A 144179-nucleotide genomic window follows, 5' to 3' on the forward strand; every position below is an offset into this window, starting at 1 on the left:
GCAGCTTCAGACTAAGAGGTAAGGTGGCATGCACCCATGACTGAACCCAAAGCACGACCAAGCAATGAAGAGCTGTGTAGGAGACAGAACACACAACCTCAGCGTTTCCCCAGGAACCAAGAAATCGCCCCGCTAACACCCACTGCAGGGTGCCTAAGTTTTTCTTACAGCTGTAGTTTGCTGCTCCCTTAATGGAAGGTCCTTTTCCCTTTCCTCACCTTGACCACGTTCCTCAAGTGTCTCTTCCACTTGATGGAGAATAATTACAATCCTGGAAAGGTAGGATCAGAGCTCCATGACTCTACAGATATAAGTGTGTAAATTTGCACACCCAGGGGTAGGGTGATGAGGGAAACCGGCCCCTCCACGATCAAAATAACTTGATAACACCTATCCTGTAGCCTAAATGTTGACAACACAATTACCAAAAATATTTCTGATATTTTACTTTCTCAGGGTCATCTTTGTTCTTCCGCAAATGCCTCTACATGTTGCTGTCCAGTTCTCCCAGCACCATTTGTAAAAAAAAAAAAAAAAAAAAAAAAAAAAGTCTTTTTTTCATTGGATACTCTTTCCTGTTTTGTCAAAGATTAGTTGGCCATACATTTGTGGGTCCAATTCTGGGTCCTCTATTCTATTCCATCGGTCTATGTGTCTGTTTTTGTGCCAACACCATACTGTCTTGATGATTACAGCTTTGTAGTAGAGGCTAAATTCTGGGATTGTGATGCCTCATACTTTGGTTTTCTTCTTCAGTATTACTTTGGCCATTCAGGGTCTTTTGTGGTTCCATACAAATTTTAGGATTATTTGCTTGAGAAACTTAACAGAAGACCATGGGGGAAGAGAAGGTGAAAAAAATTAGTTAAAAACAGAGAGGGAGGGAGGCAAACCATAAGAGACTCTTAAATACAGAGAACAAACTGAGGGTTGATGGGGGGCTGGGGAGAGGGGAAAGTGGGTGATGGGCACTGAGGAGGGCACCTGTTGGGACGAGCCCTGGGTGTTGTATGGAACCAAATTTGACTATAAATTATATGAAAACAACCCCCACCATGGCCCCCTTTCTCTTAAAATGTATACCTGAGTCTTTTTACAGATATAGATCTCACCTTGCTTATCACCCTGGATTTCAAAATGTAGGCTTGACTCTGGTTTCAAAATATGTCCTAGAGTTTTTTTAATATGTTTGTTAACCTGTGATTACAGAGACCTGAGTAACTTCCCTTGTGAGCTGCAGAACAATTTCCAGAAAGGAGGTGAGGAAGGCATCGTAGGTTGTATTTGAAACAGAACCCTTGCAACACCAAGGTGCTGAGAATCGAGTTGAAATTGTGACCTGGCTCCCAACTGTAGATGCCCCCTCGCTTATTCCTACATGCAGATTTTTTTTTTCTTAGAGAAAGGCAAAAGCCATATATATACTTTTAAATTCACTAGTAGCAGGACTTTTGCTAGCATAGAGCTTTAAAAGACCTTCAAAGCTTACTTAACGTGCTCACAAATCCAAAGCACAAAGGTGTGAATAAAAGTGATGTGAAGAGGGGCGCCTGGGTGGCTCAGTCGGTTAAGCGGCCGACTTCGGCCCAGGTCATGATCTCGTGGTCCGTGAGTTCGAGCCCCGCGTCGGGCTCTGTGCTGACAGCTCAGAGCCTGGAGCCTGTTTCAGATTCTGTGTCTCCCTCTCTCTGGCCCTCCCCCATTCATGCTTTGTCTCTCTCTGTCTCAAAAATAAATAAACGCTAAAAAAAAAATTAAAAAAAAAAGTGGTGTGGAGAGCCATTCCCTTTGGGAAGTTACATTCACATTACAGGTTGGTAAAAGTCGATGTCAGACGGGCTCAAAAGGTTTTTCAATAGCAAGAGTGAGGGCAACAGGCAAAATCACTTAATAAGTCCGGTTGTTTATGACATCATTAGTCATTCATTCATTCGACATTGACAGGTTGCCTTCCGTGGGCCAGACCCCAGACCCAGCACCATAGCTGGTAAGGTGAAACACGGAATAACTTTTGAAAGTTCTAAATGACAAGTAAAATAATGGAAAGATGTATGAAACATGACTAGCGCCAGGGGCGTCTGGGTGGCTCAGTCAGCTGAACGTCTGACTTCGGCTCAGGTGGTGATCCCCCCGTTCTTGAGTTTGAGCTTGAGCCCCCCATTGGGTTCTCTGCTATTAGCACAGAGCCTGCCTGTCTCGGATCCTCTGTCCACCCCCCCGCCCCACTCTCTGCCCCTCCCTCACTTGCACGTGCGTGCGTTCTGCTCTGTCTCAAAAATAAACAAACTTTTTTTTTTAAGAGTAGCACAGAGAAAAGATTGCTTAATTCCACTCGGGAGAAATTACTCAGAGAAGACCTTTGGCTACTTCAACTGATTTAAAGAATGAGAAATTTTTTCCCCTGGATTTTAGAGGGAGGGAAAGAAGAGATTCTCGACAGAGACAGGTGCATGCTTCAGTGCATGACACAAGGTTCAGCGTGGCACATTTATGAAATTTCCACTATCCCTGGAACAAAGTGGGCAAAGGAGAGAGTAGCAATAGATCAGGCTGAAGTTTTAGTTAATATCCAACCTTAAGTCAAAGGTACTTTCGAAGCAACGGAAGCTGTGGAAGGTTTTCAAGTAGGCATGCTCCGGTCAGATTTTCGTTCAGAAACTTCAGTCTGGTGACATTCTGGGGTGCCGGGTTAGAAGGGGAAAGAAACAGTGAGACAATCAGTGTCAAAGAGGTTGAGGCCTAAGCTAAGGCTGGGGAAGGAAGAATATGCATTCAGTAAATATTTGGGAGGGAGGATTGACAGGCTTTGCAACAATCGAGGACTAATGCAGTTTGCCAAGCAGAAAGTCAGGGTAACCTGCCAGTGTTTCAGATAGTGGCTCGCACCCACCATGATAGGCAAGGCTGGTGTTTCTCGCACAGTTGTAGGGAAGAACGAGTTTTTCCTTTTTTATTTCCAGCGTGTGAAACACAATTTGGGATTCCGCCCACTGCACGGGACAGTATGTTGCTTGTACCATATGCAACTCACCACGTGATTTTGTGAGTACTCAAATGGGTTATACTCTGTTCAGTGCAATGAATCCACTCATCACCCACTTAAATATAATGGTGTCAGGGGCTCCTGGGTGGCTCAGTCGGTTAAGTGGCCGACTTCAGCTCAGGTCATGATCTCGCGGTCCGTGAGCTCGAGCCCCGCGTTGGGCTCTGTGCTGACCGCTCAGAGCCTGGAGCCTGTTTCAGATTCTGTGTCTCCCTCTCTCTGACCCTCCCCTGTTCATGCTCTGTCTCTCTCTGTCTCAAAAAAATAAATAAACGTTAAAAAAATTAAAAAATAAATAGATATAATGGTGTCAGATTGCTATAAGAGCTGGTATTAACAAGCAAATTCCCTCTCAAATTTTTGTACGTCTTTTCTTGTTCACCAATGATTACAGGGTTCAACAATCAGCTCGTTCGTGGACTACACTTGAAGCAGCTACATTATGATCAAGATAAATTTTAAACAGTCCCCAAATGTCAGTGGCTTAACACAATAGATGTGTGTTCCCCACTCACTGCCCACTTGACTGTCTGAGGTGGGTTCTCCCGTTTGGTGCACGGTTGTCCTCTACCTGGTGACTCAGGGACCCAGGTTCCTTCCATATTTGGGTCCACCATCCTCTAGGGCATGTTCTTGGACTAGATCCATCTGGGAAAAGGGAAAGAAGTTGGAAGGCAAACATGCACTTCTCAAAAACTGTGGCTGGAATGGCACCTATCACTTCCGCCCACACCCCAAGGGTGAGCACTCAGTCACACGGGGCCCCGCCCAGCAGCAAGGGAGGCTGGGAAATGTAGTCCAGCAGTACACCCAGGAAGAGGAGGAAGTGGACTTGGGAGGAACAGCCCAAAGACTCTGCCGCGTGGCTACTCCGGATGACACTCTGATGAATGCTAACAAACCACTCAATTCCTTCCACAGAATGTGTTTGGCCGCGATTACAGTGAGACCGAAGAGACGTAGCTCAGAGTAGCTCAAGGTTTCCCCACCGTTCTGCGCTTTAACAAATTTCACAGCTTTGTTCAGATTGTGGGCACTTCTAATATAAGTAAAAGCTCATCTATGACTTGTGCACAAGGCTTAAGTACATGCTTAATTAAATACACAGGAGGTACCACATGCATCTGCATGGAAACTCAGAGGTATAATCTACGGGCTCTCACCGTGCGGGGCTAGATGCTCTTTATGTGAGCTCCTAGATGTACTATCTTTATATCACTACGCATGGCTTTTATTTCACGGCTTTATTTGGCCATCTTACAAATCAAAAGCCTATCTCGAGCATGGATCACGTTGATTGCTCCTTCAGGACATATCAGGGGCTTCACGAGAGGAACAAGGCCATTTCACTACAGCAAATCAGAGCCTCCCAAATTGTTCAAGGTGGTTTTAGACTTATTTGTCCTACACGCAGTCACTGACTAGATAGCCTCCTGGCTCATCGGTTTTATTGGTTTTAGTTTTTACAGCTAAATCCTTCATGTTTCACAACAAACTTAATGTATCATTTAAAATGTCACCAAAATAAGGAAATGTAGAAATGTCACCGCTGCTGTCTGTCTTCTCCTTACTCCTTTTCTTAATTCCACAATTAGTTTCGTGTATTACCTTTCCATTTTCTCTGTAGTTCCCTAAAAAATGGAGTGAAGGCCAATCTTAAATTTTATTTTATTTAAATCCAAGCTAGTTAACATAGAGTGTAATAATGGTTTCAGGAGTAGAATTTAGTGATTCGTCACTTACCTGTGACACCCAGTGCTCGTCCCGACAAGCGCCCTCCTTAATGCCCATCCCCCATCTAGCCCATCCCCCACCCACCTCCCTTCCAGCGACCCTCAGTTTGTTCTCTGTATTTAAGAGCCTCTTGTCATTCGCCTCCCTCTGTGTTTTTATCTTATTTTTACTTCCCTTCCCCTATGTTCATCTGTTGTGTTTCTCAAATTCCACATATGAGTAAAATCATGTGGTACTGGTCTTTGTCTGACTGACTTATTTCGCTCAGCACGATACCCTCCAGTTCCATCCACATGATTGCAAATGGCAAGATTGCGTTCTCTTTGGTCACAGACTGCTGCCCTCCGAAACTACCTCCTTGTGCCTCTCAGTGACAAGCCATCGAATATTCTGGTATGATCGCTCAGAAGAGGGCAGAGCTCGTTGGAGGAGCAGAGCCAGAGTCCGCTTCCCCCTTCCCCATGCGTGAGCTCTGTGACGTGGTCGAATCACCGAATCTGAGCCCGGATTCCTCTTCTGTCAGGTGCGGGACGCCTCACAGGGCTGTTGACTTAAATAACCCTTCACAGGGAGCCAGGCATGTGGCGAGCACTCAATGGGAGGTGGCCCTGCCACTGTGGTGGCGACTCATGCCCACGCACTCGAGAGCCCAAGCCCCGCTCTGCTCTCTTTAAGCAGCAGAGGGGCCCTGTAGCTCCCTTTCCTCCAGCTGCTGCTCTGAGGAAGTGATGGGAGAAAGCTGAAGCGGTTATCCTCTCGCCGTGTGGTGGGGTGTATCCGTTTCCTGTGGCGCCTGTCACAACACCACAAACCGGGTGGCTAAAAATAACAGACGGTTTTGGAAGCTAGAAGTCTGAAATCAAGGTGTCTGACAGGGTTGGTTTCCACCAAAGGCTCTGGAGAGACTCTGTTTCATGCTTCTCGCCTACTTTCTGGCGGTTGCTGGGGTCCTCAGCTGTCCTTGGTTTGTAGGCCCATCACTCCACTCTCGGTCTCCATCTTTAGAAGGCGTTCTCTTCTGTGTGTGTGTGTGTGTGTGTGTGTGTGTGTGTGTGTCTGTCTGTCCGTGTTCTCTTCTTTTAAACACACCAGTCACTGGAACCGAACCCTCCCCAGTCGAGGACGAACTCAACCCAGTTACATTTGCAAGAACCCTTTTCCCAAGTGAGGTCACATTCACAGGTTCTGGGGACGAGGACTTCAGTGCATCTTCCTGTATCTACTAGTCTATCTACCACCCAAACCGTAACATGGACGGGCAAAGAAACAGTTATTGTTTCGGTTCAGTGTCTGATGTCCTTTGGTGGAATGTCCTCTACCCTTTGCCTTGGCAAAGGCATAGTGGAGAAGAGAGAGCACGTCCCATAGAAGAGTTGAGCTCAGTTCATGTATCCTAGGAACCACTCAGACCAGTTCCTCTGAAATCAGAGCAGCGCTTGGCAGGATCTTGGGTAAGAGTTTATTTCCCTGTTAGTTTTTTTCCTCAACAAGTTCTGAAGGAGAGGACCCAGTGCTGTCCACCAGCCATCTCTATATCTTCTTCCCTTGGTTCTGTCTTGACTCACAGCATGAAAATAAAAGAGCATATGGAAATCCCTGCTGCCCTGTGGGGTAGGAAGTTGTCCCCGTGAAAGATGCTGTCTTCTTCCAATGCTGCCCCGTTCCAGTAGGGAGAAGGTCAAGGGGTTCACCCCATGGTGTCTTTATTAAAGCCTAATCAAGTATCTGAATTAACACTCTAGCTTTAGGTCAAAATGGGTAAGACTTCCTGGTTATGCTCGTCAACACCCAAAGGTTGATGTCCATTGCCACACCTCAATTATTTGATTTTCCTCTTCTCCGTAAAACTCTTCTATGTTCAGGGGTGCCTGCGTGGCTCAGTTGGTTAAGTGTCGGACTTCAGCTCACTCCATGAGTTCGAGCCCCACATCAGGCTCTGTGCTGGCAGCTCGGAGCCTAGACCCAGCTTCGGAGTCTGTGTCTCTTGCTCTCTGCCCCTCCCCCGTGCTCACTGTCTGTCGCTCTCTCTCTCAAAAATAAATAAAAGTATTAAAAACATTTTAAAAAAATCTCTTCTTTGCCCATCATGAGAAATAACATGTGGAAAGAAAGACACCCAGGGCATTAAAAATATCAAAATATTTGCACGCATAATTTTCAGTCTTTCTGATTATTTAAAATAAAAAGAATCACTTTGAGATTCTGAAATCAGAAGTCTGAATTGTGAGCACACGTCAAGATTTGGGGATGGAGACCAGGTGCCTGTAGCAGCTGTACCCATTTTATCCAGATCAGCAACAACCCAAAAGCCTGTGGTAGTAACCCTCGCTGGCAAGTCGTCTTAAAATCTATGAAAATAAAGGGACTCGCCTCTCCAAATTCACTTTAGGCACTAGTATAATCGCTGTGAAAATGATCTTATCTTACAGATAATCAAAGGAAAGGGAGCCCCAGTGTCTGTGTCACTGGCTTAAATATAACTGTTCAGCCTTTCTTTGTAAATGGCAGGAGAAGGATAAAAGGCGAACAGCACGGGTTTCTTTGGACGGAGTAATGCACTTGTATTTCCCATTCGTATCTCACTGGGTACTTTCAAATTGCTTAGGACCTTTCAGAAGGGCCATATTCACATCAAAACACTTTGACCAAATGAAGGTGTAATCAATACCAACCTTTCAGCCCACTTGGGCAACAATATCTGATCTCAAGTACAAGTGTGAAGTCATCCTACCAAAGATTAAAGCCGATAGACGGTAGAGTTGTAGGTCAATCTCGCTTCAAAGCTGAGACTGAAAGTCCAACGAAAGACCAAGAGGTGTGTGAAGTCTAGTAGGGTAAAGGTCTCACCACTGCTATCGAATGAAAGAAGAAAGTCAGAGCCAAAGCTTTGGCGGACATATGTCAACCATGACAGTAAGAGGTAAGAGATAAATTTTGATGTTGCTCTACTTAGTCCCTTCCTGCTGCTACAAGAAAAATACCGTAGATGAAGAGTCTTACAAAGAACAGACACATATTTCTTACAATTCTAAAGGCTGGGAAGTCCACGGTCAAGGTGCTGGCAGAATCAGTGTCTGGTGAGGACTCACATCCCAGGTCAGATGCCTGTTTTCATTGCAATTTCACATAGTGGAAGGGACGGAAGCCTCTGGGATCTTTTAAAAGAGCCTTAATACCATTCATGAGGGCTCCGCCTTCAAGACCTAAATACCTCTCAGAGGCTCCGCTTCCTAATACCATTTTGTTGGGGCTTAAGATTTCAAAACATGAATTTTGGAGGAGACGCAAACATTCAGTCTATAACATGTCCCGAATCTATTCCAAGAAATTCTTAACTTCGTTTTCCCTAACGCTCAGAGATCTTTCAGATGGCATCAGCATGATTAACACACAAACATTAGACCAAGCAAGAAAATGTTGTGTCCGTTGAAAATATAACGTTTTAGCTTTTCTTAGATCCTTCGAAAGATTGTTAATGTGTTTATGCTCACATGAAATGTCCAAAGGAAGACAATTACTTATACAGGAAGCCAACCTATTATTGGTACTTTTTTCGTATGATAAAACTTACCAAAAAACATGACTTACCAAAAACTTACCAAAAAACCATGACTCTTGTAAGAACAAATAATAAAACATCTGAAAGCACAGAATACCTCCCCTTTTAAAAACATCGTTCTCGGGGCGCCTGGGTGGCTCAGTCGGTTAAGCGTCCGACTTCAGCCAGGTCACGATCTCGCGGTCCGTGAGTTCGAGCCCCGCGTCGGGCTCTGGGCTGATGGCTCAGAGCCTGGAGCCTGTTTCCGATTCTGTGTCTCCCTCTCTCTCTGCCCCTCCCCCGTTCATGTTCTGTCTCTCTCTGTCCCAAAAATAAATAAACATTGAAAAAAAATTGTTCTAAATTAGGAGACTAGAATTGTCTTAAAACTGAATTGTTTTCTGTTGAATCACTATATTGTACACCTGAAACTAATATTACACTGTATGTTAACTAACTGGAATTTAGATAAAAACTTTCTTAAAAAGAAAAAAAACAGCATTGTTTTCTCTTTAAAACATTTTTTTTCTAATGTTTATTTATTTTTGAGAGAGAGACAGAGTGCAAGCAGGAGAGGGGCAGAGAGAGAGGGACACAGAATCCAAAGCAGGCTCCAGGTTCTGAGCTGTCAGCACAGAGCCCGACATGGGGCTCGAACTCACAGACCACGAGATCACGACCTGAGCCAAATTCGAATGCTTAACCGACGGAGCCACCCAGGCATCCTGTGTTTTCTCTTTTAATCTAATATATTGCTGACATTTATGGCTAAGGGAGAACTGACTAAAATTTACCATGTAGAGAAAGAATAAAGATTGTAAATAAGCATTTTATTAAGTATTTAAAGCCTAGGCATTGACAAGCCTCTCTCTCTCTCTCTCTCTATATATATATATATACACACACATATATATAGTTTTTATATTATATATATAGTTTATATACATTATAGTTTATATATATGTATATATATGTATATGTATATACATATATATGTGTATATATGTGTATGTGTATATACATATATATGTGTATATATGTGTATGTGTATATACATATATATGTGTATATGTGTGTATGTGTATATGCATATATATGTGTATATATGTATATATGCGTATATATATGTATGTATATATATGCATGCATACACACACACACACACACACACACACACACACACATATATATTATAGTCAGGTAGATGGTAGCTAATGAGGGGAACCATTCCAAGGTGAGTTTTAGATGATATCTTAATTCATCATTGCCTTCAGGCTAACATGTGATATATGGAGATGAATTATTTATTTCTATTTATTCACCATGAGAATGTTTTCCATTATAGTGCTTTAAAGGGTGGGAGAATATTTTTCTTTGGCAGGCATAAAAAGCCAAACATTATCAGTCACAACTTGTTGTGGTACAAGCATACAGATCACAGAAACATACTGTGCGGTCATTTCTATTCTTATTTTCTGTATAGTAAATGGAAAAGAACAGACTAAATGGTCACCTCGCTGGCCTCCTCCCCAACAGATGTTCTGGCAGATGTCTGAGGAAGCACATGGTAAGTCTGTTACCTGGGCATCTTTCTGACGTTCGGTGTTTCTGATGCTCTGATGTTCAGTGTTCGCTATTGGTCCTGGGTCTCTGGAGCATGGGACAAGGGGTCTGATCACACTGTGACCTGATTTCAATCAGTGCACGTTGGGGTGTCCCAGCTGGAGGTTTTGTGAATTGTCATCCCAGCTTGCAAATGACAGTCTTTTCCAATGAGGACTGAGTTTTATTGCTGGCAAATTCGAAGCAGTGACTGATACAATCACAGCTGGCAAGAAGTTTCTCTTTTATTCAGGCCACTGTTTATTTTAGCATTTGGGAATGTTAATTTCCTGAAGTAGACTGGGAATCGTTGGTTATGGGTGCAGCAACAATGATAGTGAGAATTTTGTTGAGCCCTTCGGGTTCTGGTAAGGAAACCCAATAAGAGAACGATCTTCTTGTGTCCTGCAAGGTGATTGGGTCTCACTCTGCCTGAAGAAGTAAAATTCTGCATGCTAATTTCTGTCTTAATTGCTGCCCCTAGATGAACATCAAGTTAATGAAGTATTGTATTATGACAATCATGTGTTGCAAATGTACTAACCTGATCCGACAGGGGAAGGAGGAGGGTAGGAGTGATCCTTACGTGAATTCAGGGGTTTATTTATAAACCACATAGACTGTGCCTGTGTCACTAAAGACTAACAGCCTCATTCCAAGGTAGAGTTAAGAGTAGGTTTACTTACCGCTAAGCTGCTAAGGTTGTACTCAGAGAGTAGGCTTGCTCTAGGAGAGACACCAAGCAGGCCGAGGGTGGGAGGGGGGGCCATCCTGAAGGCCAGCAGGCACATCTCAGCACCCCTGCAACAGGTCTCGGCAGGTGCCTCACAGCGGCTCAGACTGGGTGACAGCTTTATCACCTCAGTCTGTCCTGGAGAGAGAGGGCCACTAATTCTCCCTATTTGCGAAGTCATTTGTCACTGAGAATCCCCAGGCATAAGCAATCCACCAGTCCTTTATGAATATATTGCTATACGCTAAACACACTCTTCAGGTTTTAATATAGCATTTTCAACTAAATTTAAACTGTTGCCCTAGATTCAAGCTGCCCCGGCAGGCTGTAGGCTGTATACGTTAGGCTTCCCAGCTTCAGCTAAATCAGGATAGTCTCCCCACCAAAGGAAAGAAGTCTGTCACAAAGTGGTATTTGTTTGAGAAAAATGCAGGCCCCCCACGGCCAACTCTCGGGACTCTTCCGCCAAGACACAGAGTTAACATCAAAGTTTTTAGAGTCGCAACGGACTTTTCGAGAGTGCAGTAAAACCTTGGATCGTGCGTAACTTGTTCTGTGATTGTTCTGCAAGACGAGCAAATATTTCTAATGAATTTTAACTTGATAAACGAGCGATGTCTTGCAACACCAGTCATACCTGATGCCGAACGTCACATGATCACAACTGAGCCAATGGTTCTTGAAATTTGCTTTGATATACGAGTGCTTTGGATCACAAGCATGTTTCTGGAATGAATTATGCTCGCAAACTGGGGTCTTACTATACCAGTTCCCGTGGCAAGACCAATGAAGGCACACCTGCCCCAGCTGTTTCCGCTGAGTACAACCTAATAGTGGCATCATGTAGGAAAGCCTGACCACTTCAGCTCAAGAGGCATTAAAATCACTTTCGGATGAAAGCCGTGTTAATTCAGAAACTCCCATACAATTGCATATGTGGTAGGTGATTAAGGCCTGAATTCTTCTGAGGAGATGGAAGGAAGCAGTCGGATACGCCGGAGACAATTCTAGACTTGGGAGCCATGGTTCTTCGGGTGGTCCCAAACTCATGGATCTTAGCCAAGTGCATCTCAATTCGTAGGCCTGGCTTCCCGGTCTCAACAATGAGAAATTACGTCTGGGCCCCTTAAGATGAGACTCTGCTCTAAAACTCTAGGAATACCTAATTATACTGTAGCCTGGAAAAAATGTATGGCATTTCATTTTCAAGTCTTACATCTAGAAATAGACTCTCCAAGTTCCTGTTGCTTGTTGAGTCAATTTTCGCATAGAGGAACTTCCACAGTAATATTGTAGAGGGACAGTCCCTCGGGGCAGAAATGCGGAACTCTACATTTTTGCGTGTTTGCACTGTGTTTTTCATAAGACTGTTTCTTCTTCCTTTTACTTTTGAACATTAAAATATTGTTAAGGTACCTGGCTCGGGTGAGTGTCCAACTCTTGATTTCAGCTCAGATCATGATCCTTGGTTCGTGGGATCAAACTCCATGTCAGACTCTGCACTGACTATGGAGCCTGCTTAATATTTTCTCTCTCTCTCTTTCTCTCTCTCTCAAACAAAATAAAAATAACAAATAACAAAATAAAACATTGTTAACAGCTATGTCGGCCAGCTGACAACAATGGTGACCCAGGGTAGGGTTTGACTGCGTGAGAAAGACAACCCTTCTGGAATGTTTCTCCCTCCTGTCGTAAATTTTGGATTTTACAACAAGGTTAGTGGTAAGTAGACATTTTTAACCAATCACAGGAGGTTAATACACACACACATATGGATGCATGAACATGTGCGTATGCGCATATGTATGTGTATGTATAAAAGCCACTCTAATTTTCATCAGAAGTTAGAGCAAATTGGGCACCTGGGTAGCTCAGTCAGTTAAGCATCTGACTTCAGCTCAGGTCATGATCTCACAGTTCTTGGGTTCAAGCCCCACATCGAGCTCTGTGCCGACAGCTCAGAGCCTGGAGCCTGCTTCCGATTCTGTGTCTCCCTCTCTCTGCCCCTCCCCTGCTCGTGCTATGTCTCTCTCTGTCTGTCAAAAATGAATAAACGTTAAAAATATTTTTTTACAAGAAGTTAGAGCAAATTACCACGCCCCACTTAAATAAAGCTCTAAGCAATGTGTCAGGCAAAGCATATCATATTTATATAACAGAAGCGTCAACGAGCAAAGGTCTAAAACCACAAGATACCGTATGCAATCAAGACATTAAACCCTCTTCTTAAATCTCCACCCGTTTCGTTTCAGACCCCAGTAAACCAGCCTTGCTTTTACCGGTCTTACAAGCTGTGAAAAGATTTGGCCTGGGGCGCCTGGGTGGCGCAGTTGGTTAAGCGTCCGACTTCGGCCAGGTCACGATCTCGCGGTCCGTGAGTTCGAGCCCCTGAGTTCGAGCCCCGCGTCGGGCTCTGGGCTGATGGCTCAGAGCCTGGAGCCTGTTTCCGATTCTGTGTCTCCCTCTCTCTCTGCCCCTCGCCCATTCATGCTCTGTCTCTCTCTGTCCCAAAAATAAATAAACGTTGAAAAAAAAAATTTTTTAAAAAGAAAAGATTTGGCCTGAGTTTCCTAGGAGATTTTGTCCTGAGAAGGTTCCCCACGGTCTCCGTATCATTAGGAAAGTCTCACATTTAAGAAGGCTGCTGTAAAGCAAGCGTAGATTTGGAGAAGCAGGGACTCTCTTCCCCCAACCCTACACAACTCCAGACTTTTTTGGGGGGGGGGAGGGAGGTGTGCACACACACATGTGTGTGTTTCCCCCTCTTTTTTTTAGCTTAAGCCAACAAAAGCAGTACATGCCAACTATTTAGTTACAATCCCAACGTACCCAGATAAGATTCAATAAAAATATCGTAACCTGTCCTCTCACAGTAGCTATAATACCAGCCTCGAAGTTATACTCAGCGCCTGCCGGAAGTCACAATTATTCCTAATCTGAGTGGAATTCTACTCCCATGCCTATAAAATGGAACCATTTTTCACATCGATAGTAGTGTTGTGCATGCAGCATGCCAATATTCATGTCATTCTTTGAATGCGCTAGATACTTTGTGGAGCGTTCAGTACTGGAACACCAAAACCCAAAATAAATGAATAAATGAATGAATTATGGCAACGGCTGTCACAGGCACCCTCTCATACACATTAGCTTCATCCACACTTGGCTTCTTTGCATTCCCTTCAGAAGCCGACCCTGCAATGTGTAGATTCCAAACACTATGCGAGCCTCTATCCATATTTTCTTTCCGTGCCAAGCTACGTGAAAAATGGGCAGACCGTGGGGGGTGCCTGGGTGGCTCAGTCAGTTGAGCATCCGACTCTTGATTTCAGCTCAGGTCATGATCCCAGGGTCGTGGGATTGAGCCCCGCCTTGGGCTCCACGCTGAGTGTGGAACAAGCTTGATATTCTTTCTTCATCCCTTTGCCCCTCTCCCCCACTTACATGCTCTCTCTCTCTCTAAAAAAAAAAAAAAAAAAAAATTGTAGACTGTGTTAATGTGTATAAATAAGGTCAAAATTTATATAGCAGGAATCCAACGTGCAGACAAAGAAACATTTTCTTTAATTGATCTTATCTTGCTCGTGAGCTCCAACGTGCATCATTTCTGTCAATTAAAAAGTGACTTTTTTTTTTTAACATACTGTGCAGAAGAGGTTTACTGTAGCAGGCCTGAGGCTGCTATCTTTAGAAAGGCCTGCTTGCAAGGTGGGTCTTTGGCTGACATCTGGGAATTTGGATTTGAAAAGGGTTTCCCACCATTCCCGGCTCTAGTAAGAACGACTCTGTGCCCATATTTCTTATGCGAACAATATGGTTTATGCTGAACACCTGCTTTTCTTTGGGGAGACTGAAATTTTGGTACCTGCCAGGCAGAGGGTGCCCAGGGGACCAAAGCACAATAAAAAGCCTGGGCACTGTGTCTGTAGTGAAATTTCCTGGGAGACAACATTACACGTGTACTGTGACATCTCACTGCTGGAGGGATTAAGCACAGCCTGTGCGTCTACACCGGGAGAAGATCCCGCGAAGCTTGTGTCTGGCTTCCCCCGACTTTGTCCCACGTCCCAGGAATCCCTTCACTGCTGTGGTCGGTCTCAGCGGTGAGTACTCACTGTCTGCTGAGCTCTGCCAGTTGTCCTAGTGAATCACCAAACCCGGGAGCGGTCTTGGGAACCCCCAACACACACGTGATCACTGAGTGTGTCCCGTGTGCCAAGCACTTTTTCTAGCAGCAGAGGATATACAGGCAAGCAAAACTGCCCCCATGGAGTTTCCACTCTCTTTGGAGGGTCTGTTATTTTATACAAATAAACAAGCAACGTAGACGGTGTGTTGATTGTAGGAAGTTCAGGAAAGGAGTATGGGATGTCAACTTTGGGGCCTGCCGCTTTGAAGAGGGAATCAGAGAAGGCTTTCAGAGAAGAGCTGAAGGAGATAAGGAAGTGAGTCATGGGAAAATCTAATGCCAGAACTCTCTAGGCAGAAGGCATAGCTGGTGCAAAGGTCCTGAGGTGCATGACTGTCCAGTTCAGGAACAGCAAGGAGACCAGCACGGCTACAGGGCTGTGAACCCTAGCAAGAGTGGTAGGAGGTGGGTCAGGGAGCACTGGGGACTGCCAGCACTCTGGCTTTTTTTCTCAGGGAGACAGAGAGCCATTAAAGGGTTAGGAGCAGGAGAGTGACTCTAAAAGATTTGCTTTTCAAAGCACGATTGTGGCTATTTATGGAGGGTACAGTGGGGGGCAGCAAACGCAGCAGGAAAGATGGTTAGAAAGCCAGCTACAGCCCAGGACTTACAGATGGATTAGATGCGGGTGTGACAAAAAGAGTCGGTGATGACTCCAGGGCTCCCCCCAAGCACTCGATGACGTTGCCAGTCACTGGGCTGGGGAAACTGAGGAAGGAGCGGGAACGGTCGGGGAGCGGGAACACGAGAGGATCGGGAATTTTGCTCCTGGATGCGTTAAGTCTGAGATGCCTAACAGTCTAGTGGAGATGGACAATCATTATGTCCACTTTGTAGATGAGGAAACTGAGGCACGGAGAGGTTAAGTGACTTCCTCAGGGTCCCACTCGCCGTCAGCAAAACTAAAATTACTCGCCCTTGGTGACAGCACAAACACATGTTAATCATAAATATATCAACGTCATTTAAGGAACAGCGATATAACGTGACAAATACAGTCTCATCAAAACAAATACTGCTGTCGTTGACACGCTGTGGTTTATCAGTATACGGTTGGCGGCTGAGTGGTCTCCTAAAGCCCGATTTTCCCCAGAGAGTTGTCTGTTGGGAACAGAAATCCTGGGACTGTGCACTGCCATTTGACATGCCCTAAAGCCTCGGCTCCAGGAATGATAAGCCAATAATACAATCAGGAGAATGAATGGAGGGGAGAAAAGACAAAAGACACTTACTTAAATTTTTTAATGTTTTATTTTATATCTGAGAGAGAGAGAGAGAGACAGGACAGGACAAGCAGGGGAAGGGCAGAGAGACGGAGACAGAATCTGAAGCAGGCTCCAGGCGGTCAGCACAGAGCCCGTTTCGGGCAGTGACACCATGACCTGACACTTAACCGACTGAGCCGCCCAGGCACCCCAAAAGATGCGTATTTAAAAACCGCAGAAGGCTTCCCCATTAGGAGAGGACATAGGCAGTGCTGTTTCTGTTTGCAAAATGTTGGAGACATCCCGCAGGCCCAGATAGGAAGGTGATAAAATTAACTTTGGTATATCTGTGCAAAAGAGAATTATGTTGTGCAAAAAAGAATGGAGAAGACCTTTATGGGTTGACAAAGAGGGATACGCAGAATATGTTTTTTGGCAAAAGCAGCAAAGTGTAAGACAATGTCCTACAGCACGTTACTTTTTATGTAGGAAACAAGGAAAATAAAAATAAATGTAAGAACTTGTTTGATGTGCAAAAATAACACGGGAAAGATATACGGGGAAAATGAATCATATTAGGGAAAGCCCTAGAAAAAAGGAAAACACAAAGGAACATACGTGCATTTCAAATGAATAGCAAACCACCCTGAGGGGGGTGGGAGGAGGGAGGAGGAGTGACAACCCTACGAACTTTTGAACACAGTGTTTCAATTATACACGCTCCATCTAAAGACAGAAGGAGCTCTAAACAAATTTTGGGCTCTAGGGGCGCCTGGATGGCTCAGTCGGTTAAGTGCTGGACTCTTGGTTTGGGCTCAGGTCAGGATCTCACGGTTGGTGAATTCAAGTCCTGCATGAGGCTCTGCCCTGACAGCGTGGAGCCTACTTGGGATTCTTTCTCTCCCCCTCTCTCTCTGCCTGCCCCCTGCTTGTTCCCTCTCACTCTCTCCCAAAAGAAATAAATACACTTAAAAAAATGTTTTTGAACTCGGGTTAGTAGGTTTGCTTTTGCAGTGGAATTGCGACTGAGCAGAAGGGAAGAACCAGACATGGTCGCTCCGCCCTTTTGCAGAGAAAAAGATACGTTGCAAAGCGCCAAGCCAGAAGAGGAGAGACAGTTTCTCAAAGCCACCTCCCCTAAGGGTTGGGGCTGGGTGTATTTAAGCATAAGGGTCATGATGTCATTGGGTACGTAGGTAGAATGGAATATGCTGATTGGATATGGAGGAAAGGGCGGAGCCTCCTTTCTGAGCATGTGCATTCAAGAATCATGGCTCTTCACGGGATACAGGTTGGTCAAATGGCAATGGAAGCGTGACCAGGGCAGTGGAGCTCAGGACGTGTTGTCACTGAGGTTACTTTCCTTCACTCCTGGTCCTTTCTGCTCAACTTCAAGAATTCTTCCCCCTTTGCTCCAGTCACAGCTAGTCCTGTTGCTGATGCGTCAACTATGCAAAAAAAAAAAAAAAAAAAAAAAAAAAAGCCTCGTGAATCAATCAGGTTAACCAGAGTTTCCTTGGGGGGCAGAACAGTCAAGCATTTGTTAACTTAAGCAGCCAGTTTCATAGTGGCTCGGCCATACTTCCAGTGAATTCTAGGATTGAGCCTAGATTGACAGTGGGTGCCGGGCTTCCCATTATCAGAAATGGGAGTTACAAATAAAGAGGGGAAATTACAGACTGAGACTTGTGGTGCTGGATTGAAATTGGAGGTATCACTATGAATTTTAAGATAGGTAAGTAGATGGATGGATGGATGAATGGATGGATGGCAGATCGATAGAGATAAGCACGTATGTGGATTTGGCATGAACACTCCATGCTCCCCAGACTCCTCTCAGGACTGTGGGATTTATTGCCAAAAATGCAAGGGAATGCTGTTGACTAACAGCTCTCAGCTGTCAGCCCTCTTCAGAATTGCCTGGCTTCATGACCTCTTCTCTTGGCAGCCTGTGTCCAGTGAATGATGGATGGAAGGATATAAAGGCTGAACCTCTCACCCCCGCCCAGAACAACTCTGAAGGACTACCCAGCATCAGCGCTCCCCTGGGGTCAGCTGAGGCCTTGTAGATACCACATCGGAGCCCGTTTCTCCCTTTGCACAATCCTGCTTCCCTTGCAATACAGAGGATTTCCTCCCTAGAGTGCTCCCTGTTAAACTTTCTGTTCACTAATGTCTGTCTCAGGGTTTTTTCTTTTATTTTTTTTTTTGATGTTTATTTATTTTTGAGAGAGAGAGAGAGAGAGAGAGAGAGAGAGAGCAGGGGAGGGACAGAGAGAGGGAGACACAGAATCCAAAGCAGGCTCCAGGCTCCGAGCTGTCAGCACTGAGCCTGACGCAGGGCTCGAACTCATGAACCGCAAGTTCATGACCTGAGCTGAAGTCAGACGCTTAATCTACTGAGCCACCTAGGCGCCCGTCTGAGGGTTTGATTCTCAGGGAACTCGACCTGCAACACATACACACACACACACACACACACACACACACACATCCTAGCTCTGTCTGCTGAAATGGCTAAGAAGAAAAGACACCCAGTAACAGTGAGCACACCTCGTGACCATATATTTTTAGCTGTTATTCTCCACTAAAACGAATAAGGACTCCTTGAAGAAATGGCCAATTCCAGGGTTGGAAAAGAAAATAAAAGATGAGCCTGAAATATCTTGCATCAGACAGAAGTGTTTGTTCAAAGAAGGATAAGACCACATCAAAAGGACACATGAAACAGCTTGAGGGATTGCCACTGGCCAATTCTGGCATAATTTTAATGTTGAAATAAATAATATTAATAACAAATCGTGAACCGCTGAATGAGGTAGGAATCTGCAAGTCTCCACTGTTATAAGTAAGTAAATGAATGAATGAATGAATGAGAAGGAAAATCTCTTCACTGTAGTAGAATACCAACAAATAAATGTAGAAGAAATTATGGACGTAGAAAAATCATTTGACAAACAGCAAAGCAATGAGTGGTTAATTCAAGCAATCTACATAATTTCGCAATATCCTCCCATAAGATACTTACTGATTACAAAGGGGAAATAGTAGCTTTATAGAGGGAAACTGGGTAGACGCCACCTTAACAAAGTGACCAATATTAACATCACCCATAATGGAACAGGTTGACATCCTGCCCTCCGAATGAATGCATCGAGAACGTGACATCATTTTAGTGGTATCCTAAAAAATGCACAACCTGGGGCGCCTGGGTGGCGCAGTCGGTTAAGCGTCCGACTTCAGCCAGGTCACGATCTCGCGCTCCGTGAGTTCGAGCCCCGCGTCGGGCTCTGGGCTGATGGCTCAGAGCCTGGAGCCTGTTTCCGGTTCTGTGTCTCCCTCTCTCTCTGCCCCTCCCCCGTTCATGCTCTGTCTCTCTCTGTCCCAAAAATAAATAAACGTTGAAAAAAAAAATAAAAAAAAATGCACAACCTCAATCTAATCTGAGGAAACATTAGACATGCCCAATTGAGAGACATTCTGCAAAATAACCGGCCTGTACTTGTCAACAATATCAAGGTCATAGAATGTACAGAGTGGGGATCTACTCCAGATTAAAGAAAAGCTGAAGCTATTTGCCAGTATATGATCCCAGATTGCACCCTGGACCAGATTCTTTTCTTCTATTTTATCTTATTTTTGCTCTAAAGGACATTATGGGGATAATTGGCAAGGTTTTAATAAAGTGTGCTGATTAGGTAATATTTATTAATTTCAGTTCCTGATTTTAATGAGTTATGCTGTGGTTATTTAAGACAATGCCCTTGTTCTTGGGAAATATATACTGAATGAAGTGTTGAAGGATAAGGGGACACGCCTGCAATCTATTCTCAAATAGTATAAAAAAATATCACATGCACACACACACACACACACACACACACACACACAGACTAATGAAGCAAATACAGTAAAATGCTGACAACTGGGTAATTTGGCTGAAGGGCAAATGGAACAGTTTCTGTATAAGGAGCTCTTTGTATTGTTTTTGCAGCTTCCTGCATTTCTGAAATTATTTCAAGCTAAAAAAATTAAAACTTGGGGGAAACTTTTGAATATCCTACTTGATAGCCTACAAAATTGAGGAGATTGGCCATTGGGGAAAATGAAGTGCTTAAGACAAAATGTTTAAAAGTTTGAGGATGTATTACTCATTAAGATAACAAATCTGAATGAGCTGAATCAGAAAATTAAATGAGTATGCTGGACCAAATTTTCAGTATTTCACTCTATACAAAGGTGCCATTTCAGGGGTGTTTGGTTGGCTCCGTTGGTTAGGTGTCTGATTCTTGGTTTTGACTCAGGTCGTGATCTCACGGTTCATGGGTTCAAGCCCCGTGTCAGGCTCTGTGCTGACAGCGCAGAGCCTGCTTGGGATTCTCTCTCTCCCTCTCTCTCTCTCTCTGCCCCTCTCCTGCTCATACTTTCTCTCTTTCTCAAAATAAATAAATAAACATGAAAAGAACAAGCAAAAAACCCAACCAAGGTGCCATTTCAGATTGCATGCCATATAGCCTATGGTGTGATGCCAAAAACATTTTAAAATATTGTCTTTGGAAAAGCAGAGGATAATTATACATATCCACTAAATTATTGCAACTGAAGTGACTTGCTATAGTCTGGGGATTCTTAATATATTTCTTCAACATTATTGTGAAGGTGATTTGACATTTTTATTTGTATGAAGTTTTTTACTTTAATATGGAAAAGGAAACGCAGAAATAATCTTAATACACATTCTCATGCAGTCTCTGCACAGACATTTTAAGATAAGTAATACATTTAATAATTCATTTAAAGGAGAGAAGGAAATATCACTGAAATAAGGGCGCAGCGTTATCTGAATGTTTTATGCAATTATTGTAATTAATATTTAATTCTTTGTATGTGTGAAGTTCATGCTGGCAAATATGTAACTTTGCTATCTCTGGAGTCTGTGTTGATAGTCTTATTTTTTTTTTCCATTAAAAATAATTACATTAACTTGGTATACATGATCATAGTCAAGGGATTAAGGTTATCAGTAAGCCACATTGGTATCTTGTATCTCCTGATATGATACAATGAGATTGGCACTTCACCTCTGTACATCAGACAAACTCCCACTGAGGGGCATTTGACAAAATACCCAACCAGCACCCTTCAAAACTGTCAAGGTCATGAAAAATGAAGAGAGTCAGAAAAACTCTCACAGATCAGGGGAGACTAAGGGTACATGACAACTAAATGCAATGTGGCATTGTAAAGGCATTCGTGGCAGAGAAAAAGAACATTAGTGGGAAAACTGGTGAAAAAAAAATGTCTACAGTTTCATGAATAGAAATGTACCAATGTCAGTTTCTTAGTTGTGACAAACATACCATGCTAACATTCGGGGGAATGGGTAAAGGGTATATGGAAACCCTCTGTACTATCTTTGCAAATTATTCTAAAATAACAAGTTTATTTTAAAATGATTCCATTAATAGGAATCTATTCATGAGGTTGCTAGAATATAACTTGCTTTGCAAATTGAACATTTAATAACTCAAAAATAATTTAATGTACCCCTACTATTTGTCGAATAGTTCTGAAAGGACTAATTTAGCCTGCTGAATGCATTACAAAACAATGAGAACTCAGATTACATTAGCCCAGATGACATCCCATTCTCTACATTCTAGACCAGAGGAGAAAAATTTTTGTAAGCTTTGGTTAGAGGTGGAGGAAACCAGATAATGAAACTACAGATGTAAAATAACAATCAGTAATGATTCTATTCACTAAGAGTTTTGAAGAATATCAACTATTCAGAGTCGGATTGGTATCCAGAAAATAACCTCTGATTGAGGGGGAAAAGGCCAGGCTATTAGATTCTTTTTCACAAAGAGAGGGGAAAGCTGTTCTTTTTTTTAACCACACGTAAAGGTCACAAAGATAAGATGCTTTGCTTCCTCACATCTGTATAACTTTAAAATGCGCATCAGCTCACCCTTTAGAAAACCTGTATAATGTACAATTTAAGTCACAATCAGGACTGAAAAAGGAATGATGGGCTTTTACTGATAGGAAAAGATAAAATAGGAGGCGAAAATTCTGGGAATGGAATAATTTTAAAGAATTATGTAATTATAGAACCCTGCGTTTACCCTTAAGGTCCGTAGTGCTAGCTCAAAGAAACCATTTAGCCTACGTCCATCTTGCTATAGGTCCTTTTTTGTTTGTTAAAGTTAAAAGTCTAGCTGAGTCCCCAAATAATGAGACTGCCATCATAACGGTTTAGTGATTTCTTTTAAGTAATTATATAGTAGAAATAGCCTTGATATAGAACTACAGTCCATGTTTGATCATCTAGATTTATCTAGATTGAGTTATAGTTTCTACATACGGCCTGAAAGTGCTTTTCTGCTGTTTAGCTAACATGCCACCTACTTGGATTACATTAGTAGCCGTGACTTTGCTGAATGAACTGGGGTCCCCATGGAGGATACCTTTGACAGACCCCCTTTCCAAGAGCCCAAGGCAGAAGTTCTTTAGGACAGATGCATCACATTCAATAAAATGACAAATCAAATCCAATAAGAACAAATGTAGCCCAGGTTTAATGTTGTCTCACATGGTAATAGAAAATGAAACGAAAATACGACAACACCACAGCCCCAAACCTCTGGGACGCAGCAAAGGCGGTCATAAGAGGAAAGTATATAGCAACCCAGGCCTTCCTAAAGAAGGAAGAAAGGTCTCAGATACACAACCTAACCTTACACCTTAAAGAGCTGGAAAAAGAACAGCAAATAAAACCCCAAACCAGCAGAAGACAGGAAATAATAAAGATTACAGCAGAAATCAATGCTACTGAAAAAAAAAACAAAAACAAAACAAAACAAAACAAAATGGTAGAACAGATCAATGACACCAGGAGCTGGTTCTTTGAAAGAATTAACAAAATTGATCAACCCCTAGTCAGTTTGATCAAAAAGAAAAAGGAAAGGACCCAAATAAATAAAATCAAGAATGAAAGAGGAGAGATCACCACCAACACTGCAGAAACACAAACAACAATGAGGGAATATTATGAGCAATTATATGTCAATAAATTGGGCAATCTGGAAGAAATGGATAAATTCCTAGAAACATATAAACTACAAAAGATGAAGCAGGAAGAAAGCTGGATGGCTCTCCAAGGGAATTCTACCAAACAGATGAGGAAGAGTTAACACTCATTCTTTTGAAGCTGTTTCAAAAAATAGAAATGCAAGGAAAATGGGCTAAACGGGCAAGGGGCATTAAGGAGGACACTTGCTGGGATGCGCACTGGGCGTGATACGCAGGGGATGAATTACTGGATTGTACTCCTGAAAGCATTATTGCACCATACATTAACTAACTTGGATATAAATTTAAAAATAAGTAAATATATAAATAATTTTTAAAAACGAAAGGAAAAGGTAAATGTGAAACCAGCAGAGTTCAAGGGAAGGGAACACAGAGTGAGATCGGAAGATTATGGTCTAACCATAGCCCGCTAGGAAGACGGGCCTGAAGATCCCCGACGTCTAGAAAGATCTGCTGTGCTCTGGAGTAGCTCCTTTCTTGAAAAGAAACCATTGCTGTGTGCTCACCCCACTCTGCGAGCAGGCCAGAAGTTGGCTGTAATGAAATGTAGGAAGACTTGGGACCTTGGCCTTGGTTAGGGAAGAAATTAGCGCTCCACTGGTGACGTCTACCAAACATTTAGGGAAGAATTAACACCAATTCTACCAAGGGGAGGGGACAATACTCATCTCATTCTATGAGGCCAGTGTCATCCTGATACCAAAACCAGACAAAGATATTAACAAGAAAAGACAACTGTAAACCAATCTTCCTGATGAGCATAGACGCAAAAATCTTTTACATGACATTATAACATCAAATCCAGCAATATGGCAAAGAGAATTAGGTCTGTTTGTAATTCCTTTAAAATTAAAAAAAAAAAGATGGTAATTTATTTCCAACATCAAAACAAGTCTTATTTATGCCTCGTACAATGGTATGTAATTCATTCTTCTGAAAGGAAATATTGTCACTTTTCCTTTGTGCCGGATGGTGGAGCTTCCTTTAAAGGCCACCGATGCCTCTATGGTGGTCACTCAGAGACTTGGCAGAAAGAACCTGGCATCCTTTATGACGCTTAAAGAGGATATGCACATGGCATATGATATCATCCAGAGAATATTTTATAATTTTATATCATTTTATCACATTCCGTTATGTACTTTAATCCTCTGAACTTTTAGTGGGTGCCCGGGTGGCTCAGTCGGTGAAGCATCCAACTCTGGTTCTCGGCTCAGGTCATGATCTCATGGTTCGTGAGTTTGAGCCCTGCGTCCGGCCCCTCGCTGACAGCATGGAGCCTGCTTGGGACTCTCTCTCCCTCTCTCCCTGACCCTTCCCTGCTTGCGCTCTTACTCTCTCTCTCTCTCAAAATAAATAAATACACTTAAAAATAAAAGAAACAGAATCTTAAGTATATCTTCTGCTGTACCTTAAGGAAAACATGTCTGCTTTATATTCCAATAGCGCTTTCATGTAACTTATCTCATTTAAATCTTATAACAACCCAGTATCAACAGAGGACAGGTATGACTCCATTTACAGCTCTGAAAACTGAGCCTCAGGTTGTGACATTGGTACCTCTTGCAGGGTCAGCACTAAAATCCACATGAGTGCATCTTCCTCACCCATCAAGCTGAAAGTTAGCAATCTACGCTGACCATGTTTCCATTTTACCTGTTTGGGTGTTGCATAAAAGACTCTAAGTGGGAACTTACCGCAGAATGATCTTCCAGTCAAGGAACAGGAACTATAGCAGGCTAGATTACAAATGACCTACTGCTTATCTTAGCTCATAAGTCCTTAGAGAAAGCATCATTTTATTTCTCTCCGAAGAAATGGGAGGCATTGCCATATTAAGATATACACTTGGTGTATGTGTATATATAAAGACACATCCTTCAACGTGAAAATCTCTTTGGCCTGATCGAGCTTGGTCCTGCCTTTTTACCTGAAACTACACGTGGGTGTTATAGGAATAACCCCCAAATGTCCTGCTTTAATATCTGTCCTGGGGCACTGAGATGATATTATTATAATTAACAGGGTTCAAAGGATTTTCAGGTAATTAGAATGTATGGTGCTTAAAAAAAAAAAAAAAGAAACCTGAGTTTAGTAGAGTTTAAAGACTGTAAGAACTCCCTAGTACTTTTTCAGTAACCTACTTGTCCAAGTATAAATACCTGTTAGGCATTATTTGGGGAAATAACCTGAATACTTAATTAGTACCTTTAGTTGACAGATCAGGTAGAATAATATTAATATTTATCCTTTGAAGTGCAAGTCATGGAGTTTGAGTCTATGCATAGTGGAGGCCCACATCCAAGTTTTATTTCTTTGGTTCGTTTAAAATACCTCATTAAGAGGCACCTGGGTGGCTCAAGTCGGCTGGGCGTCCAGCTTCGGCTCAGGTCATGGTCTGGCCGTTTGTGAGTTCCAGCCCCGCATCGGGCTCTGTGCTGACAGCTCAGAGCCTGGAGCCTGCTTCGGATTCTGTGTCTCCCTCTCTCGGCCCCTCCCCTGCTCACACTCTGTCTCTCTCTTTCTCTGTGTGTGTGTCTCTCTCAAAGATAAATAAACATTAAAAAGAAAAAAAATTTTAAAAACCTCATTAATTATTTAAGTAATGCTATGGAAGTATAACACTCCACCATCTTTAAGTATTATTTCTAGATAACAGAAGCAATGGCCACTCATTTAAATCAAGTTCTAAAATAAAGACTATTAGGTAGCTCTTTTCTATTATAATTTCTTCTTATAAATTCCTGCCAGTCAAGACAATCACAGCCCACGTTTGGGTGTATTTCCTCCCGGGTTATGTTCCTGCGTGGATTTGGTGTGTGTTTTACATTCTACTGATATTATTGGTTCTTGACCTTGGATGTACAGTGAAGAAAGGAGGGAGAAAGGAGCATCCTAAAGAAAGAGTCCTAAAGAGAAAGGTCATCCTAAAAGGCTCTGTCGGCTCCATTGGCAACTCGGAGCCCGTCCTGTCTGGGCATCCTGTCTGTTCTCTTCTTTTTTTTTTTTTTTTAATTTTTTTTTCAACGTTTTTATTTATTTTTTTTTTGGGACAGAGAGAGACAGAGCATGAACGGGGGAGGGGCAGAGAGAGAGGGAGACACAGAATCGGAAACAGGCTCCAGGCTCTGAGCCATCAGCCCAGAGCCCGACGCGGGGCTCGAACTCAGGGGCTCGAACTCACGGACCGCGAGATCGTGACCTGGCTGAAGTCGGACGCTTAACCGACTGCACCACCCAGGCGCCCCGTGTCTGTTCTCTTCTTACGTTACTCTGGTTGACTATGGAGGTTGCTGAGCCCTCCACCCCGTACTGTTGACTCTCGAGAGGCTTGCAGGAGAATCTTCATCTTTGTGCAACATAGAAGCAAAGGCTGAGAGCGCCTGAGAGTCAGCCCAGGCTGAGGTTTTCAAAACCACCTACACAGGACTTGCCTACTCTGGGCCAGTGATGCTGACAAACTTTTCCTGCTTCTGAGGCAGACGTGACACTTCCTTTTCCATGACCACAATGAGGGGAAGGAGAGCTGAAGACAGGAACACAAGCAGATTGCCGAGGGGCAGCAAAGCATTGCTATCAACTGGCCACCGTCTCGTGAGCAGGGAAGGTGGAAAAGTTCCTGAGACCACAGGATCTGTATAGTCCCAGTGATGAGAGAAGCAACGGTGAGCAATGAAGTCTTTTCCTGGTTTGATTTCTTTTTTTTTTCTTTAATTTTTTTTAATGCTTATTTATTTTTGAGAGAGACAGAATGTGAGCAGGGGAGGGGCAGAGAGAGAGAGAGAGAGGGAGACACAGAATCTGAAGCAGGCTCCAGGCTCTGAGCTGTCAGCACAGAGCCCAATGCAAGGGCTGGAACTCACAAACCTTGAGATCTGACTTGAGCGGAAGTCGGATGCTTAACCCACTGAGCCACCCAGGCGCTCCTGGTTGGATTTCGTTTAATCACAGTACCCAGTGAGGGCTTGTGTAGCTCTGAAAATGCTGCGTCTTGAAGGTTAGGCCAGTGAGGAATGGCCAACCCCAACAACGTTGACTTTCAACCCGTCTGATTGGAATTTGATCACAGCCATCAAATTGTCACTGCAATTAAAGGCACAAATCTTAACCTCTTTCCTTAGGGCCTCCAAGTAAGAGTCCAAGCCTGAAAGCCTCTTACATGACAAGTGATTTAGAAAACATCAAAAGCATGTAAAACACCATGGGCTTTTATAAAATGTTTACCCTTCTTTTGAATGCATGTTATATGGTGTTACATACGTTACATGGTGTTATATGGTTACATGCTGGGTTTTGTTGTTTGTTTGTTGTTTGGAATTTTTTTTTTTTTGCTTTTACCTAAAAAATGATTATTCTTAAATTGAGGGATATTCTACAAGATCTGTACTCTTCACAATGCCCATGAGACACTGACAAACTGTTCCAGGTCAAAGGAAGGTAAGGAGACTTGATATCTGAACCCAATGCATTATCCGGAGTTTTTCTTTTGCCAGAAAAGACAGTAATGGAACAATTGCTGAAATATGAATAAGGTCTGGGTGTTAAACCATAGATATGCACCCATGTGAACTTCCTGGTTAGGATAATCACATGTGATTCTGTAAGATAATATCCTTATTTGGGGATATAGATAAAAATTTTTCAGTAATAAAACCTAATTTTTAAAACCTTAAAAAATGTGTTAAAGGGTCTTGTTAACATTACCTATGAATAGTTTTAATTATTGATAATATATGTTTTGCTATCCATGACATACACCAAAATCCTAATGGCAAAACAATTTTACATTTTTAATATGTAACAATCTAACTCGTCTGACTCTATGAATGTCTCCAATCTGCTCAGTGATCCGGTAGCAGGAATTATATCCCAAGAGAACTGATTTACACATCAGGACACCAAATGGACGCTAAAGACACACAACATAGGTGAGAATTTAAAGGGATATCATTTTCCCGCTGTACATCTGAATATCACTTTTTCTCTTCTGAGTATTTTTGCCTATATTATTTCATTTTATACCTTGCATTCATGTTCTATCTTAGGTTTGCAGTTTTTCCAGTAAGTGTTTTTACAGCTGGATGAAATTTAAAAAATAAAATAAAATATATAGATATAGATATATGAAGCTGCTTAAAAATAACTACCGATGAGATTATACACACACACACACTCACACACACATATGTATATTTAAAGTTGGTTAAAAATAACTACAATCTGAGAAAGACCTCTGACTGATGGGGGCTGGCAAAGGGAGAGGAGAATTGTATGATTCTCAAAGCACCCAGAAGTACTCCTGATTCTTCATCTATCACAATCCTCAGATCTGACACCTGCCTTGGGCAATCTGTCTGTGATAAATCAAAATGTCTTTTAGCCACAACAAGAACAGTGATATCAACCCAAGTGGAATCTTGTTTTTATGAGTACTATTTGCCCTAATCTATTACAATGAAGCTAATTAGAGTTTTGTATTACAAGTCTTTCCATCTAAATTATACCCTGAGATAAAGAGATTTGGTGTTTAAACATTTTCTTCCTTGTATTTACCATTGGTGGCCAGATTCTGAGAAAAAGATGGGAAAAAAAAGGCTTTTTCAGGTTGATAGAAAAGAAAAAAAGTAACAATGGATTTTAATTTTCAGTATATGGAAGGGAAAATGGTTCAAATGTAAGGATTTCGACCCGAGATAATCTGACAATTATTTGTATGTTTAAGTCTCCTGGACTTTATTTTTAAAATCTGAGGGAAATGCGTGCAGTGATTTTTAACAATGGATGTAATTCAGATTCCGATGTCACTTGTCTGGTTGACTCCCTCCTTACCCCCAAGTTCATCTCCTCTCCCCCTGCTGTGGCCACACCCCCTTCAAAGGCTTTTGTGCTGACACTTCCTTTTCCAGGAAGGCTTTCCCCACAGATATTCATCCATCTGACCATCCCTGGGATTCTTTTTTTTTTTTTTTCAAGTAATCTCTACAACCCAAAGTGGGGCTCAAACTCACAACCCCCAGATCAAGAGATGAACCCACTATACTGACTAAGCCAGCCGGGCACCCCTTGCATTCTTCAAGTTTTGCTTCTTTAACTTTCTCCATGAGCCTTTCACGGCCAATCTATCCAAAATTGCAAACCATACCCCATCCTTCACCTTCCTGCTTCCTGTCTCCCTTCCCTGCTTCACTTTTTTATTCAGCATTTACAGTTTACTTGCTTATCCTGTTTATGGCCTGTTTCCTGGAATGTAAGTTTCACGAGGCAGCTTTGTTCTTTGCTCTATCACCAATGCCTGGCATATCATTCATTTGTTGAATACATGAGTGAATGTTGAAGACCAAATGAAGATTTGTAGCAATGAGTAGTAATAATAATAATAATAATAACAATAAGCAAATTTATGAACCTGGCACTGCCCAAGCTATCAGTTATAGGTATCTTGTTGGCTGGTTTGCTTATCTTTACCCTTTTACTGCTCTTAGTGTGGACAAATACAATTCACAGTAGTGAATTCCAGAGCATACTTGCCCCTCGACACTTGCACATCCTGTAAACATGTGCTAGAAAGAATTGTACTTTAGCTAACAAGTTACTACACTGCTCAGTGAAAATCTGAACCAAACCTCCATTGATGGCTCTTCATAGCTGGTTCCCCAAGTCAACATTAATAGACATATATTTGAGTTTACTCATTATATGCAAATAGATTAAGATGGGAAATGCATGTGGGGATATACAGAGTTGCTGTATTTCTGAATGCTATGGATTTTAATCCACACTATTTATAGTGTCCCCCAAATTTCACATGTTGAAGCCCTACACCTCAATGTGACAGTATTTGGAGGTGAGGCCTTTGGAGGTGATTAGATTTACATGAGGTCAGATGGGTGCGACCCTCATCATGGGATTAGTGTCTTTATGAGAAGACACATCAGAAAGCTTGCTTCTCTCTCTCTCTCACTCTCTCTCTCTCTCTCTCTCTACCATGTGGATACAGGAAGAGAGCAAACCAGAAACTGACCATGCTGTCACCTTGACCTTGGACCTCCCAGCCTCCAGAACTGTGAGAGGATGCATTTCTGTCACTTAAACCACCCAGTCTACAGTGTGCTGTTATGGCCTGAGGGGACTAAGACATTGACCAAAATTACAAACAACACCGTGCAAGATGAGAAATAAGGAGTAAACATCCCACGTAGCGAGGGCAGCTGGAATTTTCACCTTGGTCTAGAATTATTCCCTTATAATTACTATTATTGCCACCACACTGGCCCTGTGGGCGTTCTATTTACTTTAGAACTCAGACCCAAGTGAAGTCCTGAGGCCATTCTCACCATAATCTGCATAAAGCTAGCACAGGGCTGGGCTGGATGTTTGGGCAAGTTTTACAAATGAGCAAGAGATAACCAAGCATGACTACGCAAAAACTAGGTAGGTCAGTTCAAGGCCTGGTTTGCTCTCTGGGCCTCACGGTACCCATTAGGCATAGCTCTTGGTGACACCAAGCATCAGACCAACCACTGAGGAGCACACGCGTGGATGCCTCTTCTCCCAGAAGCCTGGAAGCAAGGAAGGGCAGGATCTCCAGCTTGTGCCGGTCTGGGCAATGCTTACAACTCCCACCTAATCACTGCTGGGTTTCTGAGCTCCTGTACTGAAATGTCTGTTGTGGAGGGAAACGTAGGGTGAGGGACTGAAGTCCAGATCCCTTGTGGGAGAAACAGGACTTCTTCCCCTCACCCTGGCCTGCCATGGCTTCCCGTTCCCAGGAATTCTGAACAGAGAAGAGAGGAGAAGGCAATGCTGGAGCGTGCTTGTTACTTATAGCCACTGAGGGGCCGCCAGGGAGGAATTAGACCTGTTTTCAAGTCATTTTCAAAGAATCACCATCTCTGAGGACACCGCAAGAACAAAATATTGAATAACTGAAAAGGGGGGGGGAGATTTGCATATCAAGCGATATAAACAATGCAAATGTCCTGGGAGGAGCTGGTGGAATTGAGGTTTCCTAAGAAGTTGCCTCTTTCCAAAGCACTCATCGTTTTCATTACCTTGCTTTCAATGTTGTTGGTTCCTCCGACAGATGTAGCTGATTTTCCTGTTCTTCTGGAGTTCCTATAGCATTTCTAAAAGTTGTCACTTTTTCTCTGGAAAGTTGGTGCTCTCTAAACGTGCCACCGAATCTTGGGAACGGCCACCCCCACCAAGTTCTGTGTCACATCCACGTACACAATGCATCATGGTGACCCCTCTGTCTTTTACAGCAAGGCATGCCCAGATGGTACGAGGGACAGAGGAGAGGTGTCATTACGGATCAGCTGGTTAGAACGCCACCAGTTGGGATAGCTTTGCGAGTTTGAGCCTTGGGCTGATTGGGTCTGTTCTGTTTCCTGGCTCCCAACTGTGTCCCCAGTATCCACCCAGTTTCATTCAAGGTCAGAATGATGGCGAACCCTCCTGTTGTGGGAGAACCAGCGCCTGCGTGTCACCGGACTTGAGAGGCAACCGTAAAAGCACACTTCTAACCATTGACCGTCCCCATAAATAAGAGTTAGGTATTAAAATATGAAACAAAACATTTTTGTGGTTACCCAAATTGTACCGGGTTGGAAACGATTTCCCAGCTCTGAGCATCTCTCAGCTTAAATGATCCATGCCACAGAAGTAAGCATGGTCACAAAACGTGACATTTCAGGGCACACCAGCAGTGAGAAGGAAAACACATAGAAGAAGGAGGAGTATTTCGGGGGGGGGGGGAAGACAGCTGAGACACGTTAATAGTTGGAATTTTTTCCACGAAGTTTTTTCTTTCTGTTTATGATTGTCGTGACATTCGTAATATTAGCTTTAGATGGGGAACTTCCCATCCCACGCACCCCTTGCTCTCTTGATATACCTCCAGGAGTTCATGGGCAGTATTTGATGACATCATAATCAAGATTTACAGCACATTGCATGCAGAGAATGAAGGTAAAACATCAAGGGGTGGGGGGCGCCTGGGTGGCTCAGTCGGTTAAGCGTCCGACTTCGGCTCAGGTCACGGTCTCGCGGTCCGTGAGTTCGAGCCCCGCGTCGGGCTCTGGGCTGATGGCTCAGAGCCTGGAGCCTGCTTCCGATTCTGTGTCTCCCTCTCTCTCTGCCCCTCCCCCGTTCATGCTCTGTCTCTCTCTGTCTCAAAAATAAATAAAAACATTAAAAAAAATTAAAAAAAAAAAATCAAGGGGTGCCTGGGTGGCTCAGTCGGTTGAGCGTCAGACTCCAGCTCAGGTCATGATCTCACAGCTCGTGAGTTCGAGCCCCGAGTAGGGCTCTGTGCTCACAGCTCAGAGCCTGGAGCCTGCTTCGGATTCTGTGTCTCCCTCTCTCTCTGCCCCTTTCCTTCTCATACTCTCTCTCTCTCTCTCTCTCTCTCTCTTTCCTTCAAAAATAAACATTAAAAAAAAGAAAGAAAGTGAAACATCAGCACTAACCGGAAATGCCTGACAAAGTTATAGGCGCCTCATTTCTTTTCTCCCTTCTATTCTTCTGTCTTTTCCAAGTAGTCTTCCATGAACATGAACCATTCTCACAACTAAAATAAAATCATGTCAACTGCACGGTAACGAAGACGGAACCATTATATACGTTCCAGATTTTGTAATACAGGGCGTTGCCTCTTCTGTCTCCGGTTTTTCCTCTACTCAGACAGTTTTGGAAACGAGACGCTCCGCTTTGATGGTAGGCCAGGATCAAATTAAACCACTCCTGATTTTACAAGCCTAATATTTCAAATGGGAGAGACTTCAGCTCACTCAACACATTCTAACCCCCTTGTGCTTGACGAAGCATTGCTTATGAGAATCATCAGCTTGAATAATGTGCGAGAGCAGAAAGACAGCTTTTTAGGAAGCCACTAATTGTTCTTCCCTCGACGCTCCCGCAGACGAAGGTGGAAAGGTAAAGAGAAGGACCTTTCCTCTGACCCAGCGGAGGGTGTCTGCAGCTGCATGGGCAGTGTTGGGGTAGAAATAAGCACAGGTATCCAGTGGGCCAGATCAGACCTCGCGCCCAACCAGAAGAAAAATTTTGCAGCCAGTCAACCATCACATCACATCCTTCAAATATTATCTAGTGTTCAGTCTTGAGCCCTAGTGTAGGAGACAGAAAAACTGTAGTGCTTGGGTGTGTTCCAACAGCCAGGGTTCCACTGCCTTAGCCAACTCTACCACTGAGTTACAGTTTCTATTTCAAAATTCTAGGGGTGCCTGGGTGGCTCAGTCCGTTAAGCGTCCAACTTCGGCTCAGGTCATGATCTCGCAGTTCATGAGTTCAAGCCCCGCATCGGGCTCTGTGCTGACAGCTCGGAACCTGGAACCTGTTTCAGATTCTGTGTCTCCCTCTCTATCTGTCCCTCCTCTCTGTCTCAAAAATAAATAAACATTAAAAAAAATCAAAATTCTACCTTTGTGCAGATGATCCTTTTACTTTCCTGGTTAATTTTAATCCTTTAAAAGGTGATAGCCAATTGCTAGCAAAAGAAAGCAGACACGGATAAGAGGTAGCACCTCTCTGGGTAATTCAGATCGGCTTCAGTCACTGCATCACCCAATGCAGTTACCACCCCCAGGCCGAGGTATTCAGCGTCTCTTATTTTGCAGTTAGACCCAGCTGGGGCTTGAAACTGGCTCCAGACGTTTAGTAGCATTACCAGATGGTGGGATCCTCTTAGGAAGTAATTCTGTAGGCTTTCTATTCCCTAACCAGGTCTTTGAACATAATGTGCGTTCCCACCCAGTCACCAGCAAACTCCAGCCTTCTTGTTCCCTAACTAACCAGTCTGTCCCTATCTCTACTCTAGGAAGAAATTAGGAAAGAAAGAGAGGGACCAGAGACAGAGAAAAGAGAAGGGGGGAGGGAGAGAGGAAAAGAGAGAGGGGAAATTATGGTCTCATATTTTCTGCGTATACTAGTAGACTACATTATTTTTCTTCTCAGTTGTCAGGATTTCTTCCACCTCCTCAAGTACATTTTCATGTTTTTAGCTTTGTTTAGTTCTAAGAAATATTTCTCTTCCTCAGTCTTATCTGGTGATTCTTTTATTATTATTGAAATATAATTAGCATACAGTGTTATATTTGTTTCAAGAGTACAATATAGTGATTCAACAATTCTATACATTACGCAGTGCTCGTCACGACAAAAGTGCCCTTAATCCCCTTTATCTATTTCACCCATGCCCCCACCCACCTTCCTGATGATTCTTAATTTCAAAAACAATTGGAGTCTTTATCAACCATCCATTGCAGGACATAAGCTGGGTTTGGATTAGATATATCCTTGCCAAAACCAAAAATATAAGTTATTTTTAAACTAGTTTCTCAACAAAACAAGTATTTGGCTTCGGTTTTGCTTACTTGGGTTTTGTTTGTTGTAGTTGTTTTTATTTTTTAATTTTTGTTTTTTAAATTTTTTGTTGTTTTGTATCTTTGTTTTCGACCAATATTTCTCCCTTTCTATTCATTTCCGCACCTTGTCCGCATTGATTTTGTGAGCTTCCAAAATCTGTGCACTCGATTGCCTTTTGCTTAAGTGAGCCAACTTTTGGTTAGCTGGCTTTGGGTGAGCCAGCTAATTGCCTATAAATAAAACTATTACCCAATACACCTGGATCCCATCTTGGTCCTCACTCTTCTTCCTGTCCTAAAGTTGGTAGTGATTAAGCATAGATGGGATAACAATGATCCAAATATGGTCTCTCTTATAAATTTCCCAGTCAGTAAACTGGAATTAAGGAAATGAGGAACAGGAGTTGACACAAGAGGAGGCTATTTCAACAGCACAGTGTAGCGAAGTGTATTCGTAAGACACAAAGAAAGCGGCGTCAGTGCACCTGTCTGCCTGCGCACTGGTAGGGGTACTGGGGGTAACCTTTGACTCCTTACAGGTTTACCCATAGTTGGTGTTAGTGAAAGACTGTGATAGGATCCTTCCCTGGAGCCTTCTGCTATGATGCCCTTCCTATTTCTTTAGCAATTAAGGCCACTGGGACAGAGATCATTGAGACTCAGGAAAAGAGGTAAGGACAGAAGCCACTGGCAGGCAATAACAGCTGACATTATAGATCTCCCTGCAAATACAGGGTCATTCAAATGCCCTCCTGGACATGTCTCTTGCAGTTCTTCATAGCAATGCTGGGCAGGGGAGGGCAGAGCAGATATTGGGGTTTCTACTTTACTGTTGAAAACACTGAACTTCAGAGAGATGAAGTAGGTTTTTCAAGGGTGCAGGGCCGAAACCCCATCTTTTCATTTCTCCTATAAAGAAACCAAAGAGGTAGGCTAACTAATGTACTGGCAAAGAGGAACGAGTGAAGAGCTGTAGGCCTTAAATTGTTAATAGCTACTACTGAGGTTATACCACCTGTTCGGTTCTGAGATAAGTCCCTAACCTTCAAGATGGGGATAACATCTGGTTGCCTGAGAAAAGGGACTGGCAGCACAGCAAGTGATCAATTAACGTTTAATGAATGAATAACACATGAGACACGATGCGCTACCCCGAGAGAGGGCCTTAGAGCCCTGTAAGGTGTTTTGATTGAGCACAACCAGTAAATAGAAGCCTCCAGGGAGGATTTATACAGAAGCACTAGATCAAGTTCCCTGGCTCATTGGTCCACTGCAAAAACTTTCATGCTCAGGTTTTGTTTTTCCACGGACGAGGTCTAAAATGAGGAGCAGCCATTCCGCCTTCCAACAACCCACCGTGGCAAACCCCAGGGGAAGACGGTTTGCTTTTGGCGTTGGGGTTGCTCGCTTTCCTTTTTATGCTCACCTCCCGAAACGCGTTCCGCGGTCGACCCAAGGCTTCTGAAAAACAGCGGCAGCTCGGAGGCGGCGCATCGCCATACATTCCAGCCCGAAAGAGAGGCGCCCCCGCCTCCGCGCGCCGGGCGGCCGCCCGCTCCGAGCAGCGTCGCCCAGCGGGCAGAGGCGGCGGGTACGTCCCTTCCCGTCCCGGGGCCGCCCTCCTCCCGCAAGCCCTCGGCGTCCGCAAGCTGCCACCTCCCCGGGCGGCCCGGGGAAACTCGGCCGGCGCTGGCAGGTCGGGCCGCGGCCGGGCGGACGCCGCTATTGGCCGGCGGGGCGGCGGAGGAGGGGCGGGGCCGCCGTGATTGGCGGGAGCCCCAGCCGGAGGGGGCGGGGCCACTATATCAGAGGAGTCCCTGTAGCGCCGCAGGCAGTCGGGCTGCTGGAGTGCGGCGCCGCCGCGGAGACCCGGGCAGCCGGCGGGCGGGCGGGCTGGCGAGGGGGTGGCGGGGAGGGCGCGGGGGGCGCGGAGCACGGGTCTGCGGCGCTGCAGCCTCCCGAGGGCCAGCCTCGCCGAGCCCGGGGCTGGGTCTGAGCGGTGGCGAGGCGGCAGCCCCGCGCACACCAAAGAGGAGGCGGCTGTGGCGGCAGCGGCGGCCCCAGCCATGCTGTGCTATGTGACGAGGCCGGACGCGGTGCTGATGGAGGTGGAGGTGGAGGCGAAAGCCAACGGCGAGGACTGCCTCAACCAGGTGACGACGAGGGGCCAGGCGGGGGCCCCGGCCGGTCCCCCGAGGCGGAGGGGCCTCGCGGCGGCGCCGGGCTCCGGGGCTCGCCGCCTGCCAGGGGGCGGGCGGCGCTGCGGCGGCGGCCGGGCGGGGGGGCGGCTTGGGGGGGGGGGAGCGCGCCCCAGGCGCCCGGCCCGCTCCCCGTTCCTCCCCGTGGCCGTGGGGCACGCGGTCCCCGCACGCTGGGAGCGCGTGGTTGGGGGGGGGAAGCTCCCACCCTGCCCCCCACCCCACTCCCAGTCCCGCACTTTCCCGGAAGAAGGCGGTCCAGCCCACCTGCCGCAGGTGTGTGCATGATGCCGCCTTTCGGGTCCCCCGCGGGGCCTGGCAGCGCCGCCCGAGTCCCGAGATGAGGTGGCTGCTGGCCGGCGCTGGTCCCTGGGGTTGCTTGGCAGACAAGCCCGGCCCTTGTCTCTTGCTGCTTCTGAAATGGACCGTTCACCTGCACCTGCCGGTTTGCGGGGCTCGAGAGGACCTTGGGTTTTTGGTCATCCCCCCCTCCGTTGTCTTTAAAGCTCGTGTTTCCTAAGGAGTAAAGAAGAATGGTTCCAAACAGTGCATATGGGTATGACAGACAGCAAATTTGATCTCCAGTGGGACGCCATGCCCTGAAAACCCCCCAGACCTGAGATGTTTGGAAAACCTCTTTTAACAAGCTTCGCTGACACTTGTGGCGTGTTTCCTCGGCGTGTTTGTTTTTTTGGAGTCCAGATGGTTAAAATTGTCCAGATAATCTGCCAGATCAGCTGTGCAGATTGTGCTGGTGGAGGGAATTCCCGTGATGGGAATAAGAGGGAAAATACCCCGTAGATTCCTTTCCTCAGCCTTTCTGGAAGGCTGGTTTTAAGGACTCCTTTTTCTCTACTGCAATCGACCATCTCCTCGGTGTTAACGGAAGCACAAGCCTCACTATTGGTGTAGGAACACGGGAAGCTTAGAACTTTGTTGTTACAGCTTTAAGGCAGGAATTGTAACACCTTCCTTGAACTTTGCAAAAAGTAGGCAGGGATCTTAGACCCAGATGGAGTCCTTGAGTTTTGCTTTGACTACATGGACTGTTTGCTCATCCATGCTGCATTCATTTTTGTTTTAGGTGTGCAGGCGGTTGGGAATTATAGAAGTTGATTATTTTGGACTGCAGTTTACGGGTAGCAAAGGTGAAAGTTTATGGCTAAATCTGAGAAATCGGATCTCCCAGCAGATGGATGGGCTAGCCCCTTACCGCCTCAAACTGAGAGTCAAGTTCTTCGTGGAACCTCATCTCATCTTACAGGAGCAGACTAGGTAAAGTGATGCTGAACTAAACCAATGTCAACCAGACCTTTGATTCCGTTGAGAAAGGGCCGTTGCACCTCCCCAGAGATGTTCACAGGCAAATTTGTTTGCTGCAGAGTGAGTTGGTTCATAACTGAGAAGTTTTGCACGGCACAGCCCTTTTGTCGAGGTGAACAGGGAGCCGCCTAGTTGGCCTGGGGTATATTTTCTAGCTCTTCCTGTGGTTTTTCTTGTCTTTATAAACAACGAGGGAGCAGGGTTGAAGTCTTACTAACACTCAGGATCAGTGCCACGGCACAGGAGGGAAAAAAATTAGAAACCCAACTGACTTCCTGATAGCAGCATCTAATGCCCGATAGTAACCTCTGTCTCGGCAGTGTTAATACAGGTCATTGTAGACTGTTCTAACAGAAAGCAGGAAACAGTTCCTCTTGGGTTACTTAAACTTAGTCAACTTCAGCCTAGTGTCAGATTACAATATGCAGCAAAGAGCTCTGTCCCACTTAATGCAGATTTCTTTTTTTAACTTTTTACATTTCTTGAAAACTTAGTAAGAAAACTTTGTAAGGTGTAGCCAATCTCCAGCCCACAAACATGTTTACACGTGATTGTTTAGACTGTTAAATTTATCTTCTAGAAAACCACCAGTAGTGGTAGGCAACTAGGGCATGCGGTTTCCTTTTTCCAACAGAAATGTTTTCTCTCCTGGACTGACTGTAATACTTTTCAAGGATGAGTCAAATTAGGAAAGTAGTGTTCAGTATTTATTGCTGAAATGCAAGAGACCTAAATCTTAGAGTGGCATGTAAACAAACAAACAAACAATGACGAAAAAGAAAAAAAATGACTTTTAAACACAACAAACTCTGGGTCTAAATTCTAGTATTTTTCATAATCCTTTGGTTTGGAAAGTTGCCCTTACACATGAGAAATGTGAGTGTGACAATCTTGAGCAATGTTAAGTGAGCAAAACCCTTTAAAAGTTGTGGTTTGTTTGTTTACTTAAGAACTGATAGAAACATCTTTTGAGATACTATTTGAATTGGAAATCTCTCCTTGTTGCTGCACTTTCAAAGGTGAAGGAGATGTTCAATTTTTTTTTGTTTTCTGAGACAAGCTAGTATATTGAATTCTCAGTGCTCCTGAAAATGTCTTGAAAAATATTCACATGATTGCATGTTTAAGGATGTCTTAGCTGTGTATATTAATCAGAATAAGTTGGTTTTGGGGGGGGGTTGTTTGGTTTTGGGTATTTGTCTAACTTAAAGCTGATTTGTGAAAGTTTCCACTGTGCCCTTCAGTGTGATAAATTGGAATAGAGTAAAAGGATACAGAAACACACGTATATATTATAACATATTGGAGTTTTCATTGTGTGGTTCTGTCATGATTTCGCAATAATTTCTGGGCCTCCAGAGGCAAATCCATTTTGATGATACAAATTTATTTTTTAAACCTGCAGAGGCTTAGAGGACCAAATACATCATTTAAACAAAGGCTGCGGTCATAATAGTATGATACATTTATATTATGAATGGTTACAGACTTTAAAATTTGCCACTAGATGGTCTTTACCTGTGCTTTTTTTGCAAGTCAGTTAATAACCATTATCAAGTCCATTTTATTTATGCAAGATATTCTGTGAATTAGAGTTGAAATAAAATTTCCTGTTACATTGACTCAATTGACTTTAACTCCTGAGACTCATGCCTCATAGCACTCTGAGAAGGCACATACCTAGTTAGCCCAGGTAATTTTAATTGATCTTAGTTCCTTTTGAAATCTTATTGAAAAATCAGTGTGATCTAAGCATTTGACTTACTTTTAAAATATTGGCGAATATTACTTGTTTTCAGGAGGTTTGCCCAAAATGCAGAATTTGAAGAAAATGCCTCCTCAAGTTTATACAGCATTCTGCTTTTAATAGCTAAAGCGATTTGTAATTAGCATTTGTGCCTTTTCATTAGGATGAGAAGTTGTCCTGGGTCCAAAAAAGTCACAATTAGCGTTGTTTTTATGTACATGATACGACAGAGCACAATTACTTATTTTCCCTAGCGTCATGTTAGCCAGATAAAGCTGGCTGGTAAACTTTTTGATGTTTAGCAGTTCATTATAAAATATTTATGTAAAATGCCGTGAAAATAAAATAAGTCTGCGTGTGTTGTCCATAAGCCCAGCTTTGCCAGTTCGGTTATGAGTGGTGATTTTGTACCATCTCAAAGTCATGAGGGTACGTTTGGTATACTGAAAAGTGTCTGGACAGTTTATTAAATGGGGCTGAAATATCCTGGCCAAATTGGCCTCTGTGGAGAATTAAAGCAATGTACTCACAGTAGAGCTGGTCTAAGTGGGGGCAGTGAATCTGTTAGTTTGCAAGAGACTAGGGGGGCTGCTGGGCAATAGGCTGGAGGGCCTGTTTGTAACTGGAGACTGGGGGGGAGGGCGGCGGTGGAGGGGGGAGCCGAGGTGGGGGGCGGCAGAGGCCCTGCATTCTCAGTGCAGCCCGGCCCCCAACTACCAGGGTATACAGACTTCCAAGACCGAGTCCCCCCCCCCCCGCCCCCACCCCACTTCATTTCTCTTAAAAGGCCAAGAAGAGCTGGTCTCTAAAATCCCCTCTAGCAGTATTTTTTTTTCTTTGCTTCTGCTTCCCCTCTATTTTCCTTCATGTTTCCCTAAGTATATTTTTCCGAAAACAAAAAACAAAAAAACACCCAACTGTATCACATGTCTGCTTAGATTGATACAGTTAATCTGGGCTCTGATTTGGCCTAATTTTAGATTCTTTACCCAGATTATTACGTTTGCCTTTGAATGAGGGTCTGGAAAGTCACCAGAGAGTCTTGTCCAGACTCAGCTGGCACATTTGAGAGACAGAGACAAGCAGGTATATCCAGCAGATGTTTGCCGTGCTGTGCATTGAAACTAAAAGTGAAACGAATGTATTCTGGAAGTAGATCTGAAATAATAATGATCTTTGAAATTCTTGCCTTTCAAAGGCTCTCAGTTAGTCACAGCAATTCAGACCAGATTTTGTCAACATTTTCACAGCCAGAGGTTAGAGAATTATATGCTTCGTCTTCAGAGATGGTGATCATACCATCCACGGCCAATAAAATCTGTTTCTCCGGAACTTTGCCGCATTTTAGCAGAGTTCTGTGGTCTTTGCACTCGGGCTTCGTTAAGACTCAACGACACCCGAATTCTTTCCCAGAAATCAGCCTCAATACAAGGGTTCCATGAGTCCTGAACTAACTGTTCAGGGAGATGCTGTAATGCTGAGTGTTGAGTCTCATCAAGATTTCAGTGATGCGAGCGAGGGGTGTTGAGTTTGACTTGTCCCTTGTTAAATCCTGCCGTCTCCCAGGCTCCACTCATTCATCACTCCTTTGAAAAGCATCCGCTGGGCCCTGCTCAGGAGACTGAAGTGTCCCAAGGCATCACGTAGCTTTCCTTTAGAGCATCTAATGAGCGTATAATACTACTGTTTACCTATGTGACAATTTGTTTATTGTCAGCTACTCTAATAATTTAAATTCATGAAGCAGGGGACTGATCAACATCGTATCTCCAGAGTCTAGCAAGTGCCTGGTGCATAAACATTTGGTGAAACAATGAATTAAGAAATTAGAGATAAATAGAGGTGGAGTTAACGGACAGGGATAATATGAGTTTTCTTAGTGAACTGATGTTCGCCAGTTTGCTTCTATGAACTGAAAAGTTTAAGACTATCTGAGAGACGTCTCACCATTAAAAAATGTATCGTAGGGATTATTCTCTGTTAAGGATTTGCTCAGTGCTTGGCATTCTTTTGCTTCCTTCCTTCGGCCTCTCCACTTCACCCCAAGCCATTTGTTTCTTGTGGCTGTTAGTTCTCATCTAAAATAAACTACCACTTGCCTGGACCTTCTGTGAAGTTCAGATAGTTTTCAAGCTAGAGGCTCTCTTAAATCTAATTTTCAACCAATTTATAGGTTCTAAGTACTTCCTAAACCCAATTTTTCCCTTTCTCGCAACAAAAATCACTTAGATGTCAAGATCTAGAGAAGATAGCACCGTTGAAATCCACAGAGCAAATGCCACATGCAACCATGGGCAGATTTGAGGTGGTAATCTTGAATGTGTTCCGACCGAATCATACGGATCTCAGCCAGGGCCTGCAATGATGTTCGAGATCTTTCAACACGTTGTCACTGTTGGTAAAGGTTGCTTAACATAATTTACCTTTTAGGATTCACGATGGGTAGGATGTCACAACAATATTTATCTGCTATAAAGGTGTCACTGTGTTTTACATATCAACTCTGTGCCTAAGAGTAGAATGGCACATTCCCTTTGGGTTTTTTTTTTGTTTTTTTTTAATGACCAAACTCAAAATAGGCCCCAGGAAAGTAAGACAAACTTGTATATTGTTTCCAGAAAGAATTGATTAGATTTCTGAATTCTAATTTATCTATTAACTCTTTCTTTTTGCTCAGAGTGTAGGCTGTTTGCATTATTGTCTGTTTATGTTAGCCACAGATCTCCCATCTGGGCACATTCAGTATCTTCATCAATGTCTCGTAGTTGTATATTTGTATGAAGGATCCAAAGAACATTATTGATTTTTCATGCAACCCAAGTGAACTTTTAATTTTAAATATGTAGTTTTAAATAAAACTTGACTCTTTAGACAGCACATAGGGTCAGACTCCAGGGGCACCAGGCACACTTATTCTCTGAGTCCTGCCCCCACTGTAGCCTGCCTCCAGACCTCTCCTCAATCTAGAATGGCACTCACCACAATCTAGACCCTTGGGAGAGATTGTAGCTAACACTTTTAAACTACACGATTGCTGGATTGTTGCTTGCCTGGGTCAGGTATCTGTTGTGAGCGAGTAATCCTGTTTTTTCCAAGTGCTTCTGGTGTGGGTTGTCATCGCTTTTGATGTTGGGGATTTCCCTTACCCCCCCACTCCTGTATCTTTTAAATGCTTTGGAACCTTAGGAAGAGCGAATTTATCCATGGTTCCCATTTTGCATTTGGGGCTTTGAGAAGGATTCCCTTAAGCTGAATAGAGACTTGACTTGGTCATTACTTGGCCATGACTCTTTCTCAGTTGCAAGCCTTCCATGGAGTGGAGGAGATCTGATAGTTCATTTGAGGTGTAAGAAGCTATTCATTTGAATTCTTTTTTTTTTTTTATTTTTTTATTTTTTTTTTATTTTTTTTTTTTTTGGGACAGAGAGACAGAGCATGAACGGGGGAGGGGCAGAGAGAGAGGGAGACACAGAATCGGAAACAGGCTCCAGGCTCCGAGCCATCAGCCCAGAGCCTGACGCGGGGCTCGAACTCACGGACCGCGAGATCGTGACCTGGCTGAAGTCGGACGCTTAACCGACTGCGCCACCCAGGCGCCCCAATTCATTTGAATTCTTAACCTGACCCTGAGGATTTTCACTAGAGTTATTTCCTCAACCTCTTATGAAAATTTCCAAACATGCAGGTAAGTTGAAGATTTTCGCAGTGAACACCAATACCCCCATCTAGATTCTACTGTTAACCACTTAATCAGTTTAATATACTTGCTTTATCACACGTTTATTTCTGATGCTTTTCAAAATAAGTTGTGGATACATACACTTCCCCCTAAATACTTCAGTATGCATATCATTAAGTAGAGCTCCATATTTGTCTACAGTTCTTTTTTTTTTCTTTTGATAAAATATTTACATATGATGAAATGCACGAATCCTAATTATACCGTTTGCTGAGTTTTAACAAACAGATGTGTCTGTTTAAACAAAATCCTTATTAAGATGTAGAATATTACCGGCACTCCAGAAAGTTCCCTCAGGCCCATCTGCAGTCAGTCCTCGCCCCCCGCCTTCCCTCCCGCCCCTCCACAAACAGGGTTTGTTTTTCCAGCATAGATCTACTTCACACACATGGAATCACGCAGTGTCTGGCTTCTTTTGTTCATTATGTATTTTTTAGAGATTCATCATACTGATGTATATCGATGGCTTGTTCATTGCTAGATAGTATTTCACCCTACGAATATACTACTGTTTGTTGACCCGTCCTTCTATTGATGAACACCTGTTTTCCAGCTATTGTGAGTAAAGCTGCTGTGAACATTGCAAGTACAATCTTTTGTAGACCTGTATCTTCATGTCTCTTGAGTAAATCTAAGAATGGGAAAGCTGGATCGCAGAGGAGGTGGTTGTTTAGTTTTGTTTTTAACTTTTTTTTAATGTTTATTTTTGAGAGAGAGAGTGAGTGCAAGAGTGTGAGTGAGGGAGGAGCAGAGAGAGAGGGAGACACAGAATCCAAAGCAGACTCCAGTCTCTGAGCTGTCAGCACAGAGTCCGACGCAGGGCTCAAACCCATGAACCATGAGATCATGACCTGAGCTGAAGTCGGACGCTTAACCGACTGAGCCACCCAGGCAGGTGCCCTGGATTTGTCTCTCTTGATCAATAACGTCAAACACTTTTGTCATGTGCTTATTGACCTTTCCTACATCTTCTTTTGTGAAGTATCTATTCAGGTCATTTACCCATTTTTATCGAGTTGTTACCTTTGTTTTTGAGCCATACCTATTCTTTATATATACCAGTTCTTTGTCAGAGATACGTCTTGTAAATGTATTTTCTCCTGGGGCTTGCCTGTTTTCTTAATGCCTTTTGATGAGTAGAAATGTTTGATGTTGGTCAAGTCTAATGTATCAGTTTTTCTCCCTTATGATTCTTGCTGTGTCCTGAGAAACCTTGGCCTACCTTCCTCCCCCCAAGTCATGGAGCTATTCTCCAATGTGTCCTTCTAAAAGTGTTATGGTTTTAACTTTTACGTTTAGGCCTACAGGCCATCAGGAACTGCTTTTTGTTTCGGTGGAATTTAAGATACAAAACAAAAACATGTATAGTAATTTTTTCTTATTTGATAGTTTTTTTTAGGTTTTTATCCAGTAATCTCTACACCCAGTGTAGGGCTCGGATTCATGATCCCAAGATCAAGAGTCACATGCTCTACCAACTGAGCCAGCCAGGTGTCCCCTTTTTCTATTCGATAGTTTTTAAATGTGATTTGGCAGTTAGTTTGGTTTAAAACAAACTGATGTGGTTAAATGGCTCATTGGACTGAGGCAGACACACTCTGGGATGATCTCAGAGGGGGTCTAACTGGGTGGGGAACACACCAGCCACCACCAACGGATGGGATGGCCAGGTTCAGTGAGTCAGGTCTCGGGAAGAAATGCTGTTCATAGATTCTTAGCCATTTGAAAGATGTTTTAGGTTAGTTACTTAAATGCGGAGTCTAATAGTGAATGTGGATATAGTTGATTTACATTTGTGTCACAAGAAAGTTCTTCAAAATGATGTCACTGGGAAGATACTGAGGGCAGTGATTGGGCATAACTGCCTATGGTGGACAGGTCAGTGACTCCCGTTGGTTTGCAGAAGGTTCTGCTTTGATTATCAGATGATTTCTTTATGAGACAAATCAGTGTTCAGGGGACACTTCTCTGCTTACAGTCGTTAAAACATAAATGACCTAACTGTATGCCTTAAAACTATGGAAAGGAATTAATTTTTACAGTAGAGGAAATTTGAGGTACTCTGAAACAAATGTATTAAGGATATGTGACTTTTTTTTTTTTTAATGAGACTGGGGCGTTTCCGTCATACTGTTTGTTTTCAAATCTTCCATAAGGCTACAACACGTGGGAGTTCATCTCTACCCATGATGCAAAGTTAGTCAGAATGTTTCACTTTGGGCCTCCAACCAATCCACTCGTCGACCGGATCCACGTTCTTAGTTACTGAGTAAAACCTTGAACAACCAGGCAGCCGGAAGGATAGAAAATGCAGTTTGAGCCTATGTCTGCAGGACATATTCACAGACATTTACTTAAGACAAAGAAGTTTTTTTTTTTCCCAAAGGCTTTCTGTTTGTGATTCTAGCATGTAGCCTCAAGTGAATTAGATAGGTCTACCGCTTTTGATCTTTAGATAAAAAAAAACTAAAAAAAAATTCACTGCAGGCAAGACCTCTTTGTCCACATCTGCTTGTTTTGATATTATCAGTAACCTTTCACCCACTTTACAAAAAAAAAAAAAAGGGATGGGGAAGAATCCATGAACCAGACAGTTACAGAGCAGATGGTTCAAGAGAAAATGATTGGGGAAAAAAATACTTGTTTCAAAATCACCCCAGGGGCCCCTGGGTGGCTCAGTCGGTTAAGCGTCCGACGTCAGCTCAGGTCATGATCTTACAGTTCATGAGATTTAGCCCCGCGTCGGGCTCTGTGCTGATGGCTCAGAGCCTGGATCCTGCTTCGGATTCTGTGTCTCCCTCTCTCTCTCTGCCCCCTGCCCCATGGTGTCTCTGTCTCTCAAAAATAAATAAACATTTAAAAAAAAAATCACCCCACTAACTGTTGAGCCATCCCTGGATTCCTTATCGGAACGTCTCCAAGCTCTGTCATCTTCCCTGTTAGAAAGAGCATGTTAAATAGAGTCTGCTGATGGCTCACCACAGCTGGTGACCTTTGCTGTCACTGCTCCATGGTGCCGTTCTCCTAGAGAACATAAAAATTTGTCACCCAAAAACCAGTTTGTGTCTGGAGTTAACTGTGATAGGGATATGCACCTTCACACGAAAAAGCTGTAAGTTCCATCTAAAAAAGGATCTATCAGATATGTTCATACTGTAACCCCAGGGTAGGGCTTGGCACGGAGGCAATGAATGACAAATATTTGTTGACTCAAAACGAAAAGGTTGTTTTACAGCCATGAAATTGGCAAAATGCAGGAAGAACCGTATAGGAGACTTGACGTAAATAGTAAAGGGGAGGATTCTTCCACTCACAGGGTATCGATTGCATTTCGGCCTAGAATGTGGAGTACGTACAAAAGGCCGGTTGTTCTCCTCCGTTTAAAAAATTCTGACCCACAGGCCTAGAAAAGATTGGCGTTCGGTCTCACCCTGCTGACCACCTGTTAATACTCTGTTACTGCTTTTTTTGCCGGATTTCGGCAGCTGCCTCTCCAGAAGCGGGTGTGGACAGTTTGGAAAGAGAAATCGGATAGACTTAGCAAGTCTTCTGTTGCAGGCTACACACAACTCTTTCATAAAGCAGAAGACTAGTCTCTAGGTTGATCGTGGGGCAATACGTGAAAAGACCTTTCCACACGAGCAGAGATCAGATTTAGAAGACTTGTTTTTTGGATTCCCCCTTAAAATCCTACAGCACACCATTTCTTCTTTAGGCACGTATTCAGATTTGTGTCTCCTACAAACACAGCCCCAGCGAAGAGAGACAGATCCGTTCACCAAGATGAAGTTTACCAAATGGTCATCTAAAAAAGGCTTTCGAAGGCCAAAGCCGCATCGTGACGCCGACATCCCGTGGGGAATGCCCGCCCTCCGCTGCTCAGATAGCTGTTTCAGAACGAGTTATTTTCGTGCTTATTTCTTTGCCCCAGTAGGGACCCCCTCCTCAGTTTAGCAGCGTGTCAGAAATACTTTAAAGACTAACAGATGTTTGGGTTAATAAAAACCATGCTTCTCTCCTTTCAGTGCTGTTATGCATTCTTACCGTGATTTCTTCATCGGGGCTCTCGATAAAGACAACCCTGCAGTATTTGGCGGAGTGTGATCATTTTAAATATTTCTTTATCATTCTAGAACACACAAAACATTGAATTCAAACATCTCTTCAAGGAAGATTAACGGCTCTTGCCTGCCTGACATTGTGAGACTGTCCGTAGAGCCCCTCCTTGTGTGTCTCAGCCCCTCTTCCCTTGGCGTTTCTTTCACTGCTCATGTTGTTCCCTCCACCGGGGACGTCAGACGTAAGACGAGAGTATAAATAAAAGCATAAAAGCAGTGTTAAGGATACCCAGCTCAAGCGGGAAGCTGGGCTTACGAGCCCTATTCAGAGCAGTGTTAGAGCTTTACTGCTGGTCGTAATTCAGTTGTTAGTGGAAGGAATATTGTGGCATTTAAGCAAGTTTGAGAGGCTATAACAAGTCATCAAAGGAAGGTTATACCTGTACGTTTGCCAGAGACCAATTTTATAATCTAGACTGGCCTGTTGCACTTTGGATGCTCTGTTGAGAATCTTGGCGGAGCCGGATTGGCAGGCACCCTACGTGGAGTTTCCTAGGAGTTTCTAAGTCTGACGTACCTCACAGTGAACGGAGCGTAGTATCATATGCGACGGGGGCAGGCACACAAGGACTGCAACTTAGGTAGGGAAAGAAACTGACCACAGGCAATGTGCAGTTTTACGTCCATTCGTAGAGCTCTGTGGTGCCAGGGACATTTAAGACATCCACTTATGTGCAGCTAACTGTGGTAGAAAATCAGAATATGTCAAATACTGTAAGAGAGGAATAAACAGCTTGCAGGTGATATGGACAAAAAGGTATCTAAATGAGGGGACAAAAAGAATACCGCGCAGGACACAGGGAACAGCCAAGACGAGAGTCGTGGAGACGTGAGTGTGCTTGGTCTTTCCAGGAAGAGGAATTGTCCCTTTCCCAGGGCACAGTGGCTGGAGGGAATGGTGGATTGTGTGGCTGGACATCGGGGGCCACACCCACAGAAGCTTGGGTACACGCCAACAGCACGCTTCCTCGGCAAACAGTCGGGATCCCTCGAAGGATTTTTTATTTATTTATTTTAATGTTTATTTTTGAGAGAGACGGCATGAGCAGGGGAGGGGCAGAGAGAGGGGGAGACACAGAATCCGAAGCAGATTTCAGGCTCTGAGCTGTCGGCACAGAGCCCGACGCGGGGCTGGAACTCACGAACCGTGAGATCATGACCTGAGCTGAAGTGGGGCGCTTAACCCAGGCACCCCTCCCTTGAAGGATTTTGAGCGGAGACATGGCAAGCTTATCCCAGAAGAAAGTAGCTTGGAAGATAGATTAGCAGAGTCAAGAGAGATCAGCTTTGGGGAGATTGTAAATTCTCTGACAGTTGAGAGCCACAAGTAGGACATCTGAGGTAAAAATGGGAAGAGTGTAACTGGATTTAAGGAGTTTTCAGAGACAGAAAGTAGATGGGAATAAAATGAAGAATCAAAAGTGGGTCTTGGGGTAAAATAATAAACGAGTCTCTGGTTTTCACTGGGAGAAAAGTGGGTTTGGGAAGGAAGACAGTGAGTTTGGTTTTGAACAGTGAAATTAGGATACTGAACATCCAAGTGGAGACGTCTGTAAGCAGTTGGACATCTGAATATGATGCTTACAGTGGTTGGGGCAAACACTAGAGATTTGGGGGTCATTTGAATAAAGGTGAGGATCTAAGATACCAAGTCCATGTCAAGATCAAGTTTATGTGAACAGAATTTCTTTTAAAAAAAATGAAATGCGGAAACCTCTGTGAGATTATTTTGTATGTGCTAAATTGAATATTCCTGAGCTTGTCTCAGATTTGTCTGAGTTACGCTTTTTATTCCGGAGAAACGAAAGTCCTTAGATTTATTTTGCCTTCATACTAAAAACAAAAAAAAAGTTTTTTAGTGGTGAGCGTTTTCAGGGTGGCTTTTTAAGTGACTGTGTGTTCCTTACCGAAAAGGGATTGTGAGATTGCACATCAAGCTAGTCCCCCGGTTGAGCTTGACATCAGGCTAGTCCCCAGGGTAACCTCATTGTCACATTGCTTTGCAGGCATATCTTTTTCTTGCATATCAAGGAGACCCTCCTGGCCGGCCACCTCCAGTGTTCCCCGGAGCAGGCAGTGGAACTCAGCGCCCTCCTGGCCCAAACCAAGTTCGGAGACTATAATCAGAACACTGCCAAGTACAGCTACGAGGAGCTCTGTGCAAAGGAACTCTCCAGTGCCACCTTGAACAGGTGAGGCTGCTGTGGAGGTGACTGTTTACATTCATAGATCTAGTGAATTTATACATATTTCCCAAAGAATATGAATCTATGGTATATATACAGATATTTGGTAAGGTTAAGACTAGGCCGTTACCCAGTTTAGCCAAGTTGTTTTCTAAAGAGTCTCAGCCTTCCTTCTGAGAGATTTACAGGCACAAAACAATCCACCTAAATCTATGCCCTTATATAAAATGCTATGGAACGGGAATTTTTTAAATCTCTGAACTCTTAAGAATGCAAATCTCTGGGTGGTTCAGTCGGTTAAGTGGCCAACTTCTGCTCAGGTCATGATCTCCCGGTTCGTGGGTTCGAGCCCCAAGTTGGGCTTTGTGCTGACAGCTCAGAGCCTGGAGCCTGCTTCCCATTCTGTGTCTCCCTCTCTCTCTGCCCCTCCCCCGCTCCTGCTCTGTCTCTCTCCCAAAAATAAACATTAACAAAAAATCTAAAAATGCAGGTCTCTTCAAAAGTCTGTCATGTCTATTAGTATTTTCTTCATCCCAGCAAAGACTAAACAGAGACCAAAATAGGTGTTATCTTAGTTATCTGTTCTTGGGGGACAAGTTACCCCAAAACTTAGTGGCTTAATAACTATATATCACACTTCTGTGGGTCAGGAATCTAGCCATGGCTTGACTGGGTTCTCTGGATCAAGACCTTTCACGAGGCTGCAGGCAGACTGTTGGTAGAGTTCAGTGTCATCTGAAGGCTCAGCCGAGGGAGGGGTCCCCTTCCACGTTGATTCTTGTGGCGTGTTGGCAGGGCCTTATTCCCTCACCTCATGGGCCTCTCGAAGGGGCTGTTTCATAACGAGGTGGCTGGCTCCCCCCAGGACCAACAGTCCAAGTCAGAGCAAGAGAGAACACCCAAGACAGAGGTCAATGTCTTTTTAGAACTTATCTCAGAAGTGACATCTCACCACTTTTGCCATATTCTGTTCATTAGAAGCAAGTTATGAATCCAGCCAGTGATCAACACAACAGGCACTCAGCACTCAGGTGAAGGGATTCGCACAAGAGTGTGAATACCAGGAGGTGGGGATCTTCAGGGACTATGTTAGAGGCTGTCTGCCGCAGTAGACAGAATAAATCCTGCCGATGATCTAATCAAGCCCTTAGAATGCTATATATATATTTTTAATGTTTGTTTATTTATGAGGAGGGTGGGGAGAATGAGTGGGGGAGGGACAGAGAGAAAGAAGGAGACACAGAATTAGAAGCGGGTTCCAGGCTCTGAGCCATCAGCACAGAGCCCAGTGCAGGGCTTGAACTTACAAACCACGAGATCATGACCTGAACCAAAGCTGGCCACTTAACTGACCCGACTGTGCCCCCCAGACACCCCTATAATGCTATATTATAATGAAACTTACAAAGTAGACCCTTGCATGAGAAGTACCTACATACAAAACGTCTCATGTATATTTTTAGAGATTTTCCATAATTCTTCCAATTCACCTCTCTCCGGCCTCTCCTCTTGCTTTTTTACTAAAATGTCTAATAGCTGAGATCTGGAGCAGTGTCTTAGAAGTATATTATTACAAATTTGCTAAACAAATGAAATGTCATTGCTATATCACTTTAAGTGTTACACATAAATGGCAGTGTCTGTATGATTCACTAGGGAAGATGATACAGATTTCCTCTCTAAGGACCACATGCGTTAATCTGCCCACGCCTCTCTGCCCTTTTGGCATCCTGCAGCATTGTGGCAAAGCATAAGGAGCTGGAGGGGACCAGCCAGGCTTCTGCCGAATACCAGGTGTTACAAATCGTGTCCACGATGGAAAACTATGGCATAGAGTGGCATTCCGTGAGGGACAGTGAAGGGCAGAAACTCCTCATCGGGGTTGGACCTGAAGGAATCTCCATTTGCAAAGACGACTTTTGCCCAATTAATAGGTAACGTACCTACGTCTTCCATTTTGTTTCAGCCCCGAATGTGCATATATCCCTTTGTAGCTCTGATTATTAAAATAGATAAAACTGGAAAGGGATTTGCTAGACAGTTAGCTATCCTTTGGGGATGAAATGTTTCATTTTGGGTATGTATATTAATTTGAGTCAGGCCTCGATAACCATTGAATTACTCTTTAAACTACAAACTCAAGTGTATTGATGTGGCAGTTAATATTTTTTAAGTACGTTCACTGCTGTAAAACTCTCGTTTCCACCTACACACGTGCGCACACACGCGCATCACTCCCAACACTTCTCTCCACAACTGGTTTCCAGCGCGCCTCTATGACTGGGGAGCCAAGTGCTTACTAGGAGTCGTAGAGCGATCTGATTCTCCTGCGGGGTCCTGAGCACAGGAGAGTCCTACGAAAGGGCACACACCCTGACGGGCCTCTCCTTCCGGGCTTGCTCACCTTCTCGTCCCGTGTTTCAGGATTGCTTACCCGGTGGTCCAGATGGCCACCCAGTCGGGGAAGAACGTGTACTTGACCGTCACCAAGGAGTCCGGAAACAGCGTCGTGCTCTTGTTCAAGATGATCAGCACCAGGGCCGCCAGCGGGCTCTACCGAGCGATAACGGAGACGCACGCTTTCTACAGGCACGTAGCGCTCCGTCCCCACTGCCCGAGCGTCTGTCAGCAGCTCTAAGTTTTCAGGTGCCACCAAGGGGCCTACAGTTGCTGGTATCGCCGTGTCCACGAATCTTGTTCAGAATTCAAGAAATCCACCGCTCTCGAACATTTTGTTCGTTCTATTCTGCGTGGCGGTGGGGGCCTTCTCAACGTGGTACTGCTTTTACCACAGAACGTGCGTGGGAGTGAGCTGCACAGACCCCTTCCCCCCCGCTTCTCTTGCCTTCTTTCCTCACGGCAGCTCCTCTCCCGGGAGCTCTGAGTGGTTGGACCCGTCCCACGACGGCTTTAACGCATCCCCACAGGATGACCTAACCGTCCTTGTGGGGGAGCCGCTATCCCGATTCCTCACTCCGTAGTACAAGGATTTTTTTTTTTTTTTTTTTTTTTTTTTTTTTACTGACAGTAGCAATACCCTCGTTTCAGAAGGTGCTTTAAGGTAGACTTGTGATTTGACCCAAATATTTGAGAAATTGAAGCTAAGAAATTTAATTGCCATCTTAACCTTTTTTTATGTTAAGGTAGACCCACAAATCTTGGAGCAGAATGGAAAATTTGTAGAAATTTTTAACATAAAAGCCAGGACTTGAAAGAAGAAAATGTCCTTTTTTCCTCACCACAAGCTGTTTTTGACGACTGCTTGTGTCCCCGGAGGTGAGGGTGCGCGCTCACTGTTTCTGCGTTTATCACTCCTTCGTCAAGGTCCTTTGGGGACACTGGAGAAACCCGGAGGTAGAATCATGAAAATGTTTAGCACAGATACCACTGGAAGAATTTACTTGCAGGCATGCACACAAGAATATAAATGTCTGCTGCCACAGAATATTCTCATTCACGGCAGCATCTGAAGGTCTGAGTCACAGAAGTGCCCGGGCTTGTAGGTATTGACGTGCCGCGTCTCCCTGCAGGTGCGACACGGTGACCAGCGCCGTCATGATGCAGTACAGCCGAGACCTGAAGGGCCACTTGGCGTCTCTGTTTCTGAATGAGAATATCAACCTCGGCAAGAAGTACGTCTTCGATATCAAAAGAACGTCTAAGGAGGTGTATGACCACGCCAGGAGAGCCCTGTACAACGCCGGCGTCGTGGACCTCGTTTCGAGAAGCGACCCCAGCCCTCCGAACTCCCCGCTCAAGTCCTCGGACAGCGGCCTGAACTGCACCAGCTGTGAGGGCCTCAGCTGCCAGCAGACCAGGGCGCTCCAGGAGAAGCTGCGGAAGCTGAAGGAGGCCATGCTGTGCATGGTGTGCTGCGAGGAGGAGATCAACTCCGCCTTCTGCCCCTGCGGCCACACTGTGTGCTGTGAGGGCTGCGCCGCCCAGCTGCAGGTGAGGGGTGCTCGGCGGCCCTCCCCTGGCGGGCGGGCTCTCTCCCCGCTGTGACCCGGGTTCCTGAGCGCCTGCTGTGTGCCAGGTGCAAGCCGGAGGGCCCCGCCACGCCCGGCTAGGGTCCCCGCGTTCGGGGACCCCAGAGGTTGCTCTAAGGGGACATTTTGGATCGCCATAGTATTTGCCACAGTGTAACTGCCGTAAACCGTAGGCTTTTTTCAGGTTCTGGGAACGAGGCTCAGGTTCACAGGGCAGCGCGTCTTAGTCAGTGGGGTGACCGGGGGCTAGAACCCAGGCCTCCTGACCACTGGTTCAGGACTTGCAGCTTCCATTTGTGTCTCTTCCCGCTTCCCAACGCTTCGGATGGTTTTTGTTTTGTTTCGTTTTTTAAGTTTGTTTATTCTCATTTTTTTAATTAAAAAAAATTTTTTTAAGTTCATTTATTTATTTTGAGAGAGGGAGAGTTGAGGGGCGGAGAGAGGGAGAGAGAGAATCCCAAGCGGGCTCTGTGCTGTCAGCACAGGGCCCAACACAGGGCTCCAACCCACAAACTGTGAGATCGTGACCTGAGCCGAAATCCAGAGTCAGAAGCTTAACCGACTGGGCCACCCAGCCTCCTCAGGAGGATGGTCTTTATTATTTACTGAAAATACTTGAAAAAGAATACTTAAGAGGTTTTAGTTACAGCTACCTTGTAGTTATCCATGGGTGGATTGTTTGCTCTGTGATTATCTGTGATTAATTTTCTTTGATGGCTCCATATGCCTCTAGGGGGCATCTTGGATTGGCCTTTAGTAAGTCAAACTAATTTTAATATCAGTACAAAAAATAAAAGTCATGTATGTTTTCCTTTCTTGCACCTTACATTTCCTCTTACAATAATTTTTTCTGTTCGTTTTCATTTCTAAGAACTGTTTGCTTAATGTCAGTGTGGTTTTATTTAAAAGAAGCCCTCAATACATTTAAAAATTTTTAAATAGTAGGAGGGGAGGCGCCTGGGTGGCTCAGTCAGTTAAGCGTCTGACTTCATCTCAGGTCACGATCTCACAGTTCACGGGTTCAAGCCCCGCATCAGGCTCTGTGCTGACAGCTCGGAGCCCGGAGCCTGCTTCGGATGCTGTGTCTCCCTCTCTCTCTGCCCCTCCCCGACTCATGCTCTGTCTCCCTCTCAAAAATAAATAAAACATTTTTAAAAATAAATTTTAAAAAGCCCTAAATATCCAGTGCTTCAAAAGCTGCTAATTTCAGAACTATTTTTAGGGTCCTATAATGAGCCATCAGGATGCCTTTGTCTTTCTGAAGAGTAGATCGTTCTACTACAAGGAGTTATTTCTCCAGAAGCGGTCACAGATTTGCCTTTTTCCACCTACTTGGTCTGATCCCCATGCCTAAGGCTCCCCTGTGGCGGCGGCGGCGGGGGGGGGGGGGGGGTGGGAGGGGGGTAGGGGGGAAAGGTGGGGGAGGGACAGTGCTTGCTGAGAAGCCAGCCGGGGATGTGGCGCTATGACCTGTGACTTGGAGCAGAGCCATGTTCACTGGCCACATGGCATTAACCCAGTGACGCTGGTCGGAGTCAGCCAGCCGCCCCGACTCCGGAAGGGTCTCAGATTTCCTGCCTCACTGCCAGAAGGGGTTACAATCGGCCCCTGGAGGGACCACAGCCTTCTTGCACGGCAGTAGTTCTTCAGCAGCCACTCGTTGTGCCTGGTTTAGCGCGTGACTGCAAACCTAACTAATTGCCTGCACTTCATACTTTTCCCCAATATTCTGAGCCCCTTGTGAGGTATAGAATTTCAAGCCCGTTAGAAAACAAAGATCTCTACCAGTGGAGAGCTAGAAATAATTGTGACCACCACTTCCTAGCAAACGGAACAGAGTAGGCGCCACACGTGAAACTGAAGACCCATCCTTGAAGGTGTCCTAACAAATACTGTTGGCTTCTCTTTTCCAGTCCTGTCCGGTCTGCAGGTCGCGGGTGGAACATGTGCAACACGTCTACCTACCGACCCACACCAGTCTCCTCAACCTCACCGTGATCTGACGTGTCGTGCACTTAACTGGACAAGCCACGTTTCCGTGAACTGCACTATTACTTAAACTAAAAAACGATCGTGGAGAAAATAAGTACTCTGACACCCATCTGCCATGCAGTGTTTAAGAAAGCAAAAAAAAAAAAAAGGAAGACTCAAAAGAATATTCCTCCCCATCAAAACAAACCATGCGTAGAATCCGCACCTGCAGTGGTGGGGACCAGGAAGGGTTCTGGGACACAGACATGTTCCTTGGGCTCATTCTTCTTATGATCAAGTAAAGGAATAAGTCAAATCTTTGATGTCAGTTAAGTGGCAGCATAGCCAAAAAGTTGGGTACCCTTTAGGAAAGGATCTTGTTAAGTCTCCTTAATGTATCCCAAGGTAAGTTTCCTACTTGCAACAAATTTTGTAAGAATTCGTTTTAAGAATTTACTTGGTTCTTTTTGTACGGTCATGGAGCTCTGAACATTTTAATAGGAAATTTTTCTTAAGGAAACCGTCATTTTAATGTCATTTCTGTTTTTATAACTTGGCCGAGAATGATTGGAAGGCAAAGAGGTGCAAAGATCAATTCTGCGACTTGTAAAAGGTTGATCACCAGGTTGCCCGATGTAAACCGGTCTGGCTGGCGGAAAACCGGTCACTCAGTGTGCACGGCTTCCTCTTCCCTCCCCGTCTCCTCACCCCCACGTCTTGCGATTTATAAGACGCTACCGGTCTGGTAAGAAGATTTCTGTGGAGCAGTCCTCACTCCTTGGGCTCTTGAGTTGGTGGAGTAGATTATTTAAGTTGAAGAGGGAACCCGCGTTCCTCGGAAAGCCAAGTGTTGCTCGTGGAGATGAAGCTTCCCGGTATACAAACCGGGGGGTTCTCCACTTCTCCCCAAAACTCCAGCTTCATCCGGTGGGGTCGCTTTTGCTTGAGCCATCGAGCCTTTACAGCCTTATCATAGGTATCTTAGAGATTGTATGCTTTTTGTTTCTGTTTTTTTTTTTTTTTGTAAGTGCTTACGTATTAACGTTCAGTTGTCCCCTCCCTACGTCTCAGAGGGGTTTGGAGCTTCTTTGTTTCTTTGTTCTTAATCAAGTTATCCACTCCCACTTGGGCATTTTGGACGCTGGTCAGCTTGTGGGTTTTCTAGGACGTCGGGACACCTAGATGACCTTATTGGGTGCAATACTAGCTAAGTTAAAGCTAGGAACCTACACTGTCACTTTACTGAGATTTCCGAGTATACTTTTCATATTGCCTTAATGTAGCAGTAATGTGTTTATGCATTTGTTTCTTTGCACAGACATTTTGTCAAATATTAAAACTCTACTTTTTTATGGCACATATTAGCATATAAGCCTTTATTCCAAGAGGTATTTATTTTTTCACTTGTAAAAAAAAAATAATGTTTCCACATAAAGAACTCTGTTATATCCTCAAGGACTTCTGTCTTTTGTATTCAGGATAATAAAGACTTTAAAGCAAACATGGCTGTTGGAGTCATCACAGTTTTTGTCGTTGAAGCCAGTTGTCTTCACTAAAAAAAAAAAAAGCATTGGTGACATCACGCTTGGTATCTATTGTGGTCATATATGGAAAACTTGAAAACGTTGGGGGTATTGGCTCTAATCGAGAACATTCATGCACTTATTCACTCCTCTGCTTTCTGGTCTAGGATTGAAATGTAGGTGAAAACGGAGTAATCTATGTAAGCAGATGCAAAGTAAAAATTGGGGATGGGACCAGAAGGTGTTGGAGGAGAGGAATGGCAGAAGTGGAAGGTAACAATTTAATTTTTTAATGTTTATTTTTGAGAGAGAGCTCGAGTGGGGGAGGGGCAGAGAGCGAGGGAGACACAGAATCCGAAGCAGGCTCCAGGCTCCGAGCTGTCAGCACAGAGCCCGAGGCGGGGCTCAAACCCAAGAACTGTGAGATCATGACCTGAGCCAAAGTCGGACGATTAACCAACTGAGCCACCCAGGCGCCCCTGGAAGGTAACGATTTAGACCCAGATGATGCAGCTAGTTAGTTGCCTGGACAGATGAGTACCTGTCGGGGTCTGAACAGTAACGGTCTCAGGGGACAGACTCTGGGAATATACTTTGTGGGATGCCTCGCTGCTGCTGCTGGGATCTGCTGTAAGCATGCCCGGGTGTGCTCATTTGTGCTGCTGGGTGTCGTCTAGAACGCGGCACGTTATATCTGTAACTGGTAATTAGCTGTAGCAGTTGAAGGATGTGATTTCAACTGCAACAGAAGTTCAGTCCGGCACAAGTACGATCATTTCCAGAAAATAACCTTTTAAAAGTTGAGAGATGGGCATTTATTTTCTACGATTCCTGTACCTGATTCAGTCTTCTGTCGATTTCTAACAATCCTTCGTTCATTGAGTACGTAAGTTATTCTTGCATGCTGGAAATTTAACGAGGATCAAGACGTGATCCATCTGTCACTGCTTCACATAGAGAGGTTAAATACTCAAAATCATAAGACTATGAGGAGGAGCTGCGGCAGGGTCAAGGAGCTGGATAGCTAGAAGGGGGCATAAAACGTGGCAGTCAATAGGAGGTCCAGGGTTCTGGGAAAGAGTGGGTCTATTTTGAGAAGTGAGGAGATACTACAAGTTCCCAGACCATAGTGAGCCGTGGACACGTGTGAGACAAGCATGTGGACCTTATAGGTGGAGGCCAACGCACGTTGGGTGGCATGTGAAATAACAGGATGGTGCTGGAGGAGGAGGCTGGGTCAGAGAAGCGTTGTGGTCTTGTATTTTCAGTGGGAGGGCATGGGTAGGCATAGAGGAGACGGCCATGGAGAGGCTGAGTTAAACAATATGGCAGAAGGGCGTCGCTGTGGTTCAGTTGGTTGAGCGTCCACCTCTTGATTTCGGCTCAGATCACAATCTCACAGTTGTGGGATCGAGTCTCACGTTGGGCTCTGCACTGAGCGTGAAGCCTGCTTAAGATTCTCTCTCTCTCTCAAATAAAAATGAAACGGCAGAGAGGAATAAATGGAGAGACTGAAGCCTCAAGAGGCTGTTCTGTCAAAAGACACAAGTTACAAAGGTTACAAGTCCACCCAGTGCTGTCAGTGAGGAGCCCAAGGCAGGTCCTGAACCCACGAACCACGAGATCATGACCTGAGCTGAAACCAAGAGTCAATCACTTAACCGCCTGAGCCACCCAGGCACCTCAGGCCAAAGCTTTAGTACAGTTCTCCCAAGCAGTGGAAGAAAGCCTCGATGGAGTTTGAGTATAATCACCATCTAAGACAAAAGGCAGCCGTTTTTGTCTTTCTCCTTGCTTATCACGAGTGCCTTCTCGCAGAACTTCTAAAACACCACAGATGACTTTTATTCATGTTTGCAGAGTCTCTTTGAAATGGGTTTGTTTAAAAACTGCAAGATATTAAAGAGTTAGCCCTATGCCTTTTAAAACCGAAACTGCATCAGGAGCACCCAAAGGACACACATTTAACACACCTGCTCGTGGCTTAAAGAAAAAATTCATTCCAAGCAAACGCTGAACACCCGCTGTTCATAAAGCTTGCGCGAACGCTGAGGAGGAGAAAAACCTTGAAGGCGTGAGGACGCTATCAGGGAGCGATTCTTCTAGTTGAGAAGAAAATTCCTACACGTGTTTATGAAACAGATGAATGGTTCTAAGACCAAAAATAATAATCCGTAGGCATATGTGTGTATAGACCTCTATTACACGTATATTACATATATATGTATTCTTAACCATTTTTCCTCCCTGATCCTGTTCCTGAATACTTAGATCGTTGTAGGCTGGGTGAGTTGGGGAAGGCTTTTTGAAGTAGGTAAGTTGTTCTTTGTGTTGAAGTGAGTACAGAATTTAAGTTGGCGGGAAGGAAAATAAAGCTCAAGAATGGGGAAGAGCCCATGGGCGAGAAGCACAGGGTACAAGGAACAGAGAGGGAGAAGTGGAGCCAGTTCATAAAGAGCCTTGACTTGCTGGATTAAAGGTTTTAAGTTTGATTTGGTAAGTGTGTAAAAGCTGTAGTGAGGTCTTTCTTCCTCTGTTGATTCGCCCAGCTTTTTATTCATTAACTTGGACATTGATTTATCAGCTCGGCAAATATTTATTAAGCACCTAGGATAGATCAAGCTCTCTCTTACAGGCCTGGAGCGGTGGTTCTCAACCAGGGGCCCTTTTCTCTCCCCCCAGGAGGCCACGGGCAATGTCTGGAGATGGTTTTAATTGTCACACTGGAGATGGGGTGCTACTTGCATTTAGGGAGTGGGGGTCAGGGATGATTCCCACAACAAGGAATTTTCCAGCCCCGGATGTCAATGGTGCTGCTGTTGAGAAACCCTGGGCTAGAAGGTACAAATGTCAGAGAGAAAGTCCTTGCCCTCTAGGGTTACCAGGGGGAGGGGACACCGTAAGCTAATAATTCCAGCACACTAAGGTCCACAGTGAAAAGAGTACTGGGTTATTTTGAAAGGGCAGGACACTATGCCATCAATTCTGTTTGGGGTTGGAAAGATTTCTGGAAGAAAGTCACATTGGAGATGAACCTTCAAAGATGAGTACAAGGTTGGTTTCCCGGACGGGAAAGGTGGGTGGGAGGAGGTTGTTCAAAAAGGTGGCCTGTTTGGGACCTAGCGGGTGGCTGGGTGTAATTGGAGTTCCAGGTCTGTGGTGGGATGGATTGAGGCCCAATGGTGAGAGATGACGTTAGGTTGGGGCATAACACATCCAGGAGGGTGCTATGGGCCCCGCCCATCCCTACCCCAGCCCTACTTGATAAGAAGGTCAATGTCCACAAAGGTCACACAAAGGAACCTAAAAGTAGCTGGGTTCTGAGATTCTGTTCACACCACTCTCGTCTGCAGATTTTATTTCCGCATCTGGGCTCTGGTAAGTGTGCGTCCTCTGAGCTTTGAGTAAAGGTAATAGCAAAATAGAGCTCTCGCTAATAATTTGCCCTAGAGATGGAAGCTGTCAGATAATCATTCAGAATTTAAAACCTCATTTCAATATTCCTTCAGATGAAGAAAATGGTAAGATAAAAATATAGCAGGGCTTATTAGCACCGCCTTACCCATTTTCCCCCTAAATGGTTAGAACATGCTGCCTTTCCCTGCTCTTTACCTCAGCGTTTCCGTTATTAAAGCTGTCTATTTCTCAGTTCTAAATCCTAGGAGGATTTTCCCCCATGAATTTAACATGACTGACGAAGCCTGCTCCAGGGTAAAACTTTACTGCAAATTATCTAACTCAGACGAGGCCTCGTAATAAAGAGACCGAAAAGGAATCACGGCCCTTTTGTGGCTTCAAATGTGGAGTTACCTTTCTCCTTCACCCCCAATTTCATGATTATGCATAATGGAAGTAGGCCGGCTTTGTAAAAAGATTACGCGCAACAAATGTCCTTTGTGTTCAAAACCAGGGCTCCGCTGCTGCATATGGCCAGGAGAGCGTGCGAGTGAGCGGTACGGGGTGGAGGAGAGCGACAAGGCTACCATTTGTAAGCTTCTTCAAGGGCCGTCCCTACACGTGTGGAACGATGCTCACGCGCGCTGGGCGGGTACGGCCCTTAGAGTCAAGGCAGCACCTTCCGGAATGGTACTCAGGTTATCTATTCGAGTCCAACTCCCTAACGTGTCTGACCATGGCCTTCCTGGGTTTTAGGTGTTCTATAAGCTCTACCAAAGCAAGTGTAACCTCCACAAATGAACCAGTTACACTGGAAAAGGAAACTGGAGGCACTGGAAACCTCAGTGCCTCCTCTTTCCCCTCTTTGTAGGAGAACGTGTAAGGTGTACGTACGTAAGGTATAAAATGTAGTATCTAGTCTGGGGGAGCCATGACCTCCCCTCACCTGGGTTTGGTTCCAGACCACCTCACAATAAATGGAATATCACAATCAAGTGAGTCAGATGAATGTTTTGGTTTCCCATATAGAAGTTCTATTAACACCCTACTGTGGTCTATTAAGTGTACAGTAGCACATGTCTAAAAAAAAAACAACGTACCTACCTTCATTTTAAAACACCACCGGGGGGGGGGGGGCGCCTGGGTGGCTCAGGTTCCAACTCTTGATCTCAGCGTTCCCACACTCGAGCCCGGAGTTGGGCTCTGCGCAGGCAGCATGGAGCCTGCTTGGAATTCTCTCTCTCCCTCTCTCTGCCTGCCCCTTCCCCACTTGCTCTCATGCTCTCTCAAAATATATAAACACTAAAAAAAAATTACCACTAAAATTTGCTAGCTATTATCTGAGCTTTTGGCGAGATGCAGTCTTTTTGCTGGTGGTGGGTCTGGACTTCACATTGATGGCTGCTGACAGATGGGGTGGCTGTGGCCATTTCTTAATATAGCTGTGAAGTTTGCCATGTCGATTCTTTTTTTCAGTAGTGATTTCTCTGTAGCATGCGATGCTATTTGATAGCATTCGACCCACAAGTAGAACTTCGTTCAGAATTGGACTCCATCCCTGCTTTCAAACCCTGACGCCACTTTCTCAACTACGTTTATATAATATTCTAAACCTTTTGTTGCCATTTCAACCGTCTTCACAGCATCGTCACCAGGAGTCGCTCCCTCTCCAGAAGCCACTTTCTTTGCTCGTCCCTAACACTTCCTCATCTGTTCGAGTTTTATTATGAGAGTGCAGCCATTCAAACATAAGAATGATGAGAAGTTGGAAATATTGTGAGACTTGCCGGAGACAAAGTGAGCAAATGCTGTGGGCAAGTGATGTCGATGGACTGGTTGCCACAAACGTTCCATTTGTAAAAAAACGTGATACCTGTGATGTGCAATAAAGCAAAGCAAAAAAAACCAAAAAACCAAAACAAAACGAGGTATGCCTGTAACTGATTCTGGAAAGCCTTTCCTGTCTCCATATCACCGTGATGTTTGAAAGCTCTTTTCCTTTGGAGAAGAAGCCAAGCCTCCCGACAGCTTTCTAATATTTACAGACAGAACTTGAGAATCTTCGGTAGTGTCCCGCTCAGCACGCACAAGGGGAATAAAGGCCCAACGCTAGATGCTAGGCAGTTCCCCTACCCTTCCAGGAATAGGCCTTTTCCATCCCCACCCCATACCTGTGAAGCAGGTGCTCTTTGGGACCTTCTTTATACATAAGGACCAGAAAGATGAAGCGACTTCTCAAGGCCACGGAGCTAGGAAAAGGGAGAACCAGGAGTGTAATTGTGAGGCTGTGATTTATCATAAATACATATACGGTCTTCGTCCTGTTTCTGCCACAGGGCTCCTAAAGCCCTTGGAATTTCCTGAGAGATGAGACTGACCAGGGTGTCTTTTGTCATGTTAATGGCGACCTTTGGAAAGCACCTAAGAATGGGGGGCTGGTTGCCAGGTGACCCAAGCTTGTGATTCCTACACCCTGAACTCCGGGGGGTGGGAGGGGGTGGAAAAAGAGTAGGACCAGAGGGTGAATCAATCACCAATAGCCAATGAGTTAATCAATGATGCCTATTATAATGAAGTCTCTATAGAATCCCAGAAGGACAGGGTTCACAGAGCTGCTGGGCTGGTGAAAACAGGCAGACGTGGGGAGCATGGTGTGCTTGGGAGGGCTTGGAGGCTCTGCGTCCTTCCCCACACCTTGCCCTAAGCATCTGAGTTCTATCCTTTTATAATAAACCACTAATCTAGTAAGTAGAATGCTCCTCTGAGTTCTGTGAGCTGCTGCAGCAAATTAAACCTGAAGAAGGAGTTACAGGAACCACTGGTTTACAACCAGTCAGGCAGAAGCACAGTCACAGCCTGGACTCGCAATTGGCATCCCTAATTGGAGGGGGTCGTTGGAACCGCCAGTTTGTAGCTGGCCATCAGAAGCGCAGGGAACAGCCTGGGCTTATGACTGGCGTCTGAAGGGGTGGGTGAGGGTCGTCTTGCAGGACTGAACCCTCAACCTGTGGGATCTGAGGTTGTCCCCAGGTGGTTAAGTGTCAGAATTGACTCGAATTCCTGGTGTTTTGTGGGAAGCACCCTCCCGCTCAACACCCACGTTGGAATTGGTGCCGGAACCAATTTACAAATGCAGGCCACTGGACGGCTTAAGCCCCACCCAATGCTGTTTCAAAATGACACATGGCCTCGGATGGTTTCACACGGAACATCTGAAGGCACAGAATGGCCATAAACTGTTCAGCTTGTTTCGGTTGGCTTTGTTTTTTTTTAAGGGGTGTAACTAACAGCCCCCGTTTTCTCCACCCCCGTGAGCTGGAAGGTCTAGTTCTTGAGTGTGATCTTCCTCATTTCTGTCTGGTTCTCACACTTTCCCTTTGAAGCAGCCCAGTGCCGCCCAGGGAAGCAATTTCACAGCCATATTTTTTAGCAACTCCCGTGTTTTTGTAGGGGGAAGAAAATCCTTCGACAGCGAGAAGGCGTACAGGTAGAGCCAAATGGGATTAGGATTCTGGGATTTCCAGCCCTGTGTTTTTGAAAGCGTCCTGAAAACAACTGAAGGATTTAAGCCTTGGCAAGCCTTTGCACTTTCAAAGTATCAATGCTAATACCCATTTCTTTGCCAGCCCTCTTCAACTGGCTTCAAATTTCCACCACTAATCCCTGGGGAGAGAACCAGAGCATGGGCTGGTAGGGCCTTTGAGTCAGAGGGGGGAACCTACGTGCCTCACAAGCTCTTTCTGCAACCACAGTGAGCCTCACCCCGCCAAGGGTACCCCCTGTTCCAGTCCCACACCCCCTGGGAAAAAGGCCAAATTATTAGAGCCAACTCCACAAAACATTCCTGAGAAATGGATACTTCACTCAAGACTTGAAGGAAAGTTGGGGAAAGAGTACATCATACTTACAGCGTGGCCGAAATGTCTAAAATTGCCCGCGGAGGCATATCTGTTCTTCCTTTCCAGACATTATAAACACCCACAAAGAGAGGAGAAAAGACAATGAGCCTCAATAAATACAGGGAAGGAAAGGGGCGCCTGGGTAGCTCAGTCAGTTAAGCGTCCGACTCTTGGTTTCGGCTCAGGTCATGATCTCAGGGTTTGTGAGTTCAAGTCCCACGTGGGTCTCTGCACTGACAGTGCAGAGTCTGCTTGGGATTTCTCTCTCTCTCTCTCTGCCCCTCCCCAGCTTGCTCTCTCTCTCTCTCTCTCTCTCTCAAAAAACAAGCATATTTTTTTTCATAAGGAAAGGAAAATGGGGAAGAAGAGAAAGCACAAGGAGATAGAAGACATCTTTCTTTAAATTCAGATGAACCAAATACCTTTGTTGGCTGAGTTAGCAAAAGGGGAGTAAACGGGGGGATAATAATTAAATGATTTTGTGAAATGGAAGTATTTGCTTCTGCTCTTCTCTGTGGCGCTCTCTGTTATAAATCATGATGGCAAATTGCAACGTCAGGGGAGTGAAGATGGTAGGATTCATTCCTTTCTGTAGTTCTCTGACCATCTGTAGGCAATTTGTCCAGAGAAGACACAAGCCGCACCTCTCAACGCGAGCGTCCACTGAGGCTTGGTGCAAGAAATCCCTACGAGTTGCCAGTAGATCTCAAGCTTTGCAGCTCCCAGGTTGCTCAGGCACAGTGTCAAAGAAGAAGCTGTGAATCTGCCTGTCCTGGCTCCGGTTTACTGCCCTTGCACTTGAATATCCGTGGCTGGGGAATGAAAGATCACGTTTGCATATAAATGTCCACTTTTATCCTGAATCGTCTGAGTAATAAGACCGTGCCGCCTGTTGTTTAAGGGAAACCAAAGACTCTTCCTGTCTCGATGCCACTAGGGGTCAGCCACCAGGGCCAGCACCCCTCCAGCTGTGTCCCTGTACCCTGAGGAGACATCCCTCTGGCACACCATCATCTGTAAACACGTCTGCTGAGGGCACTGCCTGCATAAAACACTTAGTACACCCCCCCACCGCCCCCACTGCATGCAGAGCTCAACCCATAGCCCTTTGCTATCAAAACCGCCCATCGCTTGGCCTCTCTATACCTTTCCAGACTGTTCCTGTTCTACCTGTTATCCCAGCCCACTGTTGAGACTGGAGCAAGCCGTTCAGTGCCCCTGAATGTGCTTACACCCCCTCTTTCCTCACTCCTGGACCTCTAATGTCTCCTAATGCCCAAGGAACTTCATGTCCCCACAGTGTGGCCGGTCCGTTCACCTGGCCTCACTTCTCTCCAGGGCCAGATTAATGCTCACCACTTGTTTTCCACGAATCTCTCCTCCTCTGTTAAAAAGAATTTCTTCTCGGGGCGCCTGGGTGGCTCAATCAGTTAAGTGTCCGACTCTTGATTTCAGCTCAGGTCATGATCCCAGGGCCGTGAGATTGAGCCCTGTGTCAGACTCTACACCGGGCATGGAGCCTGCCTAAGGTTCTCTCTCCCTCTCGGGGCACCTGGGTGGCTCAGTCGGTTGAGGGGCCGACTCGGTTTTGGCTCTCATGATCTCACGGTTTGTGAGTTTGAGTCCTGTGTTCGGTCGGCTCTGTGCTGACAGCCTAGAGCCTGCTTGGGACTCTCTCTCTCCCCCTCTCTCTGTCCTTCTTCCACTCACGCTCTCTCTCTCAAAATAAGTAAACTTAAAAATAATTCTCTGTCCCTCTCTCTCTGCCCTTCCCCTGCTCATACTTGCACTCCCACTCTCTCTCTCTCTCTCTCTCTCTCTCTCTCTCAAAAAAAAAAAAAAAAAATTCTTCTTCCATAGTAAACCCAGAGCACTTTGGACCAACAAACAGCACCAGAAAGGTTTCGTCCTTTAATACACATGCCTAGATCACAAGAGCTGCTCTGTTGTGCCCTTATGTAGCACACCACACATTTGCTTATTTACTTCTTTATCGTCTGTCTCCCCCACCAGAAAGTACAGACATTTTGTCTCATCTCTTTACTGCTGTATCTCCAATGCCTAGGACAGTGCCTGGCAGATAGTAAGTGTTCCATCGGCATTCGGTGACTGAACGCGTGAATGACTCACGGGAGCCCTGCGGTCCCAGTCTGTCCTCATCTCTCCGTTGCCCGGGAGGGGCCGGCACAGGGCTTTGCCCACGCTTCTTGGATCCCACCGGATTGAAGAGCCAGCCGCCTGCACCTGGCCGTGAACATCTCCTCGGCTTGCAAGAGGGGACGTGGGTTTAACCGCAAGTACAAAGCTGGGGTGCAGCGAGGCGGGCAGGTGCAATGGAGGGCGAGGCTTCCGCCGGAAAACTTGGGGTTCATGGGGAGCCCTAACCGCCAGCTCTCACCGGGAAGGGGAAGCCAGTCACGCGAAGAACCCCCTCACGTAGGAGAACCAAGGAAGAAGGTGCTGGGCAACATTTTCCTTCCTCGTTCACTTCGATCAGCTCTCTCAGAGACGGTGGCAAGGCGGCCAGACCCAGCACCCGTGTGCTGTCGGGCCAGTGGCTGTGCTCCCACACCCACGAAACCCAGAAAGAAAGAGAAACCTGGTCTCCGGCCACGAGGCTCCTCTCCGGCATGGGCCACCACGTCGCCTCTCCGAGGATCTTCAGGATTATCGCTTAGGAACGCTCAGCGTCGCAGGCCTGACTCCTGGCCAACGCTCCCAATTTGGAAGGCTGATCCTCCTGATGGAGCAAAAGTACAGCCATTCCCCCACCTCGGAGCGAGGGCCACAGAAGAGCCAAGCAATTTCACCTCCACCGCTGCCTGGCTGCTTGTGTCCAATTCAGCCACTTGATCCGGAGAAGACAGACCTTTCCCCCTACACACTTGCAACTTTCAGGGTGGTTACATCATCGTCTCCTGCCACACCTCAGGTAGCGTGGGGGGCCCCCTCCTTTCCTCCTGAGGAATCCAGCAAAAATATATTCAAATAGAGAGCATGTTTATAAGAATCACCAACATCACTTCCAACAGAATTGTCCTATTTAAACGTATATATTTATTATCTATTTATATATGTCAACTCCCTTCTAGTTACAGGGCTATTTAAATTATCCCCAAGGTGCTCTTCTTCCCCTCCTCCTTTCTCTTTTTCTCTTTTTTCTTCTTCTCCCTCTTCCTCTTCCCCCCTCCACATGCCCTCTCCCTCCCCGCCCCCATCCTCCTCCTCCTCCTCCTCCTCGTCTGCAGTTATTCTGCAAAGATTAAATGAGATAACACTCGTACGGCACTTAGCACAGCACCTAGAATATAATATTCTGTCCATGCGCAGTGAATAAATTCATAAACTGACATCTATCCTCCAAACCATTGGTCTAGACCTGCTGCATTTCTGAGGCAGTGGGTCTTCTTCTTCTTCTTCTTCTTCTTCTTCTTCTTCTTTTAATGTTTATTTATTTATTTTGAGAGACAGAGGGAGGGGCAGAGAGAGAGAGGGAGAGAGAACCCCAAGCCTGACCCGGGACTCGAACTCCAGAACCGTGAGATCACCACCTGAGCCGAAATCGAGAGTCGGGTGCTTAACCGACTGAGCCACCCAGGCGCCCCGTCATGCTTCAAGTACTTGTACATTGACTGTTACGATTTTCCTGCACATTCCTGTGATTCTCCAATCGACGTAAGTAAAGCATCATGAGGCAGGAGAGATGTTTGCTACTTTTCCCGAAGGCACCCTACGGGCAAGCACCGGTCCCCGGCGGCAAAGACAAGCGCTTGGAGCCCAGCTCCCTGGGAGAAAGCGATCCGGGATAGATGACAGTGGCTGTAGCCAGAGCTGGGCTCATTCCTGGGACTCTAAACACTGTGAGTATTGTTGCACAAGGCTGAAAAGCTGCTCTCGCCAGGCAGTCTTGGTGTGTCAATTTTAGCTACTGTGTTTGCTATCGTACTGTAATCAGGTGATCTTACAATTGTATTTACTGTGTTCGAACTCATCACAGAGGCCCCGCCTGTCTCCTAAAACGGTTGGTCACGATCATCCGCCTGCCGTGATAAAGATCAAAAAGCAAACCCCAGCTAGCCCCGTGCCATCCTGAGGCCAGCTCGTCCTCTCTGGAACACCGCCCCCCTGCAGACTCCGCTTTCCTCTTTGGACTGGAGCAGGTCCTGAATCTGCAGAGGTGACTCAGACGACCCCAGCTGGCTAGCGGAGGGGTGACAAGAAGGAGGGATAAAACAAACCCAGGGTTGTGAGTCCTGGGGAGCAAAGTGAGCCATCAGCTCAACCCCGGGGCAGCAATCAGAAATGGCTCTTTGGGTGACATACACAGTCACAAGGACGAGATCAGCTATGGGTCCAGAGCGGGGGTCCCTCCCCGGTGCAAGCCCCCCAAACCCGCTGTGAACCTCCCTCTGCACATTGCCTGGTTGCCCTCCTGGAAGGAGGTTCAGAGAAGGGGAAGGCTGTGAGAACCATGAGTCTCTCCCACTTGTTTATACCACAAGAGTAAGTCCATGCTGGCGGATCATAAACCTACCTCCTGCTTTCTAGGTCTTGATGGTAGAGGTGGTGGTTACACATCTCTCTACACCCGCCAAAACCCACAGAACCGCACGCCCTGGAGAGTGACTGCTGTCATGTGTGAGATAAGAGAGAGGGAGCATGGCGCGCACCAGTGTTGCCTAGACAACGCCTTTCTCCCACACCCACCTGGCTTCGTTACTAACAAAATCCCGATTTTATTCAGGCATCTATTTGGTTTGGGGGAGACTGGACCCTCCTTGCCTCTTAAAGATACATCTTGATTACTCTAAACCAATTGATAAGCCAATTCCTCTTGTCACTGATTGGCTAAGAATGGCATTTCAAAAAATGTTGTTAATGTCTATTTACTTTTGAGAGAGAGAGAGAGAGACAGAGTGCGAGCGGGGGAGGGGCAGAGAGAGAGAGAGAGAGAGAGACCCAGAAGCAGGCTCCAGGCTCTGAGCGGTCAGCACAGAGCCCGACACGGGGCTCGAACTCACAAGCCGTGAGATCACGACCCACGCCAAGGTCGGACGCTTAACCCGAGCCGAAGTTGGACTGAGCCACCCGGGGGGCCCCGGCTAAGAATGGCATTTGATAGAATTCTTGGTAATCCAAAATGGGAAGGTCTGGAAGTTTCTGCCCAGATTCTGTTTCCTCTTTAAGTGGGGGCTGAAGGGACAGTCATGTGCCTTTTGGTACTTACTGTCCTTTTCTGGCTTTTGACATGGTGGAAAGATGTGATGCTCCGAGCAGCTACACAATTTTGTGACAATCGGGGGAGCAGGACGTACAGAGAGACTGGCAGACCACACGGCTGGAAAGAATCTAGGTCAGCCTGACAGCACCGGGCAGCTGAGCTCACTGATCCCGAGACCAGCCCCGCCTACCACCTCCGGACTTCCTGTCACCGGTGGTGATCCGTTTTTTTCTTATTCTTGAAGCTGCTTTATTTGGTTTTCCCATTCCCTACAGCCCAACGCATCGTGATTAACACCCTGGTCCCATGCTGTGAGAAATGGCTCAGGCGTCCTCCTGTAAGAGTGTATCCAACAACCAACGCATGGAACACAGGGCAGGAACCTGTTAAACCATTGCCAAGATAGACTGTGTTTGTTTCGCTGAAGACACGGTCTCTCACTTACAAGTTGGCTTTTGCTACCTGTGGAACCACTGGTACCTCATTCAGCCCATAATAAGTGCTAGAAACTTCAGCCAACAATACCTTTAAAACTGAGAATTTTATCTTGGTTTCTACTTAGACAATTTGTTGTGATCTTCTGACAAATGTCCTTTTTCTCCTCTTTTTTTTGGCCTCTTTCCTGTTGGATGCGGAACACCCTATGTTAGTTCCTCGAACGATCAGCCTCTTGTGAGGCCGCTCTCAGTGGGCCCTTCGGATTCTGCCTTTGTGTTGTGTTCACCTGTCTGGAGCTTCGTCTTTCTTTGGTATTTGTTTTCATCTGAAAACTCTATATTCTTCCTTTCCTTCTCGGCTTGACCTTACACGAAACCAAGGTTGTTCACCGAAAGCTGTGTTTAAGAATAAATGTTAAGAAAGGGCGCCTGGGTGGCTCCGTCGGTTAAGCGTCTGTTGGGCTCCGGTCGTGACCTTGAAGTTCGTGAGTTCCAGCCCTGTATTGGGATCTCTGCTGTCGGCGCGGGGCCCTCTAGGATCCTCTGTTCCCCTCAGAGCTGGCTTCACATCCTCTCTCTCCCTCTCTCTGCACCTCCTCCACTCTCGCGTATGTGCTCTCTCTCTCAAAAATAAACATTTTTTTTGCAAAAGAATAAATGTTAAAAAAAAATAATCTTTACATTTTTTTTTACCTTTAAAAAAGCCATTTCATTCATTGCCTGATCATTTCATTTTTATTTTTCATGGTTTTCTCTTGACTGAAAACGTTTCTTATCTAGGGTCATTGGAAGTCTCTTTATTGCCATTGAACTTATTTTGGATTAGACATCTTTGTCCCCAGATTTGATTATCTCCTTATTAATCTGGCAGGACAGGCTCCTCCCCTGGCCTTCCTTCCTAACTGTAAGATGAACAATTATCTGCCACCCGAGTCCTGCAGGCAATGTGCCAAGCGGGCAATACATCAAGCAGCCACCGTTTTGCAGAACCGGACCTTTTCCCTAATCTCTCCCCCAAAGGCCTCCTGTAATAATTTGTTGCGTATATGCTCAATAATTGAAATTGTTTTGAATTAAATCAAACTGGATTTTTATAGTCACGACGAGATAGCAGGTGACATGGGGCTGTTTTGGAACACACGGATAAAGGACATCAACGCTAGCCACACCTTGAGACCCCAGGAGCTATACTCAAGCAACCTGGGACGGTCAAGGGCTGAACGTTTATTATGTGGGTCACCTAGTTCTAGTTCACTGCTTCACCCTTGTCTTGCTGACACCACTGGTGCTTTTCATTGCGATATCTGAAATGTCATTGTAAAATATCTAGCCGGCATAAATTAATTAGTTAAACGCCAGGCGTTTGACCCTAATGAGTAAAGGTTTGGCGATGTTGAAAAGATTTGCAATATCCAGTGTCTTCTTAGCCTTCCTGGGGCAGGAGGGAGGATGGAATTTGTAGGGAAATTCTCACAAGGTCCGCTCAGTATATTATTACCTTTTAAATTTGTTTGATATTTATTTATTTTTGAGAGACAGACAGAGCATGAGGGGGGAGGGGCAGAGAGCGAGGGAGACACAGAGTCCGAAGCAGGCTCCAGGCTCCGAGCTGTCGGCACAGAGCCTGATGCGGGGCTCGAACTCAGGGACCGTGAGATCACAGCCTCAGCTGAAGTCAGGCTCTCAACCCACTGAGCCACCCAGGTGCCCCTGTTAATTATTAGTTTTTGACTGCAGTATGAGAACATTATAACACTTTGTGAAAGTCATTGGCACTTTATAATATTAATATATGATGATTATATTATAATAATATATTTTTAGAAGTTTATAATGTTTAATAACATTACAAAATGTTATTATGAGAACATGTGTTCTACAGAATGCACATCAGAAATCCTTCTAGCTGTGATTTGACTTTTCCAACCGTTCACTTTTTTTTTTCTTACTTTCAGCAAGCCAGGTGGTCAATACTCCTTTGTAATGAATTTGTCACTTGGATCGCTTTGTTTTGTAAATTCTTTAAAGAGGAATTGGTAGGATCCTAGCATTTCTATGAATCAGGGAACACGATTCAGGCATGTTGACAAGATATAAAATAACTGAAGATCTGTCTTGCGTCGGGTTTTGGATCGTCCACAGCTTAAACCGGAGAGGCGTCTAAAGGGATGCTGGTCTAGTCAATCTCTCCTCTTTTGTTTTAAGGAGTGAAACGTTCAGGGTGGTCAGGAGAGAAATACGTAAAGGAATAAATACCACCACCTCTCACGGCAGGTGGGCCTGACCAGGAAAAACAAGCATTAAAATGCTCCGTCAGGGCAAAGGGGACACAGAGAACAGTCTCGATAGTTCCAGACCTCTGGTGCTTGGTTCACCTCGGGGAACTTCACGGACAGAAGATGCGGGTTCTCACAACGGTGAGGGCTGCCTGGTTAAGAGTCAGGTCTCGTGATCTCGTGCTTAGCAATTCCTGTTTTAAAACAGAAAACCCAGACGCCAATGTGATCCTGTCTTCAGGCCGAAGAGAAGTAAAATGCTAGTTTAATCTAATACATAAGTAAAAGGAAGAAAATCCTCTCCAGAGAGTAGGAGATGTTCATGGCTCCATTGTACTTCCCGACTGTAAATGTGTGAAAGAAACTTCCAGGGGAAAAGCCTGCCCCAGAGTAGCCTTTTAAAAATGTTAAACCACTCTACTTTGGAAACCCAGATAAAAGGCTCTGTACCCCAAGCTATTTCTCTGTTCCTTTTTCCTGAGCTAAACCCCCTGGGTAATAGTTTCTTCCGTCCGCTTTGTCCAACAGAACGTTTCATGTGGCTACTGCCTCGTCACGGTAATCAGAAGGGCACGGAGTCAGATTTGGCCTTTGGAAAACGACCCGGATGATGACTGCCTGTAATTGCATAAATGTTTAAATCACAACTGGATTTTAATTTACTCTAAGGGAAGTGAAACTTAGCAGAGCGTTTACCCAGTGCCTCTCCTTGTAAGTGGCCGCCCTGTCCTCCAGACAACCTCGGATCCTGCAAGCATGATCAGGAACATAGCAGGTGCTTTAAAAAATATTTAATAGGGGCGCCTGGGTGGCGCAGTCGGTTAAGCGTCCGACTTCAGCCAGGTCACGATCTCGCGGTCCGTGAGTTCGAGCCCCGCGTCGGGCTCTGGGCTGATGGCTCAGAGCCTGGAGCCTGTTTCTGATTCTGTGTCTCCCTCTCTCTCTGCCCCTCCCCCGTTCACGCTCTGTCTCTCTCTGTCCCAAAAATAAACAAACGTTGAAGGAAAAAAAAAAATTAAAAAATAAAAAAAATAAAAAATATTTAATAGATGAATGAATGAATGAATGAATGTTTAAGAATGTGCTTGGTCTGATCCTAAAACAACTTTATTTTTTTTCCTGTTTAGAAAGTCACCCTTTTAAGTCGGCTTCTTTTTGAAGTGTTTATTTGAAAAGCATGTTAATACTGAAGAATAATTAATAACAGAAAATAATGAGCGATGTGACTTCTTTAACACTGCTCTCCTTTCTCAAATCAATTCCTGGTATATGGCTCTCCAGAGACGGATAGAACAAAGCCGGCTGCCATGAAAGTATCTGGTGACTTTTTTTCCTCCTTAAACTGCCTGGGATTCAGAGCGAGGCCACAGTTTTCATGGCCTCAGGGTCCACACGCCGGTGTCCATGGAGAATCTCTCCTCCTGAGTCTAGATTCCTTGGCCAAAGCCTGAAGTCCCAGCTCACCTTTCTAGCCTTCATGATAAATCCCTTCCTCTCCATCCCCCCACAGTCCCCAGGTTTATCTCCAATCCCGTTTATCAAAATAAAAAAGTGTGCTTGGTCTTTACCACTTGACGCAAAAATGTTTTAACTGTATGCTTTGCGCTGCCTCCAGGAATACAACCTCTGCACACTTTACCAGATCTTACTTTGAAGTGCTCTCTGGAGTCAGCCAAGCAAATGGGAAAAGTCTAAGTAAACCGGGATTCAAGAACTTGAACCAGTCAGCGACTGGGTGACCCTCAGGGCTAGAATTTGCCTGACCCAGGGGAGAAGGTGGCTCCGAGAGATAGGCTTTTAGGTCAAGGCAGGGGGAGGTTGCTGACCACCATTGTGGGGGGGGGGTGGAAAGAAGTGTCTTAGGCACCCACTGAAGGAGAGGAGGAAACCCTTAACCCCTGAGGTAGCACTTCCTCGTATTTATTTGTTTATTGGCCATGTGGAGGGTCCCTGCACATTCTGGGGAGGCTCAGAGTCTGGGAAGGTGTGCAGTGGGGTGCAGGGGTGCGGGAGGACCCCATTCCCCACTCACCACCTCCCTGTCTTTTCCCATCCACACTTCTCACTGTTACAAAATCACACTCTGTTCTAACCTTTGGTCTTCTGGACCTCCTTCTTCCCGCATGGAGAATCTGGAATCCCCAAATGGCAAGAACGCTAGAATTCAAATATAATATAATTATTCATTTGCTTTATCCCAGAAAACACACACAACCAGTTCAGAATAATCATGCCAACACAGTTCCCAACAATATGACTCTTGCAAACAGTTTAAGATACTTTGTTTGTTGGCATGTTTGTTTGTGGGCTTTGGAAGATCTTCTTTTTCTTAGCGTGTATTTCACTAGGGACGTACTATCAAACTCTCGCGTGCAAAATCCCTAAGAATAATTTCCACTGTGTAATTTTGCCACCACATGAATGGATATACATTCGTGCTTATTTTTTTTATTTCAATTCTTAGGGATTGTTACTTTCAATTTAAAAGTTTTCAATTACTTTCAGATTTTGCAATCGTGTAAAATACTTACAGGGTTCCGAAGTCTGTTGTTTCGGAGAAATCTAGCGTCTATCCTTCTATCCCTTCCCTCGTAAAAATGCCATGATGTTTTTAATGTTTCACCCTCCATTTTGTGTTTGTGTTTAAATATCAACAGATGATGTGTACATGCGTCTGTGTGTGGATGTGTGTCCTAGTTCTTAGCTAAACAATATCAGACCCTACATCATTCGTCCATCTGGATTTTCTCACCTAAAATGCGTCCTGGAGATTACTCCCTACTGGCATAGAGAGGTGTACCTCTGTACTTTGTAAAGCTGCATAGTATCCTGTTACATGGGCACGCCCTGGCTTATTCAACCACTTTCCTAATGATCAACCTTTGGTTTCTTTCCAGCCTTTAGCTATTGAAAGTAGCCCAGCAATGACAAGCCTGTCCGTATGTCTTTTTATGTTTTCTGGGTAATCTTTGGCCGGGGGTGGGGGGGGGGGTGGGAGCAATTGCTGGGTCAAAGAATGAATGTGCATGTCATTTTGCCAGACATTACCAATTTCCCCTCTATATGGGTTCTCTCTCTCTCTGTTTGTTACATCTAATCTTCCAGACTCTGCATGCTTCCCTACAGCATTACCGATATAGTATGTTGTTAGATTTTCGATTTTTGCTAATCTTTTAGGGAACAAGGGATCCCAGCCGAGTTGTGATATGCATTCCTCTTTTGGGTAAGTTTGGGCAGCATTTCATACAATTAAAAGCCATTTTCATTTCTTTTTCAGTGAACTATTTCTCTAGTACTTTTGTCCATAGCAGGTTGTCCAGGATAATCACGATGATGGAAACATTCTACACCTGCGTTATCTAATTCAGGAGCCACGAATCTGAGAGTTCGAGTCCTGCATCGGGCTCTGAGCTGACAATGTGGAACCTGCTTAGGATTCTCTCTCTCTCTCTCTCTCTCTCTCTCTCTCTCTGCCCCTCCCCCACTCGGGCTGTCTCAGTCTCTCTCAAAAATAAATAAGTAAACTTAAAAAAAAAAAAAAAAGAGGCTCTTGGTCTATTAGTGGGTGTTAGCTCCCAGCATCTGAGAGGTAGCCTGCACGGCTGGACCTCAGCACTGCCCGAAGTTTGCCCAGTACTGACGGCTAGACCTGACTGTTCTGTTGGCCATTAACAAGCTCAAAGAGCACCAACATCAGACAAGGCCACTCTGCAGCCATGATGAAGTGAGACCCAGCCAAACAAAACAGCAGCTGAGGATTTTGTCTAAGCACAGACAAAAAGAAGTTTACCGTGCAAACCACAAAAATGCCACACATCTTCGTGTCCTGGCTGACAAGAGTCCCTGCTGCTCTCCTACCAATTGTAGCCTTTGCCTTGATTCATTTTCCCATCTTAAAGATAAGGTTTATTAAAAACAAAATTCCAGTGATAGATTTGCTCCTTTTTTTCCTGAAAACGTCTAGTGCAGAGCAAAACCCCACTTCCTCAAACCCCTCCCAAGGTGCTTCACCAAGGCTCAATCCTATCCTCTGCTTGCCTCTCACCTCAGTGTCGGGTTTTGTTGCAAGGAGCCTAACTTTTTTTTTAATGTTTATTTATTTTTGAGAGACAGAGACAGAGACAGAGAGAGACAGAGCATGAGCAGGGGAGGGGCAGAGGGAGGGGGAGACAGAATCCAAAGCCCGCTCCAGGCTCTGAGCTGTCAGCACAGAGCCAAACGCAGGGCTTGAACCCACGAACCGTGAGATCATGGCCTGAGCCGAAGTTGGATGCTTAACCGACTGAGCCACCCAGGCGTCCCACAAGAAGCCTAAAGTATCCACAGACGTGAATTTGGTGGTCTTTGGGTAGGAGGCACTGACAGTGCTTTGTGACGTAAGGTGCTGATAATCTTTCCCAGCTCGTCATTTTCTGCTTTACTTTATGGAAGGGGTCTTTTACTATGCACATTTGTATTTTGAAGACACTTTTAAATTTTTAAAATTGTTCTGGATTCTGAATCACAATAAAAGAAATGTCTCCCCCTCCCAGGCTATAAAGAAATGCATTCCTATTTAGTACCTGTATGGTTTCATTTTTTAAAATTTTGATCTTTGATTCATTTGGAATATACACAGATTTACAGTGTGAAAAAGACATAACTTTTTCTATATGGTCACTTAATTATCCCAACACCACTAATAAAAAGCTGGGGTGCCTGGGTTGGCTCAGTCAGTTAAGCATTAGACTTCAGCTCAGGTCATGATCTCACGGTTCGTGGGGTCAAGCCCCCGTCAGGCTCTGTGCTGACCGCTCAGAGCCTGGAGCCTGCTTCAGATTCTGTGTCTCTCTCTCTCTCTACCCATTCCTCTCTCTCTCTCTCTCTCTCTCTCTCTCTCTCTCTCAAAAATAAATAAACATTAAAAAGTTTTTTTTTAAATCCAAGTTTTCCTCTCTGATTTGAGATTCCCCTTTCATTGCATCCTATATTTGTGTATTAATTAAGTCTATTTCTGTATTTTCTCTTTTCTTCCATTAGTCTATCTGTCCGTTCATGTGCAGTATCACACTGTTTCAATGTAGAAGCTTCATAATATGTTACTTCTGGAAGGGCTTAGCCCTCATCTGCTTTTTTGTTGGGTTTGGAGCGGGGTCCTGACTTTTTTTTTTTTTTTTTTGCCTTTCTAGATGAATGTACAATCAAATTGTCTTGCTCTAGTGCAAGCTCCAATGTTAATTTTATTGGGGTTGCATTGAATTTATAAAGCAACTTAGCGAGAATGGCATATTTCTAATGCTGAGTCCTTTTACCCAAGAACACAGTATGCCTTTACACTCGTTCAGGCCCTCCTTTGTATATTTAACAATATTTTATAGTTGGCCTCATATAAATTCAAAGTATTTAGGCTCATGCCTGGGTTTTTGTTTTTGATTTTGCTCTCTTACTCTCGAAAACAGTGTCTTCTCTTTTATTATATCTCCTGTATGATTTTAGTTAATATATAAGAAGGTTATTGGTTTTTATATGTTAATTTTAGAGTCCGAAACTCTATTAAATTTTTATCATTTAAAGGAGTTTTCGGGGCGCCTGGGTGGCGCAGTCGGTTAAGCGTCCGACTTCAGCCAGGTCACGATCTCACAGTCTGTGAGTTCGAGCCCTGCGTCAGGCTCTGGGCTGATGGCTCAGAGCCTGGAGCCTGTTTCCGATTCTGTGTCTCCCTCTCTCTCTGCCCCTCCCCCGTTCATGCTCTGTCTCTCTCGGTCCCAAAAATAAATAAACGTTGAAAAAAAAATTAAAAAAAAAAAATAAAGGAGTTTTCATGAGTTCTTGGGATGCGTCTGTGCAAAATCATGTGCCTGCAGAGTTTTGCCTCCTCCTTCTCCTTTCCAATTTTTTTTAAATTTTTTTTTAACGTTTATTTATTTTTGAGACAGAGAGAGACAGAGCATGAATGGGGGAGGGTCAGAGAGAGGGAGACACAGAATCTGAAACAGGCTCCAGGCTCCGAGCTGTCAGCACAGAGCCCGACGCGGGGCTCGAACTCACGGACCATGAGATCATGACCTGAGCCAAAGTCGGCCGTTCAACTGACTGAGCCACCCAGGCGCCCCTCTCCTTTCCAATTTTTATCTTTCTAATCACTTTTTCTTGTCTAAGTGTATTGGCCAGTACCTCCAGCTCGGTATTAAACAGTAGTCAGGATAATGGGCATCCTTGTCTTGTTCCTTACTATACTGGAAAATTCTTGGTGTTACCACATTAATTAAGATGCTGGTTTTTGAGCTAAAGCATGCACACACACACACACACACGCGCGCGTGCACACACACACAAAATCGTATAAAGGAAGTAGTCATCAATTTCTATTTTATTAAATATTTTTAACCTGAATAAAAGTTAACTTTGTCAAATGCCATCTCTCTGGAAATGACATGAGAAGATACAAATCTTTCTCATTAGCTCTCTCTCTCTCTTTTTAATGTTTATTTGTTTATTTTGAGGGGGAGAGAGAGAGAGAGTGGGAGAGGAACTGAGAGAGAGAGAGAGAGAGAGAGAGAGAGAGAATCTCAAGCAGGTTCCATGCTGTCAGCGCAGAGCCTGACATGGGGCTCAATCCCACGAACAGCGAGATCATGACCTGAACCAAAATCAAGAGTCTGATGCTTCACTGACTGAAGCACCCAGGCGCCCCTCTTTAGTTCTCTTAATATACAGAATTATATTAAATTTTCCAATGATGATGGAATTTCCCAATGATGAATTTTCCAAAGATGGCTTCCTTAGAAGAAATCCCGCTGGTCTGTGATGTTATTTTTCATGAGCTGCTATACTATGTGTTTTACTATTGTACTTAAGATTTATGCAATGATATTCAACAGTGATATTGGTCGAGGGTTCTCTTTCTGATGCAACCTAGTGTACGTTTTAGTACAGTCTTTCCAAATTTCAGTTCTGCTGGAAGGTATGGAAACAGCACCATATTAAAGATAAACCTGATTCCTGTAGCAACTACAATTAAAAATAGAAAGGGCACAAATTACTTCAGGGGAAAAAAAACCCAACAGATCCCCTGTTTCACAGGGAAAGAGAATTTATATGCCATTCGTGTTTGTGACTAAAATAATCCACTGCTATTGTTTAATGTCTTAACTCTGCACAGCAGCTATAATTAGAAGTAAGTTCTACACACACCTTTCCTTCCAGCAGATAGTGCCAAGCACATCTGCAGCGTCTAAAAACACTTTTATTCTTTTGCAGAGTAAACAGCAAAAGGTGCTTGAAGGCAAATAATAATAACCGTGCGGGGCACGGGAGCGACACGTGCCCAGAGAGAGTTTCTTGCTGCCTAAAGCCGTGTACTTGACTTTGAAGAGAGCTAAAGATAGGACTATCTGATGTTCAGAAGTCAAGATGAAACAGTTAAGGAGCTTCCTCCTCATAATCCATAACCCTAGTCGAATCTTGAGGAAAACACCCGCTGAATCCTAACTGAAGAACATTCTGCAGGATTCCTGACCAGTCCCCCTCAAAAACTGTCAAGGTCATCGAAAACGTGGAAGGCCTGAGAAACTCTCACAGCCAAGAGAGATAAAGACTAAATGTAACGTGGTTTCCTGGACGACTTACTAGAACAGAAAAAGGACTTTAGGTAAAAACTGAGAAAATACCAATAAATGATGGGCTCTAGTTAATAGGAAGAACACTGGTTCATTAATTGGGCCAAACATGCCCTACAAATGTGTGATGTTAATAATAGAGGAAAATGGGTACGGGGCATATGGCGACTCTCTACTATCTTCACAATTTTTCTGTAAACTTAAAACTCTTCTAAAATTAAGAGTATATGTTTAAAAATTAAGGAAGCATACAACACAACATGGGCACGCTTTTCCTCTAGATGCCAAAAAAAATGGGGAACCGGGCCAACAGGTGTGTGAAAAGGGGCCCAACGTCACTCATCATCGGGGAAATGCCAATCAAAGCCACGAGGGGCTATCGCTGCCCACGTGTCCGAACCCTGCTGTCAAAAACACAAGGGACAACAGTGCTGAGGAAGACGTGGGGGGAAAAGAACCGTTGAGCACTGTCGGTGGGGACGTGACTCAGGGGGGGCAACCACCGTGGAAACCAGTATGGACGTTCCTCAAAAACCTGAAACTAGAGCTCACGTATGATCCAGCACTTCTGTTTCCGGGCAGTCAGAGGAAATTAAAACAGGATTTCGAGTTAATATCTGCACACCCCTCCCCTTCACTGCAGCATTATTCGCCACAGCCAAGACGTGGAAACAACCTCAGGGTGTGTCAGTGGATGCGTGGATAAAGAAGACGTGCGTGTGTGTATATGCACAATGCAATATTATCAGGCCACGAGAAAGAAGGGAATTCTGCCATTTGCCAAAACACGGTTGGAACTTCGGGGCCATAGGCTGACAGAGAAAGACAAAAGGCCATGTGGAATCTTAGAACACCGAACAGCGGGGAAACAGAGAACAGATCGGTGGTTGCCAGAGGCAGGAGATGGGCGGAGGGGCGAACGGGTGAAGGTGGTCAAAAGGTACAAACTTCCAGTCGTACGTGAAATAAATCCTGGGTCTATAACGGACGGCATGGTGACCCTGGGTACCAATGCTGGGTGTACTTTGAAAGTTACCGAGGCGGTAGATCTTAGAAGTTCTCACCGCACAAAAAAGTGGGCAAGTATGTGAGGCGACGGGTGTTCAGTAAAGTTATGATGGTAATCGTTTTGCGATATACGCAGATATCAAATCCTTGTGTTGTATAACCTTAAGCTAATGCAAAGTTACAGGTCCGTTATACTTCAATAAAACTGGAAAGATGTAAAATTATGTTCTTGAATTCCCCATCAGTGTTTGCAAACCACCCACTAGTGTCAGCTCCGGGAGCAGTCTGGTTTGCATTTACAGGTACATTTAGGGTTCTTTTGGAGAAGGAGAGTAGTAGGGGGAGTGAAATGGGGAAGCAGCTTGGAAGAAAACCAGGATGCAGAATCAGAGTCCCAGGAGCGACAGAGCCACGAGGGTCCTGTCCTGAGCACTCGCCGTGCTCTTTGTGCTTCTCTGTTCCTTTTCTATCTCTCCTTTTCTTTATTATCTTGGGGACTTGCTGGGTCAAGCGTGCTAGGCAGAAGTCTGCGGGAGGCTGCCTTCTGGTCTGTCTGTGGCGGCCCCAGGTCATGACCACACTCCTCAGGTTCCTGTTTATCATTGGCCCCTGTTTTCCAGTCTGTCCCAGAAAACATCTCGGTTCAAACCTGCCCCCTGGCTTCTGAGCCGGTATTTTCCAAGAGCTTTAGCTTTTATTGCCCTGTTGGTCTGCTTGCCCGACGACGACACCGAGATAAAGCCCTCTTGTCCTTTGGTGAGCAGCCTGGAGTCACCACCCAGAAGATGTCACTGACACGTCCCCAAGATGTCTTTAAAGAGAAAGCAGGCCCAAATCCTCACATGGGTCTCAAAATGTGTTTGCCCTGTTCTCGGGGGCCTTTTCCGGATGTGGTGCTCGTTCAGAAAAACCACAACAAAATCCATTGCAGAAGAAATACTCATTTCAACCAGGAAGCAAAACTATCCTGAGTTTTGTGACATGTCATGGCACTCAAGTCAAAAGACCCCAACGTCACCAGGGCCTAGACGTCTCGAACAGTAGCTATTGTCACAACTGCTGCGGGGCCTGGGGCGTAGAGATTCCTGGTGCCGGCTGAATGTTTCAGTTCACCAGACACCTTCACCTTGGCTGTGGAATGTCCTCATGACCCTTGAGTGCCCTTTCATTGTGCCTTCTGATTCCATTCAGTGCTTTCCTGTCACATTTTTGGTGAGTTGAGTGAAAAAAGGACAGTTTGTGGTTTGATGCTGTGCAAGACCATGAGTCTGTGTGAATAACATAAAAATGATTAAAAAAATTTTTTTAATGTTTATTTATTTGTGAGAGAGACAGCGTGTGGGTGGGGGAGGGACAGAGAGAGAGGGAGACACAGAATCCGAAGCAGGCTCCAGACTCTGAGCTGTCAGCACAGAGCCCGACGCGGGGCTCGAACCCACGAACCGCGAGATCATGACCGGAGCTGAAGTCAGACGCTTCACCGACTGAACCACCCAGGCGCCCCGAAAATGTTTTTAAAAGGAGGAAATTCTCTCAGTCTTTTGGGGATATTGACCCAGGGCTGCCAGGCTTTTACAGAGAGTAACTCTCTCCGGTGTTCAAACGGTCGCAGCATGACCTAATGGGTTTTTGCCGTTAACATTTTATTAAGGAATATTTCAAATTTGTCTATACGAAAGTAGAAAGAATAGTCTAATGGACCTCTGGCCACAACAATTGTCCCCTTGAGGACAGTTGCACTGGACATGTTCTTCCAACCACTCCCTGCACACTCCCACCCCCCTTATTCTGAAACAAATCCAAGAATCTAACCTCATCTAGAAATATTTCATATGCATCTCTAAAGGATTAGGATTCTTTTTTTAAAAAATAAGGTACAAACAGATTGGGAGGCAAACCAGAAGAGACTCTTAAATACAGGGAACACACTGAGGGTTGCTGGAGGGGAGGAGGGTGGGGGATGGGCTAGATGGGGGATGGGCCTTAAGGAGGGCACTTGTCGGGATGAGCGCTGGGTGTCATAGGTCAGAGACGAATCACTGGGTTCTACTCCTGAAGCCCAGACCACACTGTATGTTAACCCACTTGAATTTAAATACATAAATTAAAAAAAGAATACGACCACTGTTCTGTTACCACATCTCACCGGGAGACAGAAAATCCTTAATATGTTCAAATATCCAGTCAGTGTCCAAATTTGCCCGTTACCTCATAACTATTTTTCTTTGTCGTATTTAACATACAATTTGTTTTAGTCTGGATCAAAATTATATCCATACATTACAACAGGTTGTCATGTCTCTTAAGTCTCTTTGTAAAGTTCTCTTTATCTCTCTGGCAGGTGTGTGTGAGGTTTTTTTTTGTTTTTTTGTTGTTTTGTTTTTTTAAGGGAAACTATTTTCTCCACTGTCTGGAAAGACTGGAATTTTTCCACAGTCTAGATTTTGCTGTCTATGTCCTCTTGACATTGTTCAACATTTTATTCCATCGCCCTACTTTTATCCCTCCTTGGAAAAGGAGGTAGATGAGGTGAAGGAAAGATCTAGAACTGGCCCTCAAGGACAACAGATTATATTGAATATGTTCTCCCTTTGAAAAGACAACTGTCCCTGGTGTTGGGAGGTGTTTCACTTCTTTTTTTTTTTTTTCCACCACGACTCTGGCAGCCTACCGGGTCACTCTCTAATTTGTCTGGACGGTTGGAAGGATGGCAGTACATTCCAGAACACAAGCAAACCTGCCTATTTATTTTCCAGAGTGTTAAATATAAACACTCAGACCTTGAGTTTCAAGCAATCAGCATTTGCCCATACAATGTGCACTTTTTTTCGCAATACCATTTGTTTATTTTAGATAATCTATTCGGACTCGCTCACCCAACCCCCACCCCTGCTGGCCATTAACCCAGCTGTAGGAAAAAAAAAAAAAAGGACAAGAAAAACTGAGATACTTAGTCCATTGCCACATGAGTCCTTTTAGGCTACTTTACAGAATCTCAATGCAAACAAGCTGCAACGTTGACCCTGAAATGACACAACACAGAAGGCACACCCTCCTGTACCAGGCGTCCCCTCAATTTCCCCTCAATTTCCAAATGGTTTCATTAAAAAGAAACGGACCAGAATTGTTGAGAAGGAGATGCTGGTCTGTTTCCCTATTTGGGATTTGGTTCAGACCCGTGGGCCACACCCTTTAACAATGAGCTGATAGAACATTGAAGTCAAAAAATTCGGACTGTTGTCCAAACACCCTAGATTTCCTAACCTATTGTGGGCCTGTTATCAGTTCAGTTCTATAAAGTTCTAGGGAGTTATTTTTTCCTCTCTCCTTAAGCAAGGTCTGGCCATTGAGAGCCTGAAGCGGCATCTGGAAGAGGAGCTTCTCGGAGCACTTCCTAGAAGCTTTTGTTCTGCCCACATCGTGCAGGCTTAACTAAGTCCTCTCCAAGAACCCCATCCTCGGGGCTTCTGTGTCGCCCCATAGGACACTGCTCTTTTTCACCGCCTTCCTCAACACACAGGGTCTCTATTCTCTCTCCTCACTGGGTTGCACTTGGGCTATGGAGTCTTGGTTAGTCAAAGGAAAATAATAGCAGGTCAAGGAACCTGCCCTCATTGTGTTACTTCTAAAATACAGGGCATCTCTTGAATTAGAACACGAGAAAGGGGTGCCTGGGTGGCTCCAGTCGGTTGGGCGGCCGACTTCGGCTCAGGTCATGATCTCACTGGTCGTGGGTTCGAGCCCCACGTCGGGCTCTGTGCTGGCAGCTCGGAGCCTGGAGCCTGCTTCGGATTCAGTGTCTCCCTCTCTCTCTACCCCTCCCCTGCTCATGCTCTGTCTCTCTCTGTCTCTCAATAATAAATAAACGTTAAAGAATTTTTTTTTCAAAATTAAAAAAAAAATAATAATAACGCAAGAGAAATGAAAAGAAATGGATTTCTACCAGGATCGAGCTCCTCAGGGGAAGCTGGCTCTGTGAGGAATGTGAGCCCTACCCCAGCCTACCATTGTGCTGGGGACTCATGACCTTTGTGCTCAAGGCCTCCACTCCAGGCAAAATGTACTAACTCAGTACAGTGGTGAATAGTGGTCATGTTCGGAGATTTTATTTTTTAAATTTTTTTAATGTTTATGTATTTTTGAGAGAGAGAGAGAGAGAGTGGGGCAGAGAGAGAGGGAGACACAGAATCTGACACAGGCTCCAGGCTCTGAGCCGTCAGCACAGAGCCCGACACAGGGCTCGAACTCACCAACCGCGAGAACCTGACCTGAGCTGAAGTCAGGCACTTCACCAACCGAGCCACCCAAACACCCTGATGTTCTGAGATTTTAAAAACCTGGAATGAAATTCTACTTCTGCCATATATGGCCTTTCCGACTTTGGGCAACGTTGCCTCTCAAAATCTCCATGTTCTCACCTGCAGATAAGGAAATTGAGATGTATACTTTACATATATGTAAAAAAAAACTATAGTTTGGGGGATAAACATGAAATAGCAAATCCAGCCTACATCAGTAATATTAGATCCGAAATTTCCTCCCTTCCCCCACTCCCAAAAGGTAATAAAGAAAACTATGAGTCCGTAAGATGAATTAGTCTGCCATAGCTTTTCCAAGTGTAGCAGAGCAGAAATGCAACAAATAATAGGTTTGCTGAGCGGGGAGAGGCTGGGGCGCAGAACTGTAGGATCAACCCTCCCTGAGTCTATGGGGATTTTTAAGTTAGAGGATGACAAGAAGGGACTAAAATGACAAAAACAGAGAGAAAGCCATAGAAAGTGAGGCAGGTAGGGGTGCCTGGGTGGGTCAGTCGGTGAAGCGTCCGACTTCGGCTCAGGTCATGATCTTTCCAGTCCATGAGTTTGAGCCCCGCATCGGGCTCTGTGCTGACAGCTCGGAGCCTGGACCCGGCTTCGGATTCTGTGTCCCCGCGTCTCTCTGCCCCTCCCTCACTCGTGTTCTGTGTTGCTCTGTCTCTCAAAAATAAATAAATGTTAAATTTTTTTTTTTTTAAACAGAAAGTGAGGCAGGTAAACTTCAAAGGCAAACATGCTCTGTGTTTTGCAAGCTACTCGCCCCTGCTAGTCTTGGTTCCGTCCCTCGGGTCTACCTTTTGGGAGACGTTCAAAACTACACATGAGTGAGGAAGAAAAAAATACTCTGGTTGATGTATTATTGCCATTTTGAAGACAATTTAAGACAGAGGTGTCAAAGCTTTCAGCTAGTTTTCCTAGGCCAATGAATCTTTTATATATAACAAGTGAGAACATCAAAATATTATAGGATGAATTGGAACAGCTAGACCTGGTTTCTCTGGGGAAAACAAGCCAGCTCTTCCAAACGATCCAGCCAAACATCTTCGAGAATGAGTCATTCCACCCTGAGAGTACGTAAAGTTGCACCCCTCAGGCAAGTACAGGAGAAGGGAATTAACCTAAATTTATTTCCATGGAAGTAGAAATATGTTGGAATCCAGTTTTACTGAAATGCTTGAAATACGCCACTTAGTGTGGGTAGTCTCCTTAGAGCTATAGATTGGCTTTATAAAACATCCCACTCTTTATTTTTTATTTTATTTTTTTTAAGTTTTTTACTTAGACTCCAGTTAGTTAACATACAGTGTAATATTATTTTCAGGTGTACAAGACAGTGATTCAACACTTCCAAACAGCACCGTGTGCCCATCGCAAGTGCCCTCCCTAGTTCCCATCACCCGTTTAACTCATCTCCCTCCCCACCTGCCCTGTGGTAACCATCAGTTTATTCTCTATAGTTAAGTCTCGTTTCTTGGTTTGCCTCTCCCTCGCTCATTTTTTTCTCATTTGTTTTGTTTCTTAAATTCCACATGTGAGTGAAATCACACGGTATTTGTCTTTCTCTGAGTAACTTATTTCACTTAGCATAGTACTCTCTAGCTTCATCCATGTTGCTGTAAATGGCAAGATTTTGTTCTTTTTTACAGCTGAGTAATATTCCATTATATATTGATATAGATATAGATATAGATGTAGATATAGATATAGATTCTTTTTCCATTCATCACTCAATGGACACTTGGGCTGTTTCCATAACTGGTGAATGTAAATAATGCTGCTATGCACATCAGGGTGCATGTATCCCTTTGAATTAGTATTTCCGTATTCTTTGGGTAAATATCTAGTAGCATGATTGCTGGGTCTAGGGTGGTTTTATTTTTAACTTTTTGAGGAAACTCCATACTGTTTTCCACCGTGGATGTACCAGTTTGCACTCCCACCAACAACACATGAAGGTTCCTTTTTCTCCATATCCTCACCAACCCCTATTGTTCCTTGCATTGTTGATTTTAGCCATTCTGACAGGTGTGAGATGGTATGTCATTTTAGTTTTGATTTGCATTTCCATGATGATGAGTCACGTTGAGCATCTTTTCATGTGTCTCTTGGCCATCTTAATGTCTCCTTTGGAGAAATGTCTGCTCAAGTCTTCTGCTCATTTTTCAATGGCATTACTCATCTTTGGGTGTTGGGTCATATCAGTTCTTCATGTATTTTGGGTACTAACCTTTTAACAGATAATGTCATTTGCACTTTTTAGCTGAGGACTCTTCTGTCCATCAACAACTTGTTCAAGGTCAATAGGTCAGCAGGTAGCTTAACCACGAGTCCACCTGTAGCCTGCCAGTTCCAAAATCCGTGCTCTTTATATTACAGTGCTCTGCCTGCCCGTGACAACCAATGAACAGCATACGAAAAAGTGCTCAGTAGGCACTTCCATTCTTTCGTCACAACTTGTAATGCAGCTCGTCATTTTAGTGACTGGTCCCCACCATCATTTAAGGGTCAGAGATTCTAAAAGCATCCCCTGCGAGGGTAGAGTTAGAGAGGGACACAGCAGTTTCTGAAAGTAACGCACACACTCACACACTCACATTTAAATACACAATAAATAGAACACGCATAGGATTCAGGATTCAAGGCTATATGGGAAAGGAAACTATATCTAATAGTTCTACATTAAATGGGGAGATAAGTATTATAGGAGTAAACTACATCTAAAAGGTCTATGTTAAAGAGGGGACAGGGGCACCTGGGTGGCTCAGTCAGTTGAGCATCCAACTTCGGCTCAGGTCATGATCTCACAGTTCATGCGTTCAAGTCCCAAATTGGGTTCTCTGCTCTCAATACAGAGCTTGCTTTGCATCCTCTGACCCCCTTTCTCTCTGCCCCTCCCCCGCTTGCATTTCTCTCTCTCTCTCTCTCTCTCTCTCTCTCTCTCAAAAATAAGCAAAACATTTTAAAAAATAAAGAGGGGACAAGTATTATAGGTCCTCCCTCCCCAAATAGTAAGTAGATGTAGTGAGAGAACTGAAATCACAGAAACAGAAGATTGGGAGAAAGAAGTGAAATCGGGAAGAGTTGTTGTATCCGTAAGCAGAGAACAGAAGCCTGGTTAGCAAATTCCAGCTGAGCGTTTTGCACACAGCAGGTACTCAACAAACCTCTGTAGAATGACTGATTCAACTTGGTCATCCGATTAGCAGTCTTAGTTTACCATGCATACAATTGACTTGGCAACAGCGGTTGTTTTTTTAGAAGAAAGTTGGCTGACCTGAATGATACTACTGTGGTCTAGTTAAGGCAACAAGTAAGAATAGTAGGTGGTGCCTGCCTGTCAGTGTAGGGTGTTCCGTGTCCCCATTCCTGAGGTGAACTGGAGTCTTTATCGGAGCCCTGAGCCAAGTCCATCGAAAGACATAGCTCAGGACACATCGAGAAGTGTTTTTCAGAGCCTGGCTGCTCGCACCACCAAAGTCAGGAATGAATGTGAAAAATAATCTGTAGATCTTCAAAATCTATCCAGGGTTCTTGTCTGGGAATTGGCATTCTAGGGTGGGCTGACCGCCAGAAAGACAAGATCTAGTACGTCTACTCCTTGGGACACCAGTGCTTGTAGACTACTGTTGTCCTCGTTTTTTTTTCTTTTTTCTTTTGCAGAACTTTTTTTTTAACTTTAGTTTTTCTTTTTTAAAATTTACATCCAAATTAGTTAGTATATAGTGAAGCAATGATTTCAGCAGATTCCTTAATGCCCCTTCCCCATTTAACCCATCCCCCCTCCCACCACCCCTCCAGCAACCCTCAGTTTGTTCTCTATATTTGTGAGTCTCTTTTGTTTTGTCCCCCTCCCTGTTTTTATGTTATTTTTGTTTCCCTTCCCTTATGTTCATCTGTTTTGTCTCGTAAAGTCCTCACGTGAGTGAAGTCATATGAGTTTTGTCTTTCTCTAACTAATTTCACTTAGCATAATACCCTCCAGTTCCATCCATGTAGCTGCAAATGGCAACATTTCATTCTTTTTGATTGCCGAGTAATACTCCATTGTATATGTATATACCACATCTTCTTTATCCATTCATCCATCGATAGACATTTGGGCTTTTTCCATACTTTGGCTATTGTGGATAGTGCTGCTATAAACATGGGGGGGCATGTGTCCCTTCGAAACAGCACACCTGTATCCCTTGGATAAATGCCTGGTAGTGCAATTGCTGGGTCATAGGGTAGTTCTATTTTTAGCTTTTTGGGAAGCCTTCATCCTGTTTCCTAGAGTGGCCGCACCAGCTTGCATTCCCACCAACAATGCAAAAGAGATCCTCTTTCTCCGCATCCTCGCCAACATCTGTTGTTGCCTGAGTTGTTAATGTTATCCATTCTGACAGGTGTCAGGTGGTATCTCATTGTGGTTTGGATTTGTATTTCCCTGATGATGAGTGATGTTGAGCATTTTTTCATGTGTCACTTGGCCATCTGGATGTCTTCTTTGGAGAAGTGTCTATTCATGTCTTTTGCCCATTTCTTCACTGGATTATTTGTTTTTTGGGTGTTGAGTTTGGTAAGTTCTTTGTAGATTTTGGATACTAACCCTTTATCTGACATGTCATTTGCAAATATCTTCTCCCATTCTGTCGGTTGCCTTTTAGTTTTGCTGATTGTTTCCTTCGCTGTGCAGAAGCTTTTTATTGTGATGAGGTCCCAGTAGTTCATTTTTGCTTTTGTTTCCCTTGCCTCCAGAGATGTGTTGAGTAAGAAATTGCTGCACCCAAGATCAAAGAGGTTTTTGCCTGCTTTGTCCTCGAGGATTTTGATGGCTTCCTGTCTTACATTGAGGTCTTTCATCCACTTTGAGTTTATTTTTGTGTCTGGTGTAAGAAAGTGGTCCAGGTTCATCCTTCTGCATGTTGCTGTCCAGTTTTCCCAGCACCACTTGCTGAAGAGATCGTCTTTATTCCATTGGATATTCTTTCTTGCTTTGTGAAAGATTAGTTGGCCATACGTTTGTGGGTCCATTTCTGGGTTCTCTATTCTATTCCATCGATCTGAGTTTCTGTTCTTGTGCCAGTACCATACTGTCTTGATGATTACAGCTTTGTAGTGTAGCTTGAAGTCTGGGATTGTGATGTCTTCTGCTTTGGTTTTCTTCTTCAAAATTGCTTTGGCTATTCGGGGTCTTTCCTGGTTCCATACAAATGTTAGGATTATTTGTTCTAGCTCTGTGAAGAATGATGGTGTTACTTTGGTAGGGATCGCGTTGAATATGTAGATTGCTTTGGGTAGTATTGACATTTTAACAATATTTTTTCTTCCTATCCAGGAGCATGGAATCTTTTTCCATTACTTTGTGTTTTCTTCAATTTCTTTCATCAGCTTTCTATAGTTTTCAGTGTATAGATTTTTTACCTCTTTGGTTAGATTTATTCCTAGGTATTTTATGGTTTTTTGTGCAACTGTAAATGGGATCGATTCCTTGATTTCTCTTTCTGTCGCTTCATTGTTGGTGTATAGGAATGCAACCGATTTCTGTGCATTGATATTATATCCTGCAACTTTGATGAATTCGTGAATCAGTTCTAGCAGTTTTTTGGTGGAATCTTCTGGGTTTTCCATATAGAGTATCATGTCATCTGCAAAGAGTGAAAGTTTGACCTCCTCCTGGCTGATTTGGATGCCTTTTATTTCTTTGTGTTGTCTGATTACAGAGGCTAAGACTTCCAATACTATGTTGAATAACAGTGGTGAGAGTGGACATCCCTGTCTTGTTCCTGACCTTAGGGGGAAAGCTCTCAGTTTTTCCCCATTGAGGAAGATATTAGCATTGGGTTGCTCGTATATGGCTTTTATCATCTCGAGGTATGATCCTTCCCTCTCTACTTTCTTGAGGGTTTTTATCAAGAAAGGATGTTGTATTTTGTCAAATGCTTTCTCTACATCTATTGGGAGGATCATATGGTTCTTGTCCTTTCTTTTATTGATGTGATGAATCATGTTAATTGTTTTGCAGATATTGAACCAGCCCTGCATCCCAGGTATAAATCCCACTTGGTTGTGGTGAATCATTTTTTTAATGTATTGTTGGCTCCGGTTGGCTAATATCCTGTTGAGGATTTTTGCATCCATGTTTATCAGGGAAATTGGTCTATAGTTCTCCTTTTTAGTAGGGTCTCTGTCTGGTTTTGGAATCAGGGTAATGCTGGGTTCATAGAAAGAGTTTGGAAATTTTCCTTCCATTATTATTTTTTTGGAACAGTTTCAAGAGAATAGGTGTTAACTCTTCCTTAAATGTTTCGTAGAAGTCCCCTGGAAAGCCATCTGGCCCTGGACTCTTGTTTTTTGACAGATTTTTTTATTACTAATTCGATTTCCTTACTGGTTACGGGCCTGTTCAAATTTTCTATTTCTCCCTTTTTCAGTTTTGGTAGCGTATATGTTTCTAGGAATTTGTCCATTTCTTCCAGATTGGCATATTCCATTTTATTGGCATAAAATTGCTCATAATATTCTCTTATTATTGTTTTATTTCTGTTGTGTTGGTTGTGATTTCTCCTCTTTCATTCTTGATTTTACTTATTTGGGTCTTTTCCTTTTTCTTCTTGATCAAACTGGCTAGTGGTTTATCAATTTTGTTAATTCTTTCAAAGAACCAGCTTCTGGTTTCATTGATGCAAAACTTATTTTTTAAGCAAGAGATGCTTTCCAAACACGTTTTTCTCTTAAATTAAAAAAAAAGGTATATACTATAAGAAATCTAATCTATATGCTTGTTTACTCATCAAACTGATGCCTGGTTGATGGCAGTTGATACTCCACCATCTTCTCATTAAAAACAGGAAATTCTATTTTTCTCATGGTACACAAATTAAAACTTGAAGACATTTGAATTTGGTTTGAAATGGGTTTACCTAAACTTTCAAGTTAGGTCTAAACTAAAATAAGCATTCTGTAAGCCTTGCTTTCAATCTCATGCTTGGTCTTCAGAGCTCCTTGACATACACAATACACCTTTTACTGAAAATCAGGGAAAAGGTGCTACTGAAACCACAGTCAACTTCCTTTGAGTTCTGTCAATTAACTCTTTAAGACCCTACAAGGGTAATTTGAAGACTAGTTGTCATTCCTGTCGTAAAAACTGGTTGGAACTTTTACCACCAACTAGAGGCCATTGAACTGAACTGCAAAAACAAGGAAAAAAATGTTTATTAAAGTGGCTGTGAACTCCCAGCCTTATCATTTTTTTTCCATTACTGAATGTTATCGACATAATATTAGATTCTTGGAAGAAACAAATGATTCGCAGAAAGTAAGTAGTTTCCAACCTCCCACAGAATGGAGAAGACCGCCTGGAAAAATAGGTTGTTCTGAGCACGTTCATGACTTGAATTAAAGTTGTCATGTCCTGTACCGGCAACTATGTTTTGAAGATGTGCGTTCAACATCTGCTCCAAAGTGGCAGTCCTCAATACCATCGTCTCACATCCTGGTGGAGGATAGCTTGGGAGACAAACAGAAATGAGTATGTTGGGATTCAACCTTTTTATGGCTGTAGACTCCTACCACATCATTCTTTATAGGCGAGAACCTAGATCAGGTCCATTCTTGATGTATTTAGGCAAGAGCAGAAGGTGAGGCACAAGATGCAGATTTAATGTTTCCCATGATTTTATTTCCTTGAAAAAAAACCCCTATTTTTAACGGTTTAGGGAGCAGATAAAAAACCTTCCATCTGAGACCTTCTTTCCCATCTGAGACTTTTGAGGGGAGGAAAAGGAAAAAAAGGAATAAGTTTCTTTGAGCTACTTTAAAAGAATTGTGTCATCTATGATTTATTCTTTGCCTCTGACTCAGGGTTTTTGTTCGTTTGGCATCAGCACAGGCATTAGTCTTAACTAAGGTTGTTGGCGACTCTGGAGCCACCTCAGGTTTACTGGGGGTTTGATGCCCATCCTCTCTGTGGAACACTGGCAAAAAACTCTTCTGAGCCATTGGATACCAAGATTCTTCCCACAATCAGATAGGCCTTCTTTGTTTAAGTTTGTTTACTTATTCATTTTAGTAATCTTCACACTCCACACAGGGCTTGAACTCAAGACCCCAAGATCAAGAGTTGTACACTCTTCAAACCAAGCCAGCCAGGTATCCCTCAGATAAAACTTCTGATGGAGGTTCTGGAATTGACTCCTCTCTGCATTTGAGTTTTAGAATCTGTGGCTTATGGAAAAGACTGTTTTTTCAGCTGGAGGAAGTGTCACCAGTCCATAAGTACTTAATAAATAACCATTAGGATCCTCTATGGAGACCAGAGAATCCTGTGGACACCTATTCTCTCTCTCGCTCTCGCTCTCGCTCTCGCTCTTTCTCTCTCTCTCTCTCTAGCCTTCTCTTATTTGTCTGTGTCTTCTTGGAAAGAGCTTGTACACATGTCTGGTCCTTCAGGTTTTGCACCTGCTGCCCAAGGGATGGGCCCCTGGACCACCTAGCTCTGAGAGCCAATGGGGCTTGCGTTCATGAGTCCCGCAGGACTGTAGCAAAGAAGCAAGCAGTTATTAATGAGCCCAAGAACAACTCCCCTCCCCCATGGATATAAACCTGGGCCAAGTATAGATAGAACAAGCAAAAATATCCATCTCCAAATTTCTCCTTGGAAGGGGCCTGACTACATATTTTCTTAGATACTGTCTATGGGCTTGGGTTCCAATAATTTTGCACATAGATACTCACTGTGATGCTGTCCCTTTGGGACACTGATGGGTCTTGGCATACCCTCAACTACTGGGAAGTACCAAGAACAAAGAAGGCAGTTTGAACAATCACTATCATGAAAGTGAGACAACCAAGAGCTCAGACCAGGCTAATTGCCAGGGTTCGTCTCCTACACAAGACCAAACTGTCAGGACCAGAAGAGATAACTGTTTTCTCTAATGCACAAAAACCAATGGAGAGTTAAAGAAAATGAAGAAACAGAGGAATATGTTCCAAATAAAGAACATGACAAAACTCCAGAACAGACCTTAATGAAACATAGATGAGTGATAGACAATTCAAAATCATAATCATAAGGTGCTCACTAAGCTCCAGAGAACAAGGTATGGACAAAGTGAGATTACAACCAAGAAATATAAAATATAAAAATGTACCAAACACTAACCAAATAAGTCAATCAGAGAAAGACAAATACCATATGATCTCACTCACATGTGGAATTTAAGAAACAAAACAAATAAGCAAAGAAAAAAAGGGGAGAGACAAACCAAGAAATAGATTCTTAACGATAGAGAACAAATTGATGGTTACCAGAGGGGAGGTGGATGGAGGAATGAGTGAAATAGGGGATGGGGATTAAAAAGTATGTTTATCATGATGAAAAATAAAATAAAATAAAATTGATTTTAAAATGTACCAAATGGAAATCACAGAGCTGATTTATAGAAAAACTCAACAGAGGGGTGCTTGGGTGGCTCAGTTGGTTAAGCATCTGATTTCAGCTCAGGTCATGATCTCACAGTTTGTGGGGTTGAACCCCATGTTGGGATCTGTGCTGACAGCTCAGAGCCTGGAGACTGCTTCGGATTCTGTGTCTCCCTCTCTCTCTGCCCCTCCCCCGTCATGCTCTGTCTCTCAAAAGTAAGTTAAACATTAAGAAATTAAAAAAAAAAAATCAATAGAGAGTTTCAACATCAGACTAGATCAAGCAAAGAAAGTATCCCTGAACTTAATACAGGGCAGTGGGATTCATCTACTCAAAGGAGAGGAAAAGAGAGTTAAAACAGCTTAAGGGGTTTATGACACATTATCAACCAGACAAATATATACATTATAAGGGTCCCAAAGAAGAAGAGAGAAAGAGGTAGAAAGTTTATTCAAAGATATAATAGTTGAAAACTTCCCTAGCCTGGGGGAAAGAAACAGATATTCAAATCCAGGAAGCCCAGAGGGTTCCAAATAAAATGAATCCTAACAGACCCACACAAAGACACATTAAGAGTAAATTTGCAAAAATGTCTTACATATATGGGAACCCCCATAAAAATATCAGTAGAGTGTTCAACAGAAACTTCACAAACCAGAAGGGAGTGGCATGATATATTCAAAGTGCTGAAAGAAAAAAGTTGCCAGCCAAGAGTACTCTATCCAGTAAAGTTGTCCCTCAGAATTGAAGGAGAGATAAAGAGTTTTTCAGAGAAGCGAAATCTGAAGCTTGTCACCGTTAGAGCAGTCTGATGATAAATGTTATGGGGGGGGGGGTTAAGCTGAAACAAAAAGATACAAATTTTAACAAGAAAATACACAAAAGGACAAATCTCACTGGTAAAAGCTAATATATACTGTGTGTCAATTACATCTCAATAGAACTAAGGAAAAAGTAAATATATGATTAAATTCAGAATATTCGAATGTAATGGTGGTGGGTAAATCACTTACAACTCCAATGTGAAGGTTAAAAGACAAGAGAATTAAAAAATAACTATAACTACAATAATTTGTTAATGGATACACCATGTAAAAAGATGTACATTGTGACCTCAAAGCTATAAAATGGAGGTGGGAACGTATAAATGTAGAGTTCTGTATTCATTTGAAGTCAAGTTATCAGCTTAAAATAGACTGTTATTAATATAAAATGTCTTAGAAAAATAAAATAAAATAAACGGCCATCAGAGGACCATTATAGTGCCAGCTGGTGGTCCAGCCCCTCGCCCAGAAAAGCCTATTCTGAACGTTGTTGAGTGCAGCTATGCGCATAGGCTATGTAGAGAGTGAGAATGGAGAGGGCACATATACCTTTTTGTGTCTTAGAGATGCTGTGTGTGGTATAATGAAATGACTGTTCCACATCCCATGTGATTTGAGGCTAGTGAGCAAAACTGACAAGTAGACTTTGCAAGAAGCACTTTTCTTCCCAATTGGATGATTTCAAAATAAACTGCTTACAGATGGTTTTCATTGCACGTAACCGGAAAGTGTCGACTCTTGGCAGATTTGCCCACTTTTGTGTCTGGGACTGTAGTGGGTTATTGAATGGTCTTCCGTGGTTAGAAGCTCTCTCCTTTTATAGCAATGCCAGGGGCAGAGTTGGCTCTAGGGATAGGAGAACATTTCTTCTTTCCACTCAAGAAAAATGTCTTCTACCCAATGTGCTTCTTTGAAATACAAGGACAATACAGTTCACTGAGACATTCTGCTAGTAATTAGCTGCCTTGGGGGCCTGGGGTACTCAGATGGGAGCTCAGCATCCTTCTTTCATTTACAGGGAAACCGTTCAGACCCCCTTAGATAAAAGCACCAAGAGTGGCCCCTGGAAAGAATTAGTATTCTTCAGAAACAAGAGCTGAAAGAAACAGGAGGTGTGAGGCATCTCTTTCAAATTAATCAAAACGGGAACAGCAAGGAAAATGCAGTGGGAGAGATTTAGACATTTTCTATGATCACAATGAACCCTCAGTAAGTTATATCCAGATAAAAGGAGGGGAAAAAAGAGAGAGAGAGTACCACAAGGACGTCAGAGTGTCAAGTGAGTCTCAACTGGGTAAGACTTACATTGATTGGGTTGGAATTATGTGAGGGGGACGGTGTCTTGAGTCACCCTTAATGATTCTAAGCCTAGACTAGGACAAAACAGAAGTACCAATGTTATTACGGAAAGAGAGATTCTCAGAGAGGTCTCCTCAACCATGGAAAAGCCGGGACAAGCCGGCTTGGGCAGGTCGTTTGACTCAAAGGAAACTTTGCAATCCATGAGGGAAGCCAGAAAGGACAAGGTAGGAGATGGGAAGGCCCCCAGAGAATCCAATGCCTTGGTGCCAATCTCAGGATGCACAGCCTAATTTAGAAACCCCCTTCCATTTTTTAAAGAGCTGGACTAAAACCCACGGGGGCTTCTGAACAGAAATGCCCAAAAAACTTGCTTTTTTTTTTTTTTTTGTTAATATTTCTCTAGGGTTCAAATGGAGTGTTTGTTCCTCTGTGATGATGGTGATTGGTGGTCAGGATTATTACAACTAATTGTAACCACTGCAGACACAAAGCATCCAACCCAAGGGCTCTGAGGAATTTTGTGTTTTCATCTTATAGGGTTATAGTACTTCAAACTGCACCAGTCCCTAGACACCCCCTTAAAACATACGGTCAGATTCTCTTAAATACTGAGAACAAACTGAGGGTTGATGGGGGGTGGGAGGGAGGGGTGGGTGGGTGATGGGTATTGAGGAGGGCACCTATTGGGATGAGCACTGGGTGTTGTACGGAAACCAATTTGACAATAAATTATATTTAATAAAAAAAAAAACCATACAGTCAGAAATGCTGTTTGCATATGCAGAAACAAAGACACACATTGTTAAGTGAGAGATACAGGGACACCCAGAGTGCCATTTGCCTGAGGACGTTGTCTCATGACTTGTCCTGTTAAAATTACCACTGAATATAGCTCTCCCAACCCTCCTCCTTCTGGTAGTTATGTGTTAATGAGGCCCAGCTTTCCTGCGGACTTTTAATGCTGTTTGTTTGGGCCTATGCTAACCTCACATTAATGAAATGGCCTGGTCTTAAGTGTATAGAGGACAGGAATGTCACTGGGCAGGGGGGACGTGCCTGGATAGACGGCCACCTATGTCCATGAGTTCCTATGTCACTGAGAAGACTGGATTCCCTGCCTGGTTTTCCATCTTTAGTATTTAACTGTCCTTTCTAAAAGATCAGCCTCCCTTTTCATGTCCCACCACAGAAACCATGAAGAGTTATAGATTCTTTCAGTTGAAAAAGTGATATGGAATTAAGTGTTCTCAGCTTGACAGCTGTACTGTCTTCCCCATAGCCCAGATGCTTGGCCAATAATAGTGACCCAAAACTGCACCTCTGTCAGAACTTTCCAACAGGTCCTGACCCTTGGGGAGCCCAAGAAAAGTGTGGTCACTCTGTCCAGTTTCCCATTCTTTTCTGGATTCATAAAAATTAAATTTTAATTGAATTTAGGTGAAATACATTGAATTGAAATATTTAAAATGATGGCTGATTCATGCTTGGGTAACGTTTATTCGTGCAACAAAATCCTGCTGCCATGAAGCTCATGGTCAAATAAAGGTCCCTCAGAAAAGATGCCCAAGGGGGTGGAGAAAGCATTTGGAAACCCAAGGAAAATAATGCCCAAACTTTGCAAATAAGAATGACGGGGTCAACCTTATCAGAGCAATAGAGACGGAGCCATATTGGAGCCAACAAAAAAATTACATCTAAAATTCAGCAACTTGAAATTGTTTAAATTTTATTTACTGAGGCTTATGTTTCTACACAACCAAAGGCTTTCCAAAAAGAGCTACATCAAAGGGATCTTGGGCAAATGCTTGAAAATAAGGAGGCTTTGAAAGCAAAGCACGTATTATGCTGTAGGCTGTTCATTTTGGTTTTGGGTGGAATCATTTCCAGACACACAGACCATCTGAGTTCATAAAACAAATGCTTGAGCTCCAGCGGTACGGCCTTTGAGCAGATGTCACTTTTTTATTCGGTCCAGAACATCAACTTGCAAGGACACAAACAAGGCTGGAGGCCCAACTTCTGGCTTCCTAAGTAAGGCTTTTGGTGGACTCAGAGGTCTCGGGTAGGAAACGGGGCGGAATACCCCTCTGGCCTCAACCTGCCAGCTTGATTCGGAGTCTTTGGCAGCATTGACTGAATCCCGGCACCATCACAAAGCCCAAAGGAACAGCAGCTCATTCGGAGCAGACGGCAGAAAGACCAGACGGGAGACCTGCTCTGATACTCTGCTGACTTTCCCCAGCAGAATTTCTGCCGCAGTTAAAACAAAAACGCTTTCCTTTTGCTTGGTGGAAGCGATGTCAGCTTCTGGGAGTCTGACACGTGTGTATATTTTGGAGATGGGGGAGGAGTGACCCTGCACTAATAGTCTTAGAATATTTGGAAACCCAAGGACACAGACAAATTAAGTCCGAAAGGTCTAGGGCATTTCGTTGGATGTGGTAATCACTTTGGTCTCTTTTTATGAACTCTGGACTCCAGTTAATACGCTGCCCTCTATCTAATCTAAGAACTTTCAGACCCAATGAATAAGCTCAATAAATGTTTGATGAATGAACGAATGAATGAATGAACGAATGTTGGCCTTTATTTGGTAGAAACCAGCCAATATTATACGTGCTCAGTGAACGTTTCAGGGGGTGTTTTGAGCCATTCTCCTTTTGAAGCTCCATAAGTAATAATCCTAAAATAAACTTATCTTCAAACCCAGCTTGAAGGACCAGTGAAATGAGCCCCAAATAGAAGCACAAGGTCTAGATTAAGTCACAAACTGAATAATAAGTTCAGCCACTACTACTTATGGGCCATAGCTTGGCAATAAACAGATTGGGCACTTCTGAGAAACAGGGGTAGCTTCACGACCAGAAGCCTGGGGTCAAGAACCAAAAAGAGTCTGTGTCCCTTCTGCTCGGTCGAAAAGCCCTGCCCTGCTTTCTCCGGAAAACATGTGCCTCTTCTCGTTTCCATTGCTTTCCTCTTGCTATTTCAAACCCTTGGAGCGCCCTCCCCTAGAATCTCTGCCTGCTGAAACCCGACTCACACTTCACTGTCCAGCTTTCTCAGAAGCTGCTTCCTTCACGGGTCCTTTCCAGCCTGAAGTGATTTTCGTCTTTTGAGCCTTTGTGATGCCTTTATATCTTAGGATACTTAAGTATTTCTCCACACTGATGTTAGGAAGCTTGCCTTATCCATCTTACTAGATTGTAAAATCCTGGAGAAAAAAAAATACACATATTTTTTTACATATGTGTGTGCATAAACCTTATTAATATGTATCAATAATAGTGCAAACCATTATTACAATTATTCAAACCTCCGTTGCCTGCTATAGTCTCAGGAACACAATGGATGTCAAGTTGTCAATGGATATGAATTCGATAAACTAAGCACCCATGGCTGGCACAGGGAAAGACCCAGCCATAGAAGGGCCAGTCAACGTTCCTCTAAGGATGTCATTTCTTGGAGCCCACTCATGCAATCAGGATGCTAACAGCCTCCCTGCCCACTGCTGCCCAGAGACCCGATAAACTTCATTCCATGGCCTGAGAGAATCCAAAGGTCTCCTCGCAATTTCTGCAAATCCCTTTCTTCCCCCCAAGTTTATTTATTTATTTTGAGAGAGAGTGACAGGGAGAAGCAGGCAGGGAGGGGCAGAGAGAGAGGGAGAGAGAATCCCAAGCAGGCTCCGTGCCGTCAGCACAGAGCCCAACGCGGGGCTTGAACCCACAAACGGCCAGATCGTGACCCGAGCTGACACGAAGAGCCGGAAGCTTAACCGACTGAGCCACCCAGGCGCCCCAACTCCTGCACATCCTTGCACCTCATTTCCTCCTGCCCTTCTCAGTTTCAACGCTCTCACCTCCAGGATTGCGTCCTCTGTGCGCATCAGTTTGTCAAGCCGTCTCTTCTCTCGGTTCGACATGAAGTTTCACCCAAGCACGTATCTCTGATTCTTCCGTAGACTTTATTCACATTGCAGTCCAGGGGCATTCTGGCGAATTCGGACTTCTCTACCACCCCGTCTCCCCTCAGCCATCATGCTGGATCATAAAGCCATCCCTCCTCCCTTGCCTTATCCAGACAACTGCCCATGCCAGGTCCCGTGGGGGGTCTCACCTACCACCTCAGAGGGCTTATTAAAGTATTTCTTCTAGACCTACACAATACTCTTGCAAAAAGAATTCCAGGGATGTTTTCTCCATTCATTGCCTGGCAATATGCCAAGATAGTATTGGACTATGGTATAAGGAACCTGCTTGGTGGCTTCTGCTTTTCCATTTGCCTAGAACCAGATCAATCTGCCTTGCTGTTTCAGCTTTTTCACTTTGGTCTTTGTTGTTTCCGATTCTCAGCTCCTAGTTCTTGCTTGATTCATTCATTTATCTGAGATACATTTATTGCCAGCCTATGACGTGCCAAGTATTTATTTCACAAAAACCAACAACACAGCTTCCCTGTCTCTGGGAACCTGATTAAAACTGAGCCTGACTTACCCATTGGCTCACCTGGTCCAAGGGAAAGAGTTCTAGGTGTTTCCTCTTGCACGATGATTGTCCCTTACTCCAACCTGAGACTCAGTGGCCAAGTTCCAAATTCCTTATGCGTTCAGTAGGCACTTGGGCAACTTGGGGCTTCAGTGTCTCATTTCATAGAAGACATGAGGCTTAACACCAGCTGAATATTAGCCCAGAGGAAATAGCTGAATCCCAACAGAACTAGTTGAAAGGAAAAGAAAAGGCTAATTTATTCGATCCTTTTGGAATAGATGAAAATACTCTGAAAACAGCCTTCCTTTCGTGACCTTTGAAGCGTTCCTATTAAGATCAAATATTTCTCTTCCTTGAAGATAAATCCTTTCCTTCAAATATCCTTGAAATGTTTGGTCAACATCTAGACCTAAAACGCTGTGTACCTTCGGTGGTTATCAAAGAAGGAGCCAAATGTTTTGAAATGCTTATAATATTTTTTATTGCAGCACAATTGACATACACTATTGTTTCAGTTCCAGGTATGCAACATAACGATTGGGCATTTATAGGCATTACAAAATGATCGCCATGATAAGTCTAGTCACCATCTGTTACTACACGAAATTATTATAGTATTACTGACTATATTCCCTATGCTGTACTTTACAGCCCTGTGACTGATTTATTTTATAACTGCAAGTTTATAATCCCCTTCACCTCTTTCGCCCATCCCCCCCGCCCCTTCCCCTCTGGCAATGACCTGTAATAGTTTTAAACCACCTGATCAAGATCAAACTTTCCTCCTGATTTCCTGCATTGGTTGAAAGAAGAAAACACGCTTATGTTTAGAAATAGAGTCCTGGCACTGTGGAAGAAAGAACGCACGGGAATTACTAGGTAAGTATTTCCTTTGTACCAAGAGCCATGGTAGGCAGTTGATGGGCTATTTCATTTAATCCCAAGGGAATGTCCCTTCCAAGTAGCTCGTGTTGCTTTGCTGTCCCCACTTCGGGGATAAGGAGACTGAGGGGGAGAGTGAGTCAGACCCAAAGATCATTCTCTTTACTGATGGTTCATTTTATTTATTTGTTTATTTTTAAAGTTTATTTATTTATTTATTTTGAGAGAGAGAGAGTGCAGGTGAATGGGGGAGGGGCTGAGAGAGAGAGAGAGAGAGAGAGCCCAAGCAGGCTCTGTGCTGTCAGCGCAGAGCCCTGTGCAGGGCTCGAACTCAGAAGCCCAGAGATCATGACTTGAGCCAAAACCAGGAATCGGTCTCTTAACCGATTGAGCCACCCAGGCGCCGCATGCTGTAACTCATTTGAAACAGGGAGTTTATTTCTCTCCTTACAGAATTAACTTCTGAGATCGTGAACCCCCAACCCCTACCCTCAAATGCCGAATTCCAAAGATGCTTTGTCTGCAAATTTTTAACTGTAACTCATAATTTTACAAGTCGCTTCCTTTGTCTGAGGATTATAGTTAAGACACATGCAGTTGTAGAAGAAAATATAATTCTCACATTTCCTTAGGTAGGGTCAAAGAACTGTAGATGGGGTTGTTGACAGTCCTTTACTATCCGACTCTTACTCTATTTCGTGTTAAATGACATCGCTAACCTACAGCTGAAAAAATGCATCATTTCAAAATTCGAAGAGTTTCTAGAGGTTGTCTGCTTCAGCGTTTCTCAAATGTTGGTTTGTACACAGGCTACATCAGAATCATTTGGTGAGTGTTTTGAAAACACAGATTCCTGGCGGTGCCTGGGTGGCTCAATCAGTTAAGCATCCGACTTCAGCTCAGGTCATGATCTCACCGCGTCGGGCTCTGTGCTGACAGCTCAGAGCCTGGAGCCTGCTTCAGATTCTGTCTCCGACTCTCTCTCTGCCCCTCCCCTGCTCTCTCTCTCTCAAATATAATTAAACATTAAAAAAAAATTTAAATACAGATCCCTGGGCCTTTGCCTTAGGCCTTCTTTTAAAAGCTTCAAGGCAGGATGCCGGGAATCTGAATTTAAAATTTTTTAAATTGATCCTCAGGCATATCTAAATCAGAAGAATCCCTTCCGGCACACCCCCCAACACGTCAGCGGGCAGCCTCATGGCAGACACATGCAGGAGAGAATTTACAGCCTCAGAGGAAACTTGTTTTTTAATGGGATCACACTATTGCTTTCTTTTTTTTTTTTAATTTTTTTTTTTTAACGTTTATTTATTTTTGAGACAGAGAGAGACAGAGCATGAACGGGGGAGGGTCAGAGAGAGAGGAAGACATAGAATCCAAAACAGGCTCCAGGCTCTGGGCAGTCAGCTCAGAGCCCGACGCAGGGCTCGAACATACGGACCGCGAGATCGTGACCTGAGCCGAAGTCGGCCGCTTAACCGACTGAGCCACCCAGGCGCCCCACACTATTGCTTTCTTAACTTAAAATATGACACCTTAAAACTTTCATTCATTAGTTCCCATTTCTGCCCTCTAAAGATACACAGAGCACATGAAATTCCTTAGAACGTGAGCATTCAAATATTCCAAGACAGCTAATACAGTTCCCGTTAGGCTTTTTCTTCTCTGGGCTAACATCATTCTTTAAATCTTTTTCTTGGGGCGCCTGGGTGGCGCAGTCGGTTAAGCGTCCGACTTCAGCCAGGTCACGATCTCGCGGTCCGTGAGTTCGAGCCCCGCGTCGGGCTCTGGGCTGATGGCTCAGAGCCTGGAGCCTGTTTCCGATTCTGTGTCTCCCTCTCTCTCTGCCCCTCCCCCGTTCATGCTCTGTCTCTCTCTGTCCCAAAAATAAATTTAAAAATAATAATAAATAAATAAATCTTTTTCTTTTTCTTTTTTTTTAAGTTGATTTATTTTGAGAGGGGGAGGGGCAGAGAGAGAGAGAAAGAGAGAGAGGGAGAGAGAGAATCCCAAGCAGGCTCCACACTGTCAGCACAGAGCCCAACGTGGGGCTCTGTCCCACAACTATGAGACTGTGACCTGAGCCGAAACCAGGAGTCAGACGCTTAAATGGCTGAGCTACCCAGGCGCCCCGTAATCTTTTCTTATAAGTCACAAATTCCATAGCCTTTTTCCTATCACAAAGACAGTTCATAGAAGATCAAATCTGAGTGACCAATGTATATAAAAATTAACTAATAGCAGAGCGTGCAAATTAAAATAACAGTGTCGTATTTTTTACACCCATCAGAATGGCAAAACTTAAAGAGAAATCCTATTTATTGTTTGTAGCGATGGAGGGAGAAGAGTATTCTTTTATATTTCTGGTGAAAATGTGCAGGCAAACAGACTTTTTTGGAAAACAATCTGGCCACCTGTGCCGAAGTGAAAATATATATACACTTTGCCCCAAGAATCCCACTCCTGACAACGTATCCCATAGAAATAAACTTATGTACCAAAAAAAGAAAAAAAAAAAGCCAAGTTTTGGCAAGAGCGTGGAACAATCGAAACTATTATATACTCCTGGTAGATGTGTAAATGGATGTAGCCACCTTGAAAACCTGTTTGCCAGTGTCTTGTAAATCTGAACGTACGTATGCCCTGTGAGGTGGCAATACTATGTTCTGTACGTGCCCACAGAAGCGTGTCATACGTTCACCGGAAGAAATGTATAAGAATGTTGTCTGCGGCACCATTCATATAAGCCCAAGGCCAGAAGCTGCCCCAACAGTCATGAGGTGTAGACTGAAGAGGCTAATTGGCATATTCATTTAATAGTATGCTGCACAAGATAAGAATGAGCACATTATAACTCCAGACATCAATGTGCATGGATCTCACAAAAGAAGCCAGGCATGCTAGAGCACGAGTGCCTAACCCCATTTATATATAGTTAAAAATAACACAAAATTCAGAGAAATCAGGAGGGTAGATGCTAATGACCACAAGAAAGTATGATGAATGCTTTCTACGAGCAGGCAATATTCTGTTTCTTGACCTGGGTGCTGGTTATATGCGTATGTTAGTTTTTAAAAATTCGTCGAGCTGTATACCTCCTATTTGTGCACCAAAGCTTCGTTTTGCAGACAGTCACATGCATAGGATGTTTAAAACATCATTATTAGAGAAAAGTTATAAATAAAACAGTCAGTAAAATGATCCGTAGAAGGATAGCGAGTAAATTATTATATATCTGCATTGTAGATATTATGCAGTCACTAGAATGAGTGAATTGGTGCCATACCAAATGATTTTAAAAGATTTTCATGAGATAATATTGGATACGAAAAGGAAGAGGAAAATAATTATATATTTCTCATCCCCTTTTCGCAAAGCAAAAAGTAACCAAAGCAAGAAGAGCATCGTATACATTAAACATTTCATCCTCGACAATCCCGTACTATTGGTAGGAGTATTATTCTCATTTGTAGATGAAGAAACAGAAGCAAGAAAGACTGAGTCACTCAAAGTCGCAATGCCGGTACATGGCAGAAATTGTAGAAGCTAGAAATTCCTCCCATTTCAATATGGAGACACGTGGAGAACTCTTGCCTTCCATATTGACCCATGAACCAAAATTCTTTCGAAACGGATGCTCCGTAAGGTGCAAAGCCAGCTAATATTACATCCGGTGAATGTTTAAATGTCTTTCCACGTGACTAATCATAGCTAATGGATGTGGGGCACTTAGCATGAGTCAAGCACAGGCCGAAGTCTTTTACTTACCTTTCCATTAGACAGCCTGACCCCACATGAATAGTTCTGCTCACCTCCATCCTAGAGATCAGCACTGAAGCCTGGGCCTTGTCTTCCCCAGCCAGTCCCCTCACCCGCTAGGTGCACCTGTGCTCCTATCCAGGACTTCAGGGAAATCACGTCTTCTAAAGTCAACTGATCTCAGTCCATGTCCCGTTGTCTTACCAGCTGTGGGACCTTCAGCAAGTTAGTTAGCTTCCGTGTCAAATTCTATAAATGGGAACCTAGTGGAGTTGTGAGGAAAAGCGAGATGAGGAATTTGAATCAGGAGCATCCTATCGGGCACCTTTCTAGGCTATCAATAAATGTTAGTGTCCGCTTCAACAAGAAATAGCCTTCCACTGTCCTATTCCAGTTTCATGAGAGTCCGTCATGATGGAGAACTCATCGTTTTCTTTAATTCTTACACCTGCAGCCGTATTACAGCTTTGCAGCACAAAGATGACTGTTCAAGTTCTTTAGAGTCAATATGAATGCCACTTACTGAGAAGTGCTGTGCGCTAGACGTTGTACTATGTGCTCGATAAATCTCATCTAAGTCTCCTGGGTCTAAAAGGCAGTTGATACTCATATAGGTACCCTGCATTCACCCCAGCTGCCTTCCGGTGTGCTTTCCTCCGCTTCGGAGGCTGGAAAGCTAAACACTGCATTTTCCAGACTGCCTTGTATCTGGGGTTCTGTCCGGGATTTTGGATTCCCCGGTCGGATGAGATTTGGAAACTGGGAATGAGATGGGAGGCTCCCACCTGCTGGTTCCATAGGCCGTAGGGTGGTGGAGGCAGGCGCTTTCCACGGGCGGCATCGGCAGAGGCCCCTGTATCCAGTCTTAGCTACCTGGTGCTGAGAAGCAGGACGCACAGCATTCATTTTACTGGTAGTCATCGTAGCAAGCATGGTGAGACAGCAACGGCCAGCCTCCTAACCTTGGGTGGCTTCCTAACTGTAAGGTCCCCTGGCTCACGAAGGTGGTGTAGCTCAGGGGCTCAGGGCTTCCTGATCCAAGAAGAGGCAGTAGTTCCCTTAGACTTGTTTGTGAGGCGTGGCTTTGGGGCGTCTGCTCCTTCGGGTGTCTCGATCAATCGCTAAGCCTCTTGCTATTTCTTCCTGTGCAAATACGCTAGCATGGATTCTTTTCTCTGCAACTAAACCCTGGCCGACACAGTAGGTGTTGTTCTGGTTATTCTGTAAGTGTGAGGACAGGCCCAGAAGGGCGAACTTGCTCAACTGATCTTCGGCCTGGTGTCTTTATACTCTCTGAAGCTGGAATTGTGACATGGCACCATCTTTGGTGAGGACTTTTTGTAGACTTGAAATCCAAGGGGACTCAACTGGGTCTGGTGGTGTGAGGCGTGGAAACTCCTCGCTCTGGACTTCGTTCTCACTGGGAACACGTAGGAAACATGCCCTCAGGGGCAGAAATAATACTCGGTACCTATGTGTTTCAGATGTATCTCCACGGTATTTCCCTTCTGAGAATGTGTCTATCTTACCGCTAACGTGGGAAAATTGACCCACTGGTAAATAACTGTGCCTAGATTAGTGCTCTTGGTTCAGATTTCAGATGTGTCCGATCAATGAATCCTAATTATATTGAATGTCTGTTTCTTTTCATTTCATCCAGGTCAAGCTCAGATCCCGTCTGTTCATTCCTTCCTTCATTCATTCCGTGAGTATTAAAAGCCTACAACAGAGCCAGAGCTGTTGGGGTAATAAACAGGCGAGTAAGCCATGTTCCCTACCCTCTAGGAACTCAGCCTTTGGAGAGAGAGCCATATCAATAAACATGCAAAATATGCAAGATGAAGTGTGCTGTCCCGCAGTTACTTCCTGAGTCAGAGGAAGAGAAAACACCGCGTTCTCTCTGGAGGAATCACGGAAGACCTTCCACCCTTAACGGGAGGTAAATACAAAAACGCAAGAACCATTAAGGAGAAGAGTGCTTTCTGCTGCATCAGTTACAGAAGGGAGCATCTGAGGCAAGGCTTGGTTGGTAGCATGTCGGTTTTCTTTTTTAATACAAAGCAGACTTATTTGCATGTCCAGCAACGAGGATTAGAATACTAGATAAAAAGGAAAGCAGTCTTCTGACCAAGGGAGAAGATCAAGATTCTTAAGGAGCTGACTTTGGGACCTGCCGTAATGAGAAGGACTTGCTACGTTGCCTTCAGAGGTTAAATCTCTTCCCCTGACATTTCCGCAGGCTTTTCAACGTTTATTTATTTTTGGGACAGAGAGAGACAGAGCATGAACGGGCGAGGGGCAGAGAGAGAGGGAGACACAGAATCGGAAACAGGCTCCAGGCTCTGAGCCATCAGCCCAGAGCCAGACGCGGGGCTCGAACTCACGGACCGCGAGATCGTGACCTGGCTGAAGTCGGACGCTTAACCGACTGCGCCACCCAGGCGCCCCTCCGCAGGCTTTTCAAACACTGGGCCAGCTCTGCTAATTCCTTCTACTAGCCAAGATGGTATTAGTATTAGTATTTGTAGTCGTATTCATATTAGTGTTAGTATTAACATTAGTACTCCAGACAATCTGTGTTCTTCATGTTATTCCAGGTATCGCGAGAATCGAGGCTTGCATTGTTGGTTTTAATTCATGCTTAGCTCAGACAATGACCTATAAATGTGCATGCTTCAGTAACCCACGTCTCTATAGGCTGATAATTCATTCTAATAGACTTAACTTTTTGGCCTGGGTTTGTGAAGTCACCTACAGGTTTCTTAAATTATTTCTTAAAACGTTTTATTCTGGAAAAATTTAAACTTACAGAAGAATTTCAAGAATAATATAAAGAACTCCCCTGTCCCTTTTACCCACATTCACCTGTTATCACCAATTTTTAATTTTCACCGCGGACACGCACTCGCGTGGACTCTCGTTCTGTCTCTGCGTGCACACGCACGCACACACACATCAATTTTTTCCTGGCTCATTTGGGAACGCTTTGCAGACATCGTGTCCTTTTACTACTTTTACTGAGTGTGTCTTTTCTAAGGGCAAAGCAGTTATCAAATTGGGAAATTGAATATTGACGTAATACTTTAACTTACAATCTTATGACAATTTCACCGAGTGTGTTAATAACGTCTTGCAAAGTAATTTTGGTGTGCTATACGGTCCAACAACACACTGATACTCTTTAGAGGCTCTAGGAAACCAATACATTATTTTTGAAAACATTTAGCTGTCACGAATTAATTTATTTTTCATGTGGGCTTTACATAAACTTTATTCAAGAGTAGACTTTTTTTTTTTTATAGAGATCAGTCCAGTCTTGAAAGGACCAGGCGTGCGAAGGTGATTTCCCTTATCCATTCACTTCAATGTCAAATTGTTCTTTCGAATGGGGAAAAAAAAGGGGTGGGGGAAGATTTGGAAAGATTTCTGTTTGTTGTATGCCAGCGGCTCCTTAATAGGTAAAAGAAAACAAACTTGTTTCCCACTTGTCTGTCAAGTTCCTGGCATGTGGGCCCTCTGTTTTCTCAATTAGGTGCAGAATCTTGACTGCTGAATGGACATTCTTCAACCTGAGCTGACCATTTGAAATTTAAAATTAGCAATGTAATTATATTTACTGGGCCACTGATTGAAGGGAAATTGCACTCAGCTGATGAATTTGCACGTTGTAAAATGGGTCACGGCAGCAGATGGCCTTCCAAGAAGCAAAAAATAACTTTGGAGTTGGTTGCTCTTCCCCTGGCTTCCTTAGTTGAACCCTGCTGCATGAGAGTTTGAATGCTCAAATCAGGTCAGGGAAATTTGGGGTGTCAGGACACATCATCAAGAGGAGCTATGAGTTGTAGAAGAATAACATTTTGATCTTAAAATAAGTCTCCATACATTGAATTCTGAATATTAAATTAATGCTAGGCAGGACACCATAAGTAGCTTTTATTTGTTAGGTGCTCACTATCGCAGACACTATTCTAGATCATTTACATGTATTGATTTGTTCAATCGGTACCATAAACCTGTGAGTAATGATTAGTATAGGCTGCATTTTGCAAATGAGGAAACAGATTCACAGGGTAGATTGGCCACGTTCAAAATAAATGCTTTTCTCTCTTGTCAAATGAAATATTTAATTAAAACCCTAGAAGATTGTGTCTATATGAAGCTCTAAAAGTCCAGATTTAGATCATGTTTTCTAAATTCCATCTGCCACTTTTAAAAAAAGAGGGGGAGACACCTTAAAGAAATGACCCATTCCAGCTCTGGTGCTGGAAATGTACAAGATGAGCCTAGAACATCTCGTGATACCAAATACCAAGAAGTGTATCAAAAACTGTGGAGATTGTGTCACACGGAATTGGAAGCTCTTACTGGACAAAGAGGGACACATTTGAGCAACAATAAGAATGATAAGTAAAATAGATTTACACATGTAGAGTATGTTTATTTAAACACACCCAAAATATCTAAACCGATCAGTTCCTAATAATACCTAATAATACCCAAACAGCAATCCACTGATACTCTTTTTTTTTAAGTTAATTTATTTATTTTGAAAGAGAGACAAAGTGCGAGTGGGGGAGGGGCGGAGGGAGAGGGAGAGAGAATCCCCAGCAGGCTCTGCACTGTCACTGCGGTGTCCAACTTGGAGGTCGAACTCCAGAATCATGAGGGCCTGAGCCGAAGTCAGCCGCTTAACCACCTGAGCCACCCGGGCAGCCCAATACACTGATATTTTTTCAAGGCAATAGGGAACCAATGCACTATTTTTGAAAACTGATGAGTAGAGAGAAAAAAATCAAACCTTTCTTCCTGCCTTTCCCATAGGAACTGTATCTTAGTGTAACCAGGTATTTAACAAGAGGAAGTTTCTTTTTACAGCAGTAATCTAGCTGATAAATGAAGAAGAAATACTAGAAACATATCACAGTTTGAAACTTCTGATGAATTAGTGTCTTTAGGCAATGATCAACCGTGGCCAATGGCAGCAATCAAAGGACATTATCTGCCCCTCGGTGGGAGTATCCACACTACCTGTATAATAGTCCTGCCAGAGAAACCAAACAGAAACTGTTCAAACTCCTGTATTTTATAAGAAATACAGAGGGCAGAGGAACATGCCTACTGACACCATGAGGGTGCCATCCAAACTAGAGGAAATTCAGGACCAATGAGCCTTGTTGTTGTTGTTGTTGTTGTTTTATTTTATTTTTTTTAACGTTTATTTATTTTTAGACAGAGAGAGACAGAGCATGAACGGGGGAGGGTCAGAGGGAGAGGGAGACAGAATGTGAAACAGGCTCCAGGCTCTGATCGGTCAGCACAGAGCCTGATGCGGGGCTCGAATTCACGGACCGCGATATCATGACCTGAGCCGAAGTCGGACGCTTCACCGACTGAGCCACCCAGGCGCCCCTGTTGTTGTTTTAAACGACATTAAACATTAAAAGTGAGCCTTCATAAAAAGGCTTGAGAAATGATTAATCAATGAGGGGTGTCTGGCTGGCTCAGTCTGTGGAGCATGTGACTCTTGATCTTGGGGTTGTGGGTTTGAGACCCATGTTGGGTGTAGAGGTTGCTTAAAACTAAGATCTTAAAAAAAAAAAAAAAGAAATTATTCGCCAATGATAATATATAGGCCTTTTTGGACCTTATTTTAAACAAACTATAAAACAAAAATCAGAACATTTATAGGCAATCAGGAAAATAGGAACACTGATGATATTATGGATTTATAGGTGGAGTTTTCAGGATATGATGATGATATTATAATTATGTTTAAAAAGGAGAGTCCTTATCTTTAGAGATACATATTGAAATATTTTCAGATGAAATCATATGATGTCTGAGATTAGCTTCAAAATATTTGTGAGTGGTTGGGGAAATGGGTGGTGATATCAACAGAAAAGATAACTAATGACAGTTGTTGAGCTGGGTGAGAAGTACAAGGAATTCATTACATTTTTTCTCTACTTTTCATATGTTTGAAATATTCAATAATAGAAGGATATTTTTAAGGTAGCTCATACATATAAAAATGGGCATTTATTTGTGGCACACAGCCCAAATATTCACCAGCTGATGAATGAATAAAGAAAATGTGGGGGCACCTGGCTGGCTCAGTCAGTGGAACATGCAACTCTTGATCTCAAGGTTGTGAGTTTGAGTCCCACGTTGGGTGTAGAGATTCCTTAAAAATAAATCTTTAAGGGGTATCTGGGTGGCTCAGTCACTTAAGCTTCAGACTTTGGCTCAGGTCATGATCTCGCAGCCCGTGAGTTCGAGCCCTGCATCGGGCTCGGTGCTGACAGCTCATAACCTAGAGCCTGCTTCAGATTCTGTCTCCCTCTCTCTTCCCCTCCCCTGCTTGTGCTCTCTCTCTCTCTCTCTCTCGTGCTCAAAAATTAATAAACATTAAAAAATAAATAAATAAATCTTTAAAAAAGAAAATGTGGTCTAGCCATGCAATGGGATATTATTAAGCCATATTAAGCCATGAAAAGGAATGAAGTACTGATTGAGGTCACAACAGGGATGAATCTTGAAAGCACCATGCTAAGTGAAAGAAACCAGTCATAAATAATGACATACACTATGATTCCATTTATACAAAATGTGCATGACAGACAAATCCATTAAAGCAGAAAGAGCTGGGATGAGGGCAGGAAGGGGGAATAACTGAGAATGGGGATTCAAAAAGTGTTTCTTTTGAGGGTGATGAAACATTTTACATTAATTGTTGTGATGGGTGCATGACTGTTGATGTGCTAAAAATGGCTGAATTGTGCATTTCAAGTGGGTACATTGCATGGGGTGTGAGTGGTAACTCAATAACGCTATCTTAAATAGTCTGACCTGGAGATTCTAGAAACAACTCTCTTTTACAGGCATTTGAGAAGATAGAGGAACATGTTAAATGACACCAGCAACTTCACAGGCGAGTACAGAGTATAAGACGTTCTGCAAGACAACTAACGCAGATTCTTCAGGAAAGAAAAAAAGAAGGTATACGACTCTGGGTTACAGGAGACCTAAAAGGTGTAACAATCCAATGTGCTGTGCGACCTCGCCTGAACGCTAACAATTTTTTTCAACATTATTGGGCAAAGATGATTATGAGCTTGGGATTGGGTGACACGAGAAAAGTGACTGTAAATTTTGTGGGGAGTGATAATGACACTGGGTCTTTCGGAAAATATCCTTATCTTAAGGAGGTAGAAGAAATAAGCAAGGTGTTAGCAATTTGGTTTAAAAGTTGGTTTTGAAAATATTTTAGCCAGTAAAAGGGGACAAAGAAGTGAAACAAAAGGGTAAACATTTTTTTGAATTATAGCTGAATCTGGGTGATAGGTATTCTATTCTTTCTTGCTTGCTCATGTTTGAAGTAGAACATGTAAAAACAATAGAAGAAAAACAGGAAGAGGAGGAGGAGAAGAGAAATTATCATTATCAACATACATTTGGCATTTTATGTATTGGAGACTTTTTTTAAAATTCAGTTTTGCAATATTTTTAAAAAAAAAATTTTTTTTAACGTTTATTTATTTTTGAGACAGAGAGGGACAGAGCATGAACAGGGGAGGGTCAGAAAGAGAGGGAGACACAGAATCCGAAGCAGGCTCCAGGCTCTGAGCTGTCAGCACAGAGCCCGATGCGAGTCTCGAACCCACGGACATGAGATCATGACCTGAGCCGAAGTCGGATGCTTAACCGACTGAGCCACACAGGCGCCCCAATTTTGCAATATTTTTAAGTTCAATTCAATATACTTATTTCTTAAGAGCTACTTAAGTACTTGAGACGGTTTTGCGTAACTCTAACCATCAAAGTACCTAGAAAGGAAATAAAATACAAGACATTTAAAAATGGTGGCCTGTTAGAATGATGTATTCGATTGAAATGTTTTAAGTTTCTAGGAGAAAACAAATATTACTGAACGTTCTCTCAAAAGTTATTAGAAATATGAGTTTCGCATAAATAAAATGATAGAATTTCTAAAATAAACTATGATTTTGAAGTTACAATGTTAATAATTGAATATGAATTCTTAGAGGACAAACCAACCTGAACAATCATTTCTGCACACAAAAGCTACCCTTGAGGGCACTAAAAACTCACATCAGTGGTGCTGTTTAAAGAAGAAGAAAATAACAGTGCACCCATCCTTCCTCGTGTTTTTATATTGCTGGATTGAATCTTCATATTTAAAATTTTTTAATGTGTATTTACTTTTGAGAGAGAGAGGTACAGAGACAGGGCGCAAGCAGGGGAGGGGCAGAGAGAGAGGGAGACACAGAATCCAAGGCAGGCTCTGGGCTCCGAGCTATCAGCACAGAGCCTGACACGGGGCTCAAGCTCATAGAACAGGAGATCATGACCTGAGCCAAGGTCAGATGCTCAGTTGACTAAGCCACCCAGGTGCCCCGAATCTTCTTCTTTTTTTTTTTTAATGTTTATTTATTTTTAAGACAGAGACAAAGAGCCAAATGCGGAGGGGCAGACAGAGAGAGAGGAAGACAGAGGATCCAAGGCGGGTTCCAGGCTCTGAGCGGTCAGCACAGAGCCTTATGTGGGGCTTGAACTCGTCAACCACGAGATCATGACCTGAGCCAAAGTCCAACGCTCAACCGACTGAGCCGCCCAGGTGCCCCCTGAATCTTCATATTTTAAATATATCTTTGTACATGTTGGATGTACAAAGGCCAAAAGAACAGGGACTTCACTGTGACAGAGCTGTATTTCTCTCTCTCCCCTCATGGTTTAAACAGTCCAGGCGGATGTGGGGCCTTCGTGATGTCATGAACCAGGGTCCATCTCGTCCTACCGACCTCCGTTCATGGCTTCCATCCACGATGTCAGATGGCTCACACACGTCTCACCACTGCCTCCATACTCGGGCCGGCAGGAAGGAGAAGGAATATTAAAGGTGTGACCTGATGGGAGAAGACATTCCCTCTCCCAGCATCCTCATTATTTGTTTTTTCCCCTACCAGTTCTAGGTTTGCCCTATTGTTTTTCTAGGCTCTAGAGTTGAATCTTTATTTTCAGTCTCTCCTGACTTCTAATGGATAGATTTTTTTTTTCCACGTTTATTTATTTTTGGGACAGAGAGAGACAGAGCATGAACGGGGGAGGGGCAGAGAGAGAGGGAGACACAGAATCGGAAACAGGCTCCAGGCTCTGAGCCATCAGCCCAGAGCCCGACGCGGGGCTCGAACTCATGGACCGCGAGATCGTGACGTGGGCAGAAGTCGGACGCTTAACCGACTGCGCCACCCAGGCGCCCCATAATGGATAGATTTATATCTACCACTTAAACAGTATCCTGTTCTTAATATGCAGCAATTTTCACTTTGTAAAGAACTCCCAATATTTTAAAATTTCCAGTGATAGTGTTTGTTTAAAGGAATATGTTTCATTTCTAAGATTTTTAATTGATTCTTTTTCATATCGTCCCGTATTATTTATATTTGCCTGATTTTTAGAAATAGCATTTCTTTTTTAATGTGTGTAGTTAGTACAACTTTATGTGTATATGAATGTATATATACATACTACATGCAACGCAAATTATAGCAAATCCAGACAGAACTTAAAGCAATCTTAGTGTCTAATATTAATAGAATTGTTTAAATTATTGTTCTCAAATGATAACATAGCATGCAACCATTTAAAAATAACTGTAAAGGGGCGCCTGGGTGGCGCAGTCGGTTAAGCGTCCGACTTCAGCCAGGTCACGATCTCGCGGTCTGTGAGTTCGAGCCCCGCGTCAGGCTCTGGGCTGATGGCTCAGAGCCTGGAGCCTGTTTCCGATTCTGTGTCTCCCTCTTTCTCTGACCCTCCCCCGTTCATGCTCTGTCTCTCTCTGTCCCAAAAATAAATAAACGTTGAAAAAAAAATTAAAAAAAAAAATAACTGTAAAGTAACCATATTATATATAGTCCTAATAAAATATTTAGTAGACCTTTACTAAAATAATAAGTGAAATAATGTGAAAATAATTCACATTAGAAATATAATTTCTTGGGACACCTGGCTGGCCCATTGGTTAAGCGTCTGACTTGGCTCAGGTCATGATCTCACGGTCTGTGAGGTCAAGCCCCTTGTCCGGCTCTGTGCTGACAACTTGGAGCCTGGAGCTTGCTTCCGATTCTATGTCTCCCTGTCTCTCTCTGCCCCTCCCCTGCTCGCACCCTGTCTCTCTTTCAAAAATGAACATTTAGAGAAAAGAAATATAATTTCTTATTCTGCTTCATCAATATAATTTATTTATCTCTCTGAGCGTTCCCAGCATATCTTCTTCAGGATATCCTTTACAAATTTATCCAGGATCAATTTACTTTCTGATTGTTAATTTTGGAAGCTATTTTTGTGGTTGTGTTTTTCACACAGTTCAGTATGTTTTGGAATTTTGATTTGCAGGCTAATCTTGTCTTTGACTTTTTTCTCACGTTGTTCTTTCTGGGCCGACCCCGCTGTGTCTAAGGAGTTGGCGATTGCCTTCCTCCTCCTTCATTATAGTCTGAATGGGTCTGGCTTGCCCTTTGATGATATTGTTGAAATAGACACAGACGGAAGCTCTCCTTAGTTTCTAGTTAAGAGGCTGCGTCTATGCCCATCCACCTCCCAGACATACCATATTTTATACATCATTCCATTGGGCAACATTTTTCAATACAATTGACCCCTGAATAACATAGCAATTAGACACACCAACTGCCGTCACCACCCCCAGCACAGTAGAAAATTCGCATATAGCTTTTGACTCCCCCCAAACTTAACTGCTAACAGCCTACTGTTGACTGGAAGCTTACATAAACAGTCCATTAGCACATACTTTATAATTTATATGTATTATATACTGTATTCTTACAATAATGTGAGCTAGAGAAAATAAAAGCTGAAGAAAATCATAAGGAAGAGAAAATACATTTATGGGACTGTACTGTATTTATTTTTTAAAAAATCCATGTATAAGTGGACCTGTGAAGTTCAAACCCATGTTGTTCAAGAGTCAACTGTAGATTCTTTTCTTGAGTCAGAGCCCTAGCCTGACTTCAAGCAATGAGTCTATCCCCAGCCTCCCAATTTATGGGAATCATCGACAGAACCACTTACCTTTCAGGAGCCGAACCTTTTTGCTACCCTTTAAGCTTGCGTTCCTGCAGGGCAGTGGCCAGTGACTGCACTTCCTGTTTATTGTTCTGTGTTTTTGTTCTGCCATTGGTCTATGGAAATGTGTATCTCCATGGAGATGTTGGGACCATAAACATGGCTGACTAAGTAAACAGAAATTTTGTGTCTGCCAAAATCTATTTTCTCAGTTTTCAAGGCACAAAACTAGACTACATTTTTAAACATCCTTTGCAATGAGGTATGGCCATATGACTGAGTTGTGGCTAAGGAATGTGGGCAGAAGTGATACATGACATTTTTAGGCCTGTCTCAAAAAAGCTCCCACATCACGTTCTACGTTCCCCTTTTCTCCTGGTCATTGGCTGGAAGTGAAAGACTCCTAAGAGATGGGGGAGCCACAAAACAGAAGGAGCAGGGGTCCCCGAATCACTGCATGGAAGGCAGCTCCCCGATCATCCGGTTGAAATTTACACGAGTGAGAAAGAAATTCTTACCGTACTACCCCATTGAGATCTCAGAGTTTGTCAGGTACAGTGGTCAGCGTTACCCTTCACCATGCACAATGCCTTTCTAATTTTGTTTTTATATTTACATATTTTCAATTTTCTATTTTCTATAGCATCATTACATGTTTGGAAAAGACAAGAGACCTCACAGAGTGAATATACAATGCCGTGTGGGCCGGATTTCCGATCATTCACTTCGAATCAACTCCACATACAACTTTCTGCAGCAGATCAAGACAAGGATCGGTCATACGGAAACGTGAAATGGTATTGTCTTTGAAAACTCATCGCAACATTTCTCGGGGCGCCTGGGTGGCGCAGTCGGTTAAGCGTCCGACTTCGGCTCAGGTCACGATCTCACGGTCCGTGGGTTCGAGCCCCGCGTCGGGCTCTGGGCTGATGGCTCGGAGCCTGGAGCCTGCTTCCGATTCTGTGTCTCCCTCTCTCCCTGCCCCTCCTCATTCATGCTCTGTCTCTCTCTGTCTCAAAAATAAATAAAAACGTTAAAAAAAATTTTAAGAAAACTCATCGCAACGTTTCTGTGAGTTTCATCTTCACCACTATAACAATGACACTGCACTTGGACAAAGACATAGCTGTTAGCAGCCTTTGATTCCTTTACTGTTATCTTAGGAAGTATCAAGTCACAGACTCTTCGACACAACTCTTAACCAGTTTCAAACTAAATCTACCAGCTTCATGGCTAAAGACGTGTTTTTGCCAACCCCCTTTAACTATATGCTGTGGCAGGCCCCCAAGGTACCGTCTGCCTGAATACAGTGGACACTCTGAATGCACACTGAGAATTGTGCTGTTCCATAGTGGAGGAGAGCTGCACTGGCTTATTAAGAATATAAAAGGAGTCATGAATCACCTTGACCACTCTGACGGTAAGTTCTTCTTGGCAGCTTGAACATAGGCCTGCCCTTCCTTTGACGCCCTGTGGCATCTCAGGAGCATACCAACTATGTCGTCTTGAGACTTCTGTTTAGACATGACAGCAGAAGTAAATGCCTCTCTGCCTGTCAAGTCCGATGCTGTCACAGAACGTCTCCCCCGGGGGTCTTTCGAATTCAGACTCTCTCCTCCCAGCCGTCCTCTCACGTGTTTGCTTCAAATCGTTTTTGGCATCACCGCATGGTTTCCTAACAGCAATTTTGCGGACCATTGTACTCCAGGGCGCGACTCCCTTTGTGGGTGCATCGGCATTAAAAGAGAAGATTCTCCCACGCAGTGTTACCGTAGGGAGTTTCTGCGATCTCTTTGCGTTTTTCTCAATAAATTTTGTTTTTTACTTGTTGCACTTCTGTTTCTGTAGAGCTCCCCACGGCCTTCCTGGCCTAATTTTTTGGGCAATCCTTTGTTGTTTTGTTTTGTTTTGTTTTGTTTCTGCTGGAGACTCTAACCAGGGCCGGATAGCTTTAGGGAATCTGTGCTTTCGTGTTCATGTAGACTTTTCTGGGAAGGAGGCCTATACATTTTATTTGAATCTCAAAGGCAACTGGGACCAAAGAGGTTTAAGGACTGTTATTATTGTCAAACAATTTTTTTTTCTCCCTGTAACATCCCAGGGGTGTGGAGGGGAGGAGGCCCTCAGGATCAGTTATGTAAGTTTACGACAAACCTTGTGTTTGGTGGGTGTTTCTGTTGACCTTAACAGTGAAAATGTAGCTAGCTCTTTGAACCTCGAGTTTTCTTCAATTTGATAACAGTGAGAAAAAGCAAGAGCAAGGTTAAAGACTTAAGACTGAAATACGACTCCTGTTCTGTTTTCATCGCAATTAAGCTCTTTGATGTTGAATTAAGTGGGGGTATTAGAGGAATAGACAAGGGTCTTGGCCTGGGGAAGCGCTATCTGTGAAAAGCCCAGTTGCAACTCTTTAAGAATCCTAATTACAAATTTAAAGTAGAATTGCATCATTTTACTACATGCATTGTATAAACTTAAAAAGATATAAGTGGTCACTAATAAAGGAAAGTGAGAGAAGTTAATGAAGAGATTACAATTCAAAGTAATGGTATTAATCAGCCCTAAGCCTAAGTGTATTAATAGAAAAGAGTTCGTTCCTTTCAAGGAAACTTAACTCAAGATTTCTTTTTTAAACTCAGAGCCCTCTTCTGCCACTAACATTAGGAGAGGTCACCCCCACTTTCCTCTCCGATGGTTATGCCAGCTTCTCCCGTGGAGTGATATGTTCTCTTGCCATTTCCATGACTTCCTTGGGGTTTGGCCTCACCAAACGTCCTCACGCCTCCGTATTTTTACTTCCTCTCTCTGGGCATTTGTAATCGACTCCCTTAAGTCATCATTACGAAGTGTTTGATCATGTTCGGAGGCTCAGCAGCTGGCTGGGGCTTCCATCCCGCTGCCCACCCACCAGCAGCCGTGGGCGAGGCCTCACAGAGCCCAGATGTTTCTTCAAGGTCCGCGTCCTCGCTGGACTCTCCCTGCGGTCAACATCCCTGCAGCTGGCTGCTGTCGCTCCCTGTCTCCTCCTCGCGAGCACTGCCACATGGAGATTCCCTGAGTAAATGTGCCGGGGAGACCTCATGGCGGTAGTCGCCCAAGATACTGCGCACCGAGAACGGAGAAGGAAATCCCTCTCAATGAGCCCCAGATTCTATTTTACCACTCAGTTGGCTCCCTTTCCCCGATCAGATAGTTTATGGGACCTGTTAACCTGTAGTAAGATTGTTTTCCTCTCCTTCCATTCTTTCTACTCGTCGGTCTCAGCAGAGCAGCAACATCACCAAAAGTCAGGCAACTTGGAAAGAGGAGGAGAGGCACCAGGCCAGGGAATCCGTGAGGTGGATAGTCAGCCCCTGAATAATCAGGGTCACGTTGTACAGTAAACAGCCACCCCACCCCCCTCCACTCCCTGGGAGCCAACAGCAAGGCCCCCCGCCAAAAACTCTCCCGGCTGGAGACCTGAGAGATTCCCTTCTGCACACATCCTGCCCCTCCCCCCAGCCCCACTGAGCATTCAGGACTCCAGACCATTCTCCTTCGGCTCAGACCCACCTCTCCTCACCGTGAGCAGATTTTCTGGGCTGGGATGTGAACACGGCTCACCGGCTCAGACTTTGCCAAAGCACCGCCTCTTGTCCCTCTTGTCGCTCTGAGTTTGCTCCAGTGAGCGGGCTTGACATGTGCTGGCAAAGCCAGGCGGTGGCACTCAGAGACAGGGGCATTTGAAACCACATTTTTTGCCTCATTAGAGCCATTCTACCAGTGTTGCTCCCCATGCCATTCAACCTATTTTCAAGCCATTTTCTCAATGGTGCACTTCAGCGAGATCGGGGTGGATTTTGCTAAGAACTGGATCGTGTCCAGAAGCCCCGTGAAAGCCAGTTTATTCTCAGGCTCCGGCAAGCCTCTGAATGGCCTCTGCACCCTCGCGGTCTCCCACACAAAGCCGGCCCCGCACGGTTTGCCCACGAAGCAAGATGTTTATTTCATCTCGTTTCTGAAGTAGCCGAAGCCGCAGCGTTGGCCCCAGGGAGGGAGAGGGCTCTGTTTCCCCGCTCGCGGCAAACAGCCACCACAAATATGTACAAACTCAGAGATCTCTTTCGATGTCTTTCCCAGCCCAGCCACTCAGAGGCGTGCTGAAGGCACTGAGAGGCGGAAAGGGCCCAGCAAAACACGCCTGACTGGGAGCTTTCCTCGTTAATTAGGTTGGCTCCAGAATTTGTCGACTCCGGGTCTGAAGAGAAAATAGCTCAGTTGCTTGGCACACTGAAAAGGCAGTGATTTTCTTCTCTGTTTCAGCCTGCAGAAGGGGGCAGGGTGGATGGTGGGAAGGAGCCGGGAGGCTTGTCCAGGCTGTAGATTCCTCTGCAGCCAGCAGCCTGCCCCCTGCATCCACAGATTCCTCTGTGGCTGGCCTCGCCCCGGCTAGACATTAGCCCCGGCAGAAAGGGTTCCATGTTGGAAGTTGCTCCACTTGTCTTTCTTTCCTGGTGTCCCAACTCCCCATCGGGAACAGGGTAGTGACCTGGCCTAGCACATGCCTGATTAGTGCCTGATACGTTTTGTTACTCTGCTGAAATATATTCTGGGAAGTGCGTATCTCTCGATTTGGGTGGTGGGCTGAATACTAAGCATTAACCGCACAGTTAAAGGAGTCGGAGCACCTAATTCAGCCTCCTGTGATGGCAGATAACAGAAATCCAGCTCCTTAGACGGCTGAGACAAAGCTAAGGCCTTAGCCAGGGCAGTTAGGCAAAAATGAAATAAAGGAATGCAGATTAGAAAGGAAGAAGATAAACTATCTCTATTTTCAGATGATACAATTTGGAAAGTAGAACATCCTAAGAAATCCACTGAAAACTTTTTAAATTAAAAAGTGAATTCAACAAATCTGCAGAATAAAAGATCAATATAAAAATCTATTGTATTTCTATGCTGCATCAATGGACAAACCAAAAATGAAATTAAGAAAAGAGTTTCATGTATAATAGCATGAAACAGAATAAAATACTTAGGAAGAAATTTAACAACAACAGCAACAACAAAAGGATAAAACCTGTACTCTGAAGACTAAAAAATGCCGTTGAAAGAAATTAAGAAAGAAATAAAAACGTGGAGGGACACTTCATGTTCATGGGTCAAAAGACAACATTGTAAATTAAAGATGGCTGTTTTTCCCAAATTGACGTATAGGTTCGGTGTGATTCCCATCATATCCCAGCTGACTTCTTTGTAGAAATTGGCAAGCTGGTTCTAAAATTCATGTTAAAATCCGAGGACCCAGAGTAGCCAAAGTGATCTTGAAAAAAAGGACAAAGTTGGAGGAGACACCAACTTCAACGTTTATTACAAAGCTACAGTAATCAAGACAGTATGGTACTGGCATAAGGACAGATGTATAGATCAATAGAATTGAGAGTCCCGAAATAAACCCTCATATTTATAGTCGAATGACTTTCATCAAGAATGCCAAGATCATCCAAGACCATTCATTAGGGGAAAAAATTCTTTTCAACATATGATGCTGGGACAATGGATGTACATGTGCAAAAATTTTTTTAATAATTTGGACCCTGACCTCACACCATATACAAATCAGACCAAATCAAAAACCTACCTGTGATAACTAAAACTATAAAACTCTTAGAAGAAAACATCCGTGTAAATTTTTGTGACCTTGGGTTAGGCAATGGTTTCTTTGATATGACACCAAAAGCATAAGCAATTAAAGAAAAAATAGATAAACTGGACGTAATTAAATTTGAAAACTTTTGTGTCCCAAAATATACTAGTGAGAAAGTAAAGAGATAAACCCACAGAATGAGTGAAAATTTTTATAAATCTTATATCTGGTAGGGGGCTTATATCTAATAACATAAAAAGAATGAATACAACTCAACAACAAAAAGACCAATAACCCAATTCAAAAAGCAGACAAAGGATGTGAAGAGACATTTCTTCAAAGAAGATATATGAAGAGCCAATAAGCACATGAAAATATGTTCAACACAATTAAGCATCAGGAAATACAGACCAAAATCAAAACCACAGTTAAATAGCACTTAACACCCACCAAGATGGCTATAGAAAGAAAGAAAGAAAGAAAGAAAGAAAGAAAGAGAAAAAAGTTCTCAACAAAGTGGGAAAAATTGGATCCCTCGTACATTTCTGGCTGGAGTATGAAATAGTACAATTGCTTTGGAAACAGTCTGGCAGTTCCCCAAACATAGAGTTACCATATGACCCAGCAACTCCACTCTCAGGGAAATACCCAAGAGAGGTGAAAACACATGTGCACATAAAATTTGATACACCAATATTCACAGCAACATGGTTCATAATAGCAGAAAGGTAGAAACAGCCCAAATGTTCATCAACAAATGTATTAGTCAGGGTTCTCCAGGGAACAGAACCAAAAGGATGGATGGATGGATAGATAGATGATAGATAGAAGATAAAGAGGAGATTTACTGTAGAAATTGGCTTAGATGGTTCTGGAGCTAGAAAAATCCCATAATATGCTGCTTGCAGAGGCTGGAGAACCAGGAAAGCCAGAGGTATCATTCGGTCCAGGGCCAAAGGCTTGAGATCCATGAGGCCTCCGGTATAAGTCCCAGGGTTTGAAGGCCCAAGAACCAGGCACTCTGATGTCCTAAGCAAGGAGAAGATGGGGGGCCCAGCTCAGGAAGAAAGGGAAAATTCATCTTCCTCTGCCTTTTTGTTCTATTCAGACTCCCAATGAGCTACATGATGGCTGCCCACACTGGTAAGGGCAGATCTTTTTGACCTAGTCTACTGACTTCAAATGCTAACATCTTCTGGAAACACTTTCACTGACACACCCAGAAACAACGCCTCACCGGCCATTTGGCCCTCCCTTAGTCCAGTCATGTTGACACAAAATTAAGCATCAAACGGATAAGTAATATAGTATTTCTATATAATAGAATATTTTTCAGCCTCAAGAAGTCAGAAAAAGAAAGAAAAGTGCTACAACATTGATGATTCTTGAAAACAATACACTCAGCGAAAGAAGTCAATAAGAAAGGTCCATATATTGTATGACTCCATTTATATGAAATGCATAGAAGAGGCAAATCAATCGACACAGAAAGTCAATTATTGGTTGCTTAGGGCTGGAAGGGATGGAGTGGGGGAACGGGGAGTGGTGGCTAAGGGGTGAGGGGTTTTTTTCTCGGGTAATGAAAATGGCTTAAAATTGATTGTGATGATGGATGCAAAACTCTGTGAATATACCAAAAGCCATTAAATTATATACTTTGAATGGGTGAACTGTATGGTATGTGGATTATATCCCAATAAAAATATCAAAAAAAGAAAGAAAAGAAATCAACATATGTTTTACACATGAAACTAATTTGTTGTATGTCAACTGTACTTCAATAAAAAATAAAAATTAGAAGGAAAAAAAAAAGAAACCAACAAACAATAGGCGGAGTCTCTGCCCTGTGATTTTTTTAAGTTTGTTTATTTATTTTGAGAGAGAGAGAGAGAGAGAGAGAGAGGAGAGGGGCAGAGAGAGAGTGAGGAAATCAATAATCCCAGTCAGACTCTGCGCAGTTAGCAGAGTCCAATGAAGGGCTCGAACCTAAAAACCCTGAGATCATAACCTGAGCTGAAGTCAAGAGTCTGACACTTAACTGACTGAGCCACCCAGGCGCCCCGCTGCCCTATGATTCACACTAGAGAGAGTCCATAGACCATCCCCGCAGGCTTGCATATTTAATGTTTTTATAGGGCTCTCTTTTCCTTCAAGAAAACTCTAGAAAGGGCATCTAGAAACCTAAGGGACTAAGCAGAGTGGTGGCAAAGGAACCTCAATCAGTTCAGAAATCCGAAGGCCTCAGATTCTCTGGAGCTCAGGGGAGAGGGACAGGGACCCCAGTGCAGGGCAGTCATTTTAAAGTCCAGAACCTTACAGTATAACTGGGAAAATGATGAGCTGGTGTTTTAAAATGGAATTGAAGTTTCCGACAGAAAAGCACCACATCACCTCGATCGTCTAACATCAACCTGTCCTTGCAAGGGCTGTGAAGGATGGGGCCACGGGTTGCAAGTATTTGGGTGAGCCAACGAGGTCGTCGTGTTTGGAGGTCAAAAATGGCTGCATGTCAGCAATGTCATGGTTCAACCATGGTGTTGTCGATGAGAACAGAGGTGCTAACGGGACGCCCCTGCACCTGAGCCTTTCTGCGCGAGGGCCTGTCATTAGACAGCTCTAGCTCACACTTTTGGGTTTGTGCAAGATTCCGGTAGCTCTGGCATGGCAGAAAGCTGACCACAGGTAAACTCACCTGCATGCTTACCCCCGTTCCCAGCCAGAATATCTTCAGCGTTTACAACACTAACAGTACATTCCGGCATAGCCCGGACTCCAAAGGATTAGCTCAACCTCGCGGACAACGTGTCCATACTGATCACCCTGACAATGTTCCACATGGGCGATGGCATTTCTAGAGTTGAAAGAAACCTCTGGATTATGGCCTCATGTCATTAAGAAGGCAACTGGACAGGTGAGAAGGGCTGCACAGGTGAAGGTCAAGGATGTCGTGAGACCTGTGTAGGCCCCCTCCCACATCACGTAATCAAACATATTAAAGTGCGCTCTCTTCAGATTTAATTCTTACTCTAAAAAGTTGACACGATTTTCATCATTTTGCTTTAAAAGTCATTTGGTTGTCGGGGCGCCTGGGTGGCTCAGTTGGTTGAGTGCCTGACTCCTGATTTCAGTTCAGGCTGTGATCTCACAATTTTGTGAGTTCAAGCCCTGTGTGGGGCTCAGCACCGACAGTATAGAACCTGCTTGGGATTCTCCCTCTCTCCCTCTCTATCTGCCCCTCCCCGGCTTGCACTCTTCTCTCAAAATAGATAAATTTTGAGAGAGATCTCTTCTCTCCCCGGCTTCTGCTTCTCTCAAAATAGATAAATAAACTTTAAAAAAAAAAACCCACTTGGCTATGAATAACACATCATGTATAATTAACAGTGATTTCTCAGTGATTATTGAGGCTACTTGGGAATTCTTCTAAAGTGAGAAACTCTAGCCCAAGAAACTCTTCTCAAATTATGGATTTAAAAGGGCACCTGGGTGGCAGTTGTTTAAGCAACCAACTTTAGCTCAGGTAATGATCTCACTGTTCGTGGGTTCGAGCCCCAAGTCGGGCTCTGTGCTGACAGCTCAGAGTCTGAAGCCTTCTTCAGATTCTGTGTCTCCCTCTCTCTCTGCTCCTCCCTCACTCAAGGTCTGTCTCTCAAAAATAAAATAAACATTTAAAAATTTTTTTTAAATCATGGATTTAAAAAATATATCATCTAGGCTACCTGGGTAGCTCATACCGTTAAGCATCTGACTTCCTCTGGCTTACGCTCAGGTCATGACCTCACGGTTCATGAGTTCGAGTCCTGCATTGGGTGAGCTGGTGCTCCTCTTTGGGTGAGCCCTGCTTCTCTCTCCCTCTCTCTGTCCCTCACTCACTTGCACCCTCTCTCTCTCTCTTTCCAAAAAAAATATACATATCTAAAAATTAATGAATCAGACACAACAACATATTTTTTAGAGACAAACGTTTTTCTGCTTGGCAATGCTTTCTTTTGAATTTGAGGGTGGTATTCTTTTTTCCAGTTCCAACTTGTTTAGATGTTTTTAAAAAGCTCATGGGCTCCAAAACTGCCCTTCTCTTGCATGAAAGAGAACGTGCGTGAGTGAGTTGACTTGCCCAGGAGGCCGCAGTTAGGAGGGGGAGAGCCACAGCTGGACCTCAGCCCTTGACTTCCAAGAAGTTTTCCCTTCCAACACTTCTGTGTGCACCGTGCGTGCTTTGTGTGTATAAGGTCAATGGCACCCATGTCTTATTGGAATATTCTTATTCTCCTCTGTGCCTTGAAAACTCTCCCGGGTTCGTAGAGAGAGTGGTCTCATTTGGAGCTCATGAAAGCCAAAGTTGATTTTGTGTTGTTGTTGTCCTTTGTTCTCAAGGCTCAGGCTAGCGGACGTGGACAAAATGCTTGCCGGACCTTACTTCCTGTATGGTTCCCCAGCTCCCCGGAGACTTGAATCTCAAATAAATGTTTCTGTCAGGAGGCCGAGCTCCCAGCTGCGCAAATTGGTCACAGATGTAATTGCATTTGCCCTCTGCCCTGGAGGAAAACACGCCTGTGGTTGGGGGTGTAGACATCTCAGAATGAAAGACATGGCTCCTGACTCTGGGTAATAGCCATGAAGCCCAAAATAAGCTACCATAGAGACAAGGCCACAGTGTTCCAGATGTACAGGACTGTTGCTAGCCAGACTCCTGGCCTGGACAGCCAGTCACCAAACTGGGGCTGTTTCATTGGCCAGCCGGACGTAATTAAGAGCCAAGCTTTTCCATTGGCAGCTCATGCTTCCAAGCATGACTCCAACCTCCCTTGACCCCCTCCCCGATGCCCACAGGACCTCTGCGAACAGCTCCGATTCCAAAGTTCTTGAATGGTGGGCAACGACAGCCCAGGACACGAACACTGCCATGTTGCAACTGCTGGAATCGAATGAAAACGAACAGCAGCAAGTACTGAGCCCCCCCCCCCACCCGGTACCTGAAGATCTTAACACCGATTTGATTTAACCCCACATCAGTTCAGGAGTGTCCGGCACAGAAATCGGACCCGGGAGACCACAGCAGGAGGCAATATGGCCGCGTCAGACCATCTGTTTGGAAATTTGAAGCCCTGGACATGGAAGGCTGTCCGGGTCGGGGGCGCGCCTGGGTGGCTCAGTCGATTAAGCATCTGACTCTTGATTTTGGCTCAAGTCACGATCTCACAGTTTGTGGGTTTGAGCCTCATGTTGGGCTCCGCGCTCTCCCCCGCTCACTCTCTCTCTCTCTCTCTCTCTCTCTCTCTGTCTCTCAAAATAAATAAATATTAAAAAGAAAAAGAAAAGAAAAAAGAAGGTTGTCCAGGATGGAGAGTCAGGGCCAGTCTGTACTTCACTGGGATAGAAAGCAGGAAAAACAGTGCCCGACAATCCCTGGAAATACTGGAAAAGGGTCTTACGTCATGCCGATCTCCCCAGCTAGTTTTCTAGGGATCACGGACCAGACAATTGAGACTTTTGTTCGGGAGCTGCTGGGCAGAAAACCTCCAGGAGACCAAAGATTGGTTTGAATGAACTTTTGAACAAAGTTCAAGGAACCTTCCTATTTCTGGAGTTTTCACTCATTAGAGAACTGGCCAGTAGATAGGTACTCCAAGCACTGGAACAGAATAGGGTTCTCTGTGCCACCATTGTGAGGGGTCGTGGCTAAGGGTGCTGGGTCTGGGGTCAGTCTGCCTGGGTTTGAATTCCTTCTCTACCATTTATTAAGCTTGTGGCTTTGAGGTTTTAATCTCCTTGGCATCTCAATCTCTTCATTTGTAAAACGGGAATAATAAAAGTCCATACTTCATAGAGATGCCAGGAGCCAACATAAAATAATCCATGCAAAGTGCTTTGAAGGGAACCTTGCACAGAGGGGAGGGGCAGGAAGAGGGGTTCAGGAAAGGAGGGGGGAGAGGGAGGGGAAGAGAGAAACAAGAAATTATTTTTTAAGTTTTATTTATTTATTTAGGTGTTGAGAGAGAGTGTGCACAAGCGGGGAAGGGGCAGAGAGAGAGGGAGAGGGAAAAGTCCAAGCAAGCTCTGCACTGTCGGTACAGAACCCCATGCGGGGCTCAAACCCACAAACTGTGAGATCATAGCCTGAGCTAAAATCAAGAGTCGGACACTTAACCAACTGAGCCCCCCAGGCGTCCCAAGAAAACTTTTGTTGAGTGCCCATGCTTTTTATGTTCCAAGCACTTTGCTTTTGCACCACTGACTTCACCCTCACAACAACACTAAGTACGTTTTTATCCCTGTCACAGAAGAGGAAACTGAGATTCAGCAAGATGGTCTTAATGTGCCCAATGTCACACTGGCAGTTACAGCAGAGTCTGTATTCAGACTTCTGTCTGTCTGACTCCATAACCCCAACTCTATGATGTGCTCTCCATGCCTTCCGCCTCCCAACTGGGGTACAGCTCACCTTGGGGGAAAACAACGCAGGTCAGGATCATTTAGGAGAATCTGTTCTGGGTCCCGAACATCCACGAGTACTCTTAAGAGCAAGCCGAGGTCAAGGCCTCCCTTTTGACCCTGACACTTTTCTCTCTTGGCCAAGAAAAGGCTTCCCTCTTTCGCATGCAGAATCCTATCTAGGGGTGTGGTGCTGAGGCGTAAAACTTGCTGGGGAGGCCAAAAGGAAAGGGACAATTTGAATAATTGAATAACTGGGTAATAAATGTTTTACAGTTCCATTTGCAATTCGTTTTCAGCGAAAGTGAAGGGGTATCTAGCAGACATGTTAGCTGAGAAGGAGATCACTGAAAGGAATTTCTGGCAAGAGATCACCATGTGATTCTTAGCATATAATTCGGAGTTCAAGAAATGAAGTAATTTGCTATAACAAAAACACATCAGTTCTCATCCAATTAGGTCTACGAACTAGTCTTTTTCAGTGTTTGCACTAACTTATAAAAGTAGGAATAGGAATAGCATGAATGCTTAACCATGGCTCAGAGTTCAAAAATAGGTAAGTAATATTCACTCATAGATCTATGAATTGATTGCGGGGGGGGGGGGGACACTCATGCATACATGAACTTGCAATGAAATTTTACTTTTTCTGTATAGTTATCACTTTCCAAGCACACAAAATGTATAGGTTGATCAATAATATAATAGTAAGTTAATAGCAGCCAAGCCAGATTCATTTTTCGCATCTTAACCTTTAGTTACAGAAACTAAAAAAAAATTAATTTTATATTTTTGTGGGGAAAAAATGTAATAGTGTGATTAGTAAAATATCCTGAAGTATAAAACGTATGATTATAACAGGATATAATTCTATGAGGAAGTGAAATTGAGAAAGTGAGAATTTCCAGGAGAAGAAGCAGTGATTTAAAATTTATTTTAAAATGTCAATAGTCTGAATACAGCAGACTGGACGTTTCTCTTTTTTTGCAACAATTTAAAATTTACAATGAAAATTTTTAGATGTCAGTCTAATGCAAGGAATCAGCTAGTATGCCAAAATTGTGATATGTGAGCAGAAATGTTTGAAAATGACTGATCTATATTCTCTGTGTGTGTGTGTGTGTGTGTGTGTGTGTATGTGGGTGTGATTATTCCATTGAGCCAAATATAGAAGAATCCAAGTCTTATTTTCTAGATTTTGTTCTCTATGGCAGGAATCCCCAGTCTTTTCTTAGTGTTATGGACTGAATTGTGTTCCCCTGAAATGCACACATTGAACCCCTAAACCCCTATGTGATGATATTTTGAGATAGGGTCTCCAGGAAGGCAGTTAAGGTTAAATAAGGTCACACAGATGGCATCTTAACCTGATGGGACTGATGTCATTAGAAGAAGAAGAAGAGATTCTGTGTCTCCCCCTGTCTATACCCCTCCCCTGCTCACGCTCTGTGTCTCTCAGTCTCTCAATGATAAATAAACGTTAAAAAATTTTTAAAAAAAGACGAGGAAGTGATGCAAAAGATCTCTCTCTCCACATGCACACAGAGGAAAGGCCAGGTGAGGACACAGCGGGAAGGTGGCCAACAGCACGACAGGAGGTGGGACCTCACTAGAAACCTAGCCTGTCAGCCCCTTGATCTGAGATGTCCAGCCTCCGAACTTGAGAAAATAAATGTCTGTTGTTTAAGCCACTCAGTCTGTGGTGTTTTGTTAAAGTGGCCCCAGCAGACAGGTCCACCCAAGGGATCACTTGGAAGGAAATACTGATGATGCAAGCTGCTGGCAGCTACAGGTGAGGCAGGGTTATTCATTGGGCTTCAAGGTCAAGATTCCCCAGCAGCAGGTGATCAGACTGCTGGCAAACACGGGACTCCTGCATCATAAAGTTCCCCTGAAGACACCAGGGCATCTAGAGAGCTTGTTGCGGGCAGGACCGCTGGGGAACACTGCACAGAGGACGCGGGGTGGGAAATGAAGGACGGGAGAGGTCTAGGAATGCATTCGGGATGGCAAGACAGTATGAGCCACGGCTCAGGAGAGGCGAGGCCGGGGCTGTGCCAACAACAGACCTGCTGGCCTGGGGCAAGCTTTGCCAGCTGAGCAGTGACAACCTGTGTCCCTAACTCCCTCCTCCCGAGTTTCGCCAGTGCAGCCACGTTGAAAGGGCCCGCAGTTGCTTTGTGCGCGACGCTTTGCCCTCCTATTGGATTTAAACTCTACCAGGACGAGGACCCGTCTAAGTGACCAGCTCTCCTTTTACCTGCTGGGATCTTCTGCTCCTCTTCATTTCTGTCTGAGTGTGGAGGCGATCCCACCCTCTCATGACTTTGTCAGCTCGGCACACTCTCCTTTATTTCTATATCCTTTAGGACAGCGTGGGCATCTGCCCACTACCTCAAATTCCATCCTGTAAGCCCTTCCCTCGCCAACTCCCTCAGTCGCTTTGTGGGCATCACGCAGCCTGTGAATATTCTAGAAGCCATTGAACTGTACACCTTAAAATGGGAGGTTTTATGGGATATGAATGATATCTCAATAAAACAATTAGGTTATATTGAAACAAAATCATCCTTATGAAAGACACAACTAAGAAATAGATTAAAGTACAGAATAATTATTGTCCTGTCGGGATCAAATTTTAATGTTTAGGTAATCAGTGTAAAGAAGTTTTACTATATTTTTTGTCATGTAAAAGGAAAACCCATTAGTAAATAATTAAACGAAGATCGTAGGAACATGGAGGAAATGAAAGGAACAAAGGGTAGGGTGCCTGGATGGCTCCCTTGGTGGAGCACGTGAATTCTTGATCTTGGAGTCGTAAGTTCGAGCCCCATGTGGAGCATAGAGATTACCTACAAAAATAAATAAATAAAAAGAAAGGAATGAAGGACATTTCTGTAGGGACATGTCTGGGTAAAGGGAAAAAGGGTAGAAGGGTGGAGGAAGAGTGTGAGGGAGCCAGGAGGAAGCTCTCTATCTGGGAGGAAAATAAATGCTGGCCAAATGAATAAAGTTTCCCATTTTTGTATCACAGTAAATGGGAAGTTAACAGCAATTGCTTGCATTAACATTTGAACAAATTTTCACACTGCTGTTCCTGCCAGTGTAGCCAATTTTAAAGACTAAACCATCTTGTTTGGGATAGGAGCTTGCAAATGGAACGAAGAAGAATTCTGAAAACACACGCGGAAGGCATGTGAGGATGAGTGGGCACGTTATAAAGTTGGAACCAGAAAACACGTTGATGGTATAGTGATTACAATCCCCGAGTAAGCACAAAAAACACACACAAGGACTTAATACACCATGGATTAACAGAATTTTTTGAGCTGAAAAATTCTTGAGAGAACATTATTGATTAATTTCCTCAGTTAAGAGATGGGAAAATCAAACTCCTCTGCTGGGAAGAGGAAGAACATGTACTTTTCCCTATTCCTTCTGCTGAGTACAATGGAAACCTCTGGATATCATATATAAGACAAACATAAGCAAACTCTGAAAGGTGGAGAGAGGAAGGCAGGCCGGGAGGAACCTCAGGACCAAAGGAAGGACACAGTGGTGGCTTCCCTGGGGTTTCTTTCTTCCTCGTGTATCCCACACTCAGAGCTGAAGAAATCAGAAAACTCTGAAACTTCAACAAAGAGAAGAGAAGGCAGAACAAAAGCCTGCTCTCCCTGGCAAAAGGACCAGGAAGGGGGTGGCCTAGCAAGTCAGAAAACATTTAGATAATAATGGTCTTCTCCAGCCAAACGCCACAGAAAACTCCATGACCACACCCCACCATGCCAACAAAGGCCAAGAGGAGACCCTAGACTTCCATGTCCCCCAGACTGTAGCGAGGCACCCCCAAGCCCCCGCTCCAACACATAGGGGTGGTCAGAAAAGGGCAAGTATGGAGCCAGGACTTTCATCCCCACCCATTCGCCAACATTGTGTCCATGGACATATGGAGAGTGTTCTACCCCAGCCAGCACTCATGAAGTACCCCTCTCCCTTCCCACTGTGATGGTATCAGAGGAGGCTCAGTGGAGAGCCAGGACTGTCACCACTACCCAGAGGTAATGAGGCCACCACACCCTCACCCCACCTCCACTATGAGCCAACACAACTAAATCTTAGAAGTTCTCATCACAAGAAAAAAGATTTTGTTTTTGCTACTTATGGTAACAGATGTTAACTAGACTTATTGGGGTGATCGTTTCACAATGTATACAAATAACAAGTCATTATATTGTGTACCGGAAACTAATATACCATTATACATCAGTTATACAGTAATAAAAGGAATAAAAAAAAAGAAATTATCCACCTTGAACAAGAGAGAGGAAAGAGACTAAAGAGGTAGGAGGAGGAGGAGGAGAAGGAGGAGGGGGAGGGGTCGAAGGGAGAGGGAGTGTGGAGGGGGGAGAGGAAGATGGAGAAGAAGAAAAAAGAGAAAAAGAGAAAGGAGGAGAGGAGAGCACCTCAGGGATAATTTAAATGCCCCTGTAACTAGAAGAGAGTTGAATTTGTAATTTAAAAACTCTAAAAGAACAAATCTCCAGGCCCAGAAAGTTTCACTGGAGAATTCGTTTAAACAAGAGCCAACAGTAATTCTATACAATCTGTTCCAGAAAATAGAAGAGGAGGGATCACTTCCCAATTCATTTTATGAAACAAGTATTACCCTGTCAACAAAAGCAAAGACAGTGCAAAAAGAAAAAAACTACAGATAAGTATCCCTCACGAACAGAGATACAAAAAATTTTAACAAAATACGGGCTTCGCAAATGGAATTTAGCAACATATAAACAGAGCTATAGAACAAGCTTAGTCCAAGGATGTCAGGCTTGATTCAATATTCAAAAATTAACCAGTGTCCACCATATTAGCAGGCTAACAAATAAAAACCACATGATTTTGCCAGTCTACGTAGGAAAAAAAATTTAACAAGACTCAACACACTCATGATAAAAATACTTTGAAAAATAGGAATGCAGAGGAACTTCCTCAACTTAACTTTTTAAATCTACCAAAAGCTACAGCAAACATTACACTTAATGATGAAAGACTGCTTTCCCCTTTTTTGGATGTCTGTTCTCTCACTTTTATTCAACATAGCGCTGCAAGTTGTAGCCAGTATAATAAAGCAAGAAAAGAAAAGGAATACAGTTTGGAAAGGAAGTAATAAAACATTCCCTATTTGCAGATGACATAATTATCTGTAGAAAATTCCAAGGAATCCACAAAAACATCCCTAGAAGTAATAAGTGAGTTCAGCAAGATTCCAGAATACAAGATAAACATGCAAAAAATCACATTTCCATATACTAGCAATGAACACATGGACATCAAAATTAAAATACAATACTGTTTATAATCACTCAAAGAACTGAAACACTTAGGTATAAATGTAACAAAATATGTATAGGATTTGTATGCTGAAAACTACAAAATGCTGATTAAAAAAATAAAGATCTAACTAAATTCAGAGATATACCATGCTCATGGATTGGAAAACTCACTAAAGTAGCAGTCATTTCTCCCAAATTCATATATAGACTTAACACATTTCCTATCAAAATGCAAGCAAGAATCTTTATAGATGTAAGACAAGATTATTCTAAAATTTATATGAAAAGGCAAATAAATTAAAATAGCTAAAACAATTTGGAAAAAGAAGAAAGTAGGAGGAACCAGTAACTGATCTCAAGACATTATATAGTTACAGTAATCAAGACCATGTGGTTTTGGGGTGACTACAGTTGAGAATACTGTATCCTATACTTGAAAGTTGCCAAGTGAGTAAATCTTAAAAGTTCTCATCCTACACACACACACACACACACACACACACACACACACACAAGTAACTAGTGTGAGGTGTGGATGTGTTACCCAAATTTAACACAGTAATCATTTCACAATACATATTTCTATCAAATCATCACGTCATACACTTTAAACTTACACAGTGTTATATGTCAATATCTCAGTATAGTTGGAGGAAAAAAGGAGAAAATAATATGAAAAAGCTAAATAAATTATGGTTTATTAAAAAAAGACTATATGGTACTGGTGAAATATGGGCACATAGATCAATGACACAATAAACAACCCAGAAATAGACTCAAACAAATATGTCCAAGTGATTTTTGACAAATGCAGAAGAGCAATTCAATGTAAGAAAAAGTTTTTTCAACAAGTGGTGCTGGAGAAATTGGATATCCATGGGCAAACTGATCTTTAACCTAAGTCTCCGCACTTTGTATGAAATTAACTCAAAACGGATCTTTGATTTACATGTAAAACATCAAATCATAAAACTTTTAGTTAAAACACATCGGAGAGGGGTGCCTGGGTGGCTCAGTCGGTTGAGCGTCCGACTTCGGCTCAGGTCATGATCTCTCGGTCTGTGAGTTCGAGCCCCGCGTCGGGCTCTGTGCTGACAGCTCGGAGCCTGGAGCCTGCTTCCGATTCTGTGTCTGCCCCTCCCCCACTGCCCTCTCTCTGCCCCTCCCCCACTCATGCTCTGTCTCTCTCTCTCTCTCTCCATCAAAAATAAATGGACATTAAAAAAAAAGATATTAAAAAAAATCAGAGAAAGTCTTCAGGAGGTACAGCTAGGTAGAGTGTTCTCAGACTCAACACCAAAAGCATGATTCATAAAAGGAAAAATTGACAAATTGGACTTCATCAAAATTAAAAATTTTGCTCCATGAAGGACCTTGTTATGAGGATGAAGAGACAAACCAGAGACAGGGAGAAAATACTGGCAAACCACATATTTGACAAAGGATTTATATGGAAAGTACACAAAGAACTCTCCACATTTAGGGGCGCTTGGGTAGCTCAGTTGGTTAAGCATCCAGCTCTTGGTTTCGGCTCAGGTCATGATCTCACAGCTTCATGGATTTGAGCCCCACATCAGGCTCCACACTAGCAGGGCAGAGCCTGCTTGGGATCCTCTCTCTCCCTCTCTCTGTGCCCTTCCCCCCCTTGCACTGTCTCTGTCTCTCTCAAAATAAAGAAATGAACTTAAAAAACAAAAAAGAACCTTCCACGTTCAACAGTGAAAAAGAAGACACATAGATGGCCCATAAGCACATGAAAGTGTGTTTGACATCATTAGCCGTTAGGGACATGCAAAGTAAAACCACAATGAGATCACTCCACACCCATCAGAATAACTAAAATAACAAATAGTGGCAACAGGAAATGCTGTTGAGGATGCAGAGAAATTTGATTGCTCGTATGTCGCTGGTGGGAATGCAAAATGGTCCAGTCACTCTGGAAAACAGTCCGGCTGCCTCTTAAAAAATTAAACATGCAACTATCATATGACCCAGCAACTGTACTCCTGGACATTTGTCCCAGAGAAATGAAAACTTATGTTCATGCACAAACCTACCTACAAATGTTTTTCGTAGTTTTATTGTAAACATCTCATGAACAAAGGAAGTTTAAAAGGCTGATAGGATCTCAATAGCCATAGAGCACTCAACATTAACCGTCTACATGGAGGGTAGACTAGTTGACCGGTAGGCAGGACTTCAAATTTACAATATTATGATTTTGTGTAAAGAGCTCTCTTCCAGGCCTATGAGAGAATATAAAAAACAAGTGGCCTTGACTTCCAAAAGTCTCACTTGAAAGGCCGGAGCAAACAAGGCTGGAGTTGGGCATACTACTGCAACCGAAGCCCTCTGTGGGAATGGTGATATAGATCAAAATGAATCGAGAGGAGGTCGCCTGAAAATTAGCCGTGCGTCACAGATAACAGGTAGAGTTTCTGTCAAGGAAAATGTAAGTTGAGACTTTAAGTGAAGTGATCATTTCTGGAACCATAGGGATCAAGGATGAGGCTTGTGTTCTGGAGGTGGAAAGGGATGGACAGATCAGACTGAGACGGGCAGAGAGGACAGGCTGGCTGCCTCAAAGTCATCGGGCCATCACCAAGTGGGGTTTCCCTTTTTTGCAGAGCTTGATAGCGCTTTATGGTCATTCTCCAAAATTTCCAACTCCCGGTTCTTTCTTTTGCTTGTGTTGGGAATTTGTTCAAGTTTCTCAGGAAGTATGTATGTAGTGACAATTCCCCACCCGCTGTCCCTTCAAATACTCCTGTCTGAAGGAAGGATCATAACCCACCTCTACTTCTGACCCTCGTCTGGTCCTTGTTTCAGATGTTTTCAATGCAATAATCTCTAGAACACTGGGACGTGGGGCGAGGGTAGGAGAATGTCAGTGACCTTTAACCCTTTAAAACCTATTTCCCTTCTTTTCTTCCCTACAGTATTCAGTTAGATCTATTTCACCAAAGTTCTTTTGGTCCTTCTACTCCTAGAGAGTTTATTTATTTTGTTTCTTTCTCTTTTTCTTTTTTTAGATCAGTGTTTGCCTTTCCTCCTCAGTAGAATCTGCATTTCCTTGATGACTGCCAGCCATGAGCACGGGGTGGGGCTCACCCTATATGTCTGCCCTATTTGTCTAGTAAATCATGTTATGATTCTGGGTGCTTTCCTACTAAGGCAGCTCATCTAGGGCATTGGCTCTACTGAGTCCTTTTCTGATCCTTGCTTGCATTTAGACTTCTGCCCACTGCCCAGCCATAACAACCTTCATCAATTTCCCGTTAATTTACTAGTATGAACCCGTCATCAACCAATTTCTGTTAAGGATCACACAGTGCCACTGTTGTACAAGGAGAGCACGTCACTAAAACGACCACAAAATATTACTAACGTGTGGACACAACAGACGCAGATGATTGCAACTTGGAGCTTCTAAAATACGGTAGTTGGGTTTTTTGGTTTGTTTTTTTCAAGTGTCAAAGTGCCCTCTAGTGGTGTATACGGCACACTAACCCACAGTGTCTGTTCTCCAGAGCAAAGGGAAGTCAAGTTGCAAAGATACCACTTTGGGAGATACCCATCGGAAGCCTGGCTATCTGAATCCTATTTTCAATTTCTTCCAGAAACCCTAAGGTTCAGGCAGAATGTGATACATCAAGATTTAAGGTAATTAAAAGAAGCCTCTGGCATCCAAGACCAGGAAGAAATAATGAATACCGAGAGGCTATGTAAAATGAAATCGCTTCCATTGTTTGCTAAGGATAAGCAATCTTGGCATTTCTTGCCAGCCTGCTCAGAAAAATTGAGCTCTGGTAGCAGTTTTTCAGCCAGGAGTGACACGGCTTGATTGGTTAATGATTTATTGCTTTATTACACACTGACCTAGAGGGAGCATCTCCACTAAGCCACTTTTTCAATTTGGTGACAGATAACCAACCAGGAAGAAATATTCCTGCCTGAATTCCTTGAGAAACATGGGTATTCAAGTTCTTCTTGTACAGGGAACAAGATTGTGCCCTGTTCATTAATACCCTAAAAGCCAGTATAATTTATCTATGGTTGATTAGGAACTTTAAATATGGTAATTGAGTTCTTACAAAGGGGCAGCACGGTCTTCGGGAAATCATACTGGCCTGAAAGCACAGAGATACGAACTATGTATGACCTCTGCCACAAACCAGGTGACTTGAGTCCTATAACATCTCTGGGCCTCAGTTTCTCCTCCAATAAATGAAAGAACCAGATGAAATTTGTTACTTTTTCCAGCTATAAAATATAGAGATATATTTATATAAAATATAAAATGAGATATAAAATGATCTCATTTATAAAAATCATTTGGCAGAATTTTGAAGTAATATGTTTGTGTTTTGGGTGTGTATTTCTCTCATCAACCCCAGGACGCCCTTCCCTGGCCCATTCCTGAACAGAAACCAAGATTCAAAGAACCGGCTAAATTAAGGAGGAGACTAGGACGCTAACCCTAAAGGCCTGCTTTCCTCTCGCTGAATCTAGAATACATAGGGGCTGCAGGAAGAGGAAATGAAGGGGTGAGTTACTCTAATGAGAAAGAAACAGCCAGGATGGGTGGGGCTAGGAGATAGCAAAGGGGTGACAAAAGAGCTTTCCAGCTTTTGCATATTAGGACCCAGAGAGGAAGGGACTCAAAAAGTCAAGTCTCCTTGCCTGGGGACCCATGCTGACTCACTGCCCATGAACAGCCCAGTTCCCGACACAGTACTCTGTCCTGAATAGAGGTGAGGCATGAGGGGTCACTTTCTCCACCTCTATCCCTGACCATGGAAGGGCTAAAGAGAATGAGCCGGGCACGTCTCCAAGAAGAGGGGTAGCAGGGTCATTTCACGGGCTTGGGAGCCCCAATCTTCTGTGTGCAGGTGTACTCTATTACTAACAATGGAACCAGAGATCCCGACTGTTGTCAAGCAATCACGTTTCTTTTTTCAGATGGGAAGTAGCTTTGGTTAGGGAATGAGTTTCTGCTCCTGATTAAGTGAATCATCGCCTAAGAATCTAAGGCTCCGTTCATCCCTGAGAACTCTTCCAGATGTGAAATAGAATTATTCTAAGACTCTTTGAAAGCTCAGGTTATTACATGTCAGGCCTGAAATCAAGCTTAATTGTATCGGAATTTTTACTACACGAGATAGGACGTGAGATGGATAGCTGGCCACCCGAAACGTGGAACTCACTCTTTTCTATGACCGGGCTGCCTGTAGTGAGTGTTTATGGTTTAAGTTGCTCGATGTCGCTGTAGAGATAGGGCGGATGACACGAAATAATTTTAATACTAGTATAAACATACTAAAAGACTATATTCAATCAAATACACCAGACGCTACAAAAAAATATTCGAGGTATCTTGAATTCGATTAGAGATAGAAGACATAATGCATCAACAACCCACCCCCAAAAGGGAGGTTGATTCATCACCAAAGAAAAAGTGAGTAAATACACATATTTGTAAATGTTCAAGGTTTTCAAGGAAGACTTCCTACAAGGCAGAATTTTCATTTGACGACGTTGTCTTTATGTTTTAAGAGAGGTTGAAAGAAGGCAGAGGAATCAATAGAATCTTCCTGGGGCGGGGGGTGGGGGGGGGACAGGGAAGAGGAGCCGTTTCCAGGGCAACAAGGGAGAAGAAATGGTACGATGAAGGGAGGCAGCGTTTGGCCGATGCAGTGATAGAGGCGAGAGAAAACAGTTGCAGGCCAGACCCTCGGCCCAACTGAGACACTGGAAACACGTGACTCAGGTCTCTACAGCTTCTGCTCAAGGCTCCAGACTCCCCTCCTCTCGGAGACAAGAGACTGAGACCTGGGAAGAGTAAAATGTATATGAAAGTCTATATTTAATCTTTAACATGTGTGGACATTTCACACTGCTCATTAATTCACCTGAGTTCATTTTCATATAAAACAATATTAACGATAATGTATTATGATAGCTACCATTTTTTAAATGCTGTGTTCCAGGCACAATGATAAAGACCTTATATATATAAATATAATAGAATATAAAAATAAATATATGAATAATATACAAATAAATATAAGTATTATATTATAATATATATTAATGTAAAGATTAAATAATATATTATATAATATATTATTATATAATTATATATAATATATAATATTATATAATATATAATTATATAAATAATTATATATTATATAAATAATTATATATTATATAAATAATTATATATTATAATATTATAATTATAATATATTATATTACTCTATATTAATAATATTATATATAATATTAATAATTATTATATATAATATATAATATATAATATATATAAGTATTATATATTTAAATATTTAAATATAATATTTATATTATATTTATATAATATATAAATATAAATATATAAATATATACAATATAAATATATTTATTTATATGTTATATTTATATAATATTTAATATAATATAATAATATAATAATATTAATATAATATAATATAATATATTATATATTATATATAAACATATATTTTTTATATGTATATATAAAAATATATTTTTTTTAATTTCTAAGAAAATTTGGCTCTGTAACATATATATTATATTATTTAATCCTCCCAGTAAACCCCTTGATAGAAGTGTAAGTATTATCTACATTTTCATATGAGCAAAGAGAGGCTCAGACAGGACGTGGAACTTGCTTAGCATCCCACAGCTAGCAAGTGACAAAGCTGAGTTTCAGACCCACGTGTGTCCTGCCAGGACAATGACCTTGAAAATTGGGACCTTCAGTCAGATAAAGCTGTGAGAGTAATCCAAAATTCAATTAGCTACCATTTTGGTGTCTGTTAAGAGTAGCATGGTCTTAAGAGGCAGGAAGTTTGTGAGAACAATTTTAAGACTCTATCAAGTTCAAAGGTCTCTCAAGTTGGCCAGAAAAGACGTTTAAAAGTCTTAAGAGAAAAATAATCAGACCAAGGAAGTAGTGTGGATGCCATGGTAGGCAGGCTTCCATGGGTACACCCAGATATCCCTAGGCATGGGAACATATGAGCTACCGACAAGTTCTCGTGTGCCCGTTATAGACCATGATTAGAGCTCAGTACATTCCATCACAGTCACCCACAGAAATGCTAACAATTGCTGGCTGTTTTACAACCTCAGGCAAGTTGAGGCGCTATCCAAAAAGTTACATGGGAAGTTAACCCTTGACGTTGTGTAGGAACATAAAGTTCTCCTAGGAACCATGGCAAGCAAACATATTTAGAAATAATTATTACAGAAGTAATTGCTAAGTTTAAGTGCATTAAAACGTGTTACCTGCCAATATTTAAAATGATTGAAGGAATCAAAACTGTAGTATTAATGTTCTGAGCTAAGCAAAAATGTGTGGATATTTAGTATTTAGGTATTTTTAATTTCTAAAGAAAATTTGGTTCTGTAATTCCAACTTGAAATAGATACCGGAGTATATTTGTTAAGGTGACGTTTATGAAAAATAAAAACGTCAAAAAGAGCACTAACTTAAACAAGAAACAAGTTGATTTCTCTCTTATAATCAAGAAGTCCAGAAGCCACGCTCCCAGGGCTGGGATGGGCTCCACGGTGAATGACAGAGACACTGCTCCTTCTGTCTTGTTGCTCTACTGAAGTCACACAGGGAGCGAGACAGACACCATTACATCCTAATTGCAGCCAGCAGGAAACAGGAAGGAAGGAGGACATGTGTCTTACCTTCAGGAACGCTTCCTGGACTTTCAAAAACAACTTCCTTTTTATATATTGTATAAGTCAGCTAGGACCGCCATAACAAAGGAATAACAAAGGAACTTATACATATTGTATAAGTCAGCTAGGACCGCCATAACAAAGGACCGCCATAACTCATAGTTCCGCAGGCTGAAATTCCAAGACCACAGTGTCAGCAGGATTGTTTCTTCTGAGGCTTCTGCCCTTGACTCACAGGGGGTCCTCTCTTCTCTGCACCTCCAAATCAACCCACTTTCTCGTAAGAACACCAGCACATTGGATTGGAGCCCCCCCTGATGACCTCATTGAACCATAATTACCTCCTTAAAACCCTGTCTCCAAATAAAGTCACTTTCTAAGGTGCTGGGGCTGGGATTTCACCATACGAATCCGTGGGGCAGGGACACAAGTTAGCCCAAAACGGTACTTATAGAAAGGACTTGGTCACATGGCCACATCTCTGTACAAGAGAGGCCGGAAACTGCAGTCTATTTTGTAGCCCATGACACGTAGCCAGATGAAAGTCAAGGACTCTAGACCCGTGGGGAAAAGACACAAAATAAATGTTGGGGAACAAGCAGCCTTCATCATACCTGGATTTGTAACTTTGGGTTGAACACTTACTGTGTTTATAGACGACGGTTTAAGAGAACTTCAGATTCACTATGTTTATAAGGTTTGCTGTATTTATATTAGCTCTATTGGAGTAATTTAAGTACTTGGGAAGGTTGTATTTGCTATGATAGAACACTAGAATACTTGAAAAGGAAGTCATCTTTTTGATTTAATAGATCAAAGGTTAAACTGCTCGTGGGTGTTGAAGTTTGCAGATGGGACCAAGTATAAGTCAAAGTCTCATGGGGAAATCGGGCCTCCACAATCAACAAAACTTCTTGTCACATACTCTAAAAGTTAAAAGTCAGGCGTCTGGGTGGCTCAGTCGGTTAAGCATCCGACTTCGGCTCAGGTCATGATCTCGCGGTCCGTAAGTTTGAGCCCCACGTCGGGCTCTGGGCTGACAGCTTAGAGCCTGGAGCCTGTTTCAGATTCTGTGTCTCCCTCTCTCTCTGACCCTCCCCTGTTCATGCTCTGTCTCTCCCTGTCTCAAAAATAAATAAACATTAAAAATAAAAAATAAAATAAAATAAAATAAAATAAAATAAATAAATAAAAGTTAAAAGTCTCAGCCAATGAGGAAATTAGTAGGGTTTTACTCCCCCAGATTATATCATAACCCCTGTATCAAAACTCAGTATTCCTCTCCCAAGGAACCGTTAAAATCTCATATAGATCCTAGATACTTTGCTGATAAATACCATATTTCAAATGGATGTTGAAAGTACCCTTTTCAATAATAGCCTTTCTGAAGCTTGCTAACTTATGTCTGAAAAATCACCTGCTGGGGATCAGCACCTCGTTTTCGTTATCTGAACCTCATAAGACACTTCCACCTCCGCTCATCAAAAAGAGGACCTACGTAGGGGCGCCCGGGTGGCTCAGTTGGTTGAATGTCCCACATTGGCTCGGGTCACGATCTCTCGGTCTGTGAGTTTGAGCCCCGTGTTGGGCTCTGTGCTGACAGCTCAGAGCCTGGAGCCTGCTTTGGATTCTGTGTCTCCCACTCTCGCTGCCCTCCCCTGCTCATGCTCTCTCTCAATAAATAAATAATAAACATTAAAAACACTTTTTTAAAAGAGGACCTAAGAAGGATATGGAATGCTTACTTGTTTAAGAAGGACAGTTCCCTACCAGTTAATTGACATTCTCTACTGAAGAAGATTTAGGCTAAACAGATGCTGGCACAA

General features: G+C 43.7%; 1 protein-coding gene across 1 annotated transcript; it reads left to right on the plus strand.

The window, feature by feature from the left end:
• Positions 1-36437: 36437 nt before the first annotated feature.
• Positions 36438-57295, plus strand: MYLIP (myosin regulatory light chain interacting protein). The gene is made up of 7 exons (XM_047101713.1): positions 36438-36676; positions 37806-37996; positions 49655-49840; positions 51571-51768; positions 52259-52423; positions 53365-53785; positions 55737-57295. The coding sequence occupies exons 1-7, from the start codon at positions 36590-36592 to the stop codon at positions 55824-55826; spliced, it is 1338 nt and encodes a 445-aa protein (XP_046957669.1). The 5' UTR covers positions 36438-36589; the 3' UTR covers positions 55827-57295.
• Positions 57296-144179: the final 86884 nt, after the last annotated feature.

The sequence above is a fragment of the Lynx rufus genome, unplaced genomic scaffold (genome assembly GCF_022079265.1).
Source record: "Lynx rufus isolate CCGP_SWC_20201006 ecotype Redwood Valley unplaced genomic scaffold, mLynRuf1.p SCAF_6, whole genome shotgun sequence".
Classification (NCBI taxonomy): Eukaryota; Metazoa; Chordata; class Mammalia; order Carnivora; family Felidae; genus Lynx; species Lynx rufus.

Bases quoted from the DNA above. Each gene is read 5' to 3' on its own strand.
- MYLIP (XM_047101713.1), top strand. From the start codon at position 36,590: ATGCTGTGCTATGTGACGAGGCCGGACGCGGTGCTGATGGAGGTGGAG. The intron at 37,997-49,654 runs GTAAAGTGATGC...ATTGCTTTGCAG, and splicing joins ATCTTACAGGAGCAGACTAG to GCATATCTTTTTCTTGCATA. The intron at 51,769-52,258 runs GTAACGTACCTA...CCCGTGTTTCAG, and splicing joins GACTTTTGCCCAATTAATAG to GATTGCTTACCCGGTGGTCC.